The sequence below is a fragment of the Spea bombifrons genome, chromosome 3, assembly GCF_027358695.1.
Source record: "Spea bombifrons isolate aSpeBom1 chromosome 3, aSpeBom1.2.pri, whole genome shotgun sequence".
Lineage (NCBI taxonomy): Eukaryota > Metazoa > Chordata > Amphibia > Anura > Pelobatidae > Spea > Spea bombifrons.
This window is the reverse complement of record NC_071089.1, coordinates 21,540,525-21,684,703: the sequence shown is the minus strand read 5'-3', so window position 1 is coordinate 21,684,703 and position 144,179 is coordinate 21,540,525. Positions and strand designations below refer to the sequence as shown.

The 144,179-nt window shown below is 40.1% G+C and overlaps 5 protein-coding genes across 11 annotated transcripts in view; 2 read left to right on the top strand and 3 right to left on the bottom strand.

Annotated features, from left to right (window-relative positions):
• Nucleotides 1-15,158, bottom strand: part of XPO1 (exportin 1) — a 25,999-nt gene extending 10,841 nt beyond the window's left edge. The window contains exons 1-4 of one of the 3 annotated variants that reach the window (XM_053460974.1): nt 15,031-15,158; nt 6,215-6,346; nt 5,406-5,507; nt 79-151 (exon numbers count right to left, since the gene is read on the bottom strand). In XM_053460974.1, coding sequence (XP_053316949.1) covers nt 79-151; nt 5,406-5,507; nt 6,215-6,340 — 301 coding nt within the window. In that variant the 5' untranslated portion in view covers nt 6,341-6,346; nt 15,031-15,158. Of the gene's footprint in view, nt 1-78; nt 152-4,168; nt 4,233-5,405; nt 5,512-6,214; nt 6,347-14,509 lie in introns of those variants that run through there. The other 2 variants (XM_053460973.1, XM_053460975.1) reach the window with 2 other exon arrangements.
• Nucleotides 15,159-29,234: 14,076 nt separating this feature from the next.
• On the top strand, nt 29,235-59,850 carry LOC128484554 (rho-associated protein kinase 1-like). 4 transcript variants are annotated; one of them, XM_053460980.1, is made up of 11 exons: nt 29,235-29,438; nt 47,686-47,818; nt 48,251-48,310; nt 49,261-49,797; nt 51,491-51,610; nt 53,391-53,579; nt 54,321-54,416; nt 55,522-55,569; nt 56,268-56,436; nt 57,016-57,142; nt 59,216-59,850. In XM_053460980.1, the coding sequence occupies exons 2-11, from the start codon at nt 47,741-47,743 to the stop codon at nt 59,346-59,348; spliced, it is 1,557 nt and encodes a 518-aa protein (XP_053316955.1). In that variant the 5' UTR covers nt 29,235-29,438; nt 47,686-47,740; the 3' UTR covers nt 59,349-59,850. The 4 variants fall into 4 exon arrangements, with proteins under 4 accessions (XP_053316955.1, XP_053316954.1, XP_053316953.1 ...); XM_053460979.1 differs by having other exon boundaries at nt 48,224-48,310; nt 56,268-56,427; XM_053460978.1 differs by having other exon boundaries at nt 48,224-48,310.
• A 4,448-nt stretch (nt 59,851-64,298) lies between these two features.
• FAM161A (FAM161 centrosomal protein A) lies at nt 64,299-72,962 on the bottom strand. The gene is made up of 7 exons (XM_053460245.1): nt 72,792-72,962; nt 69,884-70,131; nt 68,228-69,403; nt 67,199-67,366; nt 66,249-66,348; nt 65,456-65,601; nt 64,299-64,587 (listed from the first exon to the last, which is right to left on the bottom strand). The coding sequence occupies exons 1-7, from the start codon at nt 72,960-72,962 to the stop codon at nt 64,449-64,451; spliced, it is 2,148 nt and encodes a 715-aa protein (XP_053316220.1). The 3' UTR covers nt 64,299-64,448.
• A 1,461-nt stretch (nt 72,963-74,423) lies between these two features.
• CCT4 (chaperonin containing TCP1 subunit 4) lies at nt 74,424-82,541 on the bottom strand. Of its 2 annotated transcripts, XM_053460976.1 has the most exons (14): nt 82,249-82,538; nt 81,194-81,246; nt 81,017-81,106; nt 79,971-80,079; nt 79,079-79,221; nt 78,428-78,549; nt 77,805-77,937; nt 76,779-76,918; nt 76,582-76,678; nt 76,248-76,358; nt 76,019-76,149; nt 75,271-75,505; nt 74,907-75,020; nt 74,424-74,547 (listed from the first exon to the last, which is right to left on the bottom strand). In XM_053460976.1, the coding sequence occupies exons 1-14, from the start codon at nt 82,385-82,387 to the stop codon at nt 74,533-74,535; spliced, it is 1,632 nt and encodes a 543-aa protein (XP_053316951.1). In that variant the 5' UTR covers nt 82,388-82,538; the 3' UTR covers nt 74,424-74,532. The 2 variants fall into 2 exon arrangements, with proteins under 2 accessions (XP_053316951.1, XP_053316952.1); XM_053460977.1 differs by lacking the exon at nt 74,424-74,547 and having other exon boundaries at nt 74,895-75,020; nt 82,249-82,541.
• A 3,114-nt stretch (nt 82,542-85,655) lies between these two features.
• On the top strand, nt 85,656-125,738 carry COMMD1 (copper metabolism domain containing 1). The gene is made up of 3 exons (XM_053460983.1): nt 85,656-85,875; nt 104,416-104,697; nt 125,174-125,738. The coding sequence occupies exons 1-3, from the start codon at nt 85,702-85,704 to the stop codon at nt 125,279-125,281; spliced, it is 564 nt and encodes a 187-aa protein (XP_053316958.1). The 5' UTR covers nt 85,656-85,701; the 3' UTR covers nt 125,282-125,738.
• Nucleotides 125,739-144,179: the final 18,441 nt, after the last annotated feature.

Here is a 144,179-nt window from a genome sequence, read left to right as displayed (position 1 = left end):
TATATATATATACATACATACATACATATATATATATATATATATATATACACGTCCCGTATATTTAAGGATTTTTACCTTCACATTGGTTCCGAGGAAGAATCTTCCATCTTGTTTTAATTACCGTTTCCAATATCTGAAGTCCATAATACTGTAATTGGAGAACAGAAGTATATGAGCATTTTGTTAAAACAAGAGACTAAGGATTTAACAGTTAAAAACCTCTCAGACACCAAAACAGCACACAGACCATTCACACATTTACATCTAAATCTTAACTAAAATGTTCCTTCACAATCACATCTATTTTACATGCACAGTTCTTGCTCTTTGGTCATACAATAAACCTTTCAGTTTAATTATGCTCACACCAGGAAGAAAAAATGTGCAGCCAAATGAGCTACTAGAATAAGAACACAAATATGACAGTAGCAAGAAACTCACGTTTTTATACAGATCTTAAGTGCAGCAAGAGCAACAAGTTGCTACACTGTCCTACCCGTATAAAAACAGTACTGTCCAAAGTATGTCTTCACTGGTGTGAAACAACGTGCAGCAAGAAAACCCCAGGAGAACTTAAAATAAACTGTAGAGCCTCCCCTCAGACCACAACATCAGCAGGTTTTTCTTTCCACTAACTTCGAGATGAACTTTTATGCTTTGCCAAAACAAAAAGTTGCAACTGCAACGGATCTGTCACATTTACCTTTCAGGTATTTCCAAAAAGAAAGAATTCACACCGGGGTAAAAACATTCCAACACTAACCTTTGAATTACATCTTAATATGTAGAACGGATATAACACTATCGGTCTTTTATATACTACTCTAAAGTACCAAAAAAAAAAAAATATAATATATATATATATATCCTTCAGAAACAAAATACTTTTAACTTTTGTTATTCCAGCAAAATATTTATGTCTGTGTTTAGAGGTTAAAGCATCGTGTGTGAATACCATAAAGTTTTTGTTTTTTTCTTAGGCCAGATCCTGCCATAAATAACACCAAATACTCTGTTTTGGGTGCCTTAAAACCCTACCGGAGAGCAGGCACTGGGGTCACGGCAGCAGCATTTTCAGAGTTAAGATTTGATAAAAATGGTTATGTTTCTATAACAGAATCATAACATATAGTGTATGTATTAGCATATGGTGTTAGCATGTGTGTTACTATAAGGCGTTGGTGTGTGTAAGTAATAATAATGGCTCAACATACAAGATTGAGTCTTTATGGCGTAAAATGCCCCTTGCCATGAAGGAGTTAACGACCAGATCAGATACAAAATCATGATTTAAGTTTGCGGTAGGGTATTGCTATGAAGTACATGGACAATAAAGATATAAAGCATGCATAATTTAGATACCAGCTTTAAAATACTTAAAACGGCGGAAAAGGCGCTAGAAAACATTTGAGTATTTACACTTTAAACAAAGGTTGAAAGGGGATTATCACAAACCGTTGTGCATAAATAGTGCAGGTTAGTGGCTGAGTGAAAGAGCGGGCACATGGCCCGTCGAGCAGGCTAGCATACATTGGCGTGAATAAATGCAGCTCAAGCTTGAATCCAACTCCCGGCAGAGAACACATCATGTACGCACAGAAAGCCAGCGTTATCTGCCCGGAATTAGGTAGCAGTTACCAGAAAAGTGTGTTTCTCAGAGGAGAAAATGGGGTAAAGAAAAAAAAGCGTAGTTATGATTTGCTTCTTTAGTAAAGCTAAAAAAAAAAAAAAAAATAAAAAAAAAAAATGTATTTATATATATGAAAACCACTCTATGCTAAAACTGTATCAAAGCGGCTGAATGTCAAACGTTGAACGGACATGCAATTAACTCCAATACCTGAAAGGTAAACTTTTCAGACATTTATTTGACAATCTGACTCGGAATAAAAGTTCTCACTACAAAGGTTAGTTATTATACAACAAAGTCGATCAATTTAACTTCAACCAAAGGGATCACAGACGTTCTCACGTTTATGTTTATCGTAAAATAAAAAATGGAAAGTTATTGAATTCATGGCATTGACAATTTTTTTTGCTGCTTTTTTTATGATGGATTAGCTAATGTTTCCACCAATGCCAAACTGTTTAAACTGCAACCTTATAAATACTAGAAGACAAATGTGAAAAACAAAAAAATGTTTCAATTAGAGGGATAAGGATTGAATGGAAAACAAGGCAATAAGAATTGGGTTAACAAAGCAAATTAAAACTGTACAGAACATAAAAGAAAAAATAGAAACTAAGAAGAATTACTAAAACTACAGTGGTGTTTTAGCATTTGTTAGGTCGCATGCCTACTTTATCTGCCAAATGTCATTCTGTATTCCAGAAGATCCAGGATGACTGCCACACAGATGTGCAAACATAAGGTGCCACATGGACTGGGGCAGGATACCAAGCAGCCATGTTTGATATCCTGATGCGAATGCACGCCCGCCATTCCATGGGTATATCTTTTGAACCAGATGTCCACAGTTAAGTCTTCTGCATGCGTCTTGGGTTTAGGTTGGATGACAGGATCACACTGATCTTGCCTTGAGAGACGTTGGCTATTCCTCCTAATAATTGTGTCAATCTTCTCAAAGGAAAAGAATAAGACATTTGGGCAATATTGGGAAGCCAATACTTAGAAAAACAGGTGACTCCAGCAAATGTGTTAATTTTGGCTATTCATTCCAGCCTATTTTCTCATGAAATGTGTATTAACCCTTTGAGTGTCAACCACAGATAAAAAGGTTGGTCAAGTAGACCCAGAAAGCCAACCAAGTATCTCAAAGGGTAGCACACGAAACCTGATTCTCCATCATCTCTGCACATAGATCAGCCGTGGAGCGGATAAGCAGCACTTTCGCCTGCTTTTGGCCAGAGTGTTACCTGCTTTCATACACTGGCATTTATTCACTATGGGGAGAGTTGGCAAGAGAACTGTGGTTTCAACTACCTCACTACACAATTCACTATGATGGGCAAGTTTCTTCAGCTGAGGTCGCCATGTATGATGCACAATTCAACGGGCAAGGAGACTGAAGAAACCTCATTGACTCAACGATACATTACCCAGGCCCTGCCAAGCACTTACTGCAGCAGACTGGGGTTAGACCATCATAACATACAGTGAAGAGAATCAACTGAAAGCACAAATCTCCTGAAAATGCTCCTGCAATGTAACATGTGATTCCTCCAACACATTAAAAAATAAAACCCACTTCAATTCATAAAACAACACACTTCTTATAGCGTACAACCCCATGACCTTTAAGCTAAGTTTAAGAGTCTCATTGGAGCTGTAAACATTAAAAAGTAAGCGAACTAAAGATTTCCACTGGAATTTTAACCATTATATACAGGGCCAGACTGACGACGTCGAGGTGGCCCTGGCACTTGGAGCCCGCGTGTATTTATTAGCACGCAGCTGGACATGTCCAGTGGCTGGCAGCACCAGATTCACCACTGTAGGGGCAAACTGGGTGGTGCTGTCAGCCAGAAGCCCACCGGGCATTTGCCCAGTGTGCCAGATGGCCAGTATAGGACTGCTTATATAATACTGATATATCTCGAATAACTTGCCTCAACATAATCGTGATAGCTCACTGTACTGTGAACTGCCTCCTTGCCGGCAGCACCACAGACCCATCTGTACATGTCCAGGCATGGGGAGGTATACTCAGATTGTCCACTAAAAGCAGTGTACAGGATTAAAGCTGGTTAGCTTATTAGCATGCAATCATGTTAAAACTAGTCCAAAGTGTTGTACACAAACATGTGGTAGAGCACAGCGACATGGCATAGAAGGTGCAGGAAAATGACTTAAATACCAACTAAAGCAGCAGCTATTGAACAAATAAGTTTCTTTAACTTAGCTGAGCTTGGTCAAGATACTCCAGACCTAAAAACTAGGTTAGAAACACTGAAGAGACGTTGGCATCAGTCAGGAAACATTGGCTGAAAATGCCGTAATGCAGTTTAACTTGTCCAAAAGTTTTAACAGCAACAAAGAAGATATGTCAACATAGTTTAGATGATCCCTGTGGTAGAAGCTTCTTTACGCCCTCATATCAAAGTCTACATAGTGACCCCCCCCAATGACACTTCCCATCCACCCACCCACCGAACAAAAACAATTGATGAACAGAATTGAGTTAAAGGGAATGAAAAGGTAGACCTTGTGGAGGCCTGCCGTCAAAGCCTAGCTGTGTCAGTTGCACAGGAAGACACCCCTTTTCTTCCTATTACAAGCAATCAACATAATGGAACATTATGATTAATATCAAGTAGTGTCATAACAGCTTTATAAATAATCATAAAAGCCAAATGTAATAGTGCGTATGTTTTAGCACCAAATCATTTGCAGTTTATGTAAATCGAAAAGTTCTTTACCTGTTGCTTTCTTTCTGTTCCGCTAATCATGTCAATTTTCACAAGACAATTTTGAGTTTTTAAAAATACTGTTGATAAATCAACTTAAACATTAGTAATGTCTGTCAGTATCAAAAGCAGAAAACGACCAGGCAAAGCAAAACGGTTATTGAGGTTAGCACTTTGAGGAAGTTCTGAGATTTTTGTCCTCAAAAAACAAAGTAATCGTTAAATAAGAAAGGTGGACACGGTTACGGGATATGGGGGGTGTATAAAATTCAGCACTTTAATTAGTATTTCCTCATGGCAATAGCGTTTGTGGAAACACTACCTTAAGCCTGAAATTTTTTTTTTATTTTTTTTTTTTATTTTATTTTTAAGTGTTTTCTATTTAAGTGTAGTTAAATGAACATTGAAAATGTGGCTTTAACGTAGCTCCACAAAGCTAATATCAAAAATACTTAAAAGCAAGTAACATACCATGTTTTGCTTTTTACAACTGCTACATACTTTAGTGGTATTTATATAAAGTAAAAAGAAAAAAATTCTACAACAATATGGTTTTAAACTTCCAGACACAAACCTCAAGGTGCAAAACCAAATGCCAGATTGTGCATCCAACAAAGTGCATTGAAAAACAGGTAAAAAACTTTCACATTTATCTGAAAGTAGCAAGTGGGACAGTTACTCAACAGAGTAAATCTCAACAGAGAGCACTGCTTGATTTGGCAAATTTCTATAAGCATAGGATCTGAGTTTTGGGGTATCGTTCCCTCACATTGAATAAAACAAGGCGTCCATGTCCCTTTTCCCCCCCATACGCCGCCATATTAAAGCCAAACTTAATAAAAAAAAAAAAAATAAATCTAATTTAACTTAATCGACTTTGTTTTCACAAGCATTCCTAGATTGTTTCCCTGGTACATGTGAGGTATTGAGAATAATTACATAAAGCTACGGCTGAGCAGTGAGACAGCTTCCTCAAAGCTGAAGGACAGGGGCTAAAAAACAAAAAGCCGCCTCAAATACACGCGCACGCTTACTTTGGTATTCATGTTCTGCGAGAACTCTAAAATGGTGTCGACTCTTGTCCAAGCATCAGGATGTTCTTTTAAGTGTGTCAGGACTTCCTGCGCCATTCTTTGCTGTATTAAAACAAATTTTAGAGCGTGTTTACACAGTAAATGTTTTAACACAATGCAAAAAGGAAACTCGTTGAAAAAAAAAGTTGAACAGTCATTGCAAAGACAGTGACAGAATAGGTATTCACATACATTTGTAGCTCTTTGCAGTGTAACAAAGAGATATAGTAAGTAGTCACATAAGACTGCATATGGCTGGGTTTAGAGATTGGCTTGATAGGCAGGAATAAGTCAATGGCGGCTCACAGAGACAAGCATGCAAATAAAGGCACCTCGCGTCCCTAACAAGCTGCACGGTGAATTCCCGAGAACACTTTGATTTCACTGAAATGAGGACACAAAAGTCCCTTATGATCACCAACTCCTCGAAAAGAAATTTGAGGTACGCTGCTCTGTTATTAGCGACAGCTCTCATAGTGAACAGAATGCGAGTCTTAATAACCCGACTCCTGTAAATGGCCACATTTGAGAGACTACCTACAGTTACATATGTTGCCCTACATAGGTGCTTCCCATAGGCTTTGATTGCATTGGTGTTTTTAGCTAGGTGATTAAGACATTTCCCATATCAGCACACTAGCACAGCTTTCAGAAATACTTTTACCGCAGTACCGAACTTCCTCAAAGATGGAAAAAATAGAGAAGCCGCCCATCAATTTTTTTTATTTATTTATTTTTTAATAGTAGAGGAAAAGTATTTCTGTATGTACCTGAGCCCCCTCTCCATGGTACAAGCAATTCACCACGTTGTCCAGAAGGTTGATGTCGAGTTTCTGAGTGAAGTCCAGCAGCTGCCGAGCTGCATGGTCCGCTAACATGGTCATAATTGCTGGCATAGATTACTGAAAAAAGTAACACAATAGCCGTTAGATGCAAATACACATATCTGCCTGCATTTCAGAAACACGCAACATGAGAAATATCACAATATGGACACAATGTGCTTTTAGTAATTAGTTCAGAAACAACCCCACACACTTGCTGTTTATCACTTGTATTGCTCATTCAACAATATATCATACAGCATGGAATACAGAGAATGTATATTCAAGTAGTTTAAGTACTTTTTTTCCCACCGCACCCACTGTTTGCCAGTTTTAGCTGCTTCAAACCAGCAGCCACTGGCAAGAAAGGGCTCACGTTTAAATGAATGTCTTGCGCGAGCCGGTGCTGGAAGTTGCCGGTACTAGCAGTTGCCGGTAGTATGCAAACAAACACGGTGCTGAGCAGGAGATGCATTCAGCCAAACCCAGCTTGTGAATGTGAATCGCCGCGGAGCAGGGAGAGAGCGAAACGATCTATGTGGTTGCATGAAAAAACACAATGTTGATAAAAAAAAAAAAAAAAAAAAAAAAAAAAAAAAAAAAGGTACCGGCCACCAAAAGCATTAAAGCGCACGAGAGGAGCGCCCCTTTAAAGCTGAATGTGCAAGGAAATATTAATTGGGGAAAAGGCTGAAGGTGCATTTGGAAAAGGGATTTACAAACAATTAAAGTAAGGTGGTGTATATCATTAAGTGCAAGTTTTTTTTTTGTTTTTTTTTTAATAAGTCATAAGCGAACATTTGAACAAAGTCTTTGTGAGAGTCAAAGCAAAAATTACAAATATATAAAAACCACACTTAAAATGCTTTTGACATTACAGCCTTCCCTGCCACTAAAAACTAGAACGTGATGATGTCATGCAATGCTAGATTGGATGGTTGGTGCATTATATATTTCATTCATTCTTTGCCAATTTACCCAACAAATAAAAACACTACCCTCAAAACCAGTAGCATTGATAAAACATGTAACATAGCGTAATACATAAAGCATGGATGCGGCCCTCTGGGACATAATATCTGAGGTGTGACTAATCAGGAGCATAATTTGGGTAATTGTTCAGCTGTGTATAAGAAAATTATTTTTTGGGAAATGTTAGATATTTTTTCTATTTTAGTATAGGTCCTTTTCTTACCCATTATCACCAATTATGTAGTTCTATGATTTTAAAAAGAGCCTCGTTGTCCTGAAGAAAATTATGTATAATTTGTGTGGGTACATCAGATATGAAAAAGGTTTAATAATGGTTTAACAAACACCTGACATAAAGGGTTAAGGATGTGATACATGTGAAAGATGGAAACATTTTGAGCGCTTCTACAAGTCTATTTTTTTTCCCTCAACATATAAAGGGAAAAAAAAAAAAACTACGCATCACTGTTTAAAAAAAAAATTAATATTTGGCATATAGTCATCTCTCTCTCGATGAAGGAAAAAGTAGAAGCTATAGGTTTTCAGAACACAGCAAGTGTCCGATACGCGATTCTACACAATAAAACTGCGGATAATCCTCAGCTCATACTCTTGGATAAACATTTCTCGCAAAGTAAACCTCTTTAGCCAGAGACCGATGTCAGGTGCTGGAACCCGAAACTCGTATCAGTTTGCCAGCGTAAACATATGGCGTAACAGCATCTCACACACCGTGATCATCACGGATACAGAATGTGTCTTCATGTGTGAAATAAGCAGTTTGGAGAGCAGATATAGAGCAAGAAATACGTCCCACATGGGAGAAAAGCTTTTTTTGTTTTATTCACATACAGGAAACACTTCAAACTATGCAAATGTTTACTGACCCTAGATTGTCAGCTCGTTTGAGCAGGTCCCCATCACCCATTTCCATCAAACGATTATGTTACATACTACTCGTAATAACTTGCCTACCCATTGTACGGCGCTGCGGAATATGATGGCGCTATATAAGACAATTTGTATTAATTCTTATCTCATAAGCACCTGTTCAGCCAACACGTGGTAACTGTTAAAGTAGTTAAATAGTTTTAAAATTCAGATGTCAGGCATCGATATTTAGGGATCTAACTGATTAACTTAGGACCACACGTACTTTCAAGGAGGAATAATGCAAAATTCTGCATCTAAGAAAGTAGCAGCAGGCCCTGTAAGTTGAGGCGGAACCTCTGTGGATGCACCCTGGTGCCATGCGTTCTCCAAGTGACGCACCCGGCCCTCCACATGATGTAAAAGAAAACGGCACCCATCAGACCAGGCCACCTTCCTCCATGGCTCCGGGGTGCAGTTCTTATGCTCACGTGCCCGTTGCAGGTGCTTTCGGCAGTGGATGAGAGGACCCCGACTGATCTGCGGCTACGCAGCCCCATACACAACGAACTACGATGCACTGCGTGACACCTTTCTATCAGACCCAAAACAAATGTTCAGCAATTTGAGTTACAGCGGCTCGTCTGTTGAATTTCACAAGACGGACCAGCCTTCGCTCCCCATGACCCTGTTGACGCTTTTCCTTCCTTGCACCACTTTTGACAATTTGGCCCTTGTCAAAGTCGCTCAGATCCTTACGCTTGCCCATTCCAAAAACCTTACTATACATCGCTGTGGGAGAGAGATCCTGGGGAGGCCTTGACCGACCAGCAGAGCCAACACAAATGCTTGCTGTCCATCAATACACAAGAAAACGCAAGTCTTAACCAGACGGTACAGGGTTCCTCATACACTACAGAGTCTATCCGGGAGCATCCTTCCTGAGGTGGGAGGAATACCTTAAATACTTAGGAGCTGTGAGGCATGAGTGACGGGCTAAGCGCAGTATTTAGAGTTTCAATTGAAATATACAATTTTGGTCATTGGAATCACGCTACTAGGTTGGTGGATTTACTTTATCCCCCTTATTTATTATTTCCTGATCTTTTTCGTTGTTTATGTCATGTTGATTGTCGTTTTCTTTATTGAGTATACATAGACACTTCCATTTGTTTTCCTTTTCATGTATATTCACAAAAAAACATTTTGATGAAAATATACGGGGATGTAACCCTACCCCATCAAAATTGTTGGATAATTTCAATATGCTTATTCCAAAGTACATCCGTGCTTTCAGACAACCGTGAAAATCTTGCGATAAACCGATATAAAAAACTTGTTAGAAAAAAAAACCAAAAAAAAAACCAAAACACTTTAGCGAGCCTCAAAGCCATAAGCGATGGCCGGCATTGCTTCCTGCGGTGGTGGGGGCTCCTCCACTGATCTCTCGTGCCTCACATTCTCTGGTATGCTTGGTGGGCCACTAAATGTGGCAGCTAAACAGAATTTTTTTTTTGTACATTTGTTACCACTTCCAACGTACATGTATTTAGAATATTTAACAAGCAGGGTATTTTAGTATCAAACATGAATCTACATGCAGTGTTTTAGGTTTTAAAAGAATGTAGACTGTAAAGAGTTAAAGATGTTAAATGATACTTGAGTACCTCACAGCTAATGAAGACACCATACATGCAAAGTTAACAACCATTCACATGCTAAATATAACTAGCAGCTCATATTCATAAGTCTTCTACCAAAATGAATGGAACAGGAGGTGCACCTTTTCAAAGCGTGACTGCCCCCATCAACAAAAGGACACGAGGACATTCTTAAACTCAGCCACGCACGGCCAGATATCAGGCAAGATAGGTTAGAATGTCACATCAGATAACAGTTCATCTACACCATGTCAGTGAGGTTTATCCACACACCACAGAAAAACATAGACTGCATTCACAATGGTATAAGAAGCATTGGCATGGGGGGTTGAGTAGTGTCTGTCTGTCTATAGTGCCATACGAGTCTGTACCGTCAGTCAGTGTGTATATGTATAGTGCCAGAGTCAGTCTGAGCGAGTGTGTAATGTAGTATCAGTATTTATAGTGCTAGTCAGTATGTCTACCGTATTATGGTGCCAGATTCCGTGGGTACGCATCCAGGTATTTTTATATATGCATAGTGTTAGCCAGTGTGTGTATGTTGCTAAATACTGTGTGCATAAGTGTGTGTGGTGCTAGCTTGTATAGTATTGTTTGTTAGTCAAACGGTGTTAGCATGTGTACATGATGAAGAATGTTAGCATGTCTGTTACAGTATGTTAGTGTTTGCGAGCACAAGATGTAAGCATTTCTATTACATATAGTGTTATGTGTAGATGTGTGTTCGTGTATGGCAGGGCTTGACAAACAGCAGGCCACCTAAATGTCTTTATATTTACTGTGAGTGCAATCAGTACATTTCCATATCCCCATTTCTAAGATTTATTACACTATTGTGGTTGTTTTTTGTTTCTTCCCCTATGTTTGATAACGTCTGGTCTTGAACATCCCGAGTATTTGTAGGGTTGCTGCAGTGCATTGTAAGGGGGAGTATTGTTTATTCTTATTTTTATTTCTTATTTCACCACATATCACATGATAGGGTGATCTATAGTCCACCTAAATGTCTTGCAGGAGATGATTTCACTCCGCTGAACGGAAGCGTCTGTAGACTCCAGTGCACATGTGTACAGCATTCCCATTCCAATTCATTGGAAGTACTTTACTGCAACTGATTGACAGCTTTAGCAGCCAATGGGCGGCAAGAAGTTTTGGAAGGGATCATGACGGAAGGAAGAATATTTTGCACCATGACTGCAAATGCTGTGTCACCCCCACACACACACCTTGGAAGAATGCATATTAAAGTACACACAGACTACTTTAACACGTATTCTCCCATAGTAGTGGTGTCAGGTACAATAAACTTCCCTATAGGCGACGTTACATGGCAGACCACAGCACTAACAAAAATAAGTAGCAGTCATGTCGATCTTGGATTTTAGCTCTAATTCAAGTGGTACAATATGGCTGACAGATAGAAACTAACCCAAAATGGTAAGAGTTTAAGCCGAAAATTCCTCAGAAAATCAAAAACTAAAATTACAATCAAGTCACAAAAAAGCTTGTAGTTAAGTCTGGGCAATAGGAAAAGGCCACCAACTGAGATTTTGTAATGCTTATTGGGTTAAAGCGGGAGTTAAAAAAATTTGGTTGGGATCCCGGAGTCTTTTTTTTTTTCTCCCATATATTACCGACTAGTCTACAGTTAAAGAAAGTGTATTGGGGCACAGACAAAATCTTGTATGTTTTACCATTATTCCCCTTTTTGTTTACCAGCCAAAGCCATGCACGTCAGGGGAAAAACTCAGATAAGGACCAATGACGTGCCTCGCACCAGGCATCAATGATTGCTTACTACACTTAGATAGTGCTGCTGCTGCAATGCCTCAACATAAGGGGCGCTCTACATAACAAAAAACATATGTAGAGGCGCAGTTTGATAACTCCTCGCAACAGTCACATTCACCCTGTTGAAAGGCTTTATGCTTGTTATATGTATTTAGGCTACATAAGTTACGCCGGTACAAGTCAATAGAAATATAAACATTCCCATGTTGAAGTCAATGTAACAGCTCACACTGATCTCTAATTTATTGCATAATTATGGCTAAAAACATGTACTAATCTATGACTGGTAAACGAATACCATCAATTTTCCTGTGTCTAGCTTTTGTACTTGTTACTTCCACATTAGTGCAGAAAACAATCACACATCCCTTCAGCTCAGAGAAACATTACAGTATTAAGAGTCATATGGTGTTGACTCGCCATGATTATATATAATTAGGCCGATACATCTTTGGCTCTATTCCTGCCATCAGAGTCAAAGCTGGATAGATCTGGCTTGGAAAGACTTATAGGGACACCCAACCCATCCTATGAACTTTAATGCATAGGATAGTCCCTTTAAAGCTACATGGCGTGCTCCTGCTGCATTTGCCACTTTCCCCATCTCCCAGCTAGGTCATGTGATGTGAGCACATGTGGGGTAAGCACTTCAATTGGTTTTAACAGGTGCACTTTCCTGTCACTGGATTGGCTCCTTGAAGCAGCCAATCAGCTGCAACTTCTACTAGAAGGTTGGCACTTTTCCAGAATGCACTTTAAAATGTAATTGTATATAAAAGTACTTTTATATACTTTGTTTAAAGGCCTGCCGAGGTCATATGACATTATCTTAAAAGGTGACTTAAGCAGCATTATTATCACCATTAAAAAGTGTGTGTAATATCCATGGCAAAATGCAATTAGTTTAGTAAATCCCTTTAAAACCATTTTTCTCATATTTTAATAAGTACATTTGAAAAACTAAATTCTTAACATTTGTTGATTCTTTGAGAAGACAGTCTCAAAATATACTCTTACAAAACGTAAAGGAGCACTACATTCCCATCACGACTGTCATATCAAATATTTAACATTTAGTTATGCAAGTTCTGTCACGCTTCTAATCTGAGCCTCATCTTATGGACACCCCCCCCAAAAAAACTTAATTAATGTGCATACAAATGTTACTCAAGGCTGCATAAATGTACATTTACTTACACAAAATCACAATATTGATTATTCATAATAAATATAACTGGTATAACAAGAACATAATCAAAACGTCTCCCTCATCTGGACTTAACAATTGGATAAAGAAGTCCCCTCCTCAAATGACAGTAATTTTGTATTCCAAAACAGAGCCCCAGTAACTTATATTTAAAAGTAGATACTGAGGGGGGCACCCAAGCAATAACCATGTTATTGCCACTGAAATGCCAACGTTTCTAACAGCACTGCTGATGGGAGGCAACCAACAATTTATTCATAAAGTCATGACAAACACCAGCATGTGAAACCGAAACTGGCCAGCTGGCATATCATCAAATAACATTCACTGCAAACCTGCAGACATTATCTCTCAGATACATACTTGAAACATGGGAAGGAACAGCCCGTGTACACCAACCCCAATGCTGCTCTCATTGTATAACCGATGTTTATATGGGCTCGGGGATTTTGGTGGTTAGTATAATTAATCCCACATGTCCACAAGGGTACCCAGTCTGCTCCAACCTATTCACCCACAAGTTGTATCATTCTCTCAACACAGACATAAAACTATGGCTTATTCCGATTCAGTCATCCTGCTTGTTAATTCGGATATAAAACGATCAACATCACGGATACAGTTTTCGGAGCAAGAGAACGGGTAGCTGATCCTATCCATCATGCGGCAGACGGTGCACTGATGCAACAAAAGGACTTGAAAACGAAATCAAACGCCCTCAGCATTCTCCCATAAGTTGATTGCAACGCAGTTTACATAAAAATAAAAGCCACCTGTCAACAGTGTTCCGAACTACACAACTCTACAACATAATGGATGGATCGGAAGTGCGAATTGTGTGTCACACGTGCACACACTGCATAGGATGCAAGACCACGAAAAGAACGCAGAAGAACAATGCTGGCTGGAGCTGGTCACAGGTGATTAGCGCTTTTCGGGTCATTTTAGCAAGGTGCAAACAGCCCTAAAAGGAATGTCAGAGGGTTCTTCGATTAATATGTCTGAGGTCACGCTTAGTAAACTCGAAAGCAACTTATATCTGCAATTCACAAACGTTTGTTAACGTGCATACTGTAAGCATACCAGTGAAAAAGGTCGCCATGCAGCTCAGGCGTTCGGTGGTGCGATGTCGGTTTGTTAACACATGTGAGCACACGAACCCCGCAGCCGATTGTGAACCCCAAGTGTCACAGGCAGGTGAGGCCCAGAAATCATGGTAACCACATCAGCCTCTCCCTGCCCCTCCCTCCCCAGCACGTGATGCTTACGGACCTTTCCACACACAGTAACATTTCTGGAAATTTCCACTCCACCAGCAATTCGCCAAAGCATACATAAGCCCAGCTAGCCAGTCACGACGGGTATGGGCCGGCCATAGAGATGCAATACCTCGGGTACACCAGTAGGAAAGGCCGTTAGAAGCCCGAGGCCTACTGGGTCAAGGCCTGGCCCAGGTTCCATTCAAGAGAGAGGCCGAGACGATGCGGCCCTTCATAAAAACAATGTGTGCCTGATGGGCCCACAACAGACCTATCCTCATCCCACGAAACACAAAACAGAACCCACGCAGAATAAACCACGTGGGCGTGTAATAGGGGTCACATAAACACCACATTGCTACATATCGCGTGTGCTACACGCACGCCCCACTCGTGCACTAATGCCCCAGTCTCCACTCCGATACACCCTTTCTAGTGCCCGTACACAAGCCCTCACCCACGCGAGAACCCTTTTACTTACCGTGATCTGGAGGTGCCTTTTCCTCAGGACAACGTGGGGCAAACCGGACGATGAGAAGGGGAGTGAAACTCCGCCAAAAGAAGGACCCCGAAAAGAGTAATTCTACACCTCTTACCAGTACAACCCCCAAAAACGTGCACACACGGGCTAAGCAGGCAGCGACGGCCCTCCTTTATAACAGATTTGGAAACAGCCTTTTTTATTATTATTTTCTCCCTGGAGGTAAATAAATCGTGGCGGATATTTATATCCCGTCCTTGGTTGAAATTTAGTTTTTAAATGAATGAAGGATGAAACCAAATGAAATTAAACGGAGGTAGATTCAATTCTCCGAAGGCCCAGGTTGGCGGGGTCTGCTTTCCACACACCCACTGAGAAAGTAGCTGGCTGAGGTAAATAATACTATGGGTGAAATTAATAATGCTGCTTAATGGTCGGTGGTTGTCAATTAGAGCCCTGGCACATGTGTTCAGGTAAAATCCCCGTTGGTTGCGGGTAAGACTGTATTAGTAAGTTTCTACCCGTGGTGGAGGCGCGACGTAGCGAGCTGGGAGGCTGAAAGAGGCGCTTCTTCTGCTCTAGTGCAACACACTCGCAACCGGCTGAAACCGGTTCAGACTGGGACATTCCATCTCCGTTCAGTTCTCAAGCCCATGGCGCCGCCGAGCGTTTGGAAACCTATGCAACTCCTCCCGCTGGGAATCCCCATTGGCTCAATCTGACCGCTACGTACCTAGCGATTGGTCAGGTGTCACGTCTGTCAATAACAAAAAGGTTACCGCCTCTCCTGTTTTTTCTCCTTTTGCCGCGAAGACCTTGTGTAAAGCGGGGTGGGAGGGGAGGAATGACGTATTGGCGATGATCCTGGTATCCGATTGGTGGCCATGACATGTCAGTCAAGAGACAAGGTTTGGTTGCCATAGAGACAGAACCTTTTCCCCGCAACTCGAGTTGTAGCGTTGCTTGCTGCTGGTAGCGAGGGTGTTTGGCACCGTGATGGTGCTATTTAGTTGATAATGCGTCCTGGCGCTTGTTTCCGTTTATACCTTACCTGAGGCGGTTTCAGTTAATGGATGGAAACAAGCTGATATTTTTTTTGGCGTAGTGCTTTTACGTCAATGTAACATAATAGTAAGATTATAGTAAGATCCTCTAGAGTTCCATTTCCCCCCCTATTGGGGCTTCACAAACACCACGAGTGTATGATTGCCTGCTGAAAAACGCACAAACCCGTCTGTGTCTGCCGCTCTACATTCCCTGTTGGTTACATAAGCATCTAATGGATAATCTGCCGGACTGTGTGACTTTATGGCTGCGTCTCACGCCTTAGCTGTATTCCAGAGGTAGTGAAGAAAAGAAATAAGATAAATGCATTGAGAAGTGTGCCCGGCACCCACCCCCCCTAAAAACCAAACGTGATCAAATCCAGTGGGTTTAATCGCTAACTAAGGCGTTATCAGAAGAGTAGTGTTTCCCCTGCTCGACTTCAATATATGTTATTGAGGTTCAACACCAGTAACCTGCGGCTCGAAGAGCTTGGCGGCCCCTTCTAACGAGATGTCTTCATAAATGTATTTGTTATACAGGACCAGCTTAGGCTTTTTGCTGGAGAAAGCTGCCGGTGGTGGCCCTTCGTGATGTATAGTGAAGTCAAGGAGCTGAAGCCCAAGTCTTCTGATAACTCGCCCTTTAGTGAACAAACCCCCAATGTTATTTCCTTTATAATTATTTATTGCTATATAAATGGATTTGTGTAAAGGAAATAAAAGAAGCTTCTGGCTCTCTGTTACAAATGATATGCATAGCGGCATCATATTCCACAGTGCTGTACAATAAGTAAACAGGACATAACTAATATATAACAATTTGTCTTACAGAAACAACAGGTGACGAGGGCCCTGCTCAAACAAGCTTACAATCTAGAGGACAGCAGGGGTTTAAAAGGCACCGCAACTAATTTATGCAATACTTAGAAAATATATACCTAAAAAATTCTGGGAGTGTAACATTCCACTGGAGTTGTGGAGAAGTCTTGGGACAGAGTGTCTCTCGCGTTGTGATGTCATCACATTGCAACATGGTCATATGACATGGGGGCCATATTTTAGTTCTAAAGTTTTTTAAGGTCTTGCCCCCAATCCATCCTCAAGAGACCCTTTGAGCCCAAACATTTAGGTCCTGTCCTGTGGCTTGTGTGCTTTTGTCAATGTATTGGTTGATAACAGCTTTTATATGTGCTTTTTGGTATAATAAAGCATTTTTGTATATTTTTATGGTTGTGCAGCTTTTTTTTGTAGGAGAAATCGTGTGCCTCCCTTATCCGATGTGGCACCTACAGCCATAGCTGAGAAACAAATATGAATAAATAATTGATCCAGTTACCAACAGCCTCCACTAGAAAACCACACAACAAACACAGTGTATGGGGCTGCCGCATGAACAAATGTGGTGGCCAAGGCACTCGCTGGTTGCAGGTAGACTTTTCCCAGTCCCACTGCAGTCATGATTCTTCTTGCCTGCGCTTTTCTGGTCATTCATTTTTCACCTCCTTGTCAAATAAGTTATTTTTTTTTCTGTTGATCACGCAAATCATTTGTTTCCTGTATGTTCCTAAGAAATACAGATACATCAAGCCACGTGGGATTAATGGAACAGCCTCTCAGCAGAAGCGGTATAGGCTAATACAGTGAGAAAATCATGTAATAAGCATATAGCTATCTTGAATCCAAAGCAAGACCATGGACTGATTTAGGAAAATTGGACAGAATAGATGGGCCGCACGGTTCTTATCTGTTGTCATTTTCTATGTGTGGTTGGATCTGGTATGATCCCTTATTTTTTGCCAGTGTATGTGGTTGTAATATTTATGTGACTAAGGCTCTATTACATTTTTATTTAGGTAGAATATATGTTTTAGATCAGCAGTGCCTACAAATGTATTTGTATACAAAAAGGGTTCTTGAAGCAAGCCCTTTAAGACATTTAAAAGATGCATATTGGTTTCATCTGAAATCACTACTTCCTCTCTTCCCTAAAATAACATGATCGTCAGTCACCCTTCTTCCCTGTGTATACAGCTGCAGATGGGTCACAGTGCTCACTACATGCACTCAGAGAGGAGCCTTAGGAGGTTTCTTTCTGTCTTTTACTTATGTAGCTCTATAAGGTGGGCGCAGCTAGGATCACACTTGAAACCCCAGCTATGGGAGAATGTATTATGAAGCTGTCAATTCTAAATTCAGGAAACAGTTGTAAATCTGTGATCATTATTTATAGATGAAAATGCTTGTTCTTCTAAAACAGTGGTTCTCAACCTGCGAGTCGCGACCACTTTCACAGGGGTCGCCTAAGACCATCGGAAAACACATATTTCACAATATATAATTACATAATTTTATGGTTGGGGGTCACCACAACATGAGGAACTTTATTAAAGGGTTGCGGCATTAGGAAGGTTGAGAACCACTGTTCTAAAAGATAGGGAGCAGACAGACTGGAAAAATGGGAATGTTAAAGTTTCAGCACTTTCTTTAAGTCAAAGTCTGAACAGGCTGTCTGATGGTTGCAACAGTTGCTAAATTCTTCTTGCCAGCGAACACATGATTGTCCATAGAGATTCATTAACCATGACTCTAGGAAAGTGTGACTAGCCCAGTAACCTCTATGGACCGGTCTGCCCTTATAAGATTAACCCTGTTGGATCGCATCACTCGGGTTGCAGCATTTATCGCAGTGGCCCACCACCAAGTCCCTTCTTTGCACTTATATTTTCCTAGCTTCCTTGTTGTTTTTTGTGTTAGTTTTGTAGCAATTTTTTATATCAATTGACAATCTCTTTCTTGTGGCGATGGATAGAGTTTTCATGAGAAACATTATATTTTGTGCCTTACTCGTCCATGTGAATCTAACAGTTGCACTCACAAGCAACAGGTATACACCCCCCCATTTGTCATCATATAATTCATTTTCCCCTAATTGCGGTCTTTTTCTGCCTCCTGTAAAACCTTAAACCTTACTCTTTGGCCTTATATTCAGGATATCATTAAGGCCATTCCACATATGCTCCAGTTCCTTCACTGTATTTACCTCCCTCGTGTACAGTCTATCGGTTAACCACATATGTTACACTTGTGTTTTTTAAATGCTAGATGCCAGTGTTGTTTGTGTATTATGTAAGTGACTTTTGGCTGACCAGCCTTCCCCTAGGGGTGATGCCTTCCCCGGCAACCAGCTCTAATTACTATATGCTTAGAGTGTCATTCCTGCAAAATCATTGCATGTTTACATAACCAAAATATGCAAGAAAGCAAACTTTCATCTTTAATATGAAGTCATTATTTCAAATTACTCGTTAGAGTAGTAACATCTATGCTATCAGATACACAGTACATAAGCTACATGGGCAGAAGTGGGAATGGTTGCCATTAGGCTACTAGTCCCTCTACCACCCACAGTTCCACTAGGGCCTCTAAGTAGTAGCCTAATGCGTAGCCCGGCTCTGACGGCAGAGTACAATATCTAAAAGCTTTCCCAGGGGAATGACATCAGGTCTCTCTACCCCAGAGACTGCACTGCGATTGCCATACTCTCCTGGACACGTCATTTTTTTCATCATGCTGGCCACCAAATAAAGTGCTTCCCTACATTATGGGGGTTGTATAAACTTGATTATGTAATTGACTACCTCGCAGGAGATTTTATATACAAACTATTGTGGAGGAGCAGAATATGTGGTGGTCTGTAACACGTAAAAGTTAGATATGTTCAGTAAATACAGCCAATATTACTACAGATGTTCAGGTCTCCTAACTTTGCCTTCAGTGCTGAGGCCAAAGTGCTTATTTCCATAAACTAGAGAAAGAAAAAACGTGTCCATGTCTTTACCTTGTGATCACTCCAAAACTGCCCTCAATCTGCTATTACAGAGGTCCATTTGTGGTATTTGTGTTATGCTACTCACAGCTGCAGTAGATGACCTGACATGGTACCCAGACAACCATACTCCACCAGTAGTGGTACCCAGACAACCATACTCCACCAGTAGTTTAGCCCCTGTGTTTAAATGGCTGCATGTCAGTCTCTGTTAATGGAATCACTGGAGTGCAACAGCCAAAATAGTGTTGTCAACGTTCTTATCCAGAAAATAAGAACGTCAAGGGATCCTGTAGATCAGCCTCACAGGTATGGTAGCAATAGGGCACAAGAACGAATGGCTGACCCCACATAAGCTAACAGAACAGGGATATATAATCTAGAGGGCAGAGCAGTCTCTGACAATGAATGTTAGTAAAAACAAGTTTATCAAGCAGTGTTCTGCAAACAGGTATAATTAACAAGCACAGAGAATAGACTATCCAGCCCCCTCTAGTGGCTACCTAGAGTACCACAAAGGAAAATAAAAAAGTGGAAAAGACATTGGAACAAAATAGGAGACACTAGGGACAACTTATGGGTAATTGGGCACAAAGCGTAATCATGATGAGCAGTTTTCTATTTACATAATTTTCAGATATATCATCACTAAAGGGAAGTACAGTTAGTACAGCAGGATGGGCCCTGTCTCCATTAGGTATAGGACCCTCATAGTTCTTTAAATGCTGAAGCATTGTTTTAAGGTACAGACTTGTTACATGAGACCAAGGGGAAGAAGATTGTACTTCCATGGTGGTATGGTCTTTTTTTTAATATAGAGAACTCTTGGGACAGGCTTTCTTAATTAACATGATCGGCCATGGCATTGTAGGGACCTGGGCCTTAAATTGATTCCAAACCAGAAAATGTTTGATTGGTGCTTAGTAAAAGACATGTCAGGATTTTTTTTATTACAAATTAAGTTCTTGTAACTTCCCCATGAAACCCTCTACAAGACAGATACGGTATTCTCTATTATGTGAGCTAACATGTTCACCTGTTTGTAGGCTAGTATGCCATTGCAGTGATTGGTCTCCTCTGATTTCAATCCTAAACCGATCTCCTGCTGGAGAATGTATTTGGAACATTCCAATGTGTTCCAATGCCTGAGCATATGTGCATTGACCTCCTCTGGCACAGACCATTCCACTATTGCCATCTGTGATCAGAGTAGTGGCATATTCCAGAATAATTTGGCAAAACAAGGAGAATACATAATAAAAATAATTATGTAACATATGTTACAATAAAATAGTAGTAGCTGTTTAACTAGCTTGGTTTGAAATTGTTTTCTGTGAAACTGAAATATATCTAGGGAAAGAGTTGAACAAATGTTGTGTGGTTCTACAGTAATAGCTCAAGCAACCATTTGAATAATGCTGGCTGCATTGAAGTTCCCTGGGGAAAGGTTCCAATTGAAATCAATATCAACAAAATTCCCCAAGTTGTGCTTCATCTTGATTGCTCACCAGTACAAGAATAGGTTTCATATTTGAGGCACCCTCTTGGCCCTGTTTAATAAAATCCTCCATGAGCAAACCTCTTTGTCCACATTTACCGGGGCAAACACTATTCTTATAGCTTAACCTTGATTAAGATCTTACCCAGATTAATTCATATGGGCCTAACACTCTGCTAAACCAGGATGTGAACTACTAACCATGATTATGGCAGCCCCTTGCCAAACCTTTCTACCCTGTATTATATGTCGACAGTAATATGGATTCATCAAAGGCAGATGTTATAATGTAGGAGTGCGGACTGCAGTTGTTGAAACGGTAGTCGTCAAGATGTCACATTGGCCGATGGATATGATGTTACTAAGCTTCTAGGCCGAAAAGGTGGTTGACCAAGAGTACTACAACTGTGTCATACCAGTCATTATGGTATGTATGCCCTTCTTGCAGCTTATTCGTAAACTATATGACTTGCAGTAGATTCAAGTAATAACTAATGGTTTGTGTTTAGTGCCTATTAGCACTCTCCCTGTTACTCTTTAACATTGCACTGGATTCTTTAGCCTTTGCCGACGATTTGTTACTGTACAGTATATATGTACTGTTTCCAACCTTTCTTCCTCCTTGACCGAGATTGTTGGAGACATACAGGAAAGTGATGAGTTATGTGTTCAGTGTGGAAAAGTCCCATGCTCTCTATCTGAATCTGTTACATAAACCTAAATACTCTCTGCCGATGGGATACCTATGGGCTTGGCAATGTATTGACTACCTGGCTACATGTATTTCACAAAAACCATCTTAGCTATATAGACTGAATGTTTCCCGTGTGTTTGATTCTGTGCTGACACAGATTAGGAGTTGGTATTCTTTACGATTTACGTTTTTGGGGAGAACTTGCTGCTTAAAATTTTTCCAAACATGCGGTACCACTACAGTCTTTACCTCTTTTGTTGCTGTCGAGGGGTAATAAAAGAATAGAGAAAGGTTTTCAAGCATTTTTATGGAAGAGATGGAAGGAGAGGATTAGTCTATTTCGGGTTCAGCAGCTCAAGGATATTTGGACCTCAATAACTCGAACATTCAGGATTCAGTTATGGGGCTAAATTGGCAATACTCACCCTTTTAATTGTTCCTTCTTAACAGGGACCTGAATCGAAATAAATCGGCCACACGGCCTCCTACTGAAGTGGCCGATTCGGCCGCACCAGGCCGTCTTTAAGCATGCCCCCCACTGTCCCGATTTTGGGTCTCTATGCCGCTGTCCCACCTATCTCTACCTTTGTCCCGCTTTGCAGGGGCAGAGGTAGGGTGAGAGCCGTTCTCACCTCAGGTGCACAGCCGCCCGATCAGCAGCTGCAGACTGTAGGACTAGTTGGGAGATCACGATCTCCCTCTAGTCGGCTCAACATTAGGGAGAGAGAGGTCTGTCACTTCAGACCTTGCTTTACTGCTCCCTCATCACTACACGCCGACAAATAATGCCAAGTGCAGGGATATGACATCATCGTTGCGCTCTGCAGCAATAACCTGCTCGTAGTGATGAGGAAGCAGTAATGCGAGGTCTGAAGTGACAGGCCTCACGCTCCCACCACAGGATGGACGATGAAGAATGAAGGAAGAGGGATGGTGGAAGAGGTAAGAGATGGGGAGATGGGGTGTAATGGCAGTGTATATGAATGTATGTGTTTGTAAGCTTGTGTGTGTGTGTATGGACAGATGTGTGTCTAAGAGCAGTATAGGTATTTGTAAGCTGTGTGTAAGCACAATGCACATATATATATGTGTATGTAAAGGCAGTTGTGTGTAAGGGCAGTATATGTTTATATGTGTGTGTAAGGACAGTGTATGTGTATATGTGTGTTTATGAGCAGGTGTGTGTAAGGGCAGTGTATGTGTATGTGTAAGGGCACTGTACGATTATATGTATGTTTATGGGCAGATGTGTGTAAAGGCAGTGTGTATGGAGAGGCATGTCTAAGGGCAGTGTATGTGTATATGTGTGTTTATGAGCAGGTTTGTGTAAGGGCAGTGTATGTGTATATGTGTGTGTATGGACAGGTGTGTGAAAGGGTCCTGGGAGGGAGACTAACATTAGCCTTTTTTTTAATTAAAAAAATCTCTGCTGTTGTTGACTACTCTTCCAATTATACTCAGTCAGCATTATGGTGGACACCTGGGTGGCTGAGAATCAAAGGAACTGTGGTTCACAGCTAGCATCTGCAGCTTTACTGTTGACTGCACTAACCATGATGCTCAGCCAGCATCATGGAAACAGTATGTCTGGCTGAGCCTCATGTGAACATCACATAAATCAATACACAAAGAGGGGTGGGTGGCTGGGGGCAATACACATGGCTACATTAACCAGTAGGGGGCATCAATACACAAGGGAGGGGCTGGCTGGGATCATCACAAGGGTGTTGGGGCATAAATGCACATGGGGCAATACACAAGGCTGTGGGGGGAATAAATAAAAACCAAAGGGGGGCCTGGCTGAGGGAACAAAACACAAGGGGCAGAACACAAAAAAAACCAAACCAGTGTGAAAAGCATTTTTTATACTTTGTGTAGATTAACCCCTACTGATGCGGGTGTCAGTGTGGCAGAGCCTGTCCTGATGTGTGTGTTTGGGTGTTGGTGTGGCAGAGCCTGTCCTGGTGTGTGTGTTTGGGTGTCGGTGTGGCAGAGCCTGTCCTGGTGTGTGTGTTTGGTGTGTCGATCTTGCAGAGCCTGTACTGGAGTCAGGGCAGGCTGTTTGGGGACAAAGATGGCTCACACTGGGCTGTTTAGGGACAAAGTTGGCTCATGCTGGGCTGTTTGGGGACAAAGATGGCTCACTCTGGACTGTAATTTGTTTGTGTAATCTGGGTGCTGGTCTGGTTCTATGTGGGCAGTGTGGATGCCAGGGCTGGCCTTTGGGGGAGTGCAACCTGTGATCTATGCCTGTAATTTAGCAGGTTTTATCTATACCTTTAATGCTAAATTTACATGTGATTTCAAGTTGATTTATACATGCAAAGCTGGGTTTGTATGTTATTCTGTTGATCTATACATGCAAGTGCTGTTTACATGTGTTGTTTATTTGATCTCTATCTGAACTACAGAGAGGAAAGAAAAGGAAGGCAGTGAATGAGGGGACATAGGGACTCTGGGGATGATTATGGGGTAAAGGATCTCTCAAAGTCACGGTCTGGGTCAGAAGGAGGGAAGACTTCACTGACTCTCACAGTCTTCCCCTAATCTGCAATCAGTGTGGCAAATATTTTTTTTTGGTTCGGGAGCGGAGGGAGTCATTGCATGCTAGGGAGTGGGACCCAAGGAAATGCTTGCATAGGGTCCAATTTTTCAATATTTAAAATAATGTTTTCTTCCTATATTTAATGTATTAAATGTACATTATTTTTATCAGTGTTTCACGTTATATATTATTGTACTTGTTTGCAAAAAAAGAGATGAGGAGAAAGTGGGGTAGGGGATAGTGAGGAAAGAGGTATTTGATGGAGAAAAATGCCCATTTTTTACCCAGATTTTTAGGGGTTACTACACCCATGCTGGTGTGTGTATTTAGTCATCTGTTTCCTGGCACTTTATTTTCTGTAGGAATAAATTGAACAAATGTAATTTTTACTTATCCAGAGATAAAACTCCCTCCTGAATGTGTAGTCACTCCAGAAGACAAAACTTTCTAGGCCCAGAAATCAGTGAGAGGAAAAGTAAAGATTTCATGTTATTTACTCTATTTCAATTTGCATATTTTATTAAAAAGGATTAGTGGCAGTAAATTGTGGCTTCAGGCATCATGTGTATGATGCCTTTTTTTTAGTCTACTGATTACTCCCAGTCCCATCACATTACATCATTTGAAAGATTGGCATGGATGGTGGGCTGATTTGGTGGGGCAACGGGCCACTTGACTAGACTTGCCCCCCAGGCTGACAGTCCTCCCCTGCATCTTAACCAAAATGGCAAAGCCTTGTTGGTATTAAATCAATGGCAACAAAAGGGGGCATGTCTTTTTGATCTGTTCCTACATCATGATCACAATCAATAAGAAGCTGTACAGACTGCAGAGACAGACACTCACACCTTAGATTCCTGCTGTTTATGTATTTACACGTCAAAATTTATATTACCCGTCAAAAAGGCCAATTCTCAAACCTTGATTTGGCTAATCTTTGATTTGATCTCTAGAGACCCTTATGCGTACCTGTCAGTCTGTCAGAGAGTTAGTGTTCTTTACTCTCTCATCCAGAAGAGGCTTAGCTACGATCAAAGAAAAAGTATGCCTTCTCAACGGTGTAGGATGTTGTGAAACATATCCCATATAGATATCATTAAAGCAACATCAGAATTAACTAAAATGTTCAATATATACTGAGATGCACTACATGACTCATAGAATGTATGTATCACCGCATAGGCTGTATTTAATGGTCAGCTCTTCATCCAGCTGTTGTCCTAAATGTCAAGAAGAGCGGGCAGACCTTTACCATTGTCTAGGTATCCAATCGTTTAGGGAGACGTAATTAACCATATGAGACAGCTTATCACTTTTATTATAATATACCCCATTTTAAACTGACCATATCATCTTGGCACTGCCGCGGAAGAAGATCCTTCATCAATGAATCTATGTTCAGTGATGAACTATGGGTTTATTGTAGCTGGTTTTTGTATTTGGAATGGCCTGGCTAGACTCCAGTTTACACAAGGAAATGCAGACACGCTCCTTTTTTTAAATGCTGGCAGCTGATATTGATGCACAATCACGAGTCGAGATGTATGTTCCAACATAGTATTGCAGTAGGGTTTTTTTTTTTTACGCATAAAGCCCACTTAGCAGATGCTGTATGTAAAGGTCCACTTAATGAATGTGGAATTTACCATATTAAACTACCAATTAGTTTTAGATAATTCAAATATTGCCTGCTGAATCATTTGAGATCACAGATTAAAGCAACAGTAAAACATTTAGTTCATTTAGATCTCTGATCTTTGAAAAGTATATTCATAGTGGTTAAAGACAGTGTTTATAGTTCAAGTAAGCTCTTTAATTGTCGTCTAGTGGTAAATGTGATGAATAGTTGTTATAGAACCAATATTCAGATAACATTGCTAGACTGGATATTAGATTTTAGGAACTCCTATAACGTAGTTGGTCTATTCCAGCTGTGAACTCAGAATTCTTGGAAGCTTCCACTAGAGGGGGACCACTATCCACCAACATTCTAATGAGAGCGTGAATAACTACTATTCTACCAAAAAATATCACATGCAAATAAGAATTGATTCGTCACGAATGTTATAATGGGCTATGTGAAAAACAGCTATGCATTTTAACCATGTACCTTAATCCAATATGTATATTCAGCTTTTTTATAGGGGCTGCAATTAAAAGGATGTAGCCTAGATCACTAAAACAATTGGGAGCTCTCAAGGAGAGGGGCTTCTTCTCCTTCCGCACCAGTGTGTTCTTCGTTAATGTTAGTCTTAATTTTGTATGTTGTCAATTTATGTCATTGGTAACCTTGTGTTCCCCAATGCTAGTTTTTAAATCTAATTTAAGGAGTTGTACAAAACCATTTGTTCTTTTTTGTTCTATAATTCTGCCCGTTTTATAGATTCCCCCAAAAAAGTTAAATTGACATTAAATATTTTTTCTACTAAATATTTTTTTGAAGTGCAAGCCTCTACAAAGACATCCTCTATACTTGTACATCCATGTTCACAGTAAAATGAATAGTGGAAACCATTTGTCTGCTTCCCAGAACTACATCACCATGTCTCTATTAGATGTTAGGATCATTAAACGTTTGTTCTTAGGCTTGTCATTAAATACCGGTCAATCAATTTTCTTTGGGACCTGTTTTTCTTGTACCCAGACAGGACAAACAGTATGGAATTGTATTTACACTGCTGAGGAATCCTCATTTTTCCAAAAGCATTCACCCAACCATCAGAAGGAGATATCTTGATTCAAAACGGGTACCATTGGAATAACTACAAGTTACTACTAAGAAACAGCTCCTTCGCCTGTTCTAAAAATCTTGGAAATCCCCTGCTAAGAAGGAATTTTAAAAACAAACTACAAAGCAAATAAGTCTTTGATTACATTGAACGTTAGATGCAACATATTTCCTCGGCCCTTTTAAAAAACATTTTTTTGGCAAAATAACATTTGTTATTTTACTGTGGTCAGCTGAGGTCCTTCCAAGTGCTGCACACACATAATTGTAGAATGGAAAATGGGTCATAAAGGAATGTGGCATTATTATTAAAAAAAAGTTGTTTTTTTACAGTAATACACCCACAAACATTCAACTTCAGGAAACCGATATGTCAAAACAAGAAATTAAATATAAGCGCTTGTGTTTTTTACTTATTATAATTAAAAAGCCGTCTTTGAAGTCTGGTACTCAGCCACGAGCCTTCCGGCTCCAAGAAGAATGTAGTGTTTGTCAAACACGGATACTTACACACCTGCCTACCATGAGCTGTTATGTGAATGCACCTGCTATTACTATTACTTTATATATAAAGCGCCGACAGATTCCGCAGCGCTGTACAAAGATGAAAAAGTTACAGATAACGACAAGTACAATACAGCAATTGATATACAGATACAAGAGGAATGAAGGGCCCTGTTCCTGCAGAAACTTCTAGGTGGCAAGTTTATATTTATAAGAACAGCCGAATGGGATAGCTTCATGCCAAGTAATGTATAATAATTTGGACATATAGGAACAAAACCCAAGGAGGGTCCTGCTCTAACAAACTTACAATCTAGAAATTGTTTTGTGTGCCATTTGTTTAAACGTTATTGTTTGGAAAGACAAATTGTTTCATAAGCCTGTTGGAAAATTTACTTTAATGTGCATTAAAATATATCGTAAAAAAGGGAACTGTCACATCTGAGATGCATTTGTGTTGTTAATTTCTGTTCTCAGGTAGCTTTGGAACAGAACTGCAAGTTAAAATAATAATACAAGTTTGACTCAGATGTGACAGTTCCCCTTTACTTTGTAATCTATGATATAAGTTTTCTTTATAAAATCTTAAATGGTTTTTAAATATTTTTAAATGTAAAGTACTTAAACAGTCTAAACAGGAATCATAGGACATGCATTGATACTGCTCTGTAACATTTGGGCACATCAAGGACATAAAGGGACACTCCAGCGCCCACACAAAAAATGTGAAAGAATTAAAAAAAAAAAAACTTTTTGAAGAAGCTGCAGCACACTGCTTTTTCCCGATTATCATGCTGGGTTTGGCTGGTTTAAGCAGCCAGTCACTTGTAGGAAAGCAGTCCCACTGAGGTCAATGGAAGCATTTTTTGCACATGGGCAACTTGCATGAACTGGAGCTGACTGGTGATGAGTATAACCCAGGGTGCCATAACTGGGAACTTCCCATAGTGGTAGGGGCAAAACACGGCACATTGCTTAGAATTTTAATGCTTCAGTATTTTAAACAGAGAAATTCTAAACATCTATCAGATTTGGGGACAGAGCTGGACATCGCTTCTATTTTATTTCTTTCAATGTTCATTTTCCCCCAAATTGCAACTTTCTTACCCTAATTCTTTTTCTGCAGACAACACACGTTAAGCCAAACATGTTGTGGAAACATTAACGCACACAAAACATATTAATACTAATTTCTAGACCTGTGCTGTATTTATAGGATGCTTTTAATAATTAATATAGAGGGACTAAGGAAATGAAAGATGCATGTGGCCATAGGATATACCTCCCAGCATTTTAAATGGCCAAAGAAAGAAACATTTTATGGGCTGTGGGTAGAGGCATAGCTAGGAAGCAGGACTTTACTGAGACTTTTCATGTGACTTTGTGACCTGTAACTACTTCTGCAGTTAAGTAAGATATTTAGGAGGAAAGAAAAATATTAACATTCTAGATATGAGCTGCAAAGACACATTGTCTGTCCTGAATGCATGTTCATTTGTAAGAAATAGTATGTATATTGTGAAAAGAAATACATGAAATGAAAACAAAACACTAAAAGTTATTACAGAATACAGAACAATGTCCACAACAAAATCCTGTATACTAATGTAATTCTGCACTGAGTATACTTGTGGACGCAGCATTGTAAGGGTTAATTACATACACTCTGATCAGCATAGATCGCAGGTTTGGCAGACCCATGATGTTCTTGTGAGTAGGAGTGAGGCTTGATAGAAAGGGAGCCAGTGGTGGAACTGTTGCTGTTAGAGGAGACTGCCAAAATGACACCCCCTCCCTTTTCTGCCCCCCTCTCATATCCCACCCCCTCTCTCCCCCCACCCTGCTTTTCCCCCAAGCTAGCTCTGGTTCTCATGTGCAGGAATCCCAAGAAAAGAATGAAAAGGACTAGGATCAAGTCAAAGTGTAGAGGGACATGCACCAGTAGCCAGCGTGTAGTATCTTAGGAGGCAATCTCTGGGTGCCCCATGCCCAGCTAAGGCACTGAACCAACTTGCTATACCCATCAAAATGACAGCATGCAGAACACTCTGATTCCCAGTCATGTGACCAGGAGCTCTCCACAACCAGGTAAGATTAACAAAATTTTGGGCTTAAGAGGACCTCCTATGTTTAATTATTTTAGAACACATCTAGAGTCCATTTATGTCAATATTATTATTTGTTAGAATGAAATATTAACTGTGTTAATCCATGGGACTGACTAATGAACATGTCTAAAATTCCTTGCAGTCTGATGATCTGATGATACAAAAGTGTACTTGTTTTGTGTATCTGTAAACTTTACACTATTCCTGTGGCACTGTGTAAGTGTGTGTTATGTCTACATCTTGCCTTTACAATGTCTGGAGAGTATGCCATGCCATTACCTTGTAGAAACTTCCAACAAAAGCCTATTAGTTATAATTATAGTAAGATTCTTCTGTCCATGTCTCATAAATAGAGACTAATATACACCAGCTAGTTAGAATTTACATAAAAGTATCACATTCTAAATTGTTTTATATATACTGTATATTATCTGTTTTTCATGTTTTTTTCCTTTAAAACAAATATAAAAATAATTTCAATACAAGGTGGAGGATCTTTTCCTGTATTTAGCCTCCTACATATATTTAGGAATATCGCAAGTTCTCATTGTTAAAAGTAACCAGCCTTCATTGTAATGAGTCTGTTTCACATCATACTAGTGCAAATACAGTTCAACGTTTTTGATGGACTACTTTTTACTGAACTTTTACTTTTACAGCACTTTTTATTGAAAACTAAAAAAAAAAATCCTATCACATATGAGATCAAATACTTACACTCATGTATTCCTGCCTGTTATACTCCGATTAACATGTGTTTATGACTAATGTACTTATTATATGAATGGACTTATTGTTTCTCTCCGCTTAGTACCTCTGTTAGTGTGTAATAAATAAAATACATAATACATATCTCGCTGGCATACCTGGAAACTCCCGGGGTTTCACCCTGCTCCCCGGGTCTTCGAGTTAGTTTCTTCTTTCTTTGGGCTGGAGACCATCATTTGACCACGCCCACTCCCTGCCCATGCCCCACCCAATAAAAGCTGTTTAGGGCCTGTCTCTTCACAAAGCCACTCCTCCAGGAAAGGAGAGCTGTCAGTAGCCTACCCTGACAAGTTCCCAAGCATGTCCATTGTGAAAAATATTCCTGTTTCACAACATTCTAATTGTGAAAATGACATTTTTTGTATTAAAATTTTAACAAGCTCCACATTTAAATAAAGTCTTAAACAAAGTTTGACAGCTTTTAGTACACAAAATGTCAGGCACGCTTAAAGTACATGATTTAAAAATGAGGGGGCCGGCAAATATTAGGCATAGACAGAAACTGATATAGTGGGCCAAAAGCCACTAAATACGGAAGCCCAAATTGCAGTCTGTCCATCAATGCTACAACTGCACTATTTTAACACTAGAATATATCCTTACATAAATTTCCAGCTTCCACCGGCTCTTTTTTTGGTGCAGTCTGACAGTTGTATTATTCATGAACATACACATATCATTTTTTTTTCTCTATGGACCCTGCAGAGTGTTTCCTTGGGAATCACTAGGAAGAGCAGCTATTATGAGCTGTCACTTTAGCGCAAAAAATGCAATTTTACTAATTCCTCATCTCCACAAGAGAATGCGTTCCCAATGCTTGTACACATGTGCAGCGGGGAATGCACAGATGCCCCCATGTTTGAAAGACTCTTTATGTTATATGAACAGATTAGGTTCCTTCGGGTTTTTATTTGGAATCCTTTTTTTTAGCGTTTGGCTACATGATAACAGCCGGCTTCTTTTTTTTATTAGAAGAATGAGCAAAACCACTGTAGCGGAAGAGAAAATATGGAAAACTTATAGTCCATTGCAGCCCCACTAAGTACTTTAATACGCATTCTATAATTTCTCGAAAAAAATTAAAATGCTGCAGCTCCAGAGCTGCAGTCCGAGTTTCTCTCCTTTTTGGCGCCTGGTTGACGGTGCATATAGCAAAAGTACATATTGACAAGCAGGAAATGGATTTGGGCCCCGAAAACCTCAATAATTTTCCAGGAGCACTCAACTATCAGACGTATTAAAGTGCATACAGGCGTTCCTTTAGGTTTTTGTGCAGTTGTTGTAAAACGGACCAAAAAAAAAGGTAATGTGTTTTATTCGTACGGTTCAGGTTTGGTAACAAAGCACTGGTTCTCAGCAGGGTCACGCTGTATTATTGACCTGGACCCTTGGTCTGGTTCACAGAAGCAACAGTAAAAAGTAATCACTGCCTTTCCATAGACACAGAGCAGACTATTCATGTGTATTTGTTACGATCCTGCTCTTCTGCCATGACAACTGTATAGATCGGCTCTTAATTTGTTTTCGTGTTTCCCAAGTAACTTTTTGGGGGGCGAAAGCATTTGCTGAATGTTGCACTGCTGTCGATGCCGTCAGTAATTGCCATGTTTTTAACATGGATTTAACAAAGGTTTCAGCAAATTGACAAAAATAGCTTAAATACATGCCATTTTTGGGGTTATCAGATGGTTTAATGTCTAAGAATCCAAGAAAGATGTGCAAAGCCTTTTTCTTTTTCCTATAGGAAAAAAAGAGCTTTGACCTTTTCAGTCTCTCTTTTTGTCACGTCTACTGGCTTTAAATAAACATTCCCTGAACAACTGTAATGTTAACATTACATTCATTTAATATTACATTAAATTATTTCTGGACATGATTTTGGCAAGATGTTGTTGTAGGAATGTTTCTAATGGTATAATTATTCAGAAAAATATTACATTTAACAGAATAATTGAATTAGCACCTTTAAGTAATGTTCAGAAAGCAGTTCCTGGAATGGAGTTTGCTTAAAGAATACTTAATTCTGTTGATTTCTACAGAGTGTTTAATCTAAGTGGTTAATACCGCATTTGCTCGATTATAAGACCACCCTAATTATAAAACGACCCCCCAAATCTGAATATTAATTTATGAAAAAAAGAAAGCCTGAATATAAGATGACCCTATAGGAAAAAAGTTTTACCAGTAAATGTTAATTCATGTAAACTATGTGAACAATTGTTTGTTAATAAAAGCTATGATTGAGAAAAATATTTTGTTTTTATTTCCAGTTATGCACATCTGCCCCCAGGCTTGCCACTCTGCCCCAGAAATGCCTTATACCCCATATATGCCACTGTGCCCCATGATATGCCTTTTTACCCTCTAAATGCCAATCTGCCCCATGATATGCCTTTTAACCCTCTATATGCCACTGTGCCCCATGATATGCCTTTTGACCTCCTATGTGCCACTCTGCCTCCAGAACTGCCTTATACCCCTATATGCCACTCTGGCACTTAGAGGGTTAAAAGGCATATTATGGGGCAGAGTGGCATATAGGGAGGTATAGGGCATTTCAGGAGGCAGAGTGGCGTATAGAGGGTTAAAAGGCATTTCTGGAGGCAGAGTGGCATTAAGGGGGTTAAAAGACATTTCACAGAGCACTCTGCCTCCAGAAATGCCTTATGCCCCCCATTTAACACTCCCTCCCCTCCCTCCTCCAAACTTACCGGTGCTTAGTCCGTGCAGCTTGTAGAGCTCTACGCAATTCGTGTAGACAACTGAGCGGACGTTGTCTACGCGAATCGCGTAGAGCTCTACACGCTGCCCGGACTAAGCCCCGGGGATTCAGAAGCACCGGTAAGTTGGGGGGGGCATAACACAGGAGGATCCAGGTCCCCTGCATCGCTGCGGGGGATCTGGATCTTAGTCTCATAGTCAGACCTATTTGAGGTCTGATTATAAGACGAGGGGTATTTTTCAGAGCATTTGCTCTGGATAAAACCTTGTCTTATAATCGAGCAAATACGGTATATACCGTATTTGCTCGATTATAAGACGACCCTGATTATAAGACGACTCCCAAAATCTTAATATTAATTTAGGAAAAAAAGAAAAAGCCTGAATATAAGACGACCCTATAGGAAAAAAGTTTTACCAGTAAATGTTAATTCATTTAAACACTTTTTTTAATAAAAGGTATGCTTGAGAAAAATATTTTGGTTTTATTTCCTTCTATTTTCCAACCTGCCCCCCCAGTTATGCACATCTGCCCCAGAAGTGCCTTATACCCCCTATATGCCACTGTGCCCCATGATATGCCTTTTAACCCTCTAAATGCCACAGTGCCCCATGATATGCCTTTTAACCCTATATGCCACTGTGCCCCATGATATGCCTTTTAACCCTATATGCCACTCTGGCACTTAGAGGGTTAAAAGGCATATTATGGGGAAGAGTGGCATATAGGGAGGTTTAAGGCATTTCAGGAGGCAGAGTGGCATTAAAGGGGTTAAAAGACATTTCACAGAGCACTCTGCCTCCAGAAATGCCTTACACCCCCCATTTAACACTCCCCCTCCCTCCTCCAAACTTACCGGTGCTTCTGAGTTGGGGGGGGCGCATAACACAGGAGGGTTCAGGTCCCCTGCATCTGAGCCCCAGGTGCTTAGTCCGGGCAGCATGTAGAGCTCCACGCGAATCCCATAGAGCTCTACACGCTGCCCGGACTAAGCACCAGGGACTCAGAAGCACCGGTAAGTTGGAGGGGGGGTTAACACAGGAGGATCCAGGTCCCCTGCATCTGGGTCCCCAGTGCTTAGTCCGGGAAGCGTGTAGAGCTCTACGCGATTGTATCGTGTAGAGCTCTACACGCAGCCCGGACTAAGCACCGGGGACTCAGAAGCACCGGTAAGTTGGGGGGGGTTAACACAGGAGGATCCAGGTCCTCTGCATCGCTGCGGGGGATCTGGATCTTAGTCTCATAGTCAGACCTATTTGAGGTCTGATTATAAGACGAGGGGTATTTTTCAGAGCATTTGCTCTGGATAAAACCTTGTCTTATAATCGAGCAAATACGGTATATACCGTATTTGCTCGATTATAAGACGACCCTGATTATAAGACGACTCCCAAAATCTTAATATTAATTTAGGAAAAAAAGAAAAAGCCTGAATATAAGACGACCCTATAGGAAAAAAGTTTTACCAGTAAATGTTAATTCATTTAAACACTTTTTTTAATAAAAGGTATGCTTGAGAAAAATATTTTGGTTTTATTTCCTTCTATTTTCCAACCTGCCCCCCCAGTTATGCACATCTGCCCCAGAAGTGCCTTATACCCCCTATATGCCACTGTGCCCCATGATATGCCTTTTAACCCTCTAAATGCCACAGTGCCCCATGATATGCCTTTTAACCCTATATGCCACTGTGCCCCATGATATGCCTTTTAACCCTATATGCCACTCTGGCACTTAGAGGGTTAAAAGGCATATTATGGGGAAGAGTGGCATATAGGGAGGTTTAAGGCATTTCAGGAGGCAGAGTGGCATTAAAGGGGTTAAAAGACATTTCACAGAGCACTCTGCCTCCAGAAATGCCTTACACCCCCCATTTAACACTCCCCCTCCCTCCTCCAAACTTACCGGTGCTTCTGAGTTGGGGGGGGCACATAACACAGGAGGGTTCAGGTCCCCTGCATCTGAGCCCCAGGTGCTTAGTCCGGGCAGCATGTAGAGCTCCACGCGAATCCCATAGAGCTCTACACGCTGCCCGGACTAAGCACCAGGGACTCAGAAGCACCGGTAAGTTGGAGGGGGGGTTAACACAGGAGGATCCAGGTCCCCTGCATCTGGGTCCCCAGTGCTTAGTCCGGGAAGCGTGTAGAGCTCTACGCGATTGTATCGTGTAGAGCTCTACACGCAGCCCGGACTAAGCACCGGGGACTCAGAAGCACCGGTAAGTTGGGGGGGGTTAACACAGGAGGATCCAGGTCCTCTGCATCGCTGCGGGGGATCTGGATCTTAGTCTCATAATCAGACCTATTTGAGGTCTGATTATAAGACGAGGGGTATTTTTCAGAGCATTTGCTCTGGAAAAAACCTCGTCTTATAATCGAGCAAATACGGTAGTTTCTGATATGGCTCTCCATTGATTTTAATAGGTGACTATATACATTAGTTAGACTATTATTTTCGTAGTCAATCAAGATTCTAAATAGTGCAAAAAATGTACGCTGTGCTTCTTACAGTATATCCAAAGGACACTAGAATTGGCAGACTAGGACAAGTCAGTTCCATCAAGTATACGCCTACAATGTAGATGAAATAGTATCTAGAAAGACATAAAGTGGTCACATCAAATATTAATTTGATTGAGTTTTCCTTCTGTTCACTCACTTTGCATTTTGTCTAAGGATAAAAATAAACTATTAACATGTCTATTTTCAAAAAGCATTCTTACTTTACAGCATTCCTTCACACCTGCCTAGAACTTTTGCACAATGCTGTATGGCCCTGTGTCTTTTAGCAAATGAAATAGACACCCCTCCCCCAATTGCTTATTTTTTTGTTAATATGCTATCATACTTTGGAGTGTTACAAATAACGCCTAAAAAGTGATACCAGGAATCATAACAAATAATAGTTTCCTAGGCAGATCTGGATAGGTTTCCAGTAGAAACATGGCATTTCCAAGCTAGTCATTTATTTAACTAAGATACAGCTGGATACAAGAGTATCTAAATAAACGCTAACGCATTCCTGGGAATCGCCTTAGAAACATGAGTATTGGGTAGAGATGGGCTGCTTTTGTAGTTATTCAACGCTGAGTTTCATTCAGTGAGTTGTGCTCATCCAACTCGCTGGCTTTGCTTTGAGGCAGTGGGCCAACATATTTCTCATGCAATCATTCTTAACTTATAAGATCAAAAATAGAAGTCTTACAAATCAACAGAAAAGCACTGTGCACGGCTACTACATACAGGACATAAAATGAACCATACAAGGAGGCAGTGGTTTCAGCAGCATGTGTGTGAGTATATGCATATGCATGTGTGTGCGTTAATACAAATATTATACATTACACCAGCCCTTCCTAATTTAAATCCATGCCAGCTAGAGGTCTCCAGGATCCGGCCCACGATTCCTATGTGGCCGACATCAGCTACAGGTGCTGGGCATTCAAACCCCCTGGGGTCTGCTGATCAGGGAGACTGTTGGGGGAAGAGGGAGTTCCTCTGCGCTCCCAGGGCAAGGAGAAGCCCAGAAGAAGACCATCCCTGAGCCAAGTGAGGCAATACCTACCTGGATATTTGTGTGCTGTCTGGGGGAGGTTCATTTGAGCAGTTGAAAATAAATCACAGTTTTCTAGTAGTCGGTGTTCCTGGGCCTTATTGCCCTAGAAGGCTGTGCTGAAAAGCTGTGACATTTAAGGCCCTCTTGCTACGTGGTTTGTCGCAATATATATAGATTTATAGATGCCAAAGCTCCAACTCCAGTTTTTGCAAGAGACTGGATGTCTGCAGGATCCCAGGGCAAGGGGAGGCCCTGAAGAAGGTCCCTGAGCTACGTGCTGCCTGGAACTGTGTGCGCTGCTTGGGGAAGGTTTGCCAAAAAGTGACTTAGTGGCCCTCAGCTATAGGGTTTTGTCACTATATATATATATATATATATATATATATATATATACATACCTGGGATGCGGCCAGGACTACCTGATCCTAATTACGGGGAAATGGGCAGGCAGTGGGGCCTGTCAGGACCCTGCTCCTGCAACCCAGACACCTTACAGACACAGAGCAGCAATCAGCACAGCAATGGATTGTAGACCTGGATCTCACCATGTGCTTACTTGGCATAGGCTCACCCAGTGACGATGTCTATATGTTCTGTACAGCCCAGGCCCCCAGATAGAAATATACAATTGCCTGATGCTGTGAGGCCATCTCCTGGTGGTCCTCCAGTTGCTACCAGCGATGGACTGCGAGGAGGCGCTTCCACCACAGCATGACAGCATGAGGAAAAAACAGAAATGAAACCTCTCAACACAGATTTGGTTGGAAACTGATATGAAAGTAGGTGGGACATTTTAAGCTTGGGCACATCAGCTGCTCAAATACAGTCAAGTATGTAATATTTGAACTCACAGTTTTCTGTTTCAAAGGATAAAATGGCGGTTGAACCGATAGGTGGTCCAAGCCTTTTTTATGTTGTCTGCAACATCAATATCACAAAGCTCATGGTTTTAAAAAAAGTAAAGAATGTTTGTATAGTGTTGGGTTATTGCTGGAAAACAAACTGATCACTATGACAGACAGGCAAATTGTTAGGGCCAAGATAACGCTTGGGTAGAGTTTGTTACCCACAAAAAAAAAATAGGTTATATTTAAAGTGTTCCAGATGTTACAGAGACCAAGAATGCAGAAAAATGTCTGTCTTTGTAACAAACCCAGGAGTCGAATTGTTTAAATTTTCTTGAATACTTGCATGGAAATGTGATTATGAAAATAAAATTCTACCCTGTCACTGATTTGGCATTCCTCGTCTCTCTCGATGTTTTTCTAACTTGAGAAATTATGCACTGTAATTGAATGTGAAGAACTAGATGTTGGAGCTGTGGGTGGACAGGGAGGTGACAGAGAGGCAGACCTCCATGGGCATTTCACCGAAAGCCTCAGCAAGAGATTTAATGTTAACATCCAGTGCTGTATGTCTGTGTGAAAATATTTTCACTACCCAGAAAGTATTGTTACCTGCGGATTTTTTACCAAGACGAAGCAATACTCTACTCAATGCAATAAAAAAAAGTAGAACATCAGCACAGGAAACTGATAGGTAATACTGGCACTGCCACGCTGAGACCAAACTTTTTTGTCTTTGTTGTTTTGAGTTGTTTAGGTTAGTGGGGTCAGTATTTTATGGAGGCTTTCAAGCAGTGACCTCTCTTATAAAGGTCAGCAGAGCACCTGTCTCAAACTGAGATCATGTTGTTGTTTCTTGCTGATGAAGGCAGACTGGGACTGGCAATCTGGTTGGTGTCTCCTACTTACCATAAGAGCCGTTCCTTTGGGCTGATGAAATATTTGCTGACTTTATAGTGCCGTAGCTGTTCCTGAATAAAGGTCACTTATAGAGAATGTATATGAAGAAGAACTGAAACAACACTACACTACTGTGTGTTACACTACCTGTCTTATTTTATGACACCGCCCCTTGATGATTTATACTTTCCATAGTCAGTATGTTAAATGTAAATCAGTGGGAAGCAGCGGTAGACAATTTATTCTACGATCAGTCTAAAATCTAGTTTGTTATCTGAAGAGCATAAGTAAATATCACACTCAAAAATTAACAACCCATCTCCTAATGCAAATTTTTTGAATGCACATATCTAAGTTCATCTAGATTTACCTAGATTCAGGCAACGAGAGTCAGCCCTAGTAGGACATCATGTCTACACAATGGGCCAGAATGCTGCCCCACAACCAGTACACGAGAAGAAGGTTGCAGATGATGGTGCTGTCCTAATGTTGATGACTGGCTGAATGGTCCCAAGTTCGCGTTATCAGGTTATCATCCAGAAGGCGTCAAAGGTGTTGCTGGCTGAAAAGGGAGAGTATGGCAACAAACTGAATAGACTGTCAGCAGCTTGGATAAAGTAAAGAAGATGTAGGACTAAGATGCCACCACAGTCAGCAACATTCCTGAATGATTGGACAAAGGAGATCTGCCCTTTCTGGTCGGTAAGTAATAGCTCCTTTCACAACATATTTGTGTCATAGTCAGTAGATGAGATATGGTGTACAATATGTTATGATGACTAGCATAACATTATTTCTAGAGGAAGCAGATACACCTCTAGGTATATCTGACCATTACTAAAATCAGACATACCCGTTTACCATTCATATATGTCCCCATCTAAGAGTGTAGAGTAAGTAAGAAACTAGGCAAAATCATATGCTGAAGCTCATGAAGATATGAACTTCTGAGCTATTTGGAAATGTAAAGCAGGTATTAAATGTTTCTTGATTGCAATTTAGACTCTGAATCACATCAAAGCAGGATCTTCCAGAGACCGAACCCCAACCACAGTGCAGCTGGATGATCACCTACAACCAAAGAGTCAGTACCACCATTGGCATAGCCTATGATGTGACGGCCCATAATGCACCATCCATCTGATTGTTGTTCAATGTCACATCTGTGCAGACCCAAGTGTAACTTGTCAAAATGTCCAATCCTTGCAGGCTTGAAAAAAAAAATGAAAACTGTACATCCCTCATACTGTAACATTATGTTGCACATATTAAACCTGTCTTTTGTGCTTCAATTTAAATAAGGTCCAGCGTTTATGCGTTTAACGGTTGTGCCTCCCCTTGCAGTTACTTCCTGGGTCAAATTAATAATCTGACAGAATACTTGTTGATCTTCCTGTATGCTTTACAGGTCATTTGAAAAGTAGACGTTGATTGGTGGATATCTGTACTGTACAGTTATTATTTTGCTAGGCACAAGAAATTATGCTTTGGTATGTTATTGATTTGAAGGCTACGTGTCCAAACTGGTACAAGTGCATTTGGCATGTAGTAGTTGTCAAAGGACTTGTAGTTGAAAGGGGATTGTTAAATGTTTATTTTACTTCACTGTGCTTGGTATTAATTTCATCATTCACTGTGTGAGGATTCTTTAAATGTGTTTTTCATAAGATTGTGGACTAGACGTGCATTCAGATTCATATGGCTTGCAAATTTAACATAATTTGACGATTTTGTCAATTCTGAAGTTTGAGTGTTCTCTTACTCTCTCACATTCTCTGAGTCTCCCTACCTTTCTTTGCCGACTACATCTGCTTCTATGTCTCACAGCTGCACTTCCGTGTCTCACATCTTGTTGTTCTTCTCTTTTCTCTCTTCTTTCTGTGTCCGCATGTCCACGGACATAACCTCCTGGGGAAAACTTTTGTCAAAATGGTGGCGCATACATCTCCAGAAGCTCCACCATTTTGCCCAAAGATAACCCTGTCTATACTTACGTCAAAGTGACGGATTATCTCCTGACATCCTCTCCACTTAATTGGAGAATTGGGAGAGGACGTCACCGGAAGATCCACCATTTTGCGCTACAATAACCTTATGTGAACTTCTTTCAAAGTGCTAGAGCTTCTGGTGATGTCCTCTACCTCTATTAGAGGATCAGGGTAGAGGACCAGTTTGCTGGGAGGTTATGTCTACGAAGAGGCAGATGAAGAAAGAACAGAGATGATAGAAGAGAGGAGAAAAGAGAAGACGCAGAACGAGAAGACACAAAACATCTCATTACACTTACAATGGTGTATTGGCTTGATGTCTTGTTATTACCCCCTATAACCCCCTATTTTGTAACATGGGCAACTATTGTCTGTTAACAAGTTTTCTGCAATTTTTATTGCCTTTATTTTATTGGGCTCTGTAAAGTTAGAAAAGAAATTTCAGAAAAGGTACCATCTATAGCTATTCTTATTATTATAGAAATGTACCACTTCAAAGAGTGGCAGGATCCCTCACTACTTAACCTCAGCTTTGCCAAGTTTCAATGCTAGCTAGATTAAACCCTTTAAGCCCACGAGTGGTGGCCATTACAAGACATAACGAATATGAACAGAGCATTAACAATAAAAAAAACTAAATTTGACAATTGCTCTACCCTATCTCATAAGTGTCTATAGAAGGTTGTTAAGATAAAAGGTGTATGATGGGATTGAGGTCAGGGCTCAGTCAAGTTCTTCCACACCTAACTCATCCAATCATGTTTTTAGGGACCTTCCTTGCTTGATGAAGCAAAATAAGTGAGTGAGAGTGAATGTGGGCACGCAGGATAATGCAGCATGTCACAAAGCTCTCATCTTCTCAAACTGGTTTCTTGAACATGACAGTGAGTTCTCTGTACTCCAATGGCCTCTGCAGTCACCAGATTTCAATCCAACAGAGCACCTTTGGGATGTGGTGGAACGGGAGATTTGAATCATGGATGTGCAGCCAACAAATCTGCAGCAACTGTGTGATGCCATCATGTCCATATAGACCAAGATCTCTGAGGAATGTTTCCAGCACCTTGTAGAAAGGATGCCACGAAAAATGAAGGCAGTTCTGAAGCCAAAAGGGGGTCCAACCCGGTACTAGCAAGATGTACCTAAGAAAGTGGCCAGTTAGTGTGTGTGTGTATATATATATATATATATATATATATATATATATATATATATATAATGTGTTCAATTTTGCAGATTGCAGGGGAGGAGAAAGAGAGGAGAGTGGAGGCGCATGTCTTCAAAGGTTTTCATTCAGGGGTCTAGTTTCCATTTTTTCCAAAGAAAAATGTTTTATGTTATCAATTTCAACCATAGCTGCAGGAGTGCACAGAGTCAGCAAATAAGTGTGGTAGTTTGTTGATCCAGAGTTCAGTTCCCAGCCATGAGCCTGGATACACAAAAGTGTTGTAACAGCTTCCCCTTACAGCCTGAAGCAAAAAAAAAATGAGTGAAGCAAACATTTACGCTCCCACTTCTTTCTGGGCTGGTTCCACCCAAACCACATCAAAATGTTTTATGTGAACAGATCTGCATGTGTTATATTTTATCAGAAACATTTTGCATTCAACCTACACATTGATATAGTTTAGTCATGTAAGAGGTATGAAAAAATGTAATGTAGGTCTATATAGTAAATATATATCAGGAAAAATTAATTCAATTGACTTTACCTTGGCCTTTTATACTTTCCCTTTTACATTGCCCTTTCCCTGTCCAGAATAGGGATTATCCCAGTTATTTCCTACTCACTTAGAACCTCAGCTTAGAATCCATTGAGAAAGTGGTGTGTTCTGAAGCACTTCCTAGTGAAAGCTTTGCTACAGACACTCCATATTCAAGGTCATAACACACACCCCCCCAGAGCCATCTTTATATGTAATGAGGCCTACAGCAAGCCTCCCCTGTACCTAAATTTAGCTAATCTATCCACACAAAACCTGTATGCCACCTGCTCTGAGGAAGAAAGCACTTGTTGGAAGGTTTGTGCCAACATTTGCACAGACCTACAGGCTATGATGGCTTTTAAGGGACCCAAGGAGCAGTTGCCATGGCCTTCTATGGTACACTTTGGCCCAGAGCAGCTTCCTATCTTGTCCTGCGTTAAAGACAGTCCTGTATTCCCACATTTCTCTCACATTTGAATAAAATGGTCTGTTCATGACAATCCTGACAGTCTTTACCTGATCATTTCACCAACTGTTTGAACACCAGAACGGTGTGTATTGTATTGCATTTGGCACTAATTTAACATTCAGAGGGTTAACTTCAACTCAGTTTAAGCCAAGGGGGCAACTGAGAGGCTCATGAGCCAGATTAAATATTTCCAGCGTGTGAAAGGATCCCATATGTCTTGTTATATGGAATTATTGTTTTAATACTGTTCAGGTTTAAATAGTTTCCATAGACCGTGGTATCCTGTCACTATATCCTGCATCAGACTGTAGTGGATACAAGCGATGTTCTAACTATTTAGAAGACTGAATCTTTGATGATCTATGTAATGGGGGCACTAACTTGAAGCTCTGTCTTCCCAAAAATCATTATTAATTTAATAGCATTTACTCGATATATGTTTGAACTTTGCAGGATTGTACTGTAAGTGAAGCCAACAAAAGCCAGTCAGTCAGCACTTGTACTTATATTTTCAATCGCACAATTCCTCGTTTATTCTTCTAGGAAACTAAACTGCTATGTGGTACAATATCTGGGTAATGGTAACGACTGCTACTGCCAAAGGCTTACAGGATGGATTTCATACATATCCGCTAAACCATGGCCACAGATACAGCTCGTACAGGATCTGTGTTACAGCTAATCTACCAAACCCTATTAAATGTCTTGACAACCCCCACTCCAAGAAATACATTTGCCCCAGACTGGGCAAGATTTAAGACTCTTGATGGAACTCATCAGGAGTGAAGAAGTGTGAACTGGAGCTGAGAGGACACAAACACTCCTTATGTTTCTTTATGCTCTGGTCAAGTTCAGCATGGCACTTACAGACTCGGTTCAGCCTGTGCTGCTCCACCAAAAGCTATTTTAAAGGGAAACTACAGCCATCATATACACTTTAATACACAAGATGGCTGTATGGTCCCTTTACATTTTCGTGGTGTACTTACAAAGTACTTTGATATGCCTTCCTTGTTTAGAAGGCTGCAGAAGACACTGGGGTGTCCATTGAGTAGCCTTACATTTCTTCCCTATCTGTGTTACTGACTGAGGCATGAGATATTGAAATCTTTTACAAATCTACTTAAAGTTGTCTTCTCTCTGATGAAGACATCCAGATCAATGGAACATCTTATTATCAAACCTGGGACCTTTCTAAATGAGCTGTCCCTAAGACTCATTAAATATTACTCCTTTAATAGCCCATCATGCAGATTCTGTGTTACACAAATGGCTCTACTACCAGCCCTCATGGAAACCTAGACTCGTACTATTTAAAAATACATTTAATGGAATCACCGGTATTCATAAGGGATATAAACTATAATATTCTTGGCACAAAATAACCAGTTGGGAGTCTTTTATATGTGATCAAATCGGTGTAGAATAGTAAAGAGTCAGCTGTAGACTGGATGACCTGATAATCTGCCCTTCACCCTTAGATTGGAGCAAAAACCCCAGGTATGGTAATTATTAAGGGTGGTGTCGCTATCTAATCATACTGGAACCCAATACTCCGGTCTCCTTGGTCTTGTCACTTATAGGTCAACCAGGAGAGACATGGAAGATACAAAACTATGACCTTAAACCTGAAAGATTGTATGTATGAGCAAATAAGGTTGCAGGAAAATCTGCTATATCTACTTTTCAATGGAAATATCTTATTCAAATTTACAACCCTGTCACCATTTTCACTTAGGCATTATTCTTATCCCACTTGTGTAGCCAGAAGAATTTGTAAAAAATAAATAAATAAAATAAAAAGTTGTGAATTATTCACTCCTTTTGCGATGCCAAACCCACATATAACGTTTTCTACATTTCTCCTAAACCACAATAGATATTATGAATTTGTGATTCTGATTTGCTTGGCAGAGAAATTGAACACGCAAGTCGGACGCATACAAAACTGCCAATGTAAATTATTAATGCTATTTCCTGGGTAAAATATTAAAGGAAAGAGAGTGGGGACAACGAAGCTTATAAGCTTTATTTCTATAAAGTTATCATCCTCCTGACCATACCTGTGAACTACCCAGCAGGGGTGCCTGGAGTTTTAAGTAAAAATGCTTCCTCTACTATTGTGAAAATACATGGAACTAAAAGCGGTGCCCCAATGAGTACACAAGAAGCCACTAGTAATGATATTAATTTTGTGATTCCACAGCATCACAACAGATAGCTTAAGATTAAGGGTTTCATAAAACAAAAACTAGACAGTCCCAGGGCTATGATGCCGTACCCCCCAACTGTCCCAGTTTTTGCAGGACAGTCCCAAATTTAAGGCAACGTCCTGCTGTCCCATACAGGGAGCGGTAAAATCAATGGAGGTCTCTACTGTTGCAGCAAGGACCTCCATTGTAGCTCACACATGACCAACTCACAACGCTCTACAGCTAAACTCCACAAGATGACTCTTCAGGTTAGGTTGGCGGATGGTCACACCTTTTGTTTGTCCACTTCAGGACCCGGCCCTCCCCACGTTCACTTCCTCTCACACTCCTCCTCATCTCTCGTAACAACACAGTTGTTACCAGTATTTATGTTCCTTTTTTGAAAATGGAATAGAATAGAATCTGTCTAGTTCCTTTTTTTGTCTAGAGGAAGCCCATCTTGATCTATATAGAATTTACAATTTATTTCTTGTGTCACAAATTAAAGAATATCTTACATTCTACTGAAAAAAGTAGAATGTACTTATTGTGTACAAAGTCTACATTTTAAAGGGTTGTGGTTTTTTATATTTTGGTAATATATCTTTATGCCGATTTATTTTGTTCCACGTGACATCTTATAGAATCTGAATCTAATATATTCGTGATGGTTTCCATGGAGCCTTGATATGTTCACTGGATCAGACGTAAAAGATCCTTGGTTATGACGCCACATCCTGTTACTTAAAAACAAAAGGTATATAAAGATTTGGAACATGTGTTAAAAACTTTGATACCATTTATTGCTATTATTTACAGTTGGGAGACATCATACATTTTTTAATAGAGTAATACACACATCGACAGAACTAATAAATAATTTTACAGAATAAAAAACACTATAAACCGCTTAAATGTAAATTAAAAAACATGTTATTCTGGCCACCCATTTAAGACCAATTTTCACAAATTGAAATCATTTACATTTCCTTGCACTAAGCACATTGTAATTACTATTTATACAGCTGGATTCAGTTTTGAAAGTACAATAGAATGACTGTGTGGCTGTCCACATGTATGGTTATTAAATATTTGACAAGATATATTGTTACTACAGAGTGAACTTACGTATATATTTTTTCTAGGGGACTGCATTAATCTTCCGATTCTAAATTATTTGACAGGTATAGAAACAAAGAGACAGCAATGTACATATGAAAACACGGAGACATTAATTCTCAGATACCATACTTGCTGGCAAATATATTAACAGGGGATATTAAGAGGGAAGGAAAGCTTAACGGAAGAATTTGCTCCAAAGGGGACATTTAAAGGGACAGTTACGCCCGTTTACGCGAATGCAACATGCAACCATACACTATTGATTTGGAGGCCTCTGGCCTTAAAGTGCCAGGGAACGCTTAGTCATCCCCAGCCATGGGATCAACAAAGTCATTTCTGTTTGTTACACTTCCCTGTATGCCAGCAAAATAACCTGCTTTTTTACCATCCCGTTAGCTGCCGTTCTAGATTACCCACTTGATATCTGCACATCTGTTATGTGCTTTTTTTATTGTGTTTGTGCACTCATTAGAAATGCACCTTTTCACACTTAGATCCACAAATATGGTCTGTGCTCAATGACGTCTCTAACATACCTTTATTGCGGCTTGATCTTGTCCTTTACCTTGTGGTTGCCGTCTGGATACATTCTGCAGTATAAGAGTGTAGCGTCCAGGTGGCTGCCTTGAAGGGCCAGGGTATCCCTGATAAGGACCTGGCCAGCTAGATGGAACATCAACTATCATTTGTAATGTGTTCTACTGTTTATTTAATGGTTATTTAGCTTGGGATGGGTGTGCTAGGGGAGGCAGTCTACACAGCCTTTTAAGTTGCCTGCTCCCCTGTAGCTCAAAATACAATAAATCTTTAAATGTACTCAATCTCTTATGTTTGTGGATGTCTATCTCCTAGATACCACCTCTAAGAGACAGGTTAATCATCACTTTTGTAATCAACAATTACAACTCCAGTAAACTATTATACATAAAGAGATGACGTCCTTTTTTTAATAGGGCTGATATTTTTATTGGGATGGGTAACTGACTGGCCTTCAAAGCGTAGGGTTTTGTAGGTCTGGGACCTGCACTCGTTTTCTTGGAGTGATAAAATTCATGCTCTGTACAGAAGTGTTATTAATATTTTGCAGCTTTGCAATTCTAGAGGTTTTGTAAACCTTGTAAAAAAAACCTGCCTCACAAAGTCACCATCTTCAGAAGTCACTGGTATGGTAAGCAACGCTGGGAGCCTTCTGCTACTTTTTAGTCCAGTGATATCCAGTATGATATCCTACGCCTTGTGCCTGTAGAATGTTTTGGAAGCATTTTTTTCTTAATGATTGAAAAAGGACTACCTGATGGAATTTTACATTTTTAATTTAAGCTCAGTTGTGGTTGACAGTTTGGAAATGAATTATGTGTAAGTGAGCCAGGGAGTATTGGAAAAATAATTCTTTATGCATTTCTTTGATAGGCTTATATTTAGTGCAGAATGGAGTAAAAATGACATAAAGCTTTATTGTGTGTTTTACATGCAATCCACATACAACCACAAGGGTGAAACGCATAACAAAGGCTTTAGGAAGAATTAAGCTATTAACTGAATACTTTCTTTTTCTTTGTATTCCCTTTCAGTTAATGTGTTGTGCACAAGACAGGATAGTATGTATGTGTCATGTTTTCTTTAGGCTGCTTTATTGCAGGGTCATCTGGCTTTAACTGACCCCCAGGCTAAATGTTGCCAACATCCCCCCAATTGCCTTTAGATATGTAATAATATTTACATAGCTACCATGGATCTCAGTGTATAAGGAAGGTTTGTGATTTCCAATAATAAATAAATTTACTGGACCCCCTACTGTGCTGAATTCAACACTTTTAGAACTAAATATAGTATTAGAAACACTATAATTATTTGATAATGTCACTAATGCAGGCACTGAATGGATGTTTTTATTGCTGTGAGTGTGATGTGTATGCGTGATCTGAACACTGACCAATATGATCCGTTGTCTTCTATATAGGAATGGTTAACAAACTACAGTGTTGAATAGACTGGCGAATTAGTTCAACAGATCAATGAAATTTGCAGATGAAATATGGAGTGTAACTGAGGAAGCAGTGAAAGCCAACTTGATGCAAGACAGTACTGATCAGGTATTAATGTAGGGTATTAAGGTGGTTTTGACAGTTAATAAAAATATGGTTCAAAATGATCTAATGACTTACCTTATGTATACCAACCCATTTCTTTACTAAAACAACCAAGACTGTTATTTCTAAGTTTCTCTACAAAGTCTATTTCCTTAAATTGGCCTTTGAGAAATGTTGGTAATAGCGGGGGAAATTCAAGGGGAGTTAGCAAGCCTTCTCTACATTGTTACTCCGCTCATCCTACAGGAGGCTACACTAATAACTGTATGTACTGGATAAAACACACAACTCAAGCAAAATGGATACATAGAAACATAACATTTCAGTAAGATGGTCTTATTATACATACAATAAAGCTTTTAAATAGCTATTATAACTGTGAAACATTTTTTTTTATTTTATTTTAAGAGAGTGGGTGCATTTCCCTCCCAAAAGAATCACAGAAGAAAGGGAAGTGGATCTTCAGATGAAAACACAAATACAAGAAGAATTAAGGTAATATATATCCAAGCTGATTAAAAGTACAATAATAATGGAGGAGAGCGGACATATCGGATTATATGTTTGCATAAAGTAATTTTAGGGAGATTTAGTACCCCTCTATTAGTCACACTATTTTATTTTTTTTTTAAACTCAAATGTTGTTGGATTTTTCATTTTAGTACAAATTAATATATATACTTCAGAAAAAAAGCCTTTTAGGGTCTTGTAAAAGGCCTAGGTTGTTGAGTAATTACTTAGATGTGACATCTAAGAGATAGGATCAATTTCCAAATGTGTAATGAAGCACCTAAGGAGAGATCTGCATTTGAGATTATAATTAGGATACAAAATAGATTATGCTTTTCTGTTCGGAGATATAGTGGAATACTCATTTCTGATTAACCACATGTTCCAAGTCCTCTTATGGTGCTCCCATGGTGTTACCTACCCTGTGAGACATTCCTCCAGTTTCTTATGCTATATATCAAAACCAAAATAACCTCAGGGGAAACAGAGACTCAATATGGACTTCCATCTGCAAGCTATTGCTAGCTTGGTTGTTTTTTCCATTTTCACCATTTGTAATTATCATTTTTCTAGCTAACAAATTAACTGTGGAATAAATATATTTGCATATTTTGCATTCATGTTATGCTTTTGGAAATAATGTTCTAGAATTAAATATTTGAATTTATTTGCTTGATAAATAAGAATAAGGGTGAACTCAGAATGTTTAATTAAACATTCCGAAATGTGTAAATAACTTGGTGATGGCCACGGTAACTGTCAGGATTTCTTCCATTTGTAAGAAGGCTTGATTATTTTGAATTTCTGTTGACAGCAAATTTTTCGAACTTATATCAATACCTGTAAAATGTGAAGAATTCGAACCACACACACACTGCAAATTAAGACAATATTACCTTGGTAACAGTAACTAAATCCTACATTGCTCCCTACAGCTACAAACATCATTCCCTCCTATTCATTTAAGTCTAATTTCCAACACTAAACCACTGGATAAAAAGCACAAGGACTATGCCTCAAATCTGGATGTCTCGAGAGATGTGTGGGGGGAAAAACTTAATTTGCCACAAGTGGAAATGGCGGCCGAAAACAAACCAAAACCTATTAAGTCATTTCTTGACAAATCCAAATTCTCCAAAGATTATGGATGCTCAATTAGTTCCTTGTCAAACCTTCCATCATATCCTTACGATGGACAAAAAGACTGCAGATTGGTAGAAAAGCAAAGCTGGCTAGACCTACCCGTTACAAAGTCAGCGTTGGACAGGCTTACACCCGAGGTAACAAAACTTACTGAATGCCTCTCATGCAAAAATGAGAGACGGATTAGAAATGATTATGACAAGATCCTTTTACGCTCGAAGAGGGAGAAGGAGGCTTTGCAACAGAAAGTTAGAGAATTAGAGGCCGAACTGAAAAAATGTGAAGAAATTAGCAAAACGACAAAGAGAGCACAAGGAGAAGCAACTCCGGTAAGTGTAATAAATGTTAGCCTTATTGGACTTGTATCTGCAAAGGTTCCAACGATTTCTGAACTGAGAACCTTACATGGTAAGGGGAGAAACTCTGTTCTTCTGGAAAACAGTGATAGGCCAAGCAGACAGCTAGGTGGCTGGTGGCAACCTGTTGAAAGCTAATCAATAGTATCACTAAAACCATTGGAATGAATGAACTCCAACCAGTAGAACCAAATATCTAAGTATGTGTAGTCTTTGTTTGAAGTGGAGAGGATCAGTTCCTCCATTAAACGTATCTGTTCAACCTTGATGATAGCATCTCACTAGAAAACACCAACCACTCCTTCCCTTAGGGATTAAGTGAGATGCTATCAACAAAATATAATATAAAATGTGCAGATGGGCCAAAAATGTTTTGAACACATTTTTGGTTCATTTTTGGCCCATTCATCTTTGAACAAAGAATTCTGGTTCCTGCGCTTTCATTTTGGATGAAAATCGGGTAGCATTTTAGATTCGGAAACATAATTTGTTTTCCCACGCTCACATTTACTCTCACATTCTCACCCTCTTACTCTCTCATTTTCATTCACTCTCTAATACTCTCTAAATGTCTCCCTACCTCTATTGCTGACCACTTCCACTTCCGTGCCTTGCAGCTCTGCTTCCGTGTCTCACATCTTCTTGCTCCGCATCTTCTTGTTCAACTTTTTACTGGCGGAGCTTCCTGTGACGTCCTTTCCCCCCAATCCTCCAATTAGGGAGAGAAGACGTCACCAGAAGCTTCAACCTTTTTTGTGGTACTTGGCCAAAAGGTCATGTCCTCGGATATGCTGGCAAATAGAGAAAAAGAGAAGAGGGAAGAACAAGAAGATGTGAAACACGGAAGCGGAACAGAGAGACAGGGAAGTGGCTGGCAGAGAAGGTAGGAAGACAATAAGAGAGTGGGAGTGAAAGAGCCAGGGATCTTCAGTTGAAAATTCTGAGTTTTTTGCTTAGTTTCATCCATTTTGTGGAGGGTCTGGCCTTGTTTTCAGAGAGTGGTATGAATTGACGAAATAGAAACATTTGCAATTCGTATGAATCTGAATGCACAAGTCTAAATTATTATTATCTTTTAGTTATATAGAGCCACCAAGTTTATTGAAAGGGTTTGAGAAAACATTAGGTAATAAGAGAATGTGGTATAGAGAAACATAAGGTATGGAGAAAGGGGCGAAAAGTAAAGAAATTTGCATGCTAGATGCAGTTATATGTTAAAAAATGTAGTTATTTTTTTCAACGGAGAGTAAACATAATTTTAGTAGCAATCTGAGCAGCTGGAACTAAAATGAACACCATAGGATACAAGATTAATTCATTTGTCAATATGGTTTCCAGGTCATTTTAAGCCAGACACCTGTGAATCCTATACGTAGCAGACTAGTGTTTGACAAGTGCATTCCAGCATGTAAATTTCATACACTTGTACCGTAAAGTCCATTCAGCATGTGAATATTACACATTGCTGGTTAGCACTGTCTTTCACCATGAAGAATTGATAGGTGTCCAGTTTCCATGTATCAACCAGTGGAACTGCTGATTAGTTCAGGTTAGTGAATCCTGGATTTGTTAATTTTTACACTTTTGCATACTTGACCCAACATATATTTTAATGGCCAGAAGCTCTTATTGTGTCTTAATACATCTTTTACTTCCACTGGAACAGGCATATCAAAATGGAGGTACTCACCATGAGCTCTTTGAAAACAAAAATAAATGCCCTATAATACGCTGGGGAGAATATAGACAACTGCAGGAGAGAAACAAAGACAAGCAGGAACAGGTTGTAAGTAACAGACTTCACTTTTTTATCACTGTTGATTTGTACAGTACTGTTTTTCACCTACAAATTAATTACAAAATATAGGCATCCTAAGCATTTTTTACCATGCAATTGTAGACTCTTCTTCTAATTGTTTGGATGTTGTTCTGAAGAGCCAGATTATGTGTAAAGAAAACTTATCTCCGACTCTTCTGAATTTTTAGGGGTGGGGGTAGATACTCTGAAAAAGAATGTACACCCTCTTTGCATACACAACAACACATAGGACATTACACTGTGTCTTGATTTATTCAACAAAAATAAAGCCAAAATGGAGAAGCAACGTGTGAAAAATTAAGTACACCTCATCATTCAATAGCTTGTAGAACCACCTTTAGCAGCAATAATGTAAAGCCATTGTTTTCTATATGGCCATTGTTTTCTATACAAAGAACTGGCCAGCTAAGTTGGTTTCCAGTATAAAATAAATCAGAATATACTTCTAACGGATTCCCAAAAGTCATCTCTCACACCAGCCCACCTTGTAGCACACTGGAACTCAGGTACACCTCCTGTTTCTTCGAAGATGTAGACAAATTGCAGTTGGCTGTTCTCAGTCAGACCGAGAGATTGTTTCCTCTACTACATTTATCTCACAGTGCAAAGTTAAACCTGTGTTAATAGGACCAGCAGTTAGTCCATTAGTCACTCGGATAAACTGCTCTTTCCAATCTCCTGCTTACGTAGAAGCCATCTTTCACCCTATCACAGTGTGTTACAGGTATGTGTAAAGGCATTGCCTATGGGTAGGTGTGTGTAAGGACAGTGTATGTGTATATGTGTGTTTATGGGCAGGTATGTGTAAAGGCAGTGTATGTGTATATGCATGTTTTTGGGGAGGTGTGTGCAAAGCCAGTGTATGTTTATATGCATGTTAATGGGCAGGTGTGTGTGAAGGCAGTGTGTATGGGCAGGTGTGTGTAAAGTGTATGTGTATATGTGTGTTTGTGGGCTGTCGTGTGTAAAAGCAGTGTGTATGGGCAGTGTATGTGTATATGCATGCAAATGGCCAGGTGTGTGTAAAGGCAACGTGTATGGGCAGGTGTGTGTAAGGGCATTGTATGTGTATATGTGTGTTTATGGGCAGATATTTGTAAAGGCAGTGTCTATGGGCAGTTGTGTGTAAGGGCAGTTGTGCGTAAGGGCAGTATATGTGTATATGCATGTTTATAGGCAGGTGTGTGTAAAGGCAGTGTGGAAGGACAGTGTATGTGTATATGTGTGTTTATGGGCAGATATGTGTAAAGGCATTGTATATGGGCAGTTGTGTTTAAGGGCAGTGTATGTGTATATGTGGGTTTATGGGCAGGTTTGTGTAAAGGCAGTGTAGGTATGTATGTGTGTTTATGGACAGCCATGTGTAAGGGCAGTGTATGTGTATATGTGTGTTTATGGGCAGATATGTGTAAAGGCAGTGTATATGGGCAGTTGTGTTTAAGGGCAGTGTATGTGTATATGTGTGTTTATGGGCAGGTTTGTGTAAAGGCAGTGTAGGGCAGTGTAGGTATGTATGTGTGTTTATGGACAGTCATGTGTAAGGGCAGTGTATGTGTATATGTGTGTGTAAGGGCAGTGTAAATAAAGCCTCTGTAAAAAAAAATAGCTGGGGGCCACAATTTTCCATTCTTGCCTCGGGTGCAAATGGAGCCAGCTACAGCACTGACTAAAATCATCTAAAATAATAGGACCGACACAAAATATATTAGTAAGAATCAGAAACCTTTTTTTTTCTTGTTTACGGCAGGACTGTTTAATAGAGGTTGAAGAGCTAAGAGCTCAGCTCGATAAAATGCGAGAATCCGAAAGAGAAAAGGAACAGTTGTTCAAAAGCAAGGAAGGCAAACTGGCTTTTGATGTGGAAGAATTAAAGCAACAACTTCACAGAACAAAGGAGCAGGAAATCATGAGACTCTCAGCTCTTGAGAGTGAGAAGGTACAGGAGAAAAGAAATGTTATTGTAAAGCACTGCTATAGTTTTTTTGACAAATGTTACATACGGTATATGTATTCCATACAGCAACTGGAGGATAAATAAAAGGATGCTAGTATGGTTGGAGTTCATTTTCTCTCTTGTCTGTCCATTCTCTATCCCTTTCTAGAAGTCTGTCTTAACAGAATCTGTATGTTAAATTGATAATCTTTAACTGTATCAAATTCTGGCTCTGAGGCCATGGAAACAATTATTAATAACAGCAAATTTAAAATGACAATATTGCTTGTGTTTTGCCCATTTAACCTGTATCAAATTTACATGTCTTGTCTTTGTTTTAACCAGGTCTCTCTACTTTTTATGACATCCCCTGTCCAGCGATGCCTCATTTCAGATTCCTCCTCTGGACAAAACATAGAAAATGTTATTTGTAAAGAATACAAACTTTGCAGAAATTGTTTATTAATAGCCGTTGCACCCAATTGTCTGTTAATTTAGTTAAGAAAGTTTAGGTCAAGAGCAGAGGTCTTGTTCTAAGCCAATAATTCAACAATCTAAGACATATTTTGGATCAGTTCAGTTAGCATGATAAGTATCTGAATGACAAGTTTAGGTTAAAGACTAACCTACAACCTGCAATAGATTGCAAAAGAAGTCAAAATTTGGAGTCAAATTCTCTTGTTGATTTGTAAACACTTTGAAAAGAATCACACATCAAGACAATCTCAACATTTATGTTTTCAGGAAAATATGCGTAAGCAACTGGAAAATACAAATTCTGAACTGGAGAAGTTCAAGAAAAGAAGATCATTATTAATTGCCGAGTTACGTAAGGAAAAGGTCTGTTTCGAAACTTATAGATATAAATCTAGCAGCGTCTGTAATTGTACTTTAACATGAAAAGTCTTTTTGGTCCTAGATCAAGACTGATTTAACTGGTTGTCTTAGCCTGATGAAATGTCTATGAAATATAGTAAATCTTGGTGCATAGCTCTACTGCACAAGCATACAGTGTCTCTATAGTCATTGGATTCATATCCGTGGATTCCTAGCTGTATCACAACGTCTATTAAATTGGGTATCCTGTGCATAACCTGTCCATTGTATATTTACGCTGACACAGCGCGTCCATCTTGGATGCTTTCATGCACACAAATTTCAGGTATTGGTGGGGAAATCATATGTCGTCCTAGGCATCTGTCTAGTATGCCTTACGGGAAATATAGAGGTGGAATTGATGATCGCAGAAAGTGCAGACGCAGGTTGGATATATTGTGGGATGTCAGTGTATTAATATGACTGCTTCCTTCTTCTTGCCTTCATTTGGATCAGTTCAGTTAGGAATGTCTAAGGGTAGAACTGACAAGTAAACATACAGAGTCTATTAACCCATCCATAGGGGATTTTGGGCAGTGAGTAAATGCCAAAGTTCAGCCATTTTTATTGAACCCAAGGTCAGTGCTTTGTTGTGAATAGGCACCAGATCCCCCAGTTGGCCAGAAGGCCTGCAGGAGGGCTGGATCTTCATGGTCTTTCCCTTAGGAAGGGGGGCGGCCGGAAGGGCTACCACAACTCCTTCATCAAAAAAACAAAAAATCTTTTGGGGAATCCGACTCCACCATGGCCATTTTCATTGATTTAAAGAAACAAACTAAACAAATCTGTCCGTCGGAATATATAATTAATTTAAAAAATCACATCCACAGTGCAAAAGGCGAACTAGTGCAATGCGATGAAATGCAAAACACAGAAGTACGTCATTACGGCCCTAGCCTTTTAAGCTCGTGTTATACAAATTCTCAGCACCACACAACTAGCCGAAAGGGCCGGGACTAGTGACAGATAAAGAGAAGTGCTTGTGAGGGCCACAAAGTGCTCTTATTAGGAGTGCCATAAAGGTGGAGGATGGATATCATATGTTAATGTTCTTTATTTCCCCTAACAGGATTGCTGCTTAATGGAAATCGAGAAACTGAATGCCTATGTAGAAAAGGTAATATGATACTTATCAATTCTGTGCACTCAGATCAGCTGAAACTATATGCAATTTATCCATGCAGTTTATCTGTTTAATACGTTAAATGTTGGTTTTACATTCAGGCAGCAATGACATTGTGAGGTATGCTAGCTTATACGAAAAATATTGCACCCGTGACAGTACACCAACGCAATACAGATTTTCTACAATTTTAAGGCAAAACAAAAACAATTAAAATAACGAGTGGGTGATAATATTGGGTAAATAATTGAGGGACCACAAAGATTTATGAAAACGGGTGGTAGGGATGACCAAATAACTAGAAAAAAAATAGGAAATGTACTGAGAATTAACACTTTTACTTTTTGGGTTGTATTGAAGTTTTTGTCAGCTAATCCTAACAATCCCAAAGAAACATCATTATTTTGTTGCATGCTTCCCAAATGTTCCTCTTTGGGTCTGAATATCCGGTTCTTTTTACCTCCCCACCATTGTCCCTCTTTTCTCTGGATTCAGAATGTTTACTAGTTTTCACAATGTTCTACAACCCTTTAGATAACGATAAAATGTATTTAAACAGTAGAAAACATGTGCTGTAAATTAAAGTGTGCAGTTAAACGCCATCATTATCATCTATCTAGATATATATTGTGTGTACTTTGCTGCTCATAGAAACCAATACCTAACCATAAACTTTTTCACACTGGTTGTAGGTGAAGGCAGAGAACGTTTCCCTTTCTGACACTATAACACGTCTACAGCAAGACCTGGAGAAGAGACCCGCATGCTCCTGTGTCACGTCCCAGGTGTATAGTGCTGGTGCAGAGGTGCTTCTCATTTCACACAGAGCTCCTCCAGAAAGTGGTTACGCAGGTGGGACAGGTGATCATGTGATCATGCATTTTTCCTCTTACTTTTCTGTCTCAGCTAAGAATAGCAATAGCATAGTTGCCTACAGTCTCAGTTTTCGCAGGGCAGTCCCGGTTCTGAGGCATTGTCTCGCTGTCCTGGGTAGCTGCCCCACTTTTGCGAGCAGTGGGGAAGATGAGCTGACTTCATTTACTCCATTGCAGCTGCTACTTTGCCTCCTTGCAACACTGTTCCGGTTAGGCAGGTGGGTGACCATGTCTCCTTCTTCACCCACTTCTAGGACCATCCCCACCCCTACCTGCCTTTTTTCAAACCCCCAACACAGGTGTCTTGCTTCTGAAATGTTGGAGGGTATATAATAGTGTTTGAGAAACCGGGCCGCTCTAGCTGGGTCTCCTCTTTCCGTGGGAGCAAGAAGATTCAGTGTAACGGCACTCTCATTCAGCACAGTTACATAGAAGAGGATTTATGAACCTGGTGCGAATGCTGCAAGAATGCACAGTAAATTGCACAAAACAGTATAGTTCATCAAATGGGGAATGAGATATTAATTCACTTTTTAGTTCATGAGATGTAATGTTTCTCTTTCAGAGTATAAGTACCACGAGATCTGCAGCTGCGGGAGAACTGTCCATCATTTAAGCTCCTCTTCCAACCAAAGTGCCATGACCCAGGTGGACGGGGACGAAATCAGAGTAAAAGAGATGTACAAACAATTGTACGGAATCTTACTTCAATTAACCGCAATAGTGCAATTTGAAATTTGTCGGAAGGATTAATAATTATGTGTTAGCTCCTCTGTCTATGTTCGTATTAAAAGGGGCAGAAAACCCAAGATTTGTTTCCCAAGCATTAGCAAAGCAAATAGTATTTATCTCATTAATGCCCTTCATTCACCAAAACAAGGGGTGTTTTAATTAGAAATGTGCCGGTCGGCACCTGTTTGGCGTGATGTTACATTAGCTTGCTGAACAGGTAAAAATGGTTGGAGCGACATGGTTCTGCACCGAAACATATTGCGGAGCATGGGGAGATGGTGTGTTTTTGAGACTCATCCTTTAAGTATTATAAGGCACTTTCCACCCCATGGAAACTCCAATGGGGAAAAAAAGCATTCCTTGGCCTCACAAAGCAGGCAGTGTTTCAGGATATATTTGTCAGCTTTTTTTTTCTACCGTGGGAGTTACCAAAAAATGTGGGTCAAAACAAGGGCTAAGATCAAGGACATTGCCAGGTTCCAAAAAGATCTGGGACTAGATCCTTTGGCAATATCGAACTTCATAGAATTTATGATAACCATGTGCACAAACAAAAGGAACAAACACTAAACTGTACAAGTAACTAAAATGCCAGCCGGAGAAAGCTAAGCAGGGAAAGTAAGGGCAATGAAAGGCACAGTTATGTTGAAAAAAAAAATGACTTCATTAGAAGATATAATGTTTGGAGCCATTCACTACTGACACATGTATTATTACAGTCTTGGTACTGTGCTTATATACCCCATGTATAAGACGCACCTTAATTTTGGGGCCTGAAAATTACACTTCTATCATGCCCAGGTTCCAGGATGAGTGTGATGTTAGCTGTGCTGGAATCTGAGTATGCCTGGGCATGCTCCTATCATGCACAAGCAGCCAACACATGTACATCACTTTCAGCCTCCCTGTGCCCTGCCCCCTCTACTTACACATCCATGCTATCACACACATATTCATTCATTCTCTCATTCATGCAGACTCATACACCCTCCCCCACCCTTACCTGAACTGCAGATCTTTCAGTGCCGCTCACAGTCTTTGTTTCCCTCTGCGTTGCTCGAACTCTGAGTGAACTTCTTTTGTCCAGCCCAGGGGAGCAGGAACGGAGCGGAGTCATGTGGTGTGATGTACATTCACGTGACTCGCTGGATTCCTGTGTCTCCTCGATGGAACAAGAGACGCTGCTGAGCAACACAGAGGTAAGCGAAATAAATAAATAAATAAATATACAACCACTGTATAAGACACACCCTTTTTAACACCCCAAATTTTTTGAAAAAAATGTGTCTTATACATGGGGAAATACGCTACTTGGTTGCTTACTGTCAACTACAGGAATGTGAAAAATGAATGACACTTTCTTGTGATATAACACTGAACAGGATAGTTTGTAGCGACATCTGTGTAGAATCTCAGAACCACCATTTAAAACATAGTAGTGATACTGCTCATACTCCTGGAGTAGCCATTCGGGGCTGCCCTCTGAAACACTGGGGATGTCAGTCTACTTAGACCTCTCATAGTGATGCCCTTGCCACCTGGGGGCATTTTACAAGTTCATCCAACTCTACTAACATCCTCAAATAAGTAGATGATGAGAGAGCTACGTGTACCTAACTAGGAAGTGAATAGATAACACAGTATTTTACCTGAACGATTCTTCCTTTAGGATAAGCAGGTTGCTTTGTACAATCATGTGACTTGGACATCATTGAGGTTGCACACAGAAACAACTGCCCAACGTCTAGCCAACGCCTATGTTCCTCAACGATAGGCAAACATGTTCGCTAACAAATTTGTTTACACATGTGGCCATTTCATTAAGAACTGTAATGATTATCAACAGCTGTAAATGACATGACGCTGCAAAAAAAAAGAGAAAAAATACTTTTCTTTGTGTTATAACACTGTATGTACATGTCTATAATTCAAGTACAGTTTTCCTGTGGCAGTGATAGTTTTCCCCTGTAATTTCCTTTTGATGGTAATGGGAGGATTATTGGAGGATCAATGTCTTGATTACTTTGCTGCAGGAAACGGGAGCGGAACCTTTTGCTGGATGTCATGCTGATCATGTATGCCAGAAGATGGTTTGTGGAAGAAGCTGTCCCACATGTCAGAAGAGCCCTGAGGAAATGCGATGCTTTACCAGAAGATACCGGTTAGAAGGAATCAAGATCATACTTCTGTGGGATGTCTAACATGACCCGGCTTTGTCTGGTTTTTACTGCTCCATTGTGTAAATGCCCAAGTGTAATGAGGCTCACGTTTGTTTTGTAAACTGAAATCACAGCCTATTGTGTGTAACATTTTACGAGAATCAGGCCTCAAGTGCACAATGCAGCTTTTGTGAACCCACATCCTGTTTTGGCAACAGTGTCTGAATATTGAAAATGTAATAAAATCGTAGTTCTGGTTGAGCTGTTGGATAATTCCCTGGATTACAACAAAGATGTGTTAGGGTATTGACAAACTCTGTTATTGTGCGAAAAACAAGCACTTTATAGCATTCCCTGAATATTTTGTTAGAAACACTGTGAAATAAACAGCCTCAAGCAAAGTTCCAACTATGTCAGCAGACAGCAAACAAATGTTCTGAACAGGTCGCCACAGCATCTGACAATACCATTTGGTACCACGTCACCAAATAAAGCGTGTTTTAAATAGATTTTATATGGTCTATTTCACTAAAACCAACGCAAACCAGGGGCATTTCGAATCCGGTTTAGATTGTTTTCAGCAATCACAGTCTTTAAAATGAAATAATGATTTATTGTTAAACCTTCTGCATACAGACATGTCGACAGCTTGTTTTAGGTGGGGGGATATGTGTAAGGCTATATCCGTATGTATGAGTATGTTTATTTATTATTACAGTTTAATGTATAAGGGAGGAAAAATAAGGAGGATAGCCAAATAAATCATAATATGTATAGCTTGGAGGAAACAAGAAAGATGGGCCTAGGGTGGTAGTTAAATGGAACAGCAGTCCATCAGAAACTGTAGAAGTAAATACAGTGATGAAATTTAACCATGCATCGGAATAGACATAAAGCTATCCCGAATTTAAGACAAGACCAAGGACTGATTAAGGTCTGAGTCTATACATCAGGAAAAATGGGCAGACTAGATGGGCTGAATGGATTCTAATTCTATGTGTTAAAGTACAGTAGGTATGACTATGTTAGGAAATGACAGTGGCGGAACTACCGGGGTCGCAGGGGTCGCGACTGCGACCAGGCCCTGGAGTTCTGCCAGTCAGGGGGGCCCAAGGGGTGCCGAGCGGTTGCTGAAAACGACCGCTTGGCACCTCTTGGGCCCCCCTGAGTGACAGAAATCCAGGACTCCTCTGCTCCCCGCCGCTGCTGCCGCCGCTGCTGCCGCCGCTGCTGCCGCCGCTGCTGCCGCCGCTGCTGCCGCCTGCCTCAGCGCTGCCCAGAGTGCAGTGTTGGGAGCGTGAGGCGATTGTCTCGGGTGCCGGCGCTTCACGCTGAGCGCCGGCATATGACGTCATATGCCGGCGCTGAGCAGTGAAGTGCCAGCACCCGAGACAAACGCCTCACATTCCCAACACAGGAGTTGACGGTAAGTGACTTACAAAGGGGGGTAGGGAGGGAGTGGGTAGATCGTGAGGTGGGAGGGTAGGGAGGGGGTGGTTAGATCGTGAGAAGGGGGGTAGGGAGGGAGTGGGTAGATCGTGAGAAGGGGGGGTAGGGAGGGAGTGGGTAGATCGTGAGAAGGGGGGGTAGGGAGGGAGTGGGTAGATCGTGAGAAGGGGGGTAGGGAGGGAGAGGGTAGATCACGAGAAGGGGGGTAGGGAGGGAGAGGGTAGATTGTGAGAAGGCGGGGTAGGGAGGGTGAGGGGAGATCGTGAGAAGGGGGGGTAGGGAGGGAGAGGGGAGATAGTGAGAAAGGGATAGATCGGTTGTGGGGGGGGCCCTTAACAGATTCTCGCACCGGGGCCCTGAGGTTTCTAGTTACGCCGTTGGGAAAGGAGGTCACTGCGCTGTAAAGCTTACAGTCCTGGACAATTAAATTAGTTACATAAAGCGAGCATCTACTGAGTCTGGGCCAAACTAAACCCTAGGCTTGGCATGTCCAATTGAGCAAGAATCCTCTTTCCGTGCAACACTAGAGAAGAGAAGGGGTTAGAGCTGACTCGGCTCTGGAACACACTGCCAGGACAAGCCATATGTCAAGCTTGACCTAGTGCTGGCTCCCCTAGCTATAGTGATGCAATAGAATGGGTGTGTTTTTCAGGTGGGCTGGGGGTCAGACAAAGAGTCTAATTGGCTGGTGCTGGTGCCAGTCAATCTTCTAAAATATTTTTACTTTTGCAAGTATTGCTTTCCAGGGAGTGTTAATCCCAGATGTTAATGGCAATGTACTTTTTTTTTATATATCAGACATATTACATTATTATACAGCACTATGTCATTTAGATAAAAGAAAATAATAAGAAAATGTTACAAGAAAAGGCAGAACCAAGGGAAGCGTCACACCAGCCGCCCTCAGGAACATAATGTTACCCCCCGCACATCTCATTATGATTCCCAACAAATTACCTTGCGGATACTGTAAATCAGGTTTTATGACAACAATCCAGGCCCGGACTGGGACAAAAAATAGGCCCGGGCATTTAAGCCTGAGCAGCCCATTTTTATTTATTTATTTATTTATTGTTAAAGCCCACCCTTCATGTACCATCTTTGCATTTACTCACTCATTCACACAAATCATTAACACATTCATTAATGCAGTCTCACAAATCATTCAAGCAATTCATCCACACATGAATTCATTAATTGTCATACGCATTCACACAATTCATCCACACATTTATTCATTAATTCTCATACGCATTCACATTACCCCCTCTCCCCATCTTATCTGCCCCTTCTCACTATGTTCCCCCTTTTTACTATGTACCCCCTTCCCCACTTCTCAATATGTACCCCTTTCACTATCTATCTCCTCTCCCCCTTTCTCACTATCTAACCCCCCTCTGCCCCTTCTCACTGCACCCCCCTCCCTCACCCTACTTACCTTGTTGCCGGAGCAAGCAGCAACTGCGACCGGGCCCGCGGCAGGGCCGGATTGATTTAGGGGCTGATGGAGCTGCAGCTCCAGGCCTCTACCTTAAAATAGGCCCAGTCAGGACCAGACTGACTGGCCCTATGCGGCATCTACGGCCGCATTAACGCAGGGCCCCTTAAGCCCGCCGCAACTGCGACCGGGTCCGCCACTCTAAGGGGCCAGGAAGCCAACACCAGGGCCGGCCTTAGGGGTCTGCGGCCGCACAGGGCTTAAATTAAAACATCGGGGTTTTTTTTTTTTTTACTTTATTTAACATCCTCCATGTTAAATAAAGTTAAAAAAAAAACTTTATTTAACATGGAAGATGTTAAATAAAGTAAAAAAAACCAACAAAAAACCCCCCGATGTTTTAAACCCTGTGCGGCCGCACACCCGTAAGGCCGGCCCTGGTGGGGGCTTCCCGGCCCCTTAGAGTGGCGGATCCGGTCGCAGTTGCGGCGGGCCTAAGGGGCAGGTGCCCCTTATGCCCTGCGTTAATGCGGCCGTAGAGGCCGCATAGGCCCAGTCAGTCCGGTCCTGACTGGGCCTATTTTAAGGTAGGGGCCTGGAGCTGCAGCTCCATCGGCCCCTAAGTCAATCCGGCCCTGCCGCGGCCCGGCCCACCGGGCAAATGCCTGGTGTGCCCGATGGCCAGTCCAGGCCTGCAACAATCCATGAGAGCTGCACTTGTGTCACATGACAAGTAAATGTTCCTGGCAAAGAGACAATTTCCCATGACGAATTATTCTATGAAGTTCGGACATTGAGACGTACTTGAAATGAAGTGTTAAATTCAGCAATGGAGGTGGAACAGCACCTTTAAATAAGGATTTTTAAGTAATATATTTTTCATGGTTAAAATTAAACATTTTTATAAAATTAAAAGGCATGTGCATTTAGTGAGGATATGATGATTAGGTTAGTCACTTCAAAAGGCACAATAGATGCAACCTAATCTTTTACTACTGCTAATCCAAGAAAGATGGTAATACATACAAAGAAACATATTTGTTTAATTAAATATAAATATTTAATTTTTTTCATGAAAAAAATCATCAGATAAATAAAAGTAAAAATAATTCACTGTAAGCAATCACCTAAATAAACAAATCATAATCTGATAATGGCCATTAACTTTTTTTTTTTTTTTTAAATAAAATCTTCCTGTGGTTTGAGTTTACAAACATGAGAACCAAGCGATGGCATCAAAAATTAAAAAAACATTCACACATCTCATTTTAGTAAAGTAATGTAATAGCAGAATAACAATAGGTTGGGATTCCATTCTATATTGGGGACAACAGCATTTGTAATTATGGAAGATAATGTAATATTGATAAGGTAATTAGCCCATCCAAATAGATCTGCCCTGAACAAATCAACACAGGCTAATGTTTCAGTACAAAATACTACAAACACATGAATTAACTACATAAGCGTATTTCATACGTGGTGTTATAATGACGCACATGACTGTAAAGATTTAACTATTGCTGATCCAGAATTATTTGACAAAAATAAGAACTAGCCTGCCTATCTAACCTGCCCATATACCTATATGTAATGCCCTATAGGACAAGATTCGGCATAGTTATATTTTAATTCCACTACGCCACCTCATCTAGAAGGCTAAATCTAACATCTGCTCTATTTTTGAGAATGCGTCGTATATCATCTTGATGATCAGCACAGAAAATTGAGCAAGTAAAGCCAAACAATAGATCCCTTGGTTTTATCTGCAACTCAGGTATAATTCTAAATAGAATCTGCAAGCTCATAAGAATTGAAAAACTTAAAGAACATGACATATGTGATAAACTGATAACCGATAAGGTAACTGCACGTTTAAATGTAAACAATGGACAAGTTGCGGTTTGCATGGGGATCTGTTATCCCACAGCAGCAATAACCAGTTTCAGTGCTGGATGTGCCCATTAGGCCACCCATATTCCTATCAACACTCTGGTCCTGTAGTGGAAACACCATAATAAACATCATAATTCAGCCACTTTCCTGCAGCTTTGTTAGGGATGAATTCACTCCTGCCCTCTAAATCATGGACACACTCTTCCAATAAACTACTTCATCTGAAAATATTCCCTTAATGTTGCAAAGTTTTTGGGACGGCACATATTCCCTGTCTAGCACCATGGGTTTATTAATTTCTGGCCAGTCATGCTTGTGGATAGATTACATTTCATCCTCCGTGTGATCATCATCTGTGCTGTAATCTCCCTGGTTCTCATCTTCAATTTCAGAATCCTCCGATTCATCTTTATAGCTATATCCGTCATCTTGCAAGTCCTCTAATTCCAAAGTGCCTTCACTGCTGCTGGAAACAAATAAAAAGAAGACTGAACCTTTCAGAAGGAAATAGGTCATACTGTGCAATGATAGGACAGCGCTTATAAAAGAGAAGTACATCTTAAAAAAAGGTCCTTAAAAGAATGGTATTTTTTTTCACTTTTCTACCATGAGAATGTGTGTGTGTGTGCTTTTTGTGTCTTCTTCAGTTTCTTTCTTGCCTAAAAGCAGTGTTTGTCATAAAGCAACTTTTATTACAACCCATATTACGCTAATACAGTAACCTGCTTTATGGGAGTTGCATTACCCGGCCATTCCACACTTAGCCTTCCACCCGCTGTCCAATAGCCCTCCCATCCTGCTCAATCCACAGCCAACATAAACTTGATGGAAACGGTGAGGTGGCTGGCGTGCTAGAGCAAAATAAACTGTGAGCGTGCAGGTGCACGGTAGGCGGACTGCCAGTTTAAATGGGATGCGAGGGAAAAAAGACTCACATGGGATTTGGAGTATGAAATAAATACATTTAATGTGACATCTCTTTGAATACAAAATGAAACCTACATATATTTGGTCTCATGTGCTTGGCCAGGGCATAAGGTACATTCTCTGATAAAAAGATGACTTATAAACAAAGTCTATGTTTCTTTGGGATGACAGGCATCAACCTTGCGTCCTCTCTAATCCACAGGCATGCATAAGCTCCTTGCCTAATCATATACTGCTGCATAACCGCACTTGTACTTCCTCTTCATTGTACTGTAAACTGTGATATGTGAGCTCTAAATAATGTATACATATATACATACATACACATGTATATCCTTACATTTAATGAATATTATAAGTAGTAGTATTGCAAGCTCTATATGTATATGAAAATTCCAAATTACCCGTCTTCATCCATGCTGTGTTGCTCGATTCTGGCAACATCTTTCAGATGAGATGTTTGTCCTTTTTGTGAAACAAAATCCTCGCGCAATCCCAGGTTCTGTAGCACTGTAGAGTAGTGCTTTTCAGCAGAGAGACGAGCATTTTTCTGGATGAAATAGAAATTGAAATGTGCAATGTCAAATAGTATTATTATTATTTATTGTTTTATATAGCGCCATGAAATTCCGTAGCGCTGTAAAATAAAACCCTTTCCCCGATAGATTAAGTCAGGGTGTCTGCCTGGGTGCCTGGGTGATTAAGGCTGAATCATTCTGTTGTTTACTTCAGGTAGTGCGATAAAGAGTCACGGTATTTGTCTGATATATTGGGCTGAGATAACAGAGCTAGAACACAAATGGTTAACATACAACTGCAAAAATAAAAAAATAAAAATGTTAAAATATTTTGAAGCCCCATTTATAATCTGATACTAGTGATAAACTGCTTGTTTTTGCTTTTATTTGGATTAGTGCAACAAGATATATCTTGGAAAGGTTTTACTCGATGGACTTGTTTTTTCAACTTTACAAACTAGAAAGTGAACAAATGTAGATAAAGTAACCAATTCATTACGACAAATAGCTCTGCTGCTATAAAAATATAAATGGTGGGTATTAAATCATGATACAGGAATGCATACAGCAGACATAGAGCTTACATCTTCCTGCATTGTGCTCAGTGACAGAAGAAGAGAAATAAGGAGTCCAAGGTGACCACAAAGAAAGCAGAAAAGCTCACATTCAGTTGACAAACCTGCGATGCTCTTTCCAACAAAAGTGGCTTCTTGTTGACTCGATCTTTCATTTCTTCCAATTCCTGTAAGTATTCTTTAGTTCTCTGTTTTTCCTGTTTCCTGGTACAGAATTTTGCAAAATAATGAAACCAGTACTGAATAAAACATACAGTATATTTTACCTCTACTCACATATCAGGTTGTGTTGGGATTTCAGCCATATCCAGGGTCCATGTGAATCTCTAGTCTTACTTCCTCAGAACCCCGAGATAAAGACAGTAAGATGCCCTGGACTGTAGGTAGCATGCTGCGTATGATTTCTATATACATTTTGGAATGCTTTTGAACGCTTTGCTTTGGTGAATCTTGGTTCTTTAATGAAGTTGGATCTGTTCTTGATATACTTTTGTTCAGATATTCCATACGCAGCCATCAGGGGCAGTTACCAATAAAAAATAATTTTTAATGTTAGGTCCCTATGAGTGAAAACTTTTTCAGGTGGAGGAGGTGTTAAGGTAGGTATGAGGTCACATGCCTTACAACATTTCCTTACTATGGTAACAGAAGAACTTCCTTTCAGTCATACCTGCCAGTCATACACCAGCTCTCATTTTGAGTAGACACATTTAGGATAGTCGCCATACAATGATTTGATGTCAACTTTCAATAGCCAAAGGGCATCATTTTAATTAACACTGTATTGACATATTGCAGATTTCTCCTCATGCCTTACATCTCCATGTTCAGTGTAAAAGGTTTTGTAAGCATGATTGTATGTAGGCAAGTGTTTTGTCCACCAAAAGGGTAAGCCTACCACGTTTATAATAAGTGATAAAACGAAAGTGGCCAACTAGGGCCTACGCAATGCCAGACTAAGACTAAAAAAACTATGAAATTGATTTACGGATTTATCTAACGGGTTTACAAAAGCTTGTAAAATGAGGTATATATTTTTGGGGGAAACAATTACCTCAACTCATTTAATTTTCTACGGGACAACAGAGCTGCTCTTTGGAGTGGGTCGATAGCTTTAGCTCTGGAACAAATATGTTTCTTCAATAGTTTCTCTTTGTGTTTCTGTCTGGCTCGTTTCCTTTTCCACTCTTCTTCAATTTTATTTTTTTCTTCTATAGACTTCCTGAGGTGGGGATATAAACCATCTCAAAAGCGAGTCACTTCAAAACAGAGGTGGGGTCAAGGAATTGCCTACAGCCTACTAAGGAAAGACTGGGGGCCTACAGGAAAAATACGTGTAATGGCAGGCAGGCGGGAGTTTACAAATGATTCACTGATAGCAAAACAAGCCACATGCTTAGACTTTTTGTATAGCCCTTAATTGACAAATAGGGGAGAGAAAAAATGTTGGTGCACTAAGCTAGTCTCAGGCTCAAATAATACAAATGTGTAAGTTGAGGCCTACCAAACAAGTGTAAGCATGCTGCTAATACAGTGTATTGTCTGTACAGGATGAGAAGCGCATACAGTTTTTGTTTTTTGCTTAATTGACAAATATTCCGAGATATTTTAAAGGGGTTTATTCACTCAAGTGGGAGATTGCAGGTGAGCGTCTACTCAAGACCTACCCAAATACGCTTTCCCTGTCGGAAGGGTTGAACCAACCCTGCATAATGAAATTAACTGGGTCTTTTAAAAATATCAAACAATTCACATTATTACTACACTATTATTGTTTTTTTTCCCTTTTTTCTATTGTATGAGCGCCCCGTTGTGTATATATCATTTTGAGTGGGCATCGGAGAGTATCAGACTTGGGTTGCTGCTGTACATCAGGGAGGTATCATACGGATATTATTTTGGTGGTGACAGCGATGCTTATACATACATTTTTTGCTCTCAAGGGGCCAACCAAGCTCTTTTTGGTGTAGAAGCTCCCTGAGGCAGGCTAGAGATGCAACTCTCCTGTACACTCTTTCCTTAGTGAATAAACCCCAGAGAGTGAAAGGATCACAGGGATATCAGAAATAACAACAGTGTTTACCTGATGGCTTGCTGCCTTTTTTTGGAAGATTCTGTTGATCTCAGAGCTTTAGATAATGCCTCATCACTGGGCAATGAGCTGTCTCTGGGGGATTTAACTGGTGTCCATTTCCTTGGGGACTTATATGGCCAACGAGTTTCATTTAAGTTGTCCTCATCTGCTTCAATGTTTTTAATAATTTTTCCTGTATGGGAAATGTGTTCGGTCCGCAAATGAAAAGGATCACAAACCGTAACGTGCTTTGAATGTTTGGCTTTTAACAAACGTTTATGTTGCTTTTGATGGAGAGCTTCAAAGTTAGGTATAGATTCTTTTATTTTTGGTTTGTGCTCTGGTTCTTCTTTTGGTTCGTAGCATCTTGTCTTCCTACTCACCGCAGCACTCCTAGAAGCTAGCGTACTGGTAGGGTATGAGGAATTATGTAGCAGTTCTTGTGCTCTCATATGTATTCTGATATCTCTATACAACTCCTCTTCTTTTAGCCTCTCCTTGGCTGAGCTTCCGTAAATAGATCTAGGGACTGGTTTTGCCTTAAAATACTTTACATTGTTTCTTGAAGCTGAAAGACCAGAGAGTTGTTTCTTCTGAACTTCTTTCTTGTGTTTTTCTCGCTCTATGAATTTGAAGGGTTTTTGAGATGCTAAAAGAATCTCTTTGCTTTTCTCTTTCACAAATTTGCGCCTCTCCTCATTCCTCCCTACTATTTCGTGATACAGTGGCAGGTAGACAGAAGCTGGGACAGGGTTAGCTCTGAACTTCTTCTGACACTCTGCCTCCTCTTCTAGAGCTTTTTTCAACAACTTATTTTCAAGTTCTATTTCAGACTTTGATTTCATATTCGTCTCCTTTTTCTTGGTTTCTCTAATGGTCATCTGAAAAGGTTCAGGGATGGTTATTCTGTGGGACCACTTTTTGGACTTGCTTTTGCTAGTTTGACATTTCTCCTTGCTGTGATTGACATATGTGGAATTTTGTATATAATCATCCACTGAAAAATCATTCCACATTTGAAATATTTTCTCCCTGGCAGACATGGACTCTTCTGAATCACTACAATGTCCTCCATCAGACGATTCACTAAGTGAGTTTTCTGATAAGGCAGAAGAAACATTACAGTGGAAATCATTGCCCTCATGATACACAGCTGGGTGCAAATTTGTTTTGTCCCACATTGACCTAGAAATTAAGAATATAAATGTGTTATACTTAACTGGGCAACGATTGTGAATATTATACAAATGGTATAAAAACAGATAATAGAAACACCACATATGGCATAGAAGGTACTACTTCTTTGTGAACTGTACTAACTGTACTGTGGGAACCTAATCATTATCTAAATAATAGACTCAAAATATATATATTTTATTTTTTTATATTTTTAGTCCATCATTTAAACAAATAATAGACTCAAAATATATTTTATAATGTCTTATATTACCTGCTTCCTTTCTGATGCTATACCTATTGCTAAGGAGGGCACTGTCCAATGGTGGTTTCCATGCGCTAAGAAGCACTGGATATGATGTCATAGGCCAGTAGAGCTATTATGTAGAGATATTATGGTATTGCCGAAATGATACTAAACCCATTGCTGTAATTGATTCCTGATTCTATAAGCATTTTTTTAATTAAATGTTGACTCTGTTTGCTTACCTGAAGCAGTTTTTGTTGACCTCCTGGTCAGTATTAATGTTCTGAACCCCCTTTAGCTTCAGTTTCTGTTCATACATTCTTTCTAGTTGTGCCATGTTCTGTAGATGAGCGTTCTTTAGTTGTTCCAGCTGTATGTAGTATTCTTTGTCTGAATTCTGTATTTTGGAGATGTCAAAAAACCAACCTTTACTTTCACAGCTCTTGCCATGTTGGTTTCTTTCCGTGTCAGAATCCGAATCAGTGCCATCCTGGTCAAATGATTAAGAAAGTATGTTATTTTATCAATAATGCTCAACTTGCCACCATTAAAGTGATTTGGCATTACATTTGATGAATACTGCTAGAAGTAGTTTTTGAATAAGCAATCAATCCAATTAATTCTTGAACTCAAAGTGGTAACACAAATGATAAAGAAGCAGTAACAACAATAAAACATGGGACCAACATTAAACATGACAGTTCTCACACACAGCACATATGATAAATAAGAGAGGTATTTTGATCTATAAATAAGAGAAAAAGAAAACATGCTGTGTATACATGTAATAAGGGTGATCACATTACTAACATATTGGCCATTTTTCCAGGACACATATAAATTTCATATGTCGCTGTCCAGTATATGTAAAGTGCTGCTCTGCAGTATTATCCTTATTTATTTATATATACGGTATATAGTGCCATCGTATACCACAGTGATGTCCAACAGGTAAACAGGACATAGGGCATCATATAGTGATTTACAGAAACAAAAGGCTAGGAAGGGGGCAGCATGAGGATAAAATCACAGAAGGGAATCAGCTGCTTAGTTATACATCATACATACAGCAGGTTAGTACTTAACATGTGCTGTCAGCTACCTGCAACATGTATAAAAACCCTGGAAAAACAGCCCATATAGGAACTTCCTAATTTGTAGGGATGAGTATAATGGATAATATACATTAATTCAACCAAGTGCATCGGTAAAATATTTTTCTACTTCTAAGCAAACCAGGACTCCAGTTAAATGCCTTCTGAAAGGTACAAAGTAATAAACTGAATATAATGATTCTGATTTAATATGTAGGGTAGAGAGGGTCAATATATGTGACATCAAATTTCAAATCCCTTCTCCACATGCCGAGTACCAACCGGCCCCGGACTGACCCTTACAAATGGATTAACACGAGATGTAAAGCTCTTTAGCAATGATTGGCGCTATTATGAAGCACAGCAAATGTGACAGCGAGATGAGAGATTTCACTTTCAACACCGATACTGCTCATGGAAAGCAACAAGAACATTTTTTGACTATCATGCGATTTGAAATGACAATAATGAATGTTACAGATTTCAATAGTATGTTAATTATGGTTCATAATTACCATAAGGGGACAACCAGCCATAGAGCAGAAGGGTATTAGGTAATTCCTGCTGCCTTTGATAACAGCAACTCACCTCTATGGATGCATGTGGGCTAAATCCAGTGAATAGTTAGGTATAGATATATATATATATATATATGTATATATATATATATATATTGTGAGCAGGGTCCTCTTTACCATTCTAGTTTGGTCATAGCCTTTAAATGTATGCCCTGTAAGAAATGCTGCATACACTGTTAACATTATATATATGCACACTCAGAGAATTTATTAATATACACAGGCTTTTATTTGCCCAGGTGCTCCAAAAATAGCCAGATATATGAAACCAAAGAAAAAATGGGCACTCACGGGTCTTTGCAGTAAAGTGCATTAAGCACAATTTTATTTCAACCAGCACAGCCAACGTTTCGGACCACCTCCTTGAGAAAGGACCGGAGGTGGTCCGAAACGTTGGCTGTGCTGGTTGAAATAAAATTGTGCTTAATGCACTTTACTGCAAAGACCCGTGAGTGCCCATTTTTTCTTTGGTTTCATATATATATATATATATATATATATATATATATATATATATATATATAGTTTCACTGTTCCCTACCTATGAACACACATGAATATGCTAAAGGGCATATTATATATTATTAAGTGATGGGGTAACAGATGGCTCTGACCTTGTTTTGTTTTGCCCGATAGAAACAGATGGCAAAAGATAATGTGTTGTACATCACCATTAATCTCACAGCAAAGCCGTAGGGACTTGCAGGTTGGGACCCAATTACCAGGATCACACAATAACAGTGCAGCCCCGAACAACTGATTTTAAAGAATAAAACGCACATTCTAGCAACCGAATCAAGGAACCGAACACTTAAATGACACATTGATTGCTTGATTTATTAAAATACATAAAAAAGGATTTAATAAAATGCAACAGGGGAGTATCTATATTAAAGGGGGAAGAGTGACAGAGTTTTAGATGTAATGTAAGAATGTTTATCTTTACTGAGAAGGTGGTGGACAAGTGGAACAGCTTCCTAGGAGAAGAGATAGAGGTTCATACTATGAGGGAATTTAAAAGCCGTTTCTAGGCTACTGCTAGCAGGACAGCGCTTTGTCCTCTGTGGACTCCACACTATTTATTAATACTCTGACGCCCTACACTATTGGGGCGTCAGAGTATTAACCAGGGAGGGATCTGGCCTCAGCAAGCCCTTGACTCAGTAGCCAGTGGCACAGAGGTGGCCCTTTGGGTCCCTTTCATCAGATGATTTCCAGACGGAATGTTTGAGAACTTGCAATCAGCTCTATGTTCAGAAACATTAAAGCACATCACAGCCTTAAACACCCGCTTAGTGCTTCGGTGTCTTGTGGTTGCTAATTAATTTAAGCCCAGGATGACTCCAACTATTTATCCGTGTAAGCACTTTGAATGTCCGTCTGGATTTCCGTTACCATCTATGTAAATACATGAGCACATAGCGTCCTATTATCGAATGGAGAGGGGTTGGAATAAGATTGTTGGGGATTTCTAATACCTCCGATGTCCTCTCAGACTCGTGCCCGGTGTTTGAGGTTAGCGGGTGTCTATTTCGCTGGCTCTCCTCCTGTTTCCGCTCGTATAGGGTACACGGTGTCCGAGTGACAGGGTTTACCGGGGTCTGGACACAAGCAGCAGCGAGAACCGAGTCACGGTGCGACTTCGCCATGTTCCTGGAGAGATCTGCAACCGCCCGCGACTTTGTAACTATGGACGCTACTACGGCATCTGCCATGGGCCAAACTGTATACAGAATGTGAAAACGCCACTTTGTACAGCAGGCGACAGTTGAATCGCTGCAGTAACCCGACCATCGTGCAAAAGACGATTTTTTTCCGAGTGATTGAAGACTTTTACTAACTGATTTGATAAAAATAAAACGGACACACACGGGTTTAGGAACAACCTCATGGAACAAAAATGAGACTTATTTTAAAGAAACCCTAAGCCTTTTAATTCTTCAAGTAATTGTGAGCCCATCCCCACATTTGATATAAATCGTACAGATGAGGAAACAAAACTGCTGAAGAGCGCATGTAACAAGCTTTAAAGCACATCGTCCCGATGGGGCCGGTGCGGAAGATCGCCAGTGCTCATGAGCTTCTTCCTCAATTAAACGAGGGGACTGCACCGACGGAAACAAAACCCAGGAGCCCCTCGGAGAACGCATTTATGTTGCTTCTACTTATTAGACTCCATTAGCTGGGACTCCAAAAACAGAGGATTGTATTCAATAAGCCCACTCCTCTGTGTTTCAATCGTCTTTTAAACATAGTTTGTCCATGGATTTGGGGTGAGAGGACACTCAAACTCCAAGGTCACTAAAGCCCCGGTGAGTTTGTTATACAGCATGGGCACAGTCTCACCGATTTACGTATTAAAAGATCCCACAGACGTCACATATAAGGAGATCTCACTACGGTGCATGCGTCATAACGCACATGCGCACACCTTGCCAGGTAATCCCCCCCCAAACTCAAATTACACCCAGTTGCACTTATTCCACCCCTCCCTGTGATTAAAGACCTCAGCTTTCCTAGTGTTATGATACTGGTAATCATGCTCTACAACTTGTTAATTTGCAACATTATAGTTTCCATACATTTATTATGCAAAAGGGCTCATTCACCTGCTGTTCCCCATCAGTACGTTGCTGGTAACATCTTTTGCATCGTGATAGACTGAAAAGGGTTTTTTGTTTGCATATTAATATGGTGAGACAGCGTTTTGCATCTCACCACAGCCGTTTAGTAAATACAGTGCTTTCAGATATAAAGGGGGCTACATCCTTGTTGGAACGGTACATGTCAATCATGACTTCATTACTTGTTTTCTGAGTGAAACCCACTGCTGCAGCTCTCTCCCGAACTGTCGCTCCACACACACACAATTCTCAGAAACCAAGAATCAATGAAGCACATATTACCTTACCCGATCTCTGAAGTAAAAGGCATAGCTGCCTTTTTGAACTTTGACTTTCTCCTGCATTTAACTATTTATGTAAAGCTAATTGCACCTGCTTTGAGGCCAAATGTAACCAGAAAGGCTAGCCTTAGATATAACAGACACAAGACACTGCACTAAATCATGCCCATTAATTATCTATGGAATAATAGACAAACATGACAGCTCATGTAACAATTTTATTAAATTAAGTGCCAACAGGTATATAAACATTGACGGCCAGCTTTGATGCACACCATGGCACAGCTCATCAGGTCAGACAGCATCAGTAAAGCTTATCTTGTGTTTACCTAAAGGGGAAAAAACAAACAGTTATTCAACTATGAAACAGGCACGGCAGCCAGTACTCATCCTTTACTTCGTATTCATCTGATTGTTTTCCAGCCCGCCAAAAGCTTTAATAATATATTCTTATAATCATCCTTATAGCAATGCTTTTGTTCTTGTACAAGTAGTAGTATTAAAGTAGCCTGGCAGGGCATGTCTTGCAGCTTAGTTACTAAGGGCTTTCCGGGAAAAGGGCACCCCAAATCACAAATTTATATAAAAAGGATGAACACAGGGAAAACGTAGACAGACACAGAAGGATCGAGGAAGCAGGGTGGTCTAAAAACAATGGTTTACTTTCATGTCATTTTTAAGTACTCACCACATCATCGATCTTCAGAATACTGCGCACAGTTTCCGTAGCCAGAGTAAGGGAGCTGATGGACACCAATAACGGCTGAACGACGAGTTCTTCCAAGATATTAGAAATTCCTCCCTAAATAAAAGAAACAAAATTGGTAAGGGCTGGAGAGCTTCTACCAGACACTTAAAATAGTCTTTTGACATAACTAAATGTGGCAGCTGGATTTGACAGAGCAAGAAATGTGAACATACATACAATTTAAGCAGAAACCAGCTTATTAACTGTACATTTGGTAACAAGAGAACGATAAATCGCATCTGTCAGAAACATAGTTATGCCAAATTAGTGCAAGAATACCTAAAGGCATCATTTGGGATGTTACCTTTCGGATATTTATTCCAGCGGTTTTCTCGCCCTGTGCATGTCTGTTTCTCAGTTCTGTCACGGTTGATATTGGGTTAAGACCTGCGTTCTCAGCCAGTGTGGATGGAATAACTTCCATGGCATCTGCAAAGGCTCTGATACAGTAGGACTCCATGCCACTCAGTGTTCTGGCATATTCATTCAAACGCAGGGCTAATTCAATCTCAGGAGCGCCACCTCCGGCAATTAGAGCCCTAAAACGTTAAAATTATAAATCAAGGTTTAAGAAAAGAAAAAGATCCTTTATAGACATCTTAACTTCCTGCTCCCACTAATTCTAAGTCATTGGTAATGGCTGGCTTTGTAAGAGCAGCCCGAGAAGAAGGGATGAAAATGTTCCCCCACGGTTAGGAGCAGATCTCAGCTTCATTAAAGAGAAAATACATCCATGCTTTGATTAAACTTGTTTATTCTTAATGCTTTGATAAAATTTACCCTTATGCTAAAAATAAATCCTGATAATTTACTATACAGATACCAATCAACATATTAGATGCTAAAAAAAATTGGAAGAGTGACACACGCACACCCCGAGAACAAGACTGGATTCATGTTTATTAAGCATGTGTCTTAAGCATTAAGGTCTGAAAGAAACATGAACATGCAAACTCTGTACATAATATCAGTGGCCTTAGTGTCGCAAATTAAAATATGAGCCCTTTAACATGCTGTCTAGATCAACCAAAATTCAAGATAAAGTCCCATACCTTTTCTTTACCAAACACCTGATAACACAAAGGGCATCATGAATGGAGCGTTCTGCCTCTTCAATCACAAGTTTGTTGGACCCACGAACGACAATTGAAACCGTTTTTCCTGGGTTTGCACAGCCCGTTATCTACAAAATTTAACGAAGGAAGATATAAAATGGACAACCCAATGGTAATTATCGTGCGCATGCATGCATTTATAAGACAGGACCTGAGAACTGCTTACCTTTACCAATTTGCCAGAACCGTTCAGACTAACTTCCTCAGCCATCTCAGCAGATGCCAACATATCAGGAGTGAATTGGTCAATGTGTGCAACAGGCTTGGTTCCAATTGTCTAGAACACAAAACATGCATACAATTCTAAGGTTGTCCGCGCTAAAGGAGTATACACAACTTTAAAAGGGTGAAGCCAATCTATTTTAAACAATGATTTAATACGCCAACCACTTAAAAACCAGTGGAGGTTCAAATACAGGACATTACATTTCAGAAAATCAACCTGGGCTTTATCTTTAACCTTTTAGAAAGATCCCCCTAAAATAGAAGCATTTCCTTACCTTACAAATGAACTCAATGTCTTCTCTCTCAATATCTTTAATCACCATTATTTTCATCTTATTCAAGAAATGTAAGGCCAGATCACTAAGTGCATCCCTGCGGCGGGGGAAAAAACATTACAAGTGGATTATAGTATTCTGCGACAGGGACTAGCGATTTAAACAAAATATCCTGCACAGCATTCGGATTTAAATACCTTAGAATTGACTTCTGAATCAGCAGCACATTACAACCAGCCTTCTTAATCTGCTTCACAAGGTTAAGGATATATGTTCTTTCCTCACGCAAAACTCTGTCCATTTGGGCATAGTCAGATACCACAATTTGGTTGTCCATCTACAAGGATACAAACGGTCAAAGTTTAGTCGTAATATCCAGTTCTTTAAATTAGAGTATGAATGTTTGATATTTAATCTCCAATTAACAATAACTCATTGGTTGCGAAGGCAAGTTACAACAGTTATTTACCAAGTGCCTGTCAACAAAATGATTATTTGACGCAAATTTAAAGTCTTTCTGGTGAGTCCAAAAGCTGTGGGATGTGGACCGTAACCTCTACAACACTGAATGTTTCAGGTTCACCCTAAACCCGATCTTTAAAGGGTTAAATGTAGGGAGAACTACCTCTAACTAGAGTGGTACACAAAAATAGCTTAAAAGATAAGCCGACACCATCTATTTGATATGTGGCATATGCCATTGAGAAATGTTATTAAATAGGTGTTGTATAAGGAATATCAGCTAACAAATACTTTTCATGGCAAATGCCGTCACATAAGCTAAACAAGCTAAGCTATGTTACTGTAACAAGATAAAAAGGGAGCACACTAGACTAAATGCCATGTATTATTATAGTATTGCTCTATGAGCACATCTATCGACAGCTTAGCCAACACCTTAGCAGATTTGGAGGTATTCCATGCTCCTACTTGCTATATTAGGGAGGGCTAAGCACCTTGCCTGCCTAGCTAGTAGAAGCCACCAGGAAACCAGAAATGCATGTTCAAATTTAACAGAATAAAGCAAATGTGATCACCATCTAGGACTTGTCAGCAATTGGCTCTGCTCATTAGGAACAGGAAAACATTGCATTCTCCAAGGTGCAGGAAATTAAAATAAGTCTTGCGGTTAGGAGAAAAAGTGGGCCAATTAATTGTACAATTATATGATATACAGATCTTGACACAGGGTTGCATATCCAAAAAGAAATGAAAATACTTACATCTGTTTTTGGAGCAGACAAACAAAACTGTATCAGGCCGATCTTTGCCTTTTCTACCCGCGTTACACCCGTATTTGCGGTTTTCTGCGTGAGCACAAGGCCTTCGACCAGTTCACAATCATCAATGGTTCCACTAGAAAAAAGTTACGAGGAATCATTCACAATTCACTCAGTATCAAGCATGGTTTTAACTTACAGGTTTCAGCCGTCATCTATTTTCTCACACAATGTAAAAACCTCGTCCAGTTGGTCACATTGCATCTAAACAATTTGTTACTGCTAACAATCGTACCCTCCCTAAGCGGCTACTTTATAGCATCCATTTGGAGACGACTACTTCAGGCTATAGCGAGTTAATATATTGGGGCTCACAGAGTACAGAATGTAATGACAATGCAAACTAGAATTGTTGCTAAGGTTTAGTTCAAAACCAAGACAAACAAAGCTCCACGCAGTTAATATATACAGAATGTTATCGGTATTCTGCAGATACAACTCAGACAGATTAATATATCTGCATATTAAATGCATAAATCGTTTTAGATCTTATAATTGTAGCGAATCGCCAAGAGATAATAAAGCTAAGGCCTGTGATACAGGGAAGATTAGAAAATGTTTCTCACCCAAGTTTCTTGACAATTTTTATATCTCTGAGGTCCACGCTATTTGCTGTCAGTGGATCAATCACATTCATTACTGCATCAACACACATTGGTGCAAGCAAGCTGGAATACTGAGACACAACCTGGAAAATATATCAGAAAACAGCAATATTGGTAACAAGGACCTTCTTGAACATATGTTTGGAGATCCAATAAGTATGAATTTTGGGTGAATTGTAACCACTATAACTAGTCACAGGACTTGATTCTTATAGGGTATCCTCGGGGGAACTAACAAACAATATAAAGCATTACAGATACCTTACAGAGATTGCGAGGTCACCAGCCATACAAAAGTTACATCCTTTCTTGTCCAGTTTATTTGTCTTCAATGCTCGATGAGCCTACCTGCTGTCCTATTACCAGATGCTTTAACTGTTTTCTATACAGAAAAGAAACTTCCTACAACTTAAGCCTTAAAACATACAGCAAGTAAAAACTGGCATTTTTAGACTAGGACTGTATCGGGGAGACCAGATTCTAGGGTAGGTAAGACACCCACGTGAAATGCACAAACGTCCAAAAAAAACGCAAGTTTAGTGGTAAGCAACAAATGAACTTGCTTCTCAGATTAATACAGTACACAAAGGGTGGAAAAAGCATGAAACACACCTTTGAGTTCAGTGAAGTCGATGCACTGTTCAGTAGTGTTTCTCTGTCACTTAACTCTACGGGGGTTCCCATATTACTCAAGATTTCAACTCCTTTCTCTACTGCCAGCTGAAATGACTCTGAAATGGTAGTGGGGTGAATCCCTACATAGGAAGCAAATAAAAAAAAAAAAAAATTCATGACAAAGTTGACGAGATGCAAAGACTACTCTATTAGTGTCCGCAGACAAAAAGATTATACATTACTTAAAAGGATGACCGTAAGAAAATGTTTCTTTGAATTCCTTCAGCAATAACAAAATAGCATAAACTGTTGGTCGAATCGGGCCGAAGATGTGCGTCCCCCATCTGTATGTTATGGCAAAGTGCTAACCTTCACAAACAGACAGACAGACAGACAGGCTCATCTTTGGCCGGATCAGACCGATATTTTATGTAATACGGATGTCCCCGGCATGCTATAGGTTTACTGAAATTACGTTAATAGTGTTTAAAGAATTTAAAGAAACATTTTTCTCTCTATAGTTCTTTAATTCTGTACTTGTGCGCTTTTTGGTTAAAGCAAAAAAAAAAAAAAAAAGGTTTAAACAGGCACAAGGAAAAAAGGCATAGTTAAAAGCTTTACACCCTGTATTTATATGGCATAAACATATGGGCATAAAGCAACATAGAATGACATTTTCAAATGCGTCTAGGAGCTGCAGTAGGCATGCGATTTCTTCTGACCTAGTCACAGAAATCAAAAAAGGTTAATAAAAGACATTTATGGTCAACATTTAAAACCAATTAATTTATGGATGTTTTGTTTGCCAAACAAACCTTCCCTTTTGGTAGAATTGTTTGATTATAAAGAACCATATAGATTTTAGAAAAAAGGGGTACCGGTCCAATACCTTTCTGCAGGAGATTGGTACAGGATTCCAACAATGCTCCAGCAATAACGACAACAGATGTAGTTCCATCACCAGCTTCAATGTCCTGGGCTTTAGACAACTCAACCAACTGAAAGCAGATAGAATGCATTATACGGACAACTTTAGTGGCAGAAAAGGGCTACACAGCATGCCACAGGTTACATCAAGAAACAAAGCACAATATCAATGCGGGAACCAAAGAACATAAGCAAAACCAGCAGCCTCCTAAGAGCAAACCATGCATACCAGCCGACCACAAGGAAGACATTCTATACCCCAACAGTATATCTGATGATTGCATTCATGAAAAATAGCTTCCAAGTAAACGGTAAAATTAGTACGGTACAGCTATGAAATTATTTTCCACGTGTTACAGTCTGGCACGCAGAAGGTTCTTAATGCTTTGCTATATCAATGAGTGCTATAAGTGATCGCCCTAACAGAAGAGAGCACAATGTCACAGTACAAGCAACACTGTACTAAAGAGGCAAAAGTGATCAGAAATGGGAATTTACAGTAACATAATGTAACGTCCATGAAACGGCAGAAACGTTATGTGTTAACAGCCGGCTCACGTACTGCTAGAGAGTAGCTCTGCACTAAACATCGGGGAGAAAGCGAGGAATGGCAGATAAGTGCAGGGGTCACAAACACTTGAAAGAACGATCTTTTAATGTGAATGTTTGGTTACTTAATTGCTTCCACTTTGAGGAGAAAAACAATGATTAGGACATTATTGTAAAATAACACGAATGCAAGATGTTTGGCTAATTTATCAATTTACAAGCTATTTTACAACCAGGTTCTAATTTCAAAGTAGAGTATTTGTATTACAGCTGATTGACTGGTGGGATAAATCATTCACAGGTTTAGATATTTAGCAATTCTAAAGTTGGTTCAGCACTCCATTCATACAAAAAAAAGCCTTATTCTTAAGTATGTTTTATTATTGCATGCAATAACTGTATAATAATTGAACAGCCCCCATGACAAAATTAACTGGAGATGAAGAATGCCCCCCTCACCATCTTTGCTGCCGGGTGAAGAACCTGCATTTGTTTCAAGATCGTTGCTCCATCATTTGTGATGGTTACGTCTCCTTTTCCATCTTGAATCTTAAAATTAACAAAAAGACAGTAAGTCCCGAATTTATCATAAAAATAACTGTACATAATAAACATACAGGGACATTTATCACATACCATTTTGTCCATGCCTTTTGGTCCAAGACTGGTCCTAACAGCATCAGCAACAGCTGTGAAAAAGAGCTCATTAAACACTTAATTTCCATTAAGGAAGATAAAATACAAAGCTGCGCGTGCGGTAAGTGAACATGTAAGAATTATTCATGCCGCGTGAAGCTTTCAAACTCTAGTTTCTCAGCCTTGGTCCTTAGACGGTGAAATAAATTCTTTAGACAGCAAGCTGTGCTCAACGCCTGATTGGTCGATCAGGCCGCCCATATATGGAAAGGGAGCAGCTCTAAAGGATCACAAAGCATTCTGAGCCTCTATTGGTTATTTACACATAAATAAATCTGCTTATACTCTTCATCGTCATCTTATTTATACATCAACTATTCCGCAGTGCTTCTTATAGCGCATACGCACATCAGTTAATACTAATAATCATACTAATACACCCAAAGAGTACAACAAGCCGATACATTCGGTGAAGAGGCATCTGCTCACAATCTAGGAGGGGTGTGAGTAAAGTTGGATACCATCAGAGAAGAATTGTGGAGGTCTAGATCATAGAAATGAATATATCAGACAGCCATAAAGAAGCACAGGCATGTGTGAGTTAGCGTTCTCGCTCATTAATATAGGAGATGCAGGTATCCATGTATTTAGCAGCCAATATTACACTAAAGAGACAGACACACTGGCTGCGCATGCTTCCTGGTTAGTTTTGCCCAGGGTCCCCTCAGTGGGGTATTTTTGCTGAGGAAGGCGTTGCTGGGGCAACAGGGCCTGGTGCAGACCTATTGTGCTAAAAAGACATGTATGACGCAGCAACCCCACATTCACAACAAAAAGAGTGACCCTCTTCCCGTTAAACCGTTGGAGTTATAGGCCCATGCTGCATAGGCCCAGTTAGAACACCGAAAGCCCCTGGCTGGCTGAATACAACTGCCACTCCTGTCAGGAGTGATGGGTGTTGTAGTTCAGTGACAGGTGCGGGCCGCTCACTCCCACACAGGTCCCGAATTCATGCCGTTCCACGTGCAGCCGTCAGTGCGGGACTCAGAACTTACCCTTCCCGGCTGAGATATTGCTAAAGCGGATCTGGGCCGGCTTATCCTTATCCTGGTAAGCACCCTTCCTCTTCCCTGCGCCGTTACCAGCAGCCCCGGGGGCGGCTACGGCCACTTTTGGAGCAGAGATGTCCGGCATCTTGGTCCGTTTTGCTAGCGCTGACCCAACTGATGGATGGCGATGCTACGCCGGTACCGGGAAGGCTCACTAGGTGAAGGATGGACGCAGATCGAATGCCACCCTACGGAACCTACTGCATGAAGCTTCCAGAACAAAACGCCGGTTGGAGGTGGGGCTCTTAGCAACGTGCTGTAGACTGATGTGCGTGATGACATCACAGGGCGCCACTCCTCGCGCCTCTGCAGGCTACTGGCAGGAGGAGGTCTGTGCTTCCTGACAGGGGAACCGATGCGGGTTCGGGTTCCGCATCGTCTGTAATCGTCCGTAGAGTTAGCTTTTCTCAACTACCGGATAATTCAGAGACTTCCAGGTTGAGACCGGCCTTTAAACGATTCATTTGTGGTATACTCTTCCAAGAAAGCATCTTGAAGGCCATCAGCAGCACTTTCCAGAGACAAGGCTTTTCTATCCTACTGAGCAGGGCTGATTGTGGACGGCCTGCAGGGTTTAAATCCATTTCACCCTCTCCTGCCTTCAATTTCATTTAAAAGCCAGGTCCGCTTCCTCGTGAACCTGCGTGTGATTGGCCTGAACAGCAGAGAGGAGCCGCAGTGTGTGTCTGGATGTCACGTGACGCCCTTGGCGCACGTTAGGCAGGAGATCACCGCGGAGCAGGGCTGGACTCCTGCACAAGACTAGCCTGGGGGAGATAATAAATCCTAATAAAACTAAAGTCTGTCTGTGTACTGTACATGCGAGGCTGCTACAACATCAACCATGATGATCAAAGAGGGCAGGACTAGCGCGCCATATCACTCTGATGGTTCCATGCCCAACTGGAAAGGGCTGCCCCACCCACGCCGTCTCGTGCCTATGTCCCACACCTTGGCCAGTGCTAGCATTTAGCCCCCTTCCCCGAAATATTTCTGTGGACACCCATGACTCTGGTCACCCTTGCAGATGCACGTTTGCCCCTTTCCCTGCCCCCTAGCTATTTTCCATGCAGATGTGTTCAGCCAGACCCATCTCCTTGCACGCAGTGTACCTACCTCCAGTGAGCTCCAGCGCTGGCTGTGCGAAGGCTGTGGGCATCTATTCTATCCCACATGCACTTCAATCATGGAAAGCGCTGCAATCGATTATAAAAAAACCCTTTCCCTCCATTGAATTTTCTTATAATACCCTGCTATCGTTTGTAAATGAATCCGATAGATGTGGTTGGACGTACATGTAGTTTGCACATGCAGCCCATGTAGGTAACAATATACCACACAGTAGGCACAAAGTTGACCTAATAGTTAACGCACCCATCTAATTTTTGTTTTTCACTGTATTTTATTGGTGAGAGAATGTCTGCATATACCTGGAAACATTTTGGCTCCAGCTACCCAAAGCCCCGCATGCGGCATTTAGGTAGAAGGTCACACTGACGTTGCGGGACACATGCCGTTGGGAAGTGGCCGAAGAGTGGGTCATGCCGGTCCCACTATCTAGTTTCTCAGAAGTCACCCGAAGAAGCATCTCTTCACCTGGAGTCTCCAGACAAAACCCAGGGAGTTCCCAGGTATGGTGGGACATCACAATCGCCAATCTCTGCATGTCTGCTGGGATCATACATTTTTTCAATCATGCTAGCCTGCTAATCTCACATTAGATCAACTGGAAGCAAGCTGTCACTTTTTATTCTCCTGCAGCCCAAATTTTCATAGGAGCAAGCAGTCATATTAAGATCCCTGTTCCATGGGTCAGGCAGCAATTAGAATGTAATTCTACTTGTTTTTAGAGAAGCTAACAATTGGTAACAGACCAAGCAGCAGCCTCACTACATTACAGAAAGTGATTTACAGTCATTGGGTTATTTAACCAACAGAAAACCACTACATAGAGCATATGAGCTGAGATTGCCAGCTACATACATCGTATGTAGCTCAAACTCTATGGATTGAAGGTAATCTCCAGTATTTGTTTCACTTATTCAGTAGTATCTGAGCACCGGCAGTATCGTATTTTGATTTATGTTTATCATCATATTCCATAGTGCTGTAAAACGGGACACTTAGAGCCTGGCTGTTCACTTAGCTGGTAACTACCTGCTGACCTGTTAGATAATACGCTCTGATTCTGCATTGTCAGTGAATGGGGTGCTCTACCTATGTCATTATTACATGAGCCTGCTTCAATATATTTGGGCTTAAGTAGGAATCATTGAACTCCCTGTATACTCCATGGGCTCTGCACAGCACAGTAGCTTTAACAATATTGGATGCCAGGTAAGAATCACTTAGTATATGTAGCCATATTTATTTGAAACACGCTGGCGACAGGGGCAGGCTGGCCCCGGGGGAAAGTGCCCCCCATGATATTACATGACCCAGCGGTAATACTGTCCCTGATCACACAGTGTATAGGAAGCTATAAGGGCATCAGTCCCAGGCTAGGTACCAGTGTCGTGTGTGAATTATGATGTATGAGAATTGATCGGTAGTGATGTGTGATAAAGTGGGAATGTTTTAGTGTGTGTTTTATAGTGAATGTGTATGTTAACGCGTGTGTTTTTGCAGGAGAGCTGCAGTTTCACCACTTTGATGTCACGTTACATTCTGAAGGGCTAACCCCGAGATCCTGATAGAACAGTTTAGACAGACCTGTACTAACACTGACTAACACTAGGGAGAGTACTCGAATGTCACTATGTGGGGCCACCTCAGAGGTTTGCCAGGGATGGCCCTGTATAATGCATAGTGAATTCAGGGACTTTGAAAGCACACTCCTAACACTTTAGTGTGTGTGGTGTTTTATGATGTATAAGTGCACAACTCAAGCGTCTGAAGTTCACATAACATGCTGTTAAGAATTGCCGGACCTCGTCCACCTGGGACAAACTGCGAGGATGGCCACCCGTGGACCATTAGCCAGCAAATCACTCACTAGTACTAAATGCGCACTGACTGCAGTCTGGTGAATTGGTTCAGCTACCAGCCCATTCATTGGCCAATCAAATAAACGAGAAAAGTCGTTTCTACATCGCCTTTACTCCAAAGAGCCAATCCCACCCGGTTAAACATATAGATTACAGAAGCTATTCTTTAGCTTGTGCTGCTAAACTGATAATTGTCCCTGCAGACCAATCGCGTATTCACCGTGTTATTACATCATAAAAACGTCAGTGACAACACGATAGAATGTGAAGTAATGTGATAAAACCCTGTGCGCCGAATCCAACCGCAAGTGTTTACTACCAAAACGCGGACCGAGCTCTTACAACTACATTTCCGCCAGCCAGGGCGTCACGTGACAGAGGACCCACTGTGTCACGTGGTCGTTCGCCTGTCATGGCTGATGTGGATAGTGCCAAACCCTTAAGCGGGTTGTTTAATGGCATCGCTCAGAGCCGGTACTATGGAAACAAGGAGATCACCGATGAGCTGTTAAAACGGGAGCTGTATCCGGAGTTACCCCAGAATGAGTTCGTGGCTCTGCTGGAGAAGATGACCGGTATCGTGAAGGTAATTCAGTGGTCCCTAATTCCTGGGAACTGGAAGAGTGGCCGTTCCGTGTCTCCGCTCATATGCATTTTAATGGCTCAAGTGACCCATATACCTTAAAAAACGCATTCTTCGTTTATGCCAATGATTGTAGGAGCTTGCGATCTAGGAGCACAGATCCCTGGATCAGACTGTAAGAGGATCCTTATGCCTCTGCATCAGCACTGTAGAGTAACACACACACACACACATATATATATATATATATATATATATATATATATATATAATACAGTGTGTATAACTTAATAAATACATCTTACAAAGCAGTGGTTATAGTGTGGTAGGAAATTGAGTTGGTTGTATCACTGTCTGTAAAACATTTGCTAAATATAGATCAATGGAAAAGGTTTTGAATGCATTTAATTTCTGTAGATCTCACATGTGCAGCTCTTAGGACTGTATATTTAAAAAATGTACAAGCTAAAGGAGAATGACATATTAACGGTAACTTTTGCTCATTAGAAGGTACCAACATGTTTTAAGGTATGTTATTCCCCTGTCCCTACATCTCCTACCAGGACATTGGTACTTGTTTGATCTTCTTCCAAAGCCTATCTCTAGCTTTACCGCATATGAAAGGTGTGTGGTCCCTTGAAATTTTAGTGTGGTCCATTTTGCAAATGGATGGGGGGCTTTTGCAGAACCCCCAAGTGCTTTTGCCCCCCCCAGTGCTAAATGCCTTGCAGAAGATGCAATCAGACGTTTAGTGTGCATGTGTAAAACCTCATGTTCCAACCACCCCCCGAAATATATAAATATATTTATTTTATGAGCAAGCCCTAAAATTACCACTTCATCTTCAAACAATTTTTCCTCATGGAAAGCGTTAAAATACTGGCATGTTAAATGCCCATGGGGTGTCTACTTTAAAAAAATGTATGATTTGATGGGGTAAACAATGTCCCAATTAACATACGGGTAAGGATGACCACATATCTAATTTCCAATTTGAAAAATGCACACATCCCAAATGTTGACTTTTAGCCTCCAAACAACCAGATAAGCCCATGCATGGGGGTATCACTGTACTCAGGAGATGTTGCTGAACACATATTTGGGTGTTGTGTGACAGTGACATATACCGTATGTAAATACATTTAACTGAAGTAAAATGTGCGTGAAAAAAATGCTTCTTACGAAGCCACTCCTTCATTGCCCAGGCGGTGTGTTTGGGATCATTGTCATGCTGAAAGACCTAGCCACGTTTCATCTTCAATGCCCTTGCTGATGGAAGGAGGTTTTCACTCAAAATCTCACGATACATGGCCCCATTCATTCTTTCCTTTATACGGTCATCCTGGTCCCTTTGCAGAAAAGCAGCCCCAAAGCATGATGTTTCCACCCCCATGCTTCACCGTAGGTATGGTGTTCTTTGGATGCAACTCAGCATTCTTTCTCCTCCAAACACGACGAGTTGAGTTTCTACCAAAAAGTTCTACCTTGGTTTCATCTGACCATATGACATTCGCCCAATCCTCTTCTGGATCATCCAAATGTTCTCTAGCAAACTTCAGACGGGCCCGGACATGTACTGGCTTAAGTAGGGGGACACGTCTGACACTGCATGATTTGAGTCCCTGGCGGCGTAGTGTGTTACTGATGGTAGCCTTTGTTACTTTGGTCCCAGCTCTCTGCAGGTCATTCACTAGGTCCCCCCGTGTGGTTCTGGGATTTTTGCTCACCGTTCTTGTGATCATTTTGACACCACAGGGTGAGATCTTGCGTGGAGCCCCAGATCGAGGGAGATTATCAGTGGTCCTGTATGTCTTCCATTTTTGAATAATTGCTCCCACAGTTGATTTCTTCACACCAAGCTGCTTGCCTATTGCAGATTCAGTCTTCTCAGCCTGGTGCAGGTCTACAATTTTGTTTCTGGTGTCCTTCAACAGCTCTTTGGTCTCAGCCATAGTGGGGTTTGGAGCGTGACTGTTTGAGGTTGTGGACAGGTGTCTTTTATACTGATAACAAGTTCAAAAAGGTGCCATTAATACAGGTAACGAGTGGAGGACAGAGGAGACTCCTAAAGAAGATGTTACAGGTCTGTGAGAGCCAGATATCTTGCTTGTTTGTAGGTGACCAAATACTTATTTTACCGAGGAATTTACCAATGAATTCATTAGAAATCCTACAATGTGATTTCCTGTATTCTTTCCCCCCATTCTGTCTCTCATAGTTGAAGTGTACCTATGGTGAAAATTACAGGCCTCTCTCATCTTTTTAAGTGGGAGAACTTGCACAATTGGTGGCTGACTAAATACCTTTTTGCCCCACTGTATTTCTAAACTCAGGACAAATAGTAGAATTTATTTTATTTATCATTAGCTTTTATAGATAAGTAAAAGTCAGAAAAAGTCCTTTTTGTTTATCAATTTTACACCATATTTTATACTTTTTTTTTTTTACAGTAAATTATATGATATAATCAAAATAATGGCATCTAAAGAAAGGCCTTTTGTCCTGAAAAAAACAATATATAACTTACGTGGGTTCAGTAAATGGGAAAGAAATAAATTACAGCTAAACACGAACACCGCAGAGATGTTAAAACCATTGTCACGAAGGGAACAAAAAAATAAAATCAGCCATTGTCACGAAGGGTTTAAAGACATATGTCTTCTAAGCTTCCATGTCTGCACTTTATTTATCTCACAGTTTTTTTCATCCTCCACTGAGTTCTAAAGGGGAAGTCATATTGAGGCTGCCATTGTCAGTAATGTGATATTTTGGATGGCTATTCCTGCTGTAACACCACACTGAGATGATTACTTATGGCAATACACATGAAGTTTGCCACTTTATAGACTTTCATTAGTCAAAGCGTCCAGCTGGGTGATTAACCCCTTAAGATTAGATTACATTTTAAAAAAAATATATATATCGAGAGGGTCACAGTTTCTTAGTGTTTTCTGTCTCTCGTCAGGTCACAATCACAGTGAGAAGGAGACAGGCTGAGAACAGAGACATAGACAGAGCTAACAAGCATAGCATTTGTCATCTATTGTATCCGTTCATGTGATTGGCTGTAGAAGCAATACATTAGAGCCCTGCACGGGGCTGCTTTTTTAATCCCGCTCCCGCCACATTTGTGGCCAATCCCGCCCGCTCCCGCCACATTTGTGGCCAATTAAGCCTACCTCCTTACCTGAACTGCAGATTTCCCGCACAGTCCCGCAAGGCTGCCCTCGAGTTGCTCCCTCACAGCATCTCTTCTCTTGCTCCACCCAGGAACAAGGCGGAGTCATGGGACGTGATGTCACATCACGTGACTGTTTTGTTCCTGGGCGGAGCAAGAGAGGAGACATTGTAAGGGAGCAGCGAGAAGGCAGTCTTGTGGGACTGTGTGGGATTACCGGGACCCACAGGTACAGTGCCTGACCGCCCGCCCCCGCCCGCAACCCCAGCAAGACCGCCGGACCCACCTCCCAATTCAGTCCTCTACAATACATCACTTGCATGGAAGTGCAGGGGATATCCTATAGACTGACCTCTCCGTTTGAGGAGGGGACAGCAACAGCGTTGACCCTGTGATCACTGAGAGCATGTTAGATCAGTAATGTGTGATCATTTTTTAATTGTGATGTACCTGGTAGCAAAGGGATTAAAACAGCCATTTTATTGTTTAGCACAAGGCAGGGTGTTTGTCTTTCAGATTAGGATAAACCAACATAGTTAGAACATACAAATGTGATACATCACTTTTGTATCAACAAAAAATAGGGTGCAACTCACTAAAAGGAGAGTTATGGTTTTCTCTTATAAAGGACCAATACTAGCGAGTTTCTTCAGCGTACAGAGCTGGCCTTTTATAATGTATAATTCAAGGCGTTAAGAGACATTGAAAAAACCTGACCTATGAAACTAGACATAATATATGGTCAACCAAGCTCTTCCTGCATCAAAAGGTCACTGGGGTTGGTCCTTCACTGGGGTTGGTATGAAGTCAAGGATCTCAAACTTCAAATCTCTGCAAAAATTATTGGTGCTATACAAATAAAAGATAATAATTATTATTAAAGAACTGCCAGTTTTTCAGTTCTGAATATAATCTCTAGGTGGCAGTAACACAACATGTAATAAAGTACATTTGTACTCCAGTCTTTAAACTTTTTAGTACTGTGGCTGATTACTGGTACATAATTTTTAGTTATTCCTCTTTCTACTGGCATTACATGTTCGGGTTTGTTAACCTCTTCATGACTCTATGGTAAATAGATTCTAAAAATTGTCCTTAGTTTAGAAATACCCAATGTTTTTAAGTTTTTTGTTTTTTCTTGCAAGTTATAGGGTTATAAGTACAAGTAGAGTATTGCTATTTTATAAGGGCGTAAAAAGCCCCTTACATTTTACACCGTTTTCTTTTATATATTTGAAGCAGGAGGGGCACAAAGGTGTTTTTGCACCTATTCCCTGCAGTGGGAAGAGGATTCCCCTCAGTGCTGCAGGGGACCTGTATCCTCCTCCTTGGCAGCCGGTGAACGTCTGTGCAATGCGTGCAGACAGCGCCGGCATAGAACCCCCGGCAGAAGTGGCGAGCAGCAGAGGAGGTTGTCTACTCGAATCACACAGACATCCACCGGCTGCCCCCACTAGACACCACAGAGTCTGGGAATGTCTGAGGGGGGCAGAGTGGCATATCTGAGGGGGGCAGAGGGGCATATCTATAAGTAAGGTGCATTATGAATTAAGGGTGGGCACCTAAAAATGGCTATTGGTTTTCTGTTTGTATATAGCATATGCTGACTAACTGTAAAATACACACCAAAAATATTAAAATACATGTTAATTAGATAAAAAAAAACTGTTTTACAATAATGTGTATTTTTTTCTTTAAAAATATTTTTTTCTCTAAAATAGCACCAAAGGGTGCGGCCTATAATCGGGTGCGGCCTATAATCGAGCCAATATGGTAATTTTGTTCTTTTGTCTTATAGTACCACCTCTTCTCACCTAATCGCTCAGCTTCCCTCTTTAATCATGTCACTAATTGCCTTGCGTTTGTATTTAATTGGAAGCCTGTATAATTCTTACATTGTGTAGCACTGTAGGGGTCCCACATACAGCTGTACTGGCTATAACCCCTCTCTCTGGTTACCTTGCAGTTGCGGGACATATTTGGCTGGTATACAGATTTTATTTTTTCATTCTTCTTCTTTCATGAAATCATAGCTTGTCGTGTCCCAGTTCAGTGGATAGTGTCCTGAATAAAATAACTTTTGATTGATTCCTTATGTGTTAAGGCATTTTTGTAGTCATTTGTAAAGAAAAATTGTGCCAAGTCAATTGTATGCATAATATGATAAATGATACCGATGAGGCTAATGGGTACAAAGACATGTTTACATGTAGACCTGTGCCAGGTGCTTGTGAGCGGAAAGCAAACGCTACTCTCCCCCATGGTGAACAAAAGAAAGATTAATGAAGTGGACACAACACTGCTATCTTGTTATGAGAGAAGTAAAAGGTAATAATAGAGCATGTATCATTTCAGCACTTAACAATGGGGAACATACAGAGTTGGTTATATAATCTTTCTGCAAACTCTAATGTTGGTCAGCTATACACAAATATTTTTATAGACCAGCCATTGCAGGGGGAGTCTCTGATGAGTGCTGTAGGCTTCCATGCCTACAGGAATAATCAAAGGGCTTGTGGGGGCTCGTTTTTGCTGTTGCTGGTCTGCCTGGGCTTCCAGGCAGACCACCAGCAGCAGAGCCCCGTACAAAACGGGAAATAACTCCTAAATGCCGCGATCGCGGCATTGAAGGGGTTAACGCTGCACTGTCACTCTCATGGAGTGATCAGGCAGCAGGGGGGGTGTTGTGTCAGGTCCCCACACTTGTGTGGGGGCCCAATCAACACACAACCCCCTTCCCTGAAGCTGCCTGTGGCAGCTGAAAACACGATTGCTGGTTTTCCAGCAACCGTGTTTTCAGCCTACAGGATCACTCCGTGGGAGTGATCTCAGGTTCGGGGGCGGGCTCTGTGTGGCTGTGCTGTCTGCCCAGATTGCTGGGCAGACAGCAGCAGCGCCCCCGTGTGGTGACTCAGCCTCTTACAGCCACAATTTTTTCTGGATGTAAGAGGCTGACAAAACCTAGGCACCAGGACAAAATTCTCTGTCGCCATGGTGACCTGGCGCCTGGGATTTGTCGAGCCCTGCACAAATATACCGTATTTGCTCGATTATAAGACGACCCCCCAAAATCTGAATATTAACTTAGGAAAAAAAGAAAAAGCCTGAATATAAGAAGACCCCAAAGGAAAAAAGTTTTACCAGTAAATGTTAATTCATGTAAACTATTTTTTTTAATAAAAGCTATGATTGAGAAAAATATTTTTTTTTGTTTTTATTTCTTGTATTTTCCAACCTGTCCCCCAGTTACGCACATCTGCCCCCAGGCTTGCCACTCCAATATGGCACTGTGGCCCATGATATGCCTTTTAACCCTCTATATGCCACTGTGCCCCATGGTATGCCTTTTGACCCCCTATGTGCCACTCTGCCTCCAGAAATGCCTTATACTCCTATATCCCATTCTGGCATTTAGGGGGTTAAAAGGCATATTATGGGGCAGAGTGGCATATAGGGAGGTATAAGGCATTTCAGGAGGCAGAGTGCTCTATTAAATGCCCCCTTAACGCCACTCCAGAAATGCCCTATGCCCCCATTTAACACACACACACACCCTATACCCCCATTTAACTAACACACACACACACACACTCACTCTCTCTCTCTCTCTCTCCCCTCTCTCACCCCCCTTCCCCCTCTCTCACCCCTCTCTCCCCTCTCAGCCCTCTCTTACCGGTGCTTCCAGCCGGGGCAGAGGGTTGACGTCGCCTTCCGCTGCAGCCGGAAGGAGGTGGAGTTGGCAGCGGGGGTTTGTATGCGTCCGTCGCGTATACTTTCCCCGGCTGTCAGAGATCAGAGTTCCTCGCACCGGTGCGGCACCGGTGCGGGGAACTCTGGTCTCTGACAGTCGGGGAAGGTCTACGCAACGGACCCAGACAACCCCCACTGCTAGCCACACCTCCTTCCGGCTGCAGCGGACGTTGTCTATGCGGATCGCGTAGACGTCAACCCGCTGCCCCGGCAATACAGCAGGAAGCACCGGTAGGTGTGTATGATGGGGGGGGGGGAGACAGGAGGATCCAGGTCCCCTGCAGCGGTGCGGGGGATCTGGATCTTAGTCTCATAATCAGACCTCTATTTGAGGTCTGATTAGAAGACGACCCCGATTAGAAGACGAGGGGTATTTTTCAGAGCATTTGCTCTGAAAAAAACCTCGTCTTATAATCGAGCAAATACGGTATGTTGTGTGAAAACCCTATAAACCATAAACCTAGTAAATCTTGCTTAAGTATGACTCTTGTTGTATGGACAGAGCTTCCTACAGTAAATGTATTAACGGTCATAAAAAACATATATTTTGAATTGCCGTTAAAAATGTCACTAATAGGTAAATTTATTGTCATTTGTGAAATTAATTAGGTAACAACCATCTCTAACATGAGCTCTCTTGATCGTAAGTAGAAGAAAACATTCTAACTTTACAATTAGGAAACATATTCTCTTACCTCTTATTGGGGTCTACAGGCAGTAGTACTAGTAATACCCCTTTAGTTGGCCATTGTGTACATAAAATAATATGTATTGTATTAATGTTCAACCCTTAAGAGGTTCATTCTTCATGTAATCAGAAAATGTATCTAGGGTTGTAAAAGTGTGTGTATCTCTACTCTGTGTTCTGGAAGCATGTTGGTTTTCTCTATTACTATGTTCTGTTTGCGCTGGGAACAGTATGGTAATATCCATGTAGCTGATCTGTTGATTGTTAGAGGTTCATGGAGCCTCAAAAAAATTTGAACCAACACTGGACACTAAGTGCGTTGTGCCCTTGGAGTCATCTAGGCTGGGTGCTCACTTCTATGGAGAGTAGCCTCAGTACTAAATCATCTTCATTTATAAACAGTTTGTTTGAATGAATAGTAATAGTGAATGAGTAAACTCTTTGATATTAGTCTAACCCTTTCCAGCTTTATGCAAATCATCAGTTCTTGATTGTATGTCTTCTGAGATTTCTTTTTTTTGGGAGGCATGGTTCAGTAGATGCTTCTTGAAAATAGCAAACGCAAAATGTTTGAGTGTTTTTTTATGTCAAAGTAGCTCTAAAACACACCCCAAAACCTGTTTAATTGCCTGGAATCCAGGTTTGCTAACTCCTGACAACAATTAGCTTTTGTTGAAGTCTTTGCCCTAGGGGTTCACATACTTTTTCCAATCCACAGTGTGAATATTTGATGTTTTCAATATAGAGAACAATACAATAGTTTGTGTGTTATTAGTTAAAACAGATTGTTCATTTTTGTAAGTCAGATGAAGTTCATATCATGTAGTATTTTATACATAAATGCTGGTAATTTCAAAGGGGTTCACTTGTTTTTTCTATTAAATGGAATATAAATGAGTCAATGAGTGTGCTATTTAGCACTTCCAAGGTGAGTTCTTTTCCCTTTGGATTTGTGGTCAGAAGGTGGGTGCAACCTACTGATGCCACCAAGGGCGCTACATAGTGTTTGTCCTGCCAATAAACCTTTATTTATTTACAAAAGTGGCATGATTTGCCTTAAGCCACATGAATGTTCCCGACTAGTTTGACTCCTTTGAATAGCTTTACATAATGAGCCTGCCAAGAAAATGTTTTTTTTTAAAGTCTAGAACAGGTGGGATGAATTCTCGCCGCTGTGTGTTACTGGGTAATACTGGGTTTGGTCAGAGCTTCCTTCAACAGCCTGTCCATTGGGTCATCACATCCCGTGTTTCATGCATTAAAAAGAAGGCAAATCGTTGGGTATGTTCCTATGGATATTTTTGAGATCAAAATTTCACACCAACTTGGTCTGTTTATGTCTGGACACTACCCCCACCCCATACATGCAAAAGCACACAAACTTTAAAAAACGTTAACCTGTTTCTGGAAATTTCTGCGTATACACATGACCTGATTCCAGGATTTAATGCAGAGTAATGTGTATACATATCAGGCAGCAAAGCAGATACTGTTTCACTTGGTGATTGCTGGAGCTTGGCTGTTGCTGGCTGCCTGGAAACAGGAAAAGTCCAGCTCTAGCCAACTCCCATTAGTTCTGAGCACTGGTTTTAAGCATGTGACTGTGTGACGTGCTCCCAAATTTAGGACACATAAGAGAATATTTTCAGTAGCACTCTACAATTTCCAATTGTTTCAACAGTTTAAGGCCCTACTTGTCCTGTATAAAAAAAAAAATTAAAAAAATATAAAGTTTGAGACATTAGCATGACCGTTGGTAAGTCTGTTTCAGTGGCAGAACTTTGACGTAGACTGTACTGCATAAAGATGATTTGTAAAAACACTGCCACAGCAACCGGCTGGACAGTAAATAGATCTATTTTAAACTACTCATTTCCTTATATGGACAAAATGGCCCACACTTGTGATGATAGTATTATGTATTATTCTCTTAAATTCACAGCATGGGATATACTAAGTTGTGATTGTGCCAAGATGATCTAGATATCGTCTTAAGAACAAATAGAACAAAATAACAGAGGCCACCAAATAAATACATGAACACTGCAAAATCCTGGCCTTTATAATAATTCTCACTTAATGTAATCGAATCATCATTTTTTATCATGTAGAATAATGTTGTAAATGTAAAAAAGGACTATTTTAAACAAAGAGGTAAAACCAATTCAAGTAAAGTAGTATTGAATATCAGGCAATGATTGGGACCAATATAAATATGAGCCTTAGTCTTGCCAGCTAAGGGCAATGTGGGTATTGCCCAGTATCCTTTTTTTTTAAAAGTGGGATCTATAGGGCCATGTCTACAGGGGGGTAACTGAGCTGCTCCCAGGGGTTATTTTCATTATTTGCTGAGATTCTAATTTATTTTACAAAAAAAAAAACAAGCAAGAATTCGGCACATACCCAGAGAATATCATAAAAAAATAATTTAAGGTGTAAACATTGGGGATACCTTTACACTAAATGGCCATTTATTGCTTAGCCCGCCATTATGTAAAATCTAATTTTTCATCACTATATTGATTACCAAGGAAATGAATCAGTGGGGCTGCTTTGCATTTAAACCCAGAAGAGACTCTCAAGCAATTTAAATGCTCGAGAGTCTCTTTTGAGTTAACATGCAGTGCAGTCCCACTGATTCAGCTCCTTGGTACGTTTTAAGTACTTACATGTTTGTATCGCATCTCCCCTCTCTCTTTCCTCCAAGCTCATCATTTATATCCTGCAAACCACTTATCATTTTTGTAGCTCTCCTCTGCACTCACTCCAGTGTGCCAATATCTTTCTGGAGATGGGGTCTCCAGAACGGTGCACAATATTCTAGGTGAGGCCAGGCGAGAGATCTGTAACGTGAGAGAACATCCTCTGCTTTCAATGCCTCTCTCTGTACAACCCAACACCCTGTTTGCTTTTTGAAATGCTTCATTGCATTGTATGGTTACCTTTAAGTTTGTTGGAAATAACAGAACAGTGTCCCCAATGCTATATTCTGCCTTGGGATTTTTATGTCCCAATTGTAATTATTTTACATTTATCAGCATTAAACTGCAGCTGACGCACTCTCAACCATTCTTCTAATTTACTTAAGTCATTTGACTTGTTAAAACCAGGAGTGCCTACACTAATGCAGACCTTTGTATCATCTGTAAATGATATACCTTACTACCATTAAGACCTTCTGTAATATAACTAATTAAAATATTAAAACAATATGGGTCCTAATACTGATCTCTCAGGTACCCCACTAGTGACAGGTCCTTGCTCTGATTATACACCATTAACTACAACCTTCTCTCTCCTGCCACTCAACCATTGACGTGAGACTGTGTTGAATGCTTTACTGAAATCTAGAAAGGCTCCCTGGTGTAGTAACCCAGTAGCAACCCAGTCAAAAAGAACTTGATTCCCTGTAGTAAACCCGTGCTGTTTACTTCCAGATATTTAACAATCCTATCATTTAGCATGGTTGCCATTCATTTGAGAATTACTGACGTAAGACTAACTGGCCTGTAGTTGGCCAAGTCTTCCCTACTACTATTTCTGTGAAAAATGCAGATTTTCAGTCTTTTGGATCTACTCCTGCCAGTAGCGACTGGTTAAATAAGTCTGCCAGCGGTTTTGCCAAGACACTTCAAAGCTCTTTTAATATATTTGTCTTTATCCCATCAGGGTCCTATAGATTTGTCTGTTTTTGCTTTAGAGATTTCAAGTAGACCTTCCCCTGTAAACACATCGGTTTTACATGACACCCTATTTCTCTTTGCTAACTGGGGTCCCTCACCTCATACTCTGTAAAAACAGAAGCATTTAAGCATTCTGCTAGATCTTTATCCTTGTTTATATTACTACCTTCATGTATATTTAGTTTAATTATTCCTGGGTTATGTTTTCTATTTCTCACGTATATATTTAACAAAGGTTGTATCACCATTTTTTCTTAACCTGGCAATTGTATTCTCCGTGTTTGTTTTGGCACATGTAATAATGCCTGAGCTTGGCATTATATTTGCTCCCATCTTTCTCATTTTGAGTCTGTGTATATTTCCTAAAAGTTAGCTTTTCTCCTTAATATATTTGCCACATCCGTGGAATACCACTGTGATTTCATTTTTCTTTTTTTAGTCTTGCTACCAAATTTATTGCTGTCTGTTCAATGTGAACACCCACTTTGTTACCAAGTTTTAAAGCTACCTAAACTGTCTCTAGGTTCTCCTCCTTGCTTTGTATAAGATTAACTTTAAGCTATTTTTACATAAATGGCAACCCCTCCTCTTTACTTTTTTGTATAAAATGTATCCTGGTATGGCAACAATCCAGTTATTTTGCTTATTGTACCAGGTCTCAGTAACCACCACTAAATCCACATTATCACTTGTTACCAATACAGTAAGTTTAGGGATCTTATTCTGTAAACAGTGGGCATTTGTACATATCACTTTTAAGCTATCTCTCAACGTATGTGTCACAACATGTGGTTTAGCTATTTCTATTAATTCTCTATTGCAAAAGAGTAGAGAAATACAGTGTAAAGCATTCAGGGAATTATACACAAAATTACAAGAAGACATATATGGTTCGGAATCAGACTTAGTGCAATACAATGACACAATAGTCATGGACATAATTTACATAAGAAACATTTTAACCACATCGCATGGATCTTGTGACAAGTGTATCCAAAGAATGCCAGAGAGGACGGAGTAGTTGACATTATGACATATGGAAGATCAACAAAAACCAAACTCCAGTATTGTATTGTTACCATAAATAATGGAAAAAAAAATAAACAAAACGATTTAGCATATAAAGGATGTGAATCACCCTGCTATGAAAAAATTTGATTTTGAACAAAGAAAAAGTATGTACAACTCCCAGGAGCTCAGTTGGTACCCGTCCCAACAACCTTTCGAAAAGATGGTGACGTTAAAAAGTTTTTACACGGGAGCCATTTAAGCTCATTCTGGGATCCCAAGCCTCTCGCAGACATGATTAAATTCTCCATTTGGTATATAATTTCTATTCGCGTAAGCCACAGCTGAATAGATGGTGAATCTATTGACTTCCAATATCTAGGGATGATTGATTTAGCCGCATTTAAAAAGTGGATTGTTAACGATTTTTTTATATGTGGAATGCGGGATTGTAGAATGATGCAGAATGATATGTAAGATTAATAATGGGGTCGCCACGAAGCTGGAGTCTAGCACTTCCCTAATTATACGGGCGACCCTATCTCTTGAATCTTGCTAAAAATAGAGCCCTTCCCAATCATGTGACTGAAAGGTGATAGTAAGATCCCTTTCACACAAGCTTAAATGATATGGTTTGGACTCACACTGACCATCCAAATGGGAGTAGGACAATCTGGGGACCTTACCATTCCATAAGTAATTCGTAAGGAGTCTATGGCAAGGTAGAAAGATAGATAAAGTCTGAATTACATATAGGAAACAGGGGTGGTTTAGCTATTTCTGTATCTATGCTGATCCTATCGTTCCTTTCACAACTTCCCAAAGTTAAGCCCTACCCTGAACCTACACTAGCTACTACCTAATGCCACCCTCCCACATTCTAGTTTAAAATATCCTCTAACCATTTTCTCCCTCAGTACAGAAGCCCCCTCAGCATTGAGGTGCAGCCCATGCCATGATCTGAACTGATCACCCCAGCAGGCTCTTGTAACTCACCCAGCTCTGTGTTCTAGATACCCTCCATCACCCTCGCCAGACCCTAGCTAGTGCTTGCTCGTTAAGGAGTAGGCTCCTCTACATATTATCAATGTCCCTCAGTGTTTCAGTTGCTCTCTTAGATCCAACATTTTGGATTCCGAGTAGGTAACTTGCTCACACTTCTCACAACAATATAGCCCCTGGGGCACTTTCTCCAAGAGTGCATACATTCAGCAAGATGTACACTGAGAGGTATTTCCCAACATGGTATCCCTGGTCTTACAAAACAATTTAATAGGGCTGCAACTAGCGATTATTTTCATAATCGATTAGTTGGCCGATTATTTTTTCGATTAATCGGATTAAAAAAATGTAAATTTTTCATTTATTTAAAATAATTTAGTAACATAGGATGTAAAAAACAAACAGCAGAATAAAAAAACTTTGATAAAAATGCATTCCTTTTAAATTTTATTTCCCAACCTGCCCCCTCACAGTTATGCACATTGGAGCCCAGGCTTGCCACACTGCCTGCCAGAAATGCCACACTGCCTCCCAGACATACCACACTGCCCTCCCCACATATGCCTTATATACCCTATATGCCTTATACACCCAGATATGTCACTCCGTCCTCCCAAGGTATGCCGTATACCCCCCTGATATGCCATAGTGCCCTCATAGGATTTGCAGACTCGTTCACAGACAATACTTTTATAAATAAATACAGGATTAATCTTCACTGCCCCCAGGATTTAGATTCCCCTCAGTTTGCCCCCCCTTTATTTGCTCTGAAAAAACCCTCGTTTTATAATCAATAAAAATCGATTCAACTAATCGATAATGAAATTCGTTGGCAACGATTTTCATTATCGATTATTATCGATTAGTTGTTGCAGCCCTACAATTTAAATATAAGTGCAAGTGTGTACTCTCCTCTCCTTCCAGCCTTTTAACTACTTCCTGGCAATTAACTCCTCACTATTCCAGGATTTCCCTTGCAGCTCTGTTTAATTAGGAAAGAAGAAAAGCTCCCACAAGCCAGGATGTAACTTTACATCATTTTCTATGTTGGCCCAATAAAAGGTATCAACTAAAGATTCTATACATCTTATCCATTTTTCCCGCCATTTTTTTTCTGTGGAAATGGCACATGCATCAAATACTGTAACGTTGTCTGAGCTCAATCTATATGACAAAGGGCTCTTACATAAATTTACGTGTATTTGCAATGTGAAGAAAATGTAAAAGAAAACAAAAAAGAAACAATTGTTAACTTTTCCAAAGAAGGATTTCAACACTTTTAACCCCCCCCCCATCACTACCAACATTTATCAAGGTCCTGTGTAGTGTTTTATTTTAATGTTTGTATACTTTTGTGGCCTCTGGGATTGGAGATGCCCTTTCCCAGAACCATGGGGCTGTCGGCTGCCATAAAAGGTTTATTATATTTAGCCTTCATGGATCACTGAATGAAGTCTAAGTAGAGCAAATATCTAAAAAAGAATTACTAAGGCTATTTCCTTAGAAAGCCACAGCCACAGGAAAATAGGTTATCGATAATGGTTTTTCTTTTCTTCAATTGCATGTAAATAATAAATCGGTTCACAATTATAGCACTAAGGCCCGTAAGAGATACATAATGCGAAATTAGAATCCTTATATAATATAATCAAATAAAGAAAGGGTTCTGTACAAGTACGTTTCCAATCTCTGCTATTTTTTTCCCTGGGGCCATTTCTTTCATTTGACAAATCTTTAAATATGTTTAAGCTTATGAAATCAAAATGATGTACCGTATTTCCCCATGTATAAGAGGCACCTTAATTTTGAGGCCCAAAATTTGACAAAAAAATGTATTACATAAAGTTATTGAACTTGTTTTATTATTCATAAAATTCATTCTCAAAATCCTCATCACTCCCATCCATTAACTGCCCCTAAATTAACCCTAAAGACCCCATTAACCACAACTGCCCCTAAATTAACCCCCACCTCCCCTAACTTTCAGCAGCCCAAATATTAATTTTATACTTACTGCTAGATCAGTTGCTGAGCAGTGTGGATGCTATAGGGAAAGGGGGCGGGCCAATAATCCATGTGACTGCAGGGAGGGACTGGGAAGCAGAGAGGGGTGGGGCCAATCATCAGTGTGACTGCAGGGAGGGACTGGGAAGTAGTAATTGCTGTGGGGACGTTTGGGGCTCCCCTGAAATGTGCTGCCCCTCGACAATCTACAACCACTGTATAAGACGCGCCCAGTTTTTAGACCCCAAATTTCTCGATACACATGCATGCCCTTACACGTAGACATCCTGGCTTGGCCTTGCATCCACACTTGCTTGCCCTTAGAAATACTTGCTCTAACATACAAACACTTTTAAAACAAAAATACACTCACTTCCTGGCCATTCTCATAATTTATTTCTGTCTTAACCGTCTCTTTGATTCCCCCTTCCCATTTTCTCTCCGCCTCTTTCCCTTCTATCTCACCCCTTTTTAGTTTACCTCATCTTTCTCTTTTCCTCACTCTTTTTCCCTATCTCTCCCCTTTCTGTTTATCTAATCTATTTTCTCTATATCTCTCCTACTTTCTCTCTGAACCCCCATCTCATTATCTCTCCCCTCTTCATGATTCCCTTTTCTCTTCATCTCTTTGTTCTCTTTAGCTTTTCACCTTTTCTTTTTTTTAACATCTCCTCACCTTTCTCTCCCCGGTCTCTTTGTCTCTCCATTTTCTCTTTTTTTCTCTCCTCCTTTCCTGTTTTATTTTTTCTATTTTCTTTGATCCCCCTTTCTCCTATGTATGTTATTTCTCAATAAACCCTTCTCACTACCTTTCCCTATTTTCACCATCTCTCCTTATTATTTCCCCCTTCTCTCTCTATCTCTTCCTCTTCCTCTATCTCTTCCTCTTCATATGCCTTTTTCCTGTGCTTAAAAAGTAGGTGTCTAATTTTGGGTGCAATAATTCACTATTGGGCATGCTTGTTTGTATAAAAACAGGGATTCGTCAACCAGGTAGATCTGGTTAGTAACATTTTGTTGCTGCTGCACACCGGACCTTGGCAATACCAATGATGTCAAATAAAATAATTATTGTATCTTCTTAAGGGAAGGCAGTGAGATAGGACAAGTGAGTGTAGAACGGGATGTGAGATAGAATATGCAGGACTAGGAAGGGCAGTTAAATGACATAAAATTGTGAAGGAAGGTTAGTGGGAGGACATAGGATAAAGGTGTCCAGTGTCTCAGACAGGATCTGCAACACATGTATATTTAGGTATCTCAATATGGCCTCATTTAAGTTTTGGAAAAGTGAGGGGAGGGGAATGGGGCAAATGCATATGGTGGTGGGGATTCTGTAGTGACCACTCCGCCATCTCATACATTAAAGTATATAATATGGCTGGAGTATCCATTTTTTTGGTATTATTGTAATCATTAATATTAATATTCTGCTGATATTTGCGTTTCCAAAATATTGTAGTAAATTCTTATTAATAGGTTCATACTGTTAACCCCAACATATTTGTAGAAATGCACTTCAAATTTGTTATAATGAATGAGAAAAACAACCATACAAGCAAAGCTGTTTTCTTTTTTTCCTTTCTGTTGTAATTGGATTGCATTGATCGAAAAAGTTTTGGCAGACTCCCTGAAAATATTTAGCTGAAGATAATCCTGTTCTCTTTGGCAGAGAACAACCTCGGTACATTTCCACCGCTGTTAACAATAAAACTTTTCTTTTCTAGGCTGTCTGTCCAGTATCCCAAAGGCAAGCTGCTCTAAAATTAAAGAGCCTTCCAGATCAGAAACATGCCTTGTGTGTAAATGTTTTTTGTTGCTCCTTGGTGTCAGTTTTAAGGATAAGGTGGACGAGACTGCAGTGTTTCTCTATCTGATACTTGACCTGAAAGCACTTTGCGGAGTAACAAAGGGGTATTTGGCAGACGTTTGGGCTGCAGATATAGCTCTGCAATGTCTTCTGCGCTAGTAATCTCCTTGATAGCCTTATTGTACAGTGTCTACTGGAACCCCTGCTTTAAAATGAAGCCACATGTAAAGGTCCACTCCAGCCATGTTTTCATGCTACTTGCATGGGATCGTGTCAAATTATTGCATGCAAATCAGTGCAGGAATTCTTTTTAGATATTGTTGTTAGAAAATTAGACTTCTGTCACATTTAGCACCTCACCTTTGCCGTTGAAAATAGATTCCAATATGCACAGAAAAAAAACACATTTGGGACTAGACTCTCTCTTTGGAAAGAACCGTACATAAGGCGTAAAGAGCCTTATGTATGAAGCACAGTTGATGAATTGACGTAATACATTTTTGGGTGAACTTAAGTTTTAATGCTGTTTACATGAAATTGTAAATTTGCTAAATAAACATATGAAGTCATTATGCTACTACGTTCAGGTAAACTGTAGATTCCATTTGCTTCTTGGACAGTATTTAGCCTAATTAAGTAGACCACGGTGGCATTATTATATATTTGGACTCTATTTAGTAAAACTGTATATTCCATTATGTGTGTCAACTCAGCTGACAGTTATCCCACTCCAATGCCTGTGTGTCTAAACTGGACCAAACCAGGATTACATACTGAACTTTGTGCCTCACTACCGCACATTGTCTTCCAAACGAGTAACTCCAGCTACATAGGTTACACATGGGAGAGATTGGTAATGTGCGCATCATCCCTTAATGATTGGAGGTAGATGGATCTTTATTTAAATATACTGCACTATACAGTTAGTGTGTGTGTATATACCGTATTTGACGTATAAGACAACCCTGATTATAAGACGACCCCCCAAAATTTGAATATTAAGTTAGGAAAAAAGAAAAAGCTGGAATATAAGACGACCCTATAAGAAAAGATTTTCCAGTAAATATGAATTCACATGTAAACTATTATTTCATATTTAATAAAATATGATTGAGAAAAATAGTTTTTTTGTTTATATTTCCTTTTATTTGCCACTCTGCCCCCGGTTATGCACATCTGACCCCCCCCAGATATGCCTTATACCCCCCTATATTCCACAAAAAAACCAACAACCTGGTCCTTAATGAGTTAAGCGGTGTGTCCCAATACTTTTGACCATATTGTGTTTGTATATATATATATATATATATATATATATATGTATGTATATGTCTATATGTGCAGTACAACATACTTTTATTTAAATATACTGTCTTCATTAACTCTTAAGACCCAGCATTATCTTCTTTCTCTTTTTCAGTCAATAGTGTCTGCGGATATGGATTTAAATCAAACAGAAGCGTTCCTAACGGCACAGACCAAGAAACAGGGAGGAATCACTGTGGAACAAGCTGCAGTCATTGCTAAATTTTGGAAGAATCACAAAAAGAAAATTAGAGAAAGTATGATCAATCAAACAAGGTGGGAAAACACGCTCAAGGGGATGAAGTGGAGAATAGATTTGAAATCACAGTCCAGACACACGGACCAAGTAAACATGTCTGTTGCCTTAGTGGAGATGGAGATTGGAAAGAATGACAAGGTAACATTCATCTGTACTTATCTGTGTTTTTCTCAGAAAATACTTTCCATTGGCAGGTGGCTCGAGCTATTACAATGTATTATACCTTGTTGTTTTGAGACATTCAGTACATGGGTGGACCTCTTAACACTTTATAAACCAAAGGACTGTGATAGGGCTAGCTTAACTTTCAGATAAACTGCAAGTGATCAGGTCTGTCGCCCAAAAAATGCATGGAGTTTATTAAATGTAATAAATATATTGGGTTTGGATGTTAAAATATTTATATGAATCGTTGAGTTTAGTTAAATCGCAAGTTTAGTTAAAGTTATATTCAGAGGAAAGTCTTGTCACTAGTAAGCGTACCTCAAGAATCAGTATTGGAACCTATACTTTTAATATTTTTACAAGAAATTGTTCAAAAGGTCTTAATGATAAGGTATATCATTTCACAAAGGTTTGCCACAGTGTAGACAATCCAAATGGCAAACTTGAAGAATGGTCAAGAATGTGGCAGTTGCAGTTTAATGTTGATGTAAAATTATGCACTTAAGGTGTAGCATTGAGGATTCTGCATCTTTAAATAAGGAAAAATGGGCCCAAGTAGTTCTTATCTGCTGTCAAGTTCTATGTTTCTAGCCTGCTTTCAAACTCTTTATGCTTTATTTTGGGGCATACAAATGACCTATGTGCAATAATCAGTGTGTCAAGGGGTCCCAAGACTGGAACTTTGTTCTCTCAAGAAAGTACTTTTTCCGCTCTAAACAGACACTACAATAAAGCAGTGAGAGGCGGCTCCATGGAATGTGTCCCATTGAGTTCTAAAACCAATGCTTTATATGCATAGAGTGGGTCACTGGCCGTCAGCAGCCATTATTCACCCAATTGGCCGCTGAAGCGATGCTGCGGTTTGTGGCCGCCATTTGGATATGCCCAGCTGCACGCTACGTGAGTATAGTTAGATTCGGCCGTGCGTATCCAGCCACATGTGCCAGGACCGCCTAGTCATCCACTATCCAGCCTTGATGGCTAGAATGTCCTTTTGAGTGAGTTCACACCTTCAGATTTACTGTGAATTATATAGAGCCGAAACCTATGGGTTTTTATTACTGCAAAAACTAAATAATGTGTGATCATTTGAGTTGTCTCATTTAATGCCTGACGCAGGCCTTCGGGAGATGCTCACTGGTGTTGACAGTCCATAATACAAAGTGAAGTCAGTGAATCAATACTTTCAGCTGCCATGTAAACTCAAATTGAACTTGAGACCATAAAGGTGTGCAATTTTAAAAGGTGTGCTCTGCAAGGGACTGTTTCTTAATTGTATTTTATAATTGAGCAGGGGAGCAGGTTTCTTCTTTAACCAGGGACAGACAGACACACACACACACACACACATATATATATATATATATAATACACACACACACACCAGGAAACTTCCCAGGGTAGACTACCCAGAGCTCTCCCTCTTCTAGCACTGCTCCCATGCCCAGAGATTGAAGAAACAGACCCAAAAACTTGAATGCGGAGTATCGCCCCAAGTTGCCAGGTATGCATATATAAAAAACAATTCAAGCACATTTACTATGTGTCTCTGGTTAATGGAAGAAACGTCACCATATCACTCTTTCCTGAGCTTAGATTTAACTGTTTAAGTACATTTGTGAATAATTGTTCTTCAGCCAAAGTTGGGGGATATTTTCATTTTGAGGTCTTGAAAATGCAGAATTTTGCATGAAGAAGTAAATGTTTGTTGAATTCAGAGGGATCATTCAATTAATTTGCATTAGCACTTACTTTCAACCATAGCCAAGTGAATGTGGCATGCAGTAGTTGGGCTATAAATCTGGGATTGTTAAAATAAACACCATGCAGTCTACAGAACTGAAATCGGATCACAAGGAAATAGTTATAGCACGTTCCTATTTCCTGTGTTGAATGTGAGGAAGCTATCCACGCCTATAACATTTAAAAGGAGTTCTGGCACTGGATAAAGAACAAAAATGTATCCTCAAACCATCATTGATTCCTTATAGTAGTCTGGAAAGGATACCCATGAGAATACCATCAGAGGATGGGTCTTGAGCAGGCACCAACAAACTTTGTTTTTGGGGGGAAAATAATTCACAAAAGTCTAATGAAAAAAAGTACTGTTGTTTATGGTAATACCCTTTTCGTTGGACTTGTGTCTCCCAGAAGAAAGACCTCCAATGTTTAGGAGGTCAACCTTTATACGTTGCATCTGAAAAATACAAAAGATGCACAAATACTGCAGTTACCCTCAAAACCTAATTCAACACCATGAAAGCCCCAGAATTCATAGTGTCTGTAGTATGGAAGGTACGTGGATTGTTAGAACAGTTCTTGATGTGTGCTATCCTTTGTTGGGCTCCGTTATCCCAACTCCAGTTAGCATGTGTGCTCTTCAAATATTCACACTACGTGTTTTACTTTGCAAGATACTAAATTAACGATTGGTTATCTGGTCATTAGAGAGAGACTTCTGCTCATACAGTCGGCATACCACAGAGAAATCTCCAGGTTAACTTTTTTTTTTCCCCCAATCATTCTTTTTTTTGCACTTCAGCAATTCAGAACAGACCATCCAACATTACCTATTGTATGCTCCTAACTGATTAGCAGAACTCTAATTATAAAAGGTAATAAGAAATGTATACGTGACCTAATATTTACAAACTTTATTTCTGTGATAAAAAGAAGCATATGAAACATGTTTAATTTGTCTATGATAAATGATTCTAGAATAGTTGTCATAATTATTAGTACAATTAATTAAAAAAAGATTCAGAAAAGCACTGGATCTCTGTAAAAGAGCTACGTAACCGGAGCATATTTTTTTCAAAGAACTGTGCTATTCAATCCAAGTTCATTGTTTTGAATTAATGTCTAATTTAGAGATAAGGAAAAGGAACAGAAGTTCATCCTGAAAACCCTTTCTTCAGTTATTTATACCCTGCTTTGGAGAGGCTTTTGTGAACCTTTCAAGCCCATTCGTTTCAGATCTCTCAGTAATCCTTTTTCACAGTGAAGCCATTTCTTCACATCCCATTCATACAACCAGCACATGACTACTGGTGATAAAGACACTCATCAGCTTGTGAGTGAGAGCCACCAGAAAGATGATTGAAAAAAGGAAATCTAAACCATGCCCCCGTGTATGCAGCATAGTGCTGGAAATTAAAAACGAGAAAAGATTGAATTACTATCATTTTTTTTCTTGACGACAAACATACGTGAAATCTAATATGTATTGCGAAGGAACATGGGAATAATTTCATAGACCTGTTCAATCTAATTTGTCTTTTTTTATTTTATTTTACCATAAATGCTGAACAATGTTTTCTTTAAACATCATAACTGAATGTCATAGTTTATTCACTAAAGATAGAGTTTGCAGGAAAGTTGTTGTACATGATGAAGGTCCAACCCTGGTGAGTTTGGACAGCAAAAATAGCTCCTCTCTTCCTCCATAGAGCATAGTTCCATCCATTAGATTTTGTCAGTCTCCCCACACATTGAATTATGCATTATATGGGCCAAGCGCAGCCCTTCCTGCTGTAGGATCTTTCTAGTGTTGGGCCTTCATGATCAAGACTAAAATAATGGAGTTTAAACCGCAACTCTCCTACCAATTGTCCCTTTGGTTAATAAAACCCGTTGCATCCTTGGAGATATAGCCTCCGTTTTCTAATCCTGGTATGATTATCATTGTGTCTAGGCATTGTGTTTTCTAGGCAACATACATCATTTTTTGGTTTGTACGTATAGAGTATATTTACTAAGCCAGGGATTTGAGAAGAAGTGAATGTTTCGAATGCCTATTACTATCTGTTTAGCGGCCCCCTCCTGCAGGCAAGAACATTTTACAGTGGTAGCCCGTACCGGGTCTTGTGCCCTTAGCGGCCACCTGTGTTGTCTATATGATAAGACCAGTTCTATTGACTGTCTCCAGTGATAGTCTCTTTCGAGAAAGGGTGAGCCAACCCTGCATAGTGTAAGTAACGTGGGGTGAGTTCTTAAATGTTATCTCACAGATTTAAACTATGAATTTTAATGGGGCAACTAAGTACTTCGTTCAGGATAAGATCGCTAGGGCTGGCTGCAGACCCTTAAAGAACTTACCCTGCAGTAGATTGTTGGATTTGAATTAAAATGAGTATAGATTAGGCATTGTTTAATAATAAGTATTATTCAGGAATTCAGCGAATTCGTGATACAGCATGTTCTTGGCCGTGCACGGGGACAAAATTCTTATAATCTAGCCAACTAAATAATGGCCAGTGTTGTTTTTTTTTATTCCTTCTTAAAATACACTTAGAATTCTTCTCTGGAACCTTCTGTACAATTGTTTACAAAATTACTTATTCTGAGATGGCATAAAAGTAAACTTGCTGTTAAGTAGTCTTCATTTTGTAGATATTTTTAGGATGTGTGTGTGTGTTTTGTGAGACAGAGACCATCTTGGGAAAAGGAGAAGCTAACAGATGTTTGACAAATGCATAACTATTCCAAACCCTTAGGGAAATTCTCTTTATCCACTTCCAAATAAATCGCTATTATCGTATGTTTACTGTGCTGAAGATTTTGTTTAACGGAGCATAATTAATTTTATACCGTGGGGAAAGGTATCTTAATTTCCTTTTCTCAGGGTCTGCAGGATTATTCCTCTCTTCTCTCTCATTGTTAAGTTCCTGATTGTTGTTGATTTGTTCAGCAACTTCAATAAGGGTAGGGAGAATTATTAGGACAGATATTGTGGGGCTGGCTTTAAATAAAAAAAACCCTCCTATCTCCTGAAACATTTAGGAGGCTCCTAATCTAAACGCGTAATGCAGAACAGACGTGGCTATGATTCATTTTCATATTGAAATGATGTCACCATTTACTATTCTGCAAAAACAGAACCTGTTTTTTTATACTTTTTTTTTTTAAATACTGCATTCTAGTGTGTGCATTATAATATTTTGAGAAACATTCTGAAAAATGGCAAATTCCCCTTACTATCCTTAATGTGTATTTCCATCTGCTTTGTTAAATGTAATACTTGTGGCAAAATGCACCATTAGAAGCATCATCCTTAGTATGCCCTGACAACGGTCAAATGGCGAACTGTGCAAAATGCCCGGATTGCTAGTGGCCGTGGTAGCCACACACTTACAGCTGCTCCAGTGGCTCATGGGATCATTTAGTGTGCGGCCACATTCTTCAAGATTGAAAGATTGCAGCATGTGGCCACATATACCTGGTTGGCAGATGCATGTACACCAATTAGCAGCTGTTCGCTTAAAGTGCCATGGCCACTTTTTTTCCCAGTCTAGGCTGGAGATTGAGACTGTGTCATTTGCTTAGTTAACTGGTTAAAAATATATAACTAGATGGACAAACTAGTAGGGCTGCAACTAACGATTATTTTAATAATCGATTAGTTGGCCGATTATTTTTTCGATTAATCGATTAATCGGATAAAAAAAACAATATGCAAATTTTTCGTTTATTTAAAATAATTTTAAGAACTAGATGTTAAAAACAACTTGCATTGTGCCCCCACCCCTTTGCACTGTGCCCCCACCCCCACTCTGCCCTGCATCCCCACCCCCACTCTGCCCTGCACCCAGTCTCACACCCTGCCCTGCCCCCCCACCCCCACTCTGCTCTGCACCCAGTCTCACACCCTGCAATGCCCCCCACCCCCACTCTGCTCTGCACCCAGTCTCTCTCTCTCTCTCTCTCTCTCTCTCTCTCTCTCTCTCTCTCTCTCTCTCTCTCTCTCTCTCTCTCTCTCTCTCTCTCTCTCTCGAAAGTACTTTTTCCGCTCTAAACAGACACTAGACATAAAGAGTACTTACCTCCGCTACGAACTTGTTCCACTTCAAACTTGATAGTAGACGCGCGTCACCTCCGTCGTCACGTAGCATGAAGAAGGCGGAGACTGCAGAGCGTGGAGCAGAACCGGGGAACGCAGGCGGAGGTAAGTAAAAGGAGCCTAGTGCTCCAACGACGAATCGATCACTCGATTAATCGATAACGGAAATCTACAAACTAGTAATTGTCATTTTAATCTTTATAAGATGACTTAAAAACAGTTTTGTTACTGATCGTTCCAATCTTACAGGGGGCAGTATAGCCTCTTGCCATTGTAAGCGGTGAAGCAGGTCTTCTGACGGTGACACCCTGATGCGTGTCTCACTGGTGGAAATAGGAGCTTATTTTTTTTCTCCCTTTCAAAATTTTAAAATCAACAAAAATGCTGCATGGAAATCTTAGTTAGCTAACATCCAGTTTGTTCATTAAATCCAGTTTGCTCTAAAATATTCTTGCTTCATCCGATTGCAAATGAGTCATCAAGAATTGCCTGCATGCTGTAGCAGTAATGACAGATCTTTAAAGAAAGCACATAACAGAACAAACACTTGATTTGAACTACTTCTTTATACAGCCTTTGAAATAACTTGCATATGTGTCCGTTGTGGAAAGATCTGCAGGGTTTGGCGGGTCAACATGATGCTGCCGGAGTTGCTTTTTCCAAAGAACAGTTTCGACATTCATTACAAATGGACGCCCTCATTCATTATTTCTGTGTTTTTGCCAGCTTTAGAGAATTAATAAACAACTCTCTGTGGTTCGGGGTCTACCTGAAATATCGTTTGTGGGAGTGGATAAGATTTTAACCCCATCTGTATTAGCATTGAATGCTTTTATGTAGGGCTGCAACTAACGATTATTTTTATAACTGATTAGTTGGCCGATTATTTTTTTCGATTAATCAGATAAAAAAATTAATGTAAATTTTTTGTTTATTTCAAATAATTTAATGAACAAACTGGATGTTGAAAACAAACAGCAGTTATGCACATTTGAGCACAGCCTAGCCACTCTGCCCCCCAGATATGCCTTATACCCCCAGATATGCCAATATGCCCTCCCAGATATGCCTTATACCCCCTATATGTCTTATACCCCCCCTGATATGCCACTCTGGCCCCCCAAATATACCTTTTACCCCCTATATGCCTCCCTAAATGCCCTATAACCCCCTGATATTAGTTGTTACAGCCCTACCTTTATGTGAAACAAAATATTTGCCCCTGTCTGGCAAATTTATGGTACTGAAGGTTATTATATCCTCAGCCAAACTCTAATATTAGGTTAAAATAAGGGACCAGAGTGAAAAAATAAAATCTAAATATCACAATTATTATTTATTAAATAAATAGAACACCCAATGCATCTTTGTAGAAAAAGCATAGGCTATCTAATTTGCAAGGTCTTAAAGGGGAGATTTCCACTAGCTTATTAATAGTATCACCCAAAAAAATCATTTTCAAAGCTATAATGCTGTTTTCATTTTTTTAAAACAGTTTTGCATAAAATACAGTAATGGTCCAGAGTTTAATGTTGCGAAATGTAACATAACGCACTTGGGACAGCCCAAGGCAGAATATTACATCTATAAAGCAGGATGCAAGCTCGGTACATATTGTATACTCTGTTACTATTTTACTGGATGCATTGTCAAATACTACTGCCTACATTAGCAGACATCTTTCAATAAAAAAAAATCTTACTGGGGACCAGGCACTGGAGTCACACAGTGGATGAAGCACCTCGCATCTTCAGGAATATGGTTAGGGTTCAATAGGGTTGTATAGCGAGAGGCATTAGTAGTAGAAAGAGAGAGGCAGCTCTGCCACTTTACAGATCTCTGGTCAGACCTCGCTTAGAGTATTGTGTACAGTTCTGAGACTCCATCTCCAGACCAGAAGGATATCGACACACTGGAGAGAGTGCAGAGGAGGGCTACAAATATGCTAAGTGATTTGCAAGATAAACGCTATCAGGAAAGACTAAGGAAACTCAATATGTATAACTTGAGAGAGAAAGGGACATGTGATAAGGTCATAGCCTAAAACTAGAAGGTCACATTATCAGCATACAGAACATTTCTGTGTTTAGAATCTACTATGAAACCCTAACCATATTTTCTATATTATGACTCCGACGAAGCAAGGTGTTTCGCCCCCCGTGTGATTCCAGCGCCAGGTCCCCTGTAAGATTTGTATCTCTTTTTTAATGAAAGAAGTTTCCTAATGTAGACAGTAGTATTTGACAATGCATCTAGTAAAATATAAACAGGGTATGCAATATATTTTAAAATAAGCAGATCTTATCTACTTCACCATTTTCTTCTAGGAATCAGATGCCAATCATGGATTGGTAGAAAAGGCATCCATGCTTCAAAATTAAACATATAATAATTGATAATAATCAAGACAAATAAACGTTAAAACAAACTAACACATCCCCATCTGTCTGTTGAGTGGTCAGTATGAATTAGATGGATTTTAACCTCAGCCTGGCTCCTCCAGTACACATGGGCCTTTCCGAGCTATGTCCTAACCATGGGATGGGTTACCAAATATTCAATAAGGTTTGACCAGGTTTGAAAAAGCTATTTAACACTCATTTCCTTATCTACGCTAGCCTCCCGCCAGTCCATTCTCATTTCATATAATAGTTTGGTCTTTAACAGGGCCATGGAGGGGTGGGTTTCCTGGATCCATTGGTGCAAAACTGATTTCCTTCGCGTCGCCATAAATATTCTAAGCTGAGTTTTATTTCCCCTAAATGATTCTTCGATGATACCTAGAAAGGCCAGCTAGGGGGTGATCAGTTGTATCGGTATTCTTACCTGTTTGCAGAAAGCTCAGGTGTGTGCCCAAAACTGCTTGAGCAATGGGACATGTGTGAGGAGGGGTCATTACTGTAACAGTCACGGCTAAATGTATCGGTAAAGATTCAACTATGCCAAAGTATTTTTCCTTTATGTCAGATGTCTTTTGTTTGTTTCTATCGTGGCATAAGATTAGAATAATTAGTAGTTTAGCCTTGATGGTAATTTTCCTCTCCTTACTGTTTTTTTTTCTGTTCAGAGCTTTTATACTCTGCTTTGTTTTGGATTCTTGTGAATTTTGTAAGTTTGGTGTGTTGTTTGAGCTGGGAAAGTGTCCCAAAATATTGCACGGTTGACAAAAATGGCAGCGTCCAGGATGTTTATTGGCACAAAAAAATGTTTGCTTTAATACTAAAGTACATAATTAAATACCAGTGTATTTGATTCTTAAAGACAAATATTTGTTTTTCCTTGGGACTTCCCTGTTATACGTCTGACCATACTGGATTGTGTTTGCTGGGTGGGGAGAATATGCCACTATGTAAAAAAAAAAAAATTATTTTTTTTTTTTCTTTTCTGATCCGGAATGGTAGGATCCCAACCCGCTTGATCCCATAAACGCTAGTAGGACCTCACAACGCTCTGCTATGGTTTCCCGTTTCACGTAAGCTGGGCTTCTACCTTGTTCCCATTTCATGGATTTTGAAAGAAAATAATACAATAACAATAATGTACAAATCCATTTACTTCCTTTCTCGGATTTGAAAAACTTGGCTTGTACGTTCACCAGACAGCAGCTTTCAATACAGTCTGTTCTGCCAATAAGCTGACCTCTCAGTAGGGCAGAATGTACCTGATTCAAAACATCTGAACAGTTATACTAAATAGAGCTGAAACAACGAATCGATAAAATCGATAATAATCGATAACGGAAATCATCGATAACGATTTCCGTTATCGATTAATCGAGTGATCAATTCGTTGTTGGAGCACTCGGCTCCTTTTACTTACCTCCGCGAGCGTTCCCCGCTTCTGCTACACGCTCTGCAGTCTCCGCCTTCTTTTAGCTACGTGACGGATGTGACGCGTTCCGGAGGTAAGTATTCTTCATGTCTATGTGCACGGATCGCACAGAGCGAATCGCTCTGTGCGAATGGAGCCACTCGCACAGAGCGGTTCGCTCTGTGCGAGTGGCTCCACTCGCACAGAGCGGTTCGCTCTGTGCGAGTGGCTCCATTCGCACAGAGCGGTTCGCTCTGTGCGAGTGGCTCCATTCGCACAGAGCGGTTCGCTCTGTGCGAGTGGCTCCATTCGCACAGAGCGGTTCGCTCTGTGCGAGTGGCTCCATTCGCACAGAGCGGTTCGCTCTGTGCGAGTGGCTCCATTCGCACAGAGCGGTTCGCTCTGTGCGAGTGGCTCCATTCGCACAGAGCGGTTCGTGAGTGTGGGTGCAGGGCAGAGTGGGGGTGGGGGTGCAGGGCAGAGTGGGGGTGGGGGTGCAGGGCAGAGTGGGGGTGGGGGGTGCAGGGCAGGAGACTGGGTGCAGGGCAGAGTGGGGGTGGGGATGCAGGGTGTGAGTGTGGGTGCAGAGCAGAGTGGGAGACTGGGTGCAGGGCAGAGTGGGGGTGGGGATGCAGGGCAGGGTGTGAGTGTGGGTGCAGGGCAGAGTGGGTGCAGGGCAGAGTGTGAGTGTGGGGGCAGGGCAGAATGTGGGGGCAGGGCTGGGTGCAGGGCAGAGTTAGAGACTGGGTGCAGGGGCACAGTGCAAAGTGCTGGGTGCAAAGTGCCAGTGCTGGGTGCAAAGTGCCAGGGCTGGGTGCAAAGTGCCAGGGCTGGGTGCAAAGTGCAAAGTGCTGGTGCAAAGTGCTGAATGCTGGGTGCAAAGTGCTGGATGCAAAGTGCCAGGGCTGGGGCAAAGTGCTGGGTGCAAAGTGCTGGGTGCAAAGTGCTGGGTGCAAAGTGCTGGGTGCAAAGTGCAAAGTGCTGGGGCAAAGTTTCTTGAACAGTAATAGTCCACCTCTTTTCAGAATGTTTGGGGTTATTTTGTTTCATAAATATTGTGTTTGGGTTCTTGTACTTTGAAAATATTGTTTTTTATTACATCATAACAAAATAAGAATGTTAATGTAAATTTTAAGTTGTTTTTTAACATCCAGTTCATTAAATTCTTTTAAATAAACGAAAAATTTGCATATTGTTTTTTTTTATCCGATTAATCGATTAATCGAAAAAATAATCGGCCGATTAATCGATTATTAAAATAATCGTTAGTTGCAGCCCTAATACTAAATATTGTGATTTAATGCGTGGTAAAAAATGTGCTGTTGAAGCCTACCTACAGGGCTGTTCCTGGTGGGGTGCAGGGCCCAAGGCAATTTGACTCAATGTTGACCCCATTGGCAACAACATTATGTAAACGACATGCCTTTTCTGCAATTTCTAACCCTTTATATATTCATGTAACGGTACATATTATTTAATAAATATGGGATTAATCGTTTGCTCTATATAACTTTACCCGCTGCTTTTCAACTTATATCAAAGCAGGGCCGCTTGTTTCATGGGCTGTAAGCATGTGGTGTTAAAGATTATACATGATACACACATCTTTTAATCTTCTGTATATAAATGAGCTACATAATTAAGTTTTACCGAACACCTATTTAGATGGTAAGTTTATTGGCTTCTCCAGCCACCGGACGTCCGTCTTTGGCTTTGTGTGTATCAGTGATTAATATGCTTTTGCTGGAAATATCCCTAGTGCTATAAATACAGCTCGATTAATGTACTTAAAACAAACAAACAGGTTCTTTCCGCTTTGTTATTTTGACCTTTTCAATATCAATTTGCTAACTCAACGCAGGGTGCGATGCCAAAGTCCACCTGTTTTGTGCGTGCAGGTAATATGCTAAGAAAGCACTTGGACACAATTTACCTGACTAAGTTAAGTCTTAGTTGAGAAAATACATATAAGTAGTTAGCGGCTGTATCACTTAATCACACCGCTGCATGTGCCGTGATCACGTAACCACCGGTTACAGCCAAAGAAGAATGCAACAAGTCGACTTTGGAATGGGCCATTGACACCACAAACAATGTTTACAGCAAATCCTGGGGCGGGAAACTCGCAACAGCCTTTCCAAATAAGCTTTATAAACCCCTGCAAGGGAAGAAGTCAATGGCCAGCGTATGGACGTTCTCTGCGCGACAACACAGGAGAAGCGAGAGAGAGAGAGGCAGGGTGTTCACACCGCAGGTACTTCACAGGGGGTGTAGGAGCAGAGTAAATTACACACAAAACTCATTTGCACATAATAACAAACATATTACACGTCTGATGTTATCGCATACAGGAAATGATAAACGGCCATTTTGTGATATGGATGTGCAAACGGATATTAGTGCTTTTTAATGTGACTGGACATGTAAGTGAGTTTTGAGCATGTTTAGTAACATGTAAGTAGTGCAGGAGTAACCGTGTGCTTGATATGTTATGGTGCATATCATGTGTGTTCATTGAAAGGGTTCTGATCCTTCGTAAGGTATATATGGTGGCCTGGAATGCAGTTCCGTTGCCCGTCCGCAGGGCAGGTTTTTCTGTGGTTCCAACATCACTTTTTTTTGTTACACCGTTGAGGCCAATTAAGGTTTATCCGGGTCACTGAATCGAGCTCAAAGCTCCTACTTGCATTTTTTTGGATTTATTTGGGTTCTCTGCATACAAAAACAAAACTAAAACAGAATATATATATAATGACAGCCGTTTAAAATGTTTGCAGTGCGATATATAATGATAGGTTTTGTCCCTTTTCCTCTTTGTTGGATTAATTCTAGCTTGTTTAGGCTTGTTTTCCTAGCAGGAGCCAGCTTCAAGACAAAAAAATACAATTATGTCCAGTGACCTAGTTTCTAAAATTTTGCGTTAGACCTTGCGTACTTCATTCAGACACATTTGGAATTACAATGAGAACAACAGAACCGTTTCACGGCCTAGCCTTACGGTGACGTATCGGCAGATTCCCTAATATCAAGTTAGAATATCTGTCACCCATTCCCTTAAAGATGCTGTCCCACTTAGACAATATATTAATGGTAACCTCCATTATGCTTAGCAAATGGACCTCACCATTTATTTTATTCTTTTTGTTGAACGTTTAAATGCATAAGAACGCCACTAAAACTTATAAGATGCTGTCTTCAATTACATGGCAACGAGTTAACAGGGCTTGCTTTAATGTAAGATGATGTTTAGGTTTTTCCAGCAAAGATGATAAATGAGGCAAAATTTGACATGATCGAAGATTTCTGTGAAAGGTTTGGACATATAATATAAATGCATATTATAAATCTGCATTTAATTCTAAATGTGTTAAATTCAGGAAGGTAAGCAGATCAACACCTTTAATTTTCTTAGACTCGACAAGCCGTTAAGAACCAAAACACTATTTTTTATATTTTTAGATTGTAATTGCAGTTTTCAGTAATTATGGCAATGGAATATTTCAGTTTCTCAAATGCTAGTTAATTGTCATTATTTATTTAAGAATCAGACTTCTTTCTAGCGTGTTTGAAAAAACTTTTAATTGACTGAAATTCAGCGGCAGAGACAGTAATGCCCGTTTTTCTCTAGTTATCTGTGGGGGAAGTAATGTTTGTATTACTTATGCCCCTTTTTCATAAAAAAGAGCGGTATCTTGTACTTCTGGGAGGCAGCACCACCAGGTCTGTTGTGCATGCACGTAACACATTCTGCTTTTATACATAGCTTGTGTAAAGATGCACAACGCCGTTTGTGTGTGTACCTTTTTTTATTGGGTTTGCCTGTTTGTTTGTTTTTTTTTTACTATTTTATAACAAGATTTAGACAATTTTATATTAAGAAATATTTAAGATCCTTCTCTAGACATCATACCTGAGGACTTTATGGCTCCGGCTACCTGGCCTGTTTTAGTCTCTTGCATTGAGATGGGATGGTAGAGGAGATTAGTCTTCAACTACCCACCCAAGAACGGCGGCCGAACACATATCTGACAGCGTAACCCTGCTGACATCAGACCGCCAGACCATGACTGACTGGTGCTTGTGTGGGACACAGTCATACCCACGGTTGAGGAATGTATATGTTGCTACATTGACAACGTTATGAACAGATGCAGGACTCCTGTCACTGTGTAACAGATGGAAGATTTTGGAGACAGGTGGCTGGCGGGACATATTCTTTAGTTATGTATGGCCCATTATAGGCCTCTTTTCTAGATCAGAGGCGTAGATCTTGGGCAATCAGGAAAACCAGCAATACACGCAAAATAATATTTCACGTAACATAACAGAACAAAGGATGGGGAAAATGTGCACAGCCAAATCATTCGTAAACATATTTTGCTCAAGTTTATGTCTGAAAGACCCAGAAGAACCTCTGTGGCTAAACTTCATCAGGCATCCATCGGCATGTCCTTTAAAAGTTGTTTGATATGCTGAAACGCTATATGGTTTCCGCAAGGTCACTCTCCTCCCATCAGCCGATGGCCTGTGACCACGAACTTGTGCCACAAATTAAACTGATGGCAAATCATAATGATCAGTGGGATAGTGATAGTTCTTCAGGTACTCCTATTAAAGCAAACCACTTTTTACATACTTTTTTTTATCATTACTGTACATAAATTGTTATTTATTTATTTTTTGTAATATCCAAGTATGTTAGTGGAAATGATTTATATGTAATTATATTTAAAATGGGTAAAGAAATATGTAATAACTGTCTGCATGCTAAAATCTGTAAATGAGGTGTCCTTTTAATGTTAATCTGCTCCATTTTTTGAAATATTTAGGATGTTGAGTTATATTCGGAGGATTTAAGACAGGAGCATAAAATATGCATTACTGTAATGAAAGTAGGTTAATCTTTTTATAGACCTGCATTTTTGCTCATTCTCCCATGTGAAGAGCACTGTGTTATTATTTGGCGGTGTATAAAAATAAAGCGTGATTGAAGACCTTGTTGTTTTCCTGAGCTGTAAATGTGGGATGTTGTCTTCTGCTGGACAATACAGCGCTATATGAACACATACTATCGTGAGGAGAGTCAGGCTTAGCTGCCATCAGTCCCGACAACCAAGGTTTCTTGTCTGCCAGCTGTCTTGTTAAATTTTATGTTGCTTGGTATTGTCGAAGTCAAGTTATTGGGATCAGTTTAGCAGCTTCTATGCATATTTATTATGAAATCCAGAACTCATTATGTCGTATTACACAAACATTTTAAATGTATACATTAACAAACATTAAAAGTGTTCTTACGTGCAGGCCTGGTCAGGCCATGTGGCATACCAAGCAAATGCCTGGTGGATAGCCGATAGGACCCCATACTTGTCAAATTTGCCACTCCATCAGGGAATCTGGAGTATGGCTGCTGGCTGTATACACATGGCCACATGATGCATGGGTATACTTAATGGGTAGCTGTGCATATCCAGTCATCCCTTGGTGGCAGCCGGCCTTAAGGGCCACTTACCCGTCCCCAGTCTTGTCTTGCTCAGGTGTTTTAATGTTATAACCTAGAATAAGGGGTTTCCCATGATGTTTGACACCTAGGTTATTCCCTGCCAACGTAATGATAACTTTCCAGGGTTCACTCCTTATAGGAGGTGTGGCTGTAATAAGGGGTGTGGCTAGCCATTCACATAGGGGCAGGGTTGGTCCTGGTTGCACTTTAAGGGGCAGGAAATGGGTGGGGATTAGACAAGAGTTGGTGAAATCTCCCCGAAATGGGCAGACACCAGGGCAGTGTAATATTTGCATATGTACCTTCCAACCAATCACATAGCAGTATTTATATTGTGTGATGGTTTTTACACATTTCTGTTGTTTTCTACCTGTAATAAACCTACACCAGTTTACCCACGGCCGGCACCTGGGTTTTATTGGTAAATACGCTCAATTAGCATAACAAAAGAAATATTCCAGACAGGGAGTGGACAGCCAAATGCTGCTTCACCGCGCACAAATCGAATACACCAACTTGGAGCTCCAGGGAAGGACACCCAAAGACTCCAGACTTTTTATGTCTTGTCTACCCATTGTACAGCGCTACGGAATTTGATGGCGCTATATAAAACAATAAATAATAATAATAAATATGATTTTTGTGAAGCCAAAAAATACTAGGATATCAAGTATGAACTACTATCTTATATATACTAGATTTACATGATTGCACCTCGGTTGGGTCTCTTGTCAATATTCTTTGTTTCAGGGCAGATCCTAACATTTGTAGTATAACTGTGTTCCAACAGCTCAGATTTTAAGGATAGCTGCAGTAGCCAACATTAACAGCGTGTGACTCAACAATATTTAGAATACCAGGCTCAAAAGTCATACCAAGTGTTATGACAAATATAGACTATAGTTTTTAAGGGAAAGTGATGAACCTAGGCCAGAATAAGCCACTGCATATGGCATATTTTGCTCCAAAACGCTTCATAAAACATAAAAAGGTGTATCTCTTAAGATTAGCTGAATGATGTTTCAATTTTCAATTTATGTTATCTATTAATTAATTAGTAAATACTTTATGAATACAGTGTACAGAATTCAGTGTACAGATCTGATTTTTATGGACCTATATAGTCTACTGCTTGGGTTAGCTTTTCTATAACATCTTGTTTTGGAAGGAAAGCAAGTCTTCACAGCCAAATAGCTTTGCCACTTTAGTGAGTCAACATCATTTACGTCACAAGGCCATGTCCTCTCATCACCAACTGTCCACTTCACTCCTCACCCTTACTGTGCTGATATTTATGTCACCAGATTGCAGAATGCCCAATTGTAGTCATACGGCCAAAATGCACAGCCCATTTTTCCTTGCTCTGCAGGTACAGTTACTAGGTGTTAGCTTTTTCCCCCGACATGAACTTGTTTCTGGTTTCTGTAAGGGGTCACAGTGATTTGATTTCATTTTAGTCAAGCTGTTTGTTGAGGCTTTCAGCCTAATGCCCTCATACCAGCCTGACAAATCCTCTGACTGATCCCCTCTCCTCTCCGCAGGAAAGTGCTTCAGTGTTTTTACCCTCCTCTTCCAATCTGTTTTTTTATGAAAGGCATAGACTTCAATTCATCATGCTTCATGTTGTTTATTATTATTTACTGATTTCATATAATTTATAAATTCATCATATTCCTTGGCTCTGTACAATTGGATGTTTCACACTCCATATCAACTTTGTATACTGCAATTCTGCGCCAGCTTCCATTGCCAGTTTCTTCGTTTTCTGTATTCCATTCCTCACTTTACCCAGGGCTGCCCTTTGGCAGAGGAATTCAGGGATGCTGCCCTGGACCCTGAACTTGGTAGTCACAAGAACTGTGAAAGTTCTTGAAGTCTCCCATTGTCCTTGTTCTTTGAGCAAAAGCTGAAGCCTCTATGAGAGAGTGACTTCGAAGAGGTTGCCATCAAGGCAAATGTATCACACAGCAAGCCTAAACATTCTGTCGGCATTTTATTTTGGTTTTCTTATAATGTTAACTTGATGTACATGGTGCTGAACTATTATTTAATTATTTTAATCTTAGTCAGCAGGATAACATCTTATCAGTTGGAAGCTGAAAAAACATATTTACCTTTTTCTATGTGCATCGTATCTCCTGGAAACAACAGGTAAAGATTTCTCATTGAGACCAAGATGTTTAAACTTTTACTCATCTATTTAGAAAAGGTCATCCCAAAAACCTTTGTAGATTATGTGAATGATTTTTACTGAACTTAGAGTGTGTGGTAGCTTTCTTTTTACAGGTCAATGGTTTCATACGAGCAATTCTTGGGGGGAGAACATCATCTACATTGTAAATTTTACTGTAGTCATGACCATTTAGAGTAGCCAGACCAGTAGTAGCCGGGAAATCCTTGGACCTTAGCCTAGGGTTCTTTCTAAATGTATGGATAGTTCTCCAGGATGCTCCTCTGAAAGATTGTTACTGGAGGTAATCCATAGCCGGCCTTTTCTAGACTTACCAGCTGCTGTGACTACATTTCCAGGGTCCTCTACAATCTTGTGCTATCACGTGCTTTCATAAAACAGTATAGTTAGGTCCGTGTCCATGCGGGTTCTCATGCTCACCCCTGAAAAGTTATGTAAACACCCATTTGTCAGGATTGTGTTTTGCTTGGAAATCTGGCAAAAATATTTAAACTAAACCCTATTAATACAATTTCGTTGGCAACATCTTTATAGAATCTAGATGTATTAGACCAGGATTGAATCAAACGGCCACATGTTTGTTACTTTTTTATTCTAAAGGCTCCAAAGTTGTGCTTGTCTCTTCTAAAAACAGAATTATCTATGTCTCTAGTGTATCCCTCCCTGATGATGCCATAGCTGACCCTGATGAATCACAGCCATTCATAAGTTGTTTTTATTAAAATAATTTTGTGAGCATTCTGGAAAGGACTTCTTGTTCCTGTACATCTACCTCTATAATGTTAAATTATTACCGCTTACTCTAAATCAGTCCTGCCACTGGCAGCTGTAATGATGATTTGTTCCCTAGAATCTGCTGAAATGCGTTTCTCAGTAGGGTATCCTCTTACTTTGTACAATAAATGCTGTGTTTACTTCATGTTTCCCATCACATTTCACACTTAGAGTAGTTTTGCATACTGTGTTGGATGCACTGCACCCTGTTTTTCCACTACAAGCTAGGGTTTGATGGTTTGAGGGCTGTCAGCTTTATGCATCATTAGATGTTCCATTTGCAAAACGATAATTATCTTTAAGGCAATGTACTCATGTGTAATCTACATTTTGATTGCGGTCGGGGTCTTTTTGAGAACTTCTGTTCTAGTTACAGGACTTTAAAAATAAGAACTTTTTTTTTCTTCATTCTGCATTTTACTGTTCAGAATAAGAAACCTAACATAACTAGAATGTGCGAATTGTAAAGCCAGTAACTCTTTGCATCAGTGAGAGTAGCCACCATTAATTACCGTATTTGCTCGATTATAAGACGACCCCGATTATAAGACGACCCCCCAAAATCAAAATATTAATTTAGGAAAAAAACAAAAAGCCTGAATATAAGACGACCCTATAGGAAAAAAGTTTTACCAGTAAATATTAATTCATGTAAATTATTTTTTCATGTTTAATAAAAGCTATGATTGAGAAAAATATATTTTTTAAATTTCCTTTTATTTGCCAACCTGCCCCCCCCAGTTATGCCACTCTGCCCCCAGAAATGCTTTATACCCCCCTATTTGCCACTCTGCCCCATGATATGCCTTATACCCCTATATGCCACTCTGGCATATAGGGGGTTAAAAGGCATATCATGGGGCTGAGTGGCATATAGGGGGTTAAAATGCATTTCTGGAGGTATATAGGCATATCATGGGGCTGAGTGGCATATAGGGGGTTAAAATGCATTTCTGGAGGTCCATGATATGCCTTTTAACCCAGCATGTACTGGCTGCCTTGGCTTGATAGGAGTGTGATTGCTGTTAGCAGTTTGATATATATATATATATATATATATATATATATCAAACTGCTAACAGCAATCACACTCCTATCAAGCCAAGGCAGCCAGTACATGCTGGAACCTGGGGATGATAGTAGTGGGATTACAGCCTCCCTATGCCATGCTACAACCCCCACCCCCCTTACACATCCATGCTATCACACACAAACACATTTAAATACTCATTCATTCCATTAATCACACATACTTCACACATTAAACACACATTAATCACACATACTTACCCAAAAACCCTCCCCCACCCCCTTACCTGAACTGCAGATCTCTCACTCGAAGACTTCTGCAGGGGACCGGCTGTAGAGCAACTTCTCTGGCCCCGCCCCCAGAGGAGGGAGGGGGAGATAGAGCTCTGTGAGGACGCTGCAAGCTTCCTGTCCTCCTGCTTCTAACAGAAGAGACGCTGCTCGCGACCGGTAAGCAGCATGGCCCCAGCAGACATTGTTTGGGGGGTCTGAGAAGACGACCCCGATTATAAGACGAGGGGTATTTTTCAGAGCATTTGCTCTGGAAAAAACCTCGTCTTATAATCGAGCAAATACGGTAATTGTCACCAGAACTTGGATGATTATATTCTTTCTCCGCTTCATTGTAAGGTAGCTCCGGCAACGTGAAAAAATACATGAAACCACAATCACTTTTAGTATTTTTTCCATGTGTCAAATGAGCACTGGCATGAAGGAAACATTCTCTGTGAAAATATGTATCGGGGAAAATGTTATCTGACTAAAGAATTATTTCTGTAAACAGTGCTAAAGGGTATGGCTACCCCTGGCCAGCTGAGACTATGAAGTCCAGGAGATACGGTATTTGTTGCCTTGGTTGGAGCAGGAGGGCGTCCATAAAACTTATACATTTGGCTTCCTTGGGTCGGTGTTGGTACCGTGCCAATGGATAGGAAGTAGATTTGCAAAAGATGATAATTGTAACGTTCCTGTGAGAACACCAATAAATGATGTGTATGACTGAAACAATCATAATTATCCCTTATAAATTGCTGTTTTTAATTTCGCAGAGATAGGTCCAAATGTAAAAGTCTTTTTCACATTAACTAAAAAAGGAATGGTTATGTGTGTAATTGTAGACTGGATTGCATTTTAGAACTGCAGTCAAGCCATCTATGTCCATCCTGCATTAATTACAGTAAAACAAAGTTGGGTTAGATTGCATCTCTAAAATAGTAAGCGTTTACAGTAAAACAAAGTTGGGTTAGATTGCATCTCTAAAATAGTAAGCGTATTTATTTAATATTTATTTTAATTTATTTTGCAGACATCAGAATTTTTATGTTTGGAATTCAATGAAACAAAGATAAGCCAAGTGCTGAAGAGGCTCTCAGAAGTGGAAGAAAGCATAACGACATTAACCCAGACCAGCTAAACAGGAAGACAAGACTATTGAGGAATAAAGTGGTTTTTTTTTATGTGTGAAAGCACTCTTTTAAAATGGGTGCACGCTATGAAATATGATTTGTTTAAATGCAAATTATGTACTCAAAATACATCCCTGTTAATGATTTAGGCCTTCAAATTTGGAAGAGAGTTGGCAACTATGTAACTAGACAGTGGCCGGGGGTAATAAAACAGTTACCTAACAATACCCGGAAATGATGACAAGCCACCAGCCTTCTTCTGAAATATTCCTTCATTGGGGGCATTGTTGACATTGAGCAGGTTTCAATGCTCTTCTGGGCTATTAAAGGGTCAATGGCTCTGTATGTTAAACCAGATTATGTTTAATAGTGTTTCCCACAATATTTCTACTTACACATTAGAAAGATCAATTCTGTCATGACTTCAAAATATAGATGTAAATAAACCCCACTTTGTGTTGACAACCATCTGCTCTTCTTTATTACCGCTTTCTGGCAAAGACACGAGTGGATCTATGTGAATTTTAAAAAATAAATGATACAGTAGACTGTAACAATCAAGTCCCTTAACATCTAGCTACAGTCTAGAGGTCTGTTTAAACACCAAATGATTTAATGTCGCCAATTTGTTTTTTTATATTCCAATTTTCTTCATCTGCACCGCCCAGTTTGAAGATGGTGGTCTCTCGCTCTACAGAAGACGACAATCCATGGACCAACAGCTGTTTAGCTTCATCGTTAAGAAAGTCTTAAAGGGCTGCAGATCAGCAGTTTGCTTAGTCATGTCCTGGACCATTTTGTAACTTCCACGGACCTTATTTAAGGGGGAACTATCACTTTCACAGCTTTTAATAAAAGGATGTTGGGTCAACATTTACGCAGGGTATCTGTGAACTGTGGCAAGATCAATAACTGTTTTGAAGCTGTTACTCTTCTGCTTACAACACTTACAAATGTTGTCTGAACCTGAAAAGCAACTCAAGAATAGGGAGAGAACTTATGAGGGAGAAATAATAACGCAAGTCCTAAAAAGTGGTGAGTGCTGATAAAGGGCCTCTGTACGTCTATGAAGATATTCCAATAAAAATCAGCTGTTTCCAGCTAAGATAGGCATTTACAACATTAACAATGTCTACACTGTGTTTTTTTATGTGTTTGTTGTTGTTTTAATGGATACAATTTACATTTCTTTCAAAAACAAGGACATTTCTGAGTTACCCCAAACTTCTGAACAGTAGTGTATAAATGTGTGTGTGTGTATATATACATATAAACACACACCTCTTGTATTTACCTCTTCTATAATACACCCAAACTCCTTCTATTAAGCTCATTTTAGCAGGGCCCTCCTCACCTGTTGTTTCTTTATGCCATCTTGTTATGTTTTGTCTACCCTTTGTACAACGCTGCTGAATCTGATGGTGCTATATAAAATAATAAATAATAATGATAGATAGATAGATAGATAGATAGATAGATAAGCAATTTGTTAATTTAGTGTGCTGAACAAAAAAGGTGTGGGAAAATCCACTCTAAAGATGTATTTTAAAACTCTCTACATTTTGGTCATCTCCCTTACAGGCTGAAACTTTAAGAAATACTTAGATTTTTAATCACCATAAATGGTAAGTTTGGTTTCTAAGAAAAAAGCGATCGATTACACTTTCCACAGTTCCCAATAGACTGGCTCGCAGTGTATGTAGAAATTATGTTTTTGATCATCATAGAATCATAAAACAAGAATGGCCTGAAATAGCTTTTTTTAATCTTTTTTTTTATGTAGTTCAATCGGTTATCTAAACAATCTTGATTTAATTTTTTTTGGTAGTGCATTGAAAACTACCTGACATCTTTTTTTTTCTAGTATTGTTTTTTTAAGACTTTTCTAAAGGGCCAACCCCAGGATTTCCCTAGGATTTACTATGTCTCCAGTGTCCCCTCCATTGTGCACCCCCAACACAGTACCCTAGGGCCAGACATTTATTTTGTTTTCTGTCTTTTCTGCCACAATGATTATGTAAACCCAGTATGCAACTGGCAAAAAGAAGTCGGCTGGGATGAGTGCCCACAGCATAAAGCTTTTCAGAACATATAGGTTGAACTCTATTTTAAAAAATCTAGGCAGATTTTGAATCTTATAATTAACCCTACATTACTTTTTCTTTTTAGCTCTGTTGCCAAACACCATGTCAATGGCAGAGCCAAGGAACACACTGCCATTCTCACAATCCCACAATGATCTGAAATACCATTCCCTTCGCAAACATTTATTGTGGGATTATCACAGTCACGCTGCACTTATCACCTTCATTTGGTTTTTTGGATGTTGCTATCTTTAGAAGACTGTACCAACTGTATTATTTGTGGAGCTTTTATACTTAGTATTTGGTATTGCATTTTGTTATTTAGATGCATTACTTTGTCACAAAGGGCAGATTTAGTTATATCTAGGCGTAAATAATACCGTATTTGCTCGATTATAAGACGACCCTGATTATAAGACGACCCCCCAAAATCTGAATATTAACTTAGGAAAAAAAGAAAAAGCCTGAATATAAGACGACCCCAAAGGAAAAAAGTTTTACCAGTAAATGTTAATTCGTGTAAACTATTTTTTTTAATAAAAGCTATGATTGAGAAAAAGTTTTTTTTTGTTTTTATTTCTTGTATTTTCCAACCTGTCCCCCAGTTACGCACATCTGCCCCCAGGCTTGCCACTCCAATATGGCACTGTGGCCCATGATATGCCTTTTAACCCTCTATATGCCACTGTACCCCATGGTATGCCTTTTGACCCCCTATGTGCCACTCTGCCTCCAGAAATGCCTTATACCCCTATATCCCATTCTGGCATTTAGGGGGTTAAAATGCATATTATGGGGCAGAGTGGCATATAGGGAGGTATAAGGCATTTCAGGAGGCAGAGTGGCATTAAGGGAGTTAAAAGGCATTGTATAGAGCACTCTGCCTCCAGAAATGCCTTATACCCCTATATGCCACTCTGCCATTTAGGGGGTTAAAAGGCATATTATGGGGCAGAGTGGCATATAGGGAGGTATAAGGCATTTCAGGAGGCAGAGTGCTCTATTAAATGCCCCCTTAACGCCACTCCAGAAATGCCCTATGCCCCCATTTAACACACACCCTATACCCCCATTTAACTAACACACACACACTCTCTCCGCCTCTCTCTCACCCCCCTTCCCCCGCTCTCCCCCCTCTCTTACCAGTGCTTCCAGCTGGGGCAGCGGGTTGACATCGCCTTCTGCTGCAGCCGGAAGGAGGTGTGGCTAGCAGCGGGGGTTTGTATGCGTCCGTCGCGTATACTTTCCCCGGCTGTCAGAGATCAGAGTTCCCCGCACCAGTGCGGCACCGGTGCGGGGAACTCTGATCTCTGACAGTCGGGGAAGGTCTATGCGACGGACGCAGACAACCCCCGCTGCTAGCCACACCTCCTTCCGGCTGCAGCGGACGTTGTCTACGCGGATCGCTTAGACGTCAACCCGCTGCCCCGGCAACACAGCAGGAAGCACCGGTAAGTGTGTATGATGGGGGGGGGTCGGGTGAGACAGGAGGATCCAGGTCCCCTGCAGCGGTGCGGGGGATCTGGATCTTAGTCTCCTAATCAGACCTCTATTTGAGGTCTGATTAGAAGACGACCCCGATTAGAAGACGAGGGGTATTTTTCAGAGCATTTGCTCTGAAAAAAACCTCGTCTTATAATCGAGCAAATACGGTATTTGACGACATAACTGAACCATTACAAGGAGAATGAATATAACCTTCAATTGTCTTTGTGGTAACCTGAAAATATGAGGTACACATTATCAGATCATTAAGGGTTATTAAAATGTGATAGACCAGCTGGACAAAGCCTTATTGACAAGACTATGAACTAAATACACTGTAAGGTCTTAAAAGCAGGGCAATGTAGGCAGACTGGATGGGTCAAATAGTCTTTATCTTTTGTTAAATGTCTGTGTTTTTCTTCTTCTTTTGGGAGGGGGAGACCAAAATAGATTCTTGTAGAGCAGGAACAAGGCTGAAAGAGGAAAAGAAAAGGGTTGCAGGAGTGTTGCCATTCCAACTCACTGACTTCTAGATGTATTTAGACCTACACCAGTGTCTGGTTAAATCAGTGAGTCAGAGTTCTTGAAAGTCATTTGTGTAAGTATGTTACTGTGTGTGAATATGAGCATGTTAATATTATGTTCATATGTCTGTATGCATGTTAATTTGTGTGTTTTAGTGTATAAGTATTCTAGTGTGTGTTAATTAGTATCACTGAAAGAAAATTTTTGACTGGCTACTAAATCCGATCCATATTTGACAACTGCTGTATTAGACATGATTACTTAAAGCTTGGTGACGAATGACACCTACCCATTAGTTTCATGCGACCTTTGGACGACATCATTTCAAGATTAAGCAGATGCAAATAGCATTCCCTGTTTGCAACAATAACATTACCAAAGAGTGTATTTGTGGAACCTACAGGTCAAAAATTTCTTAAATTCCAGATGAAGTGTGCAACGGTGGTGGAAGGTGCTACACAGTGCTTTTTTCATTCCATCATTTTCTTCTCAGATGGCTTATGATTCAAGCGTACTCTTGAGTGTGACATTGAGTTAATCCTTAGAATCTGAAAATCAAAGTTTTTTCGTAGTCCAAATTGTTTAAATGCACAAGTATGCACATATAAATAATATAATTTTAAAATGAACCTTTTGGGTAGGTAACGGGTACATCTTATACCTAAAATCAATACTTACATAATAATTATATAAATAGTTATTTATGGTTATTTCAATTGTACAGTGCTGCTCTATATGATGGAGCTATATAAATAAATAATTACAGCCTCATTCAGAGTGTTTCATTATAATTGTTATAATTTATTTCTGTGCCAGATTTGACGCTGCTATATATTAAGGTAATACATAAAAAGTACATTTTGCTAAAGTGAGAAGGCTTGGCAGGCTCCGCTCACCCGAGTTTATGAAATAAGACTGTAATTAGGTGATAACTGAAACCAATCACTTTGTCGAAATGAGACTTCTTACCACGGAAATTAGGCTGTTTAGAACTAAAACCAGCCACACCAAAAGGTTTCACATTACAGTAACCACCTAAAGCCTCATTAGGCTGTCAGTGATGTTTTAGCTATCCGAGGCCCAGAAAAGTGTTTAGCACCAAATCCACTGTTATCTCCAAGACCTGTGCAACCTAGATTGCAATCCAGATCTGGTTGTCCACCTGGACTACGCTGTGATCTTTTTAACTATTTCCTTTCAGTGGAAAGTAATTTCAATCTGATTTATATGAGTTGGTTATGTTTTAAATAGTTATCTACGCAGCTAGTTTCATGCTGATGATAAGCGAGCAAAACCAAGAGTACACATAGAACATTGCTGTCTGTGGCTTTACACTAGAGCTCTTACCATGTATCATCTATACTGCGGTATCTGATAATCATGTATAATGTAAACAGCTAGTCAGTGCCATCCTAACCCCCAAACAGCCTGCATGTGCCACTGGTTGTGTCATCACCATATCTAAGAACTTTCTGTTGAGACTCTTGAAATATTAAACTTTTATTAGCCCATTGTGAAGATTCTGTGTAGTAACTCGCCAAACTTGTTAACCAAATGGCTCTAATACCGGTCACCTGCATTCAAGCAACGAAATAACCCATAACATACTGGTAGCAAAAGCACCAGCTAGGACTCTTAATATATGATAAGATTATATATATATATATATATATATATATATATATATACATTTTTTAATACAGTAAATTATACATTCAGCATGCAGAAAAGTCAGCTGGGACACACCTTGTGGCTTGTTCAGCAGTTTGCAAGTTACCCCCGAACAGAGAATTTGAGAACAGTACATTGCTTTGTGACAGCTTATTGTCAACAGGTTATTAACCAGGATCTGAAACCTAGATGCTTTGTAATTTGTAATCTGAAGACACAAAGACAAAAAATCTGACTCCAGGTTTCTGTCAAATACCGTATTTGCCTGAATATAGGCCGCACCCCCCCCACTTTAAGTCTTTAAAGTGGGGGTGCGGCCTATATTCGGGGTTTAGCGCAGGGATGGTTTTCTTTTTCATTTATCCCTGCTAAATTTAGCCCGGGTAAGCAGCAGGGTTAGGATGCAGATCCCCGGCAGTGCTGCAGGGGACCTGGATCCTTCTCTCCGGCAGAAGTGCAGACGTCCACCGGCCGGCCCCACCAGGGAGTCTGGGGGTGCATTGGTAAGTCTGGGGGGTGGCATATCTAGGAGCAGAGTGGCATATCAGGGAGGCAGAGTGGTATTTCTAGGGGGCATAAAGCATATCTGTGGGGGCAGAATGGCATATCGAGGGGCATATTTATAAGTATGGTGCATTATGAATTAAGGGGGGACCTTAAAATGGCTATTGGTTTTCTGTTTGTATATAACATATGTTGACTAAATGCATAATAGATACCAAAAATGTTAAAATACGCGTATTCCTGTGTATTAGGTTAAATACTGTTTTACAATTCCACTAAGGTGTATTTTTTCTTTAAAAATACATTTTTCTTTAAAATAGCACCAAACTTTTAGGGTGAGGCCTACAATCGGGTGCGGCCTATATTGGAGCCAATACAGTATATCTTTTTTCTTCAGTTTCTCTGCTACTTTCATTACCTCTTTTCTCTCTTTCCCAAGGCTTAACATATATATGGTGCTCATGTCACTCTTGAATACAATCTTAATTCCTCCTACCATTTCCTGCTTTTTTAGAAAACTGTCTTGATAGCATCTAATAAGAAGTATCACCCTTTACTATTAACTAGTTTCAATTTAACATAGGACTGCAAAAGAGTTCTAAATGTTTTTTAAGCTGTATCAACTGTTTATCACATTTATAACTATGTTTTAAAAAAAGAAGTCTTAAGCGTATACTGAATTTTGTGACCTGCATCTGTGTGTCGTGGCTAAAATAACTAATTTGTATTGATTTGCATATATCCTAACACAGACAGACTGATTCACCTGCTTTCCTCTGAGTGAATACAGAAAAGCGTGTATTTTTTTTTTAAGTTAGTGTACAGTTTAGTGACAATTTTATTAATCTTTTTCATTACATTGGTGCCTATGGGTTAAATATTCTGCAGCGCCCAGTATCATGCACCTCATTAACCAAACAATATATCATGCAACCTTTCCCGCCATTGTTGCCTTTTTGTTTGTTAAGCAAATCTTTTTGTAAATGCAGTGTCAATTCAATTTAGCTTCAAGAGTTATGAATGTCCATAATGACCGGTTACTTTTTTATTTGGGACATTTCCAAGAGCCTGAATTATCAAAGGGTATCACTGACTGTTTGCCAAAATCCTCCCTGGGGCTCATAATAGCTTTTCTCCACTCTACAATTTGAAGCAAGTATTACACGTATGTCAAAGGCAATATAAGGGCTTGCGCTGCATCTCTCTTCTCTCTCGATCTGCATTGTCCACCTCCAAGATCAACACAGTTCTTTATTTCGCCCTTACTACAATCAACTCATTATCACCCAAGCAGTCCCCTCTTACTGTCTCCCCACCCCCAGACAATTGATTGTAAGCTCACAAGAGCAGGGTCGTCTTCTCCTTCTGTACCAGTATTGTTAACATTTGTTAATGATAATTAAGTTGTTTTATTTCCTTTCACTGTACCCTATTTTACCAGCTTTACAGAATCTGCTTGCACAAAAGCTAATGTAATATAATATATATATATGTATTGGGTTTTTTATGTACACATTTTTGCATAATAAAATGTTTTAAACAATAAAATTGCTCAATCTTTTATCACTCATCCTGACATTGTGACTAATGAATGTCTATAGAAGTACGGACTTGCCATAAGGAATCAATTCAGTGTGTTGCTTGAGCAGGAAAAGTCTTCCAAAATATCACATGACTTACAACGGGCTTAGCAAAATGCATTTTATGGTCAAAGAGAAACACATTTTTTTTTCTGTGAGACTCCCCCTTCAAAGTCTGTGTAACCACAGCGCTGTATCTGTCAATCACCTAAAGTACTCCACTGACTGCGGGTAGTTGACGTGCTCTTGACACCTGCATCTCACTCTTTGAACAAAATAACATTGTTGTTTGAAATCCCTCAATTTCTTATCATAGAAGCAGTTAAAGCACATTTTAAAATATGTATGATAAACCATTCATCAGAACATTTCACATGTACAATTTGGCCTATATGTCAATCCTAGTTGGGAGCCACCTCTCCGTGGATTGTCCATTCATGAATACCATTCCTGGTGGTATTAGTTTGATCCATACCTGGAAACTCTCAGGGTTTGATAGGAGTCTTTGCTTTCTCAGGTCACACTGCTGTTTCTCCAGGGGAAGAGGAACTGCGCCTATGCCCACTCTCAACCCATGTAATGCCCTTTGAGGTTAGTGTGACGGTACACCCGTCAGCTGTTCGTTGCTTCCTCCCGGACCCACAAGAGTTAACCACTTCCAGTGCTAGACGATACTGCGAGGAAGGGATCAGGAACTGGCTTGGTATCCATGATGGAATAGAACCGTAGCCCGACAAGACGTAGCCAAATACGGTGTTGTAATTGTCCTGAAAAGTACAACGAGTGATATAGCTGGTCCCTGAAGCATTAGACGAGACTAATGTCCAGGTGAACAACAGTTCATTCAGAAACACACAGCCTTTTATACACTACTCTAACAATGAAAGGGACATAATCACATCAACACAAAAATACCCTGCCCAGACAGCCTGGCGCCATACTCAGGCCACCAAGCTCCGCAATGTCCATATAGCCCCAAACCGCTATCCTGGGGAAGCGATGGATAGCTTGGGGTCCCTAGAATACTCTGTCCAAAAAGCATGACTGCGCCGGCTGAATCCCGCTCTCCTGCAAGTCATAGAAACAGGGTTTACATAGGAGGCTTCCTCTCCGAACAACCCCTTGTCTATACCCCACCACCCGTGGGTTAACTCTACAAAAGTGCGCCCTGATGGGGCACATATAACACGGCTTCATAAAAGGCTTTAAAAAACATTAAAAAGAATAAACAGATGTCAAAAAAGGGGAGATCAGGTGCAATGTGGTAGGTGTTATGTTCTGAAAACCATAGGCAGGGGGTGAATGTGCAACCATGTTATTAAAATACTGTTAATGAGGAACTGTAAGTGGCCCAGATTTTTAGGATGAGTAAATGCATTTTTAAAAATTACATACTGTATAGAGCAGGGTCTTTCTTTAATATAGGCCAATATTTTTTAATAACAAAAATTAGTGTTTGTTACACTCATTGTAGTCCAAAGTAATTGGGACTTCTTTGTATTTACTTTTTTGTCTATATTATAAATGTTTGATGTTTTCCGCCTGTTTATCATACTCAGAGACTTTTGTGCAGTTTCTCCTTATCCTCAAGAATTGGCTTTTGGGGACAATGAGAAGCAATGGACGAAAGTGACACCTGTCTGATGATATATAGCTATTTACATCAACCTGTTTGAAAAGGTATGTGATTTTAAACAATTATCGTTTTTATCAGGTTTGCTGTATGTTAATTAAAACTAGAGTAGTGTCAATGCTTTCTGCTTGATGTTGATATATTGTAGTAGTCTGCACCATGTATACAAAGCATAATCATCAATCATTCAATAAAGATTACGTCACTAAAGTTGTTGTACAATACACCCAATTGACAGAACATTAAAAAAGATGTATGCCTGAATTGCAACATATACATTAGTCAGTCCAAAATAAACATGATGTTAATGGTAAGCTGGAAATTGTATAATATTTAAGTGTCCAAAAATGAGGAGTTGTGATGGAAACAAGTATACTTTATGTTGGTCAGAAAATTTAAGTCAGTATGACATTTTCCAGCCAGGCCGGGCAACATGGCCAAGCATTAACTCATCTTCAGTCTTTTCAATAGCATTAAAAATATGTCTCCCTGAATTACTGTGAAATTTCCATACTTGAAGATTCTATCCTTGTGCTACTGTATGTCCTAGTAATAGGAATGGATAATATTTTTGTATTGGTCTTGCTAGTTTCAGGTGTAGGAAATGTGGAAAAGTACAAGATGATGGTGATACCACTAAGGGAGAAACTATGAGCACTTCTAGTGAGATCAATTATTATTTGTTATTATTAGGTTCTATATTTTGCTTATTTGTAAGGAGCCATTGATTTATAACTCATGTGCAGAACAGGTTTGGCTATAGTTTTGTTCCACACAAAAAAGAATCCACAGATTCAATGGAATCTGTGACTACTGAAAATGTACTTGCGATTCACCAGAATCCAAATTGTCTAAAACGCAAGTAAGGGTCAGAAAAGATACTTAGAAAGTAAGGATAAGACATCTGGCTAAACAATTTATAGTGGTATGGTTTTCATGATGCTTGCAGAATGTTTTAAATCTATTTCTTTAATCAGTATATAATGGTAGCACAAAGCATCCAGAGTGTCAGGGTTTGCCCTGCCTAAATCTGTATTATAGAGGTTTGAAGGATCTGATGTTAAACAGCTGAGATTTCCTTATACTTATTGTCACAACTCCCTCTGGGACTGATTATTACCATTTTAATGCAAAGGTCTCAGGAGAAAGTCAGCAATTCACCTCCATCATTACTAAGGTTTGAATGTTGGCTGTTTTAACAAGTCTCTTATGTATATTGCATACCTGAGGCATTATTCATACTCTATTAATATATGATTAGCATGGTTGGAATGTTTTAGAATAATCTAGAAAGTCTCGAAGATTTGCACACTTTAGGTATAAATCTATGGAATAGCAATCAAGGTATCATATATCATCATATAGTGATCAGATGGTGGTACAGCATGACACCTATTATTATATAGCAAGCCAGACACAGACAGTGGCACAGCATAACTCCCAGCACTATATACTGAGTCAAGCACTGTTGGTGGTACTCCTATCACTATATACTTGGTGGTACTCCTATCACTATATACTTGGTGGTACTCCTATCACTATATACTTGGTGGTACTCCTATCACTATATACTGAGCAAGACATTGATGATGGTACAGCATAACTCAGATCATTATATTCTGAGCCAGATTTGGACGATAGTATAGCATAACTCTCATCACTATAGCCTAAGCCAGACATTTAGGGTGGTACAGCCTAACTCCTATCTCCCATCACTCTTACTCACTCACACTTTCACACATGCTCTCTCACACTCTCACTCACTCTCTTATGCGTTCTCACACACTCCCTCAGACATTTACTCACTCTTTGTCATACTCTCACACTCCCTCACACGCTCTCACTCTTACTCACCCTCTCAATGTCTCCCTACCTTCTCTGCCAACCACTTCCGTGTCAGTCTCCTTTCTAGCAACTCAGCTTCTTCTCTTGCCTATCCTTCTTCTGTCCTATTTCTTCCACTTCTCCCTGATATCAGCTACATTGACCAGGCCTTCAGGAGTGCTTTTCAAAAAGGGCGAAGCCTCTGCACACCATGTGGAAAGTCTCTTCCCCTGGTCCTCCAATTGAAGGAAGTGGTTTGCACAAAGGCTCCACAATTTTAAGAAGCGCTACAGGAGACCTGATACCTGGCAGAAGAGGACAAAGAAAGAAGATAGAAGTACAAGTGGAAGCGAGAGAAGAAGCGGCGCTCCAGGAATGGGAGCAGAGAAGCACAGACTTCACGCTGCCCTTCTTGTCCGATGCGCATCTGCTATTCAGAGTGCATCTGTCTTGGCATGGCTTGGGTTGTGGGTCTAACACTTCACTCTTCATTATGAAGGGCCTTGTATGGTGCATAACTTAATGGGTGAGGCAACTTTGTAGAACACTTTGTTTAAACACTTCTAGTTCTAGCTCTTGGATTGATGTAACGTCACCTGGAATTGCTTGTCCAACTCTCACCGTGAGATAGGGTTGTCAGGTCATCTCCCATGCTTTGTAGCCCCTATCTTGCACGTGAGCAGTGACATCAGGCATCTTTCATGAAGTTTTGTGTCACTCTGTGTGCTCTTGAGTGTCATGCCGCCATGTTCACCTCCAGAGTTTTGTATCTAATGCGATGAGTTGCAATGAGTATATTGTGTACCAAATCTATTTCTACCTGCTTGATTACCGAGCTGCACAACTGGGCTGAATGTTGCCATGCGGAGGAATAATGAAGTCAGTGGTAAGAAAAAATGAAATGAAGAACACAAGGTTAAGGCGACTCCCCTCATTGTTTAAACAGAGGTGGCTTATTAAATAAATATATTGCTTATTTAGTTTGTAAACACCTTTACCTATTTATTTACATAAGCTTAAAGATAAGGTGTGCAATAGTGACACAGAGGTATTCAATATCACTATCATACTCCGAGAAAAGGGATTAAAACTATACTTTTCACTGATATACAACAAAGTGTTCCACCTCCACATCACTTACAACAATGTATCTTTGATATGTTGGTGTTCTGCCCAAAAAGGACACCTACAACATGATGTATATCAGGACTGATAACTTCTATTACCAGAAATCTTTGACAGAACATGTGTATATATATATATATATATATATATATATATATATATATATATATATATATATAAAAACAAACAAACCTTGGAAGTAGAACAGGTCATACTGAAGGTCAATAACAGTACACAAATCCAAAGTCAGGGGAGGAGAGGGGGTAGATAGAGAGAAGGGAGGTAGATAGTGAAAAGTGAAGGAGAGGGGGTAGATAGTGATAAGAGAGGGAGAGTGGGTAGAAAGTGAGGAGGGAGGGAGAGGGGTAGATAGTGATTAATGGGGGGAGATAGTGAGAAAGGAGGGAAAGGGGATAGATAGTGAGAAAGGAGGGAGAGGGGGTAGATAGTGAGAAACGGGGGGAGAGGGGGTAGATAGTAAGAAATGGGGAGAGGGGGTAAATAGTAAGAATATTGAAATAAATAGTGAGAATGAGTGAGAGAATTAATGAATTAGTGTCTGGAAGAATTGTGTGAATGAGTGAGAGAATTAAATAATTAATATGTGGATAAATTGTGGGAATGAGTGAGAGTATGAATAAATGTGTGGATGAATTGTCTGAATGAGTGAGAGTATGAATTAATGTGTGGATGAATTGTCTGAATTAATTGCCTATTTGAGCACTTTATTATAATATATTTTATTAATGATTAAGTGTTTTGTTTTTAAAAAGCTCATTTCAAGTATTTAATAACTTGTTTAAAACTTTTAATAATATACGCTATCTTAGTGATTATTCTCCAAAATGGGGCTTGGGACACGGCCTTAAGAGTGTCCAACGTATGTCAGAAAAGGGGACTTGAGAGAGATCTAATGTCCTTACCAGTGAACATGACTCAGAAATCCCATTTTTGTTATATCTGAGAAACAAAAATGAGTCAGCCTTGACTCACATATGTATAAAATGTTCTTAATTGAATCCCAGAAGATTATTAAATGCAGCTTGTTCACTCTAAGCACTACATTACATAATCACAAAACAATCAAATTGCGATAGCTATAAAACGTGGTTTTCTCCGATGCTGCTTAAGGTTCTAATGTCAGCTTATTGTAAAATATTATATGTATGTGTAATTTGTTTGCACGTCCTCCTACAGAGCAGTGTAAAGACTATGATTGATGGAAGTTCCTCTAAACAATGGTATTGAAAAGGGTAACTAAAAAGGTACCAGTTGTGAGTCTTGTTTTTGTTTTGTTTATAATATATTCCTTGTCCTACTAGTCTGCTAAGTAATTAGTTGATCTCTGTCAGCCTCCGCTGCTAAAAACTACGACTCACAGCCTACTCTTAGACTTTGCTTCTTTTGAAATGGCCATTGACTTAAAGACACATAAACACAATGTGGCATTACAGAGATGTTGCAGATTCAAACAATAATCCCTATTGAGTAACAAAATTGTCAGTTTACTGACCATGGCACATGGCAGCCTCTGAAAAGAATGCATATGAAAGTACTATGTGAGTAATTGAATATGCTATCTTTAAAAAAAGAAAAGAGAAAGAGACATACCTGAGAGAGAAGCTGCAGCTCCCCACTTCTTCCAAGGCCTGACGATTCTTGCCACTTATTGGCTGCTAATCAACATAGATCTTAGCAGGTCAATATCCCACCAACATTCCAGGGGTCTGAAATCAGATGTGTTGAGGTTATAGCAAAAGGCAAGAAGGGGCAAGGTGTGTTCTGGCTCAAAAATGAGTGGACCATTCAAGAAGTGGGGGGAGAGCAGCATTGTCACCTAGTATAACAAGGAAGCCGTGTGGGAGCTGCAATGGAGGTCTGTGCTGTAACAGCACCCTTATGACGATCAGGGATGATTAGACGATCCCAAAAACTAATTCATACTCGCTACCTGCATAAGGGGGATAGTGGAGCAGCTACCCAGGACAGTGCATGAAAATTAAGACTGTACCATGAAAACCAGGAGTGCTGGGAGCCATGCATCTTTAGAAACTCACATTTCCTCTAGAAAATTATTCTCATTGCTATCCGTCATCATAAAATGTTTTAAACAATGAACATGGCAGCTGTTGCAAAAGCAACAGATGTAGTAATTTGCATAGATACTAGATACTGAAAAAAATAATATATACTCCACGTAGGTGTAAGGATTACGGTTTGGGACAGTTAGAAGAAGTATAAAGCAACGAAAATCCTGATACATTATTCCCTAGACTATTTTGAATTTCCCATATTTCTGTTCTTTTCCAGCGGGAACCAACAATGCACCAAAACAGCTACCAGTACACCGTGTTCGTAACTGAAACAGGAATGAACTGGGTTTTGTTGTTTCTGTCTGGTGCACACAAAAGCAAGGATAGGTAATTAATCTGTTCAAGGTGAACTTCAGAGCACTTGTTCCATAAAACCTATTTTGCATTAATTGCAGCAAATAAAATATGTTATATTCATAGTAGGTTTGTGTGTTGGCTATTACAGAATGCACAAAGGTCAATTTAGTTTTAAAACTCCTGAACCTTTCAAACATACACTCTATGGGCAAAAGTATTGGGACACCTGACAATTACACCAACAGGAACTTTGATGACATTGCATTCTAAATACATAGACATTAATATGTAGTTGGTCCCCCCTTTGCAGTTATAACAGCTTCCACTCTTCTGGGAAGGCTTTCCACAATATTTTGGAGTGTTTCTGTGGGAATGTTTGCCCATTCATGCTGTAGAGCATTTGTAAAGTCAGGCACTGATGTTGAACGAGAAGGCCTGGTTCACGATCTCCGTTCCAGTTCAGCCCAAAGGTGTTCGATGGGGTTGACATCAGGGCTCTGTGCAGTGAAGTTCTTCCACACCATCTATGTCTTTATGGACCTTGCTTTGTGTACTGGGGCACAGTCATGCTCTGGGTCTTCCCAAACTGTTCCCACAAAGTTGGAAGCATAGCTTCACGCAAAATGTCTTGGTGTGCTGAAACATTACAATTAAGGGGCCTAACATCTAAAAAACAGTCTCATACCAATATCTCTCCTCCACCAAACTTTACAGTTTGCACAATGCAGTCAGGCAGGTAACGTTTTGCCAGTGAAGTGTGAGCCATCACTTTATAGAACACGATTCCACTCACAATATATTTTCCGTACAGGTTAATTCAAATTAAACTATTACCAAAGTATTTTAACCCGCATTTTTTGTTGTTGAGGTAGACCTCGCTATGCATGAGGACTAGGATAGCAGCTCTAGGGCCAAAAAAGTCACAGTGATATCCCACAGAGGGCACCTCTCAGTGGTCCGTGTTAGGACAATTCTAGTATATACTCTTCTCATCACAGTACTGTTCAGTAGAGTTGGCATGTAAACCCACATAATAAGCAACAGAAGATGTGTCCTGTGACTTTAATCAGCGTAAAGAGCCCAAATTGTATTTCAAAATTCACACTAGACAGTACTGTATTGTATTTTTTTCTCAGAAACATAGTTTTACTCATTTCATATGGTTTGTAATTACAGCCTGTGTAGTGTTTATTTATACATCACCATAGTGAGTTTGGATCAGTCTGGGGGCTAAGCTAAAATTAGATCAGCATGCAACCTCTGAAAGCAGAACTAATAAAAGGTTAAAACTGGCACGAAAAAGTCTACAAAGAATGTGAACCTGGCATTGCTATTGCAATTTTTATTTATGTGCATTTCGCACACAATACAAACATTTACTGTAAGATTCCTAGTGCATGCGTATACAAAGAGCAACCTTATAACATTTACCAATACAGTCTGTGCTTTACAGAAAACCACAAAGACTTCAATGAGACCCAAGAAATGTATGCCCTTGGGAATGTGTCTCAAACCTTGTCTATTCTACTTAACACAGCAACCTTCTGTGATCACACCCTCCCTCCTCCCCCACACTACCGAATGCCACGAAAAAAGGGAATTGGCCCCCAAGCAGATGATCATGTGATGGTTATAAAACGACACATTCGCCTCCAGTCAGACTCCTACTTAATGACTACACTGTGATATTTTACTATCACATGGTCCTCTCAGGCTTTTTTTTAATAATAGCTGGAGAAATGGAACTATACATACAAATTTTAAATATACATATAATGTGCTAAGCACATTGAGTTGGCAGTCTGGACTGCAACACTGCTTCCCAGTCTGAAACATATGACGTACAGAAGGTGTAGATTTGCTAACGGAGAGGCATGTGCCGATGGCTGCTTCTACCTTTACCTCTGTTGCATCGCGCCAACATGGAGCTGAAGCGCCATCAGTGAAGCTTCCCCTCAACCCTATTATCATTAAAGATGGCCCTGGTGTAGACTTAGGCCGTCCTGAAGCATGCTGAAAAGCACATACAAATCTCTAGCAGGGCTGATGTGCTTAAAACAAGGTTTGCTTGAAAGGAGCTATGTTGTTTGTAAAAGGAACCAGGTTGTTTACCTCAAAACACCCTGCTGAAGTTCTCCCCTTCTCCTCAGCTTTTCTATACCAGCAATAAGATTCCAAATTAGCTGTGTCATCAGATAAAGGGGACAGAGAAGAGACAAGAAGCCAACAGCCTGAGCCCCCTATGTTTATGCTGCTAATTATGAGTTAAAGGTACGTGTGAATGCTTAAAATCCCTTGTATATGGACACAAAAATACTCTATGGAGCTTGGTGCCATTCTCGTAGTGTCTTATGATGGACGGGCCAGTTCTGCCCCTGCTCTTCTTGCCTGCGCTGACTAGATTAGTGGGTCTGACATCAAATATGTCAATGCTGGCAATTTCGAAACCTCTAGAGGATTCTGATCTCCCAACTCTGCCTATCATTTTTCAGAAAGTCAACATTAAAGGGGTGGATAGAGTTTTAGCAGTAGAGGCATACTTTTATATTTTATTAGAACAATCTCATGCAAAACAAAGTTAATATGGAAATGCCCAATCAAAAATAATAACAAGCCTTTCAGAATACCACAATCAGTTAAGAATATGTTGTAGAAAATCCTGATATTGTTCTGATCTTGAGGTGAAATCCTCAAAACTTCACAACAAATCAAACTACAAATGTAAATATTCAGTAAGCCCAAGTAGACTAGTAATGGGCAGCTAATTATGATAATAGTTTAAGTAGAAGGCTGGGAAGCACACTTGATTCTAAGATTTGATTTGTTGATAGATTATACAAGGGTCATAAATTGGTTTTGTCCATGTCAAAACATCTGGGGGGGTGTGGATCAAGCTCAGGTGGGGCCTTGGGGCAACATTGTTACAAGGGGCCCATTACAGACCAATTATATATATATATATATATATATATATATATATATACACATACAAAATGGAAAGAAAAAGTGAACCCTTTGAAATTACCTGGTCTCCTGCATCAGTTGTCTGTAAAATGTGATTTGATCTACATCTAAGTCACAAGTATAGACAAACATAATGTGCTTAAGCTAATAACACACAATAACACAGAAACCGTGTGTATATTTCATGTCTTTATTGAACACATCCATTAAATATTCACAGTAAGTGAACCCTTGGATTTAATAACTGGTCGCACCTCCTCTGGCTGCAAAAACCTCAAACAAGCACTTCTGTGTATGTGTGTACACACATATATAAATATATATATATATATATATATATAGAGCTGCGGATCAGACCTGCACAACGTTCTAGAGGAATTTGGACCATTCATCCTTCCAGAACTGCTTAAACTCAGATACATTCTTAGGATGTCTGGTGTGAACAGCTCTCGTAAGGTCATTCCACAGCATCTCTAATGGGTTAATGGGGATTTTATTTAAACCATTATATAGTTTATTTAGTTTGATGTTTAGGGTCATTGTCCTGTAGCATTACACAACTTCTACTGAGCTTCAGCTTGTTTCATGTAAAGAAACGAAGACACTGTAAGCTGTTAGTTTGAGGAATCATGTTGAACTGTATAACTACATCCAGGTCAGCGGTTGGAACAGGAAAACAGGAAGTACAAGGCAATGCAATATTACCTTAAACAAACAGTCACAGTAGTTGCATAATAACTCTATAACACAGCTGGCAGACAGCCATCCTGACATTATTTGGTATGATACCTTGATAAACTTGGGAATTCAAGTTCCTGAGTAGATAAACAAGTGCAAGCTAATCACAATGAAAACAGGCTTGTCTGCTAATTCCAGAGGGCAGTAAAATATTATCACATGTAAAATTGGGCCCTTTGTTTAATGCATAGGACTCTGAACTGCAGTGTATTTAAATCACCAAGTCGATGCGTTTTAAACTGTTCTGTTTGAGGGCAAAATGTCCTCAGTGCAATCCTAGATTTTTTTTCTGTTGAAAAATGTCACAAGAAAGAGAGATGGGAAGCACTAAGTGGGAAACACTTCAGGCATGGCTAAGCATTCACAGGAAGCGAGACTGAAGA

Excerpts from the sequence above, each read along its gene's own strand:
- LOC128484554 (XM_053460978.1), top strand. The coding sequence starts at position 47,741 with ATGAAATTTGCAGATGAAATATGGAGTGTAACTGAGGAAGCAGTGAAA. Across the intron at positions 51,611-53,390 it reads AAGACAAGCAGGAACAGGTT|GACTGTTTAATAGAGGTTGA; the intron begins GTAAGTAACAGA and ends TGTTTACGGCAG. Across the intron at positions 53,580-54,320 it reads CAGCTCTTGAGAGTGAGAAG|GAAAATATGCGTAAGCAACT; the intron begins GTACAGGAGAAA and ends TTATGTTTTCAG.
- FAM161A (XM_053460245.1), bottom strand. The coding sequence starts at position 72,962 with ATGGCGAAGTCGCACCGTGACTCGGTTCTCGCTGCTGCTTGTGTCCAG. Across the intron at positions 67,367-68,227 it reads AAAAGGCAGCAAGCCATCAG|GAAGTCTATAGAAGAAAAAA; the intron begins GTAAACACTGTT and ends TCCCCACCTCAG. Across the intron at positions 66,349-67,198 it reads AGAAAATTAAATGAGTTGAG|GAAACAGGAAAAACAGAGAA; the intron begins GTAATTGTTTCC and ends ATTCTGTACCAG.
- COMMD1 (XM_053460983.1), top strand. The coding sequence starts at position 85,702 with ATGGCTGATGTGGATAGTGCCAAACCCTTAAGCGGGTTGTTTAATGGC. Across the intron at positions 85,876-104,415 it reads AGATGACCGGTATCGTGAAG|TCAATAGTGTCTGCGGATAT; the intron begins GTAATTCAGTGG and ends TCTCTTTTTCAG. Across the intron at positions 104,698-125,173 it reads AGATTGGAAAGAATGACAAG|ACATCAGAATTTTTATGTTT; the intron begins GTAACATTCATC and ends TTTATTTTGCAG.
- CCT4 (XM_053460976.1), bottom strand. The coding sequence starts at position 82,387 with ATGCCGGACATCTCTGCTCCAAAAGTGGCCGTAGCCGCCCCCGGGGCT. Across the intron at positions 81,107-81,193 it reads CAAAAGGCATGGACAAAATG|ATTCAAGATGGAAAAGGAGA; the intron begins GTATGTGATAAA and ends GTTAATTTTAAG. Across the intron at positions 75,506-76,018 it reads AGGTGTTTGGTAAAGAAAAG|GGCTCTAATTGCCGGAGGTG; the intron begins GTATGGGACTTT and ends TTAACGTTTTAG.